General features: G+C 44.1%; 1 protein-coding gene across 1 annotated transcript; it reads right to left on the reverse strand.

Annotated features, from left to right (window-relative positions):
- Nucleotides 1-25,068: 25,068 nt before the first annotated feature.
- Nucleotides 25,069-97,859, reverse strand: GFRA3 (GDNF family receptor alpha 3). Its single transcript, XM_088465428.1, has 8 exons — nucleotides 97,218-97,859; nucleotides 64,266-64,538; nucleotides 42,598-42,690; nucleotides 37,689-38,034; nucleotides 36,602-36,711; nucleotides 32,414-32,548; nucleotides 26,900-26,985; nucleotides 25,069-26,629 (listed from the first exon to the last, which is right to left on the reverse strand). Exons 1-8 carry the CDS (start codon nucleotides 97,270-97,272, stop codon nucleotides 26,489-26,491), a joined length of 1,239 nt encoding a protein of 412 aa, XP_088321554.1. The 5' UTR covers nucleotides 97,273-97,859; the 3' UTR covers nucleotides 25,069-26,488.
- Nucleotides 97,860-144,179: the final 46,320 nt, after the last annotated feature.

Raw genomic sequence — 144,179 nt, forward strand, 5'->3', positions numbered from 1 at the left:
GTTTTGCTAAGCCCTCGCACATAGTCTTGACTCAAGCGTTGGCGTAGGGCCTGATTCAGAGTTGTACGCAGTACACACAGCAGCTGCATCTTTGGATGCAGCGATTGTGTATAAATATATTAATGCTGCAGGAGGTGTCTTGTGTAAATAGACACCTCCTGCTGGCTTCTGTGATCTGCTGCTGCATCTGAGGATGCAGCACTGGATCACTTGTGTGAAATCGGATATCTGAGTAACCCTGAGGTTACTAATGTCTGATGAATTAATGCTGCTGGGGCCAGTGAAGCTGCATTGGTAGACACAAGCACTGGCCTCAGCATGCCCAGAAAACGAGGCCGATATACTCCTGTTTTCAAGAACGCTATCGATTCCTACCTATCTATACACTCTAAGGGCCTGATTAAGAGCCGGACGCTATTTGCGCTCGCTCGTTCAGAAAAAGGGGCCGGATATTTAAATAGAGCGCTCGCTCTTTGCGGTCTGTTGACGCCTCTATGTCTGAACGAGCGAACGAAACATGCGCTCGCTATTTTTTATAAAACGCCCCCTGGCCGCTCGCATCCTACGTCATGTCCGCTATTTATTAGATTAATCGAGTACATCGACCGGGGTATGAACTGCTCGCTATTCTTGTGGTTGGTTTTTCCTACCGCAATCATGCGAGCAGTTCAGGCTAAAAGACAACCAAGTGACGTGGTCGATGACGCTGCTTTGTTAATTATGCACACTCTTAAAACGCCCGTTTTGACCATTTGGCACACCTGCGTTCGGATCACCACTCCCCGTTTTCAAGCACCTTCCCCTGTTACCACCCACAAACGCCTCATTCTGTCACTCAAATTAGCAGGCATTCGCTATTTTGCGAGCACACAATTTCCAACCGCAATGACTGGTTCGCGCATGCGTATTACAACCCATACGCATGCGCAGTTGTGTGAACATCGCTCAGAGCGAACAAGCGGCCTCTTACGAGCGGCTCTGAATCAGTCCCTAAATGTCGCTATTTAGCGTTATAAGTCGCACAAGAAATAATTGATTTCCAGACTTTGATTGTGGTTCCAAAGCACAAAAAGATATTATTCATCAAAAAGCTTATAGTTACACGCTGTGATCTAAATACAATTAGCGCAAACAAATGATACAATCATAAGGTACAGTCGATACATACGCAGGCGCTCTGGATCCAGATTTCAAAGGTGAAGCCTCCGTCAGAAGAAAGAACACGCAAACTAACTACTGGAAATAGAGCATCTGTATATGTACCCTTACAGAGATATACAATACAATAGAACAAATTGGCATAATCCCATTGGTTCTTCTTCCTGTTTCTTCTGTTACAATACAGTTCATAGGTCAGTTTGTATAATCACAGTCCAGCCTCCAACAGCTGTTTGTGTCCATTTTCCCGCTGAAGAACAAGTCTAAACTGGCTGCATTACAGAGTACATTTTAATGCCTAACTCTCTATGATCCATAATTTGCAGACGCATGTTGCGATTTCCTCACTGATGGAACCGGAAGTCTGCAAACAAACAGTGGTTTAGAATAGCACCAAACACGGTCTGTTTGTCATGTACAAAACCTGAGATCTTAAATACAGTCGCTTTAAGTAATGGGACTATCAACTCAAAAGCTATTTCATGGACAGGTGTGAGCTATTCCCTCGTTATTTCATTATCAATTAAGCAGGTAAAAGGTCTGGAGTTGATTCTAGGTGTGACATTTGCATTTGGAATCAGTTGCTATCAACTCTCAATATGAGATCCAAAGAGCTGTCACTATCAGTGAAGCAAGCCATCATTAGGCTAAAAAATCAAAACAAACCCATCAGAGAGATAGCAAAAACATTAGGTGTGGCCAAATCAACTGTTTGGAACATTCTTAAAAAGAAAGAACGCACCGGAGAGCTCAGCAACACCAAAAGACCCGGAAGACCATGGAAAACAACTGTGGTGGATGACAAAAGAATTATTTCCCTGGTGAAGAAAAACCCCTTCACAACAGTTGGCCAAATCAAGAACACTCTCCAGGAGGTAGATGTATATGTGTCAAAGTCAACAATCAAGAGAAGACTTCACAAGAGTGAATATAGAGGGTTCACCACAAGATGCAAACCATTGGTGAGCCACAAAAACAGGAAGACCAGATTAGAGGTTGCCAAACAACATCTAAAAAAGCCATTACAGTTCTGGAACAACATCCTATGGACAGATGAGACAAAGATCAACTTGTACCAGTGTGATGGGAAGAGAAGAGAAGTAAAGGAACTGCTCATGATCCAAAACATACCACCTCCATCAGTGAAGCATGGTGGTGGTAGTGTCATGGCGTGGGCATGTATGGCTGCCAATGGAACTGGTTCCCTTATATTTATTGATGATGTGACTGCTGACAAAAACAGCAGAATGAATTCTGAAGTGTTTCGGGCAATATTATATGCTCATATTCAGTCAAATACTTCAGAACTCATTGGACGGCGCTTCACAGTGCAGATAGACAATGACCCGAAGCGTACTGCAAAAGCAACCAAAGAGTTTTTTAAGGCTAAAAAGTGGAATGTTGTGCAACGGCCAAGTCAATCCCCTGACCTGAATCCGATTGAGCATGCATTTCACTTGATGAAGACAAAACTGAAGGGAAAATGCCCCAAGAACAAGCAGGAACTGAAGACATTTGCAGTAGAGGCCTGGCAGAGCATCATCAGGGATGAAACCCAGCGTCTGGTGATGTCTATGCGTTCCAGACTTCAGGCTGTAATTGCCTGCAAAGGATTTGCAACAAAGTATTAAAAAGTGAAAGTTAGATTTAGGATTGTTTAGTTTGTCCCATTACTTTTGGCTCCTTAAAAAGTGGGAGGCACATATAGAAACCATTGTAATTCCTACACCGTTCACCTGATTTGGATGTAATTACCCTCAAATTAAATCTGAAAGTCTGCAGTTAAATCAAATCTTGTTTGTTTCATTTCAAAGCCATTGTGGTGGTGAATAGAGGCCAAAATATGAAAATTCTGTCAATGTCCCAATATTTATGGACCTGACTGTAGATAAACCCACAGGCCATTTTGTGGCTGCAAGGTCGGCCTTGCCAAAGGTGCACGTTATCATTGAAAATAAATGGCTGTTGGGTTTACAAATGTGTCCTCAGTCATAATGCTGCCAATGTGGCAAAAGTGTGCACGCATTGCGGCATGCAATTTGCCACGCATGCGTATGCCACAATGCTCTAGACCCCCGTAGTATTCACATCATGCAATTCTATGGATTGCGGGAACGAACAAGACGCGCACTTCCATTCTTTGGCACACGACTCGAGGAATGCATACAGCGGAAAGTCGCAGCGGCGCCAAAGATGAGCACACACACACGTAACACAATTTATCTGTAAACTTTTCAGAAATTAGATTTATTAGAGATAAAAGTAAATAACTGCTATTGCTTTGTGGATGCTACTGACAAATTGTGTTTAAATTGTTGTTTTTCTTGTTATTATGGATACTTAACCACATTCTTTACCCTCTTGGAAAGAAAGAGCTTTGTGGTGGTTTTAATTTTCTTGCAATGTACTAATAATGACAAGTCACACTTCATCATTCTAGTGAAATACTTCACTCACCATCTGCTGCTGGAAGCAGAGTCACATAAATCACTCATGTCAGTGGCTTGCAGTCACCCCAAGCCCACACACAGTCATTCAGTGACTTCTTCCCATCGGTCACTATAATTCCTGCTCAGAGTCACTGCTTTGCAGAACTCTGTGTTCATATGCCATTTACTTAATCCAAGTTCTTCCATTTTTCTTTTAATAACCAAGTTTACCTAATAAACTCTGAAGTACTGACATCAGAACTCACTGGTTATATAAATATTATTCATATGAGTTAATTATACATATATTAACATCACTTGTGTTTTATACTTTTATTGTGTGTTTTATACTGATATATTTACAGGACATTTTAAATGCAATCATGTTAATTGTTTGTTATTTATTACAATAATAAAAAAAAACAAAAAATAATTAATATTTTAACCAGTTAACCTCACTAATAAATTAAAAAAACAAGAACTCAGTGCTTCCACTCCAGTAAACACAATAAAGAATAATAAGTATTTAGATAGTATACTAAGGACAATAACCTAGCAATGAGATATGTAAAAATGAGCATTTATTAGCCTATACTAATACATAAAACCAATAATCTAGACAATAAGAGAAAAATAATAAATAACATTAAAAAAATACATAAAACGCAAACAGTAAACCAATAGTGGGACATAAATGTAACCCAATTATTGGTATACCTGAACACTGTGCTCCTTGTTACAGATCATAAGTAACCTTGTGTTAACTTTGATACAAAATAACTTTATGCTTCTGTGAGCTAGTGCTGTAGCAGATAAATGTGACTCGATATCCAGAAGGTTTTGATATAAGGGAAAAATATTTATGGAAATCAAACAGTCTGTCCAAAAACATATTTGTTTTTTGTATGTTTCCTTCCAGCTTTCAATAAGCAATCTCTATAGATAAAATCAAAATGTGATGTCGGCTCCTATTAGCATATTCTGAGGCATGTATTCCAGACTGCGCCTATTAACACTACCACCGCTAATCAAAAAATAAATAAAATTCAAAATAGTTCTCTTTGCAATAAATACAGCTCTTCAAAGCAAAGTGGTAAGTGTTTTGTAGGCAATTGGAAATTGGATACAGCTTGTGTAGCTGATTAAATCATGTCTCCAGCCAAGACTTGTAAGTGAAAACTTGGGACACGGACCGTCCGTAGGTAGAGGAACTGTGAGTACTCACGGTCTGTAGAAAATGGGGGTCCCCCTTATTCTCCTCACCTCCTCCGTTTTCTGTATTCAGGAGTATGTTGTCTGGTATCAGACTAGGCTGAAAGGCCGATCCGCGTACCGTGGGCTGCGTGCTGCAATGATCTCCTGTGTGTCTCCGGCGCCCGGAGCATGAGCCTGGACACAGCGCTGGAGCGTGTATCTAGTCGGAGCGTGGACAGTCACAGGAAGTACAGTGTATCAGGGAAAGAATAATAATACTTATTATTCTTTATTGTGTTTACTGGAGTGGAAGCGCTGAGTTCTTGTTTTTTTATATTTATTATTTTTGCAAATATACACAGAGTTTGCAACTTGGCTGCATTACTCCAGTAATATACTTATAAATATATTTATTATAAACAATTCAACACTAATCGGTACAAGCGCCAGTACTTCGGTGGTTCTATATCACTAATAAATGAGCTCTTCTGTATTACCCAAAGGTAAGCTACTCGCTTGGCTGGGTCACAATTTGTTTCATAGCCTCTGAGCCACCTGCATGAGGGATTGAGGTGTAAAGGCTGCAAATGTCCAAACAACATAATAGGTACCAGCCGGTACCTTCCCGATTTCCAATAGTAAATTAAAAAAACTGGTGGTATCTTTCAGAAATGAAGGTTGCAATAGTAGCAAAGGCTGTAGCAAAAAATCTAGAAATTGGGCCACAGGCTGCAATAATGAATCTCTAGCTGAGATAATCGGTCTACCGGGAGATTTACTGCTATTCTTGTGTAGCTTGGGCAAGGTGTATAGTACCGGGTCCTTGGGGTATTGATTATTCAACACCTTCATTAGTTGTGGTGATAATATATTTTCATATACTGCCTTATCCAGGAAAAAGTCAGGGAATTCATTGAAAAATAACTTACCCTGCTTGGACTCTCCTCTGGATTTGTCATTTCTGACAACGCCACCAATATTGCGAGAGCATTATAGCTGGGTCAATTCCAACCAGTCCCATGTTTTGCTCACACAATCAACTTGATGGTGCAATTTTTTTTTTTAAATTACAGAAGCATGCAGGAGATGCTCTCTTTGGCCAAAAAAAATTCTGGACATTTCTGGACATTTTTGCCATTCAGCAGGTGCATGTAGAAGGTGGCAGCACTTGCAAAAACTGTTGAATTTGCCCTGCCACCAGCTGAAGCAAGAGGTAGTAACAAGATGGAACTCCACCCTTTATATGTTTCAACGTATGGAGGAACAGCAAAAAGCCATCCAAAGCTACACAATGACCTATGCCATAGGAAGAGGAGGGGGAATGTACCTAATTCAAGCTCAGTACTTTCCATGTTGTGTAAGGTGTTGAAACCCTTTGAAGTAGTCACCTATGAAGAGAGTTCAGACACTGCCAGCTTATTTTCCTCATTAGACTGTTGGAAAAGCAGTTTGAGAAACTGAAGGAGGAGCGGAAATAAAGCAATTCCGCTAAATATGTCAGACTTGTAGATCAAGTCCTTTATTAACTTTGCCAGGATCCAAGGGTTGTCAGGATCTTACAATCAGATCAATACATTTTGGCAACCATGCTCAATCCCAAGTTTAAGTCACACATAATTTCTTTCTTCCCAATGGACACAGATCTGAAGAGATGGAAAGAGCTGTTGGTGAGCAAATTGTCAGCTCAAGTGGCACATGATGCAGCAATGGCTCCTCCTTCAGTTTCTCCAGCAAGTGCCGCTGCCAGGGAAAAACTCAGGTTTCTTAGGAGACCCACTGGTGATGCAGATGAGTCAACACAAACTTTTAACATCTGGCCGGGTCTAAAAGAGTTGGCTAGAATTAATGAGACCTCTACCATGACTCCATTTGAAACGGTCACCATTCAAGAATTATATTGATAGCATCCAAATAGGCATGTCAGACAGTCCTGTGGTGCAGATTGAAGGTTTTAATCGTGGATATTTCCTGGATCACCCCCGGCATCTAGGAACATCAGTGAAGCATCCGGAGGCTTCCATCTTGTGATTTATTACAAGCCTTTATGCAAGTGGATATCTGGTAATTATACACCTGATAACCTTTAACATTTTTTGGATCATAGGATACTGGATTCATTTTTTAAGAAATTTTCGTGTAATTTTAGATTGTGTTTCAATAAACTATATTTTTAAGTGGATTACACTATGGTTCCCTGTGTTTTTATGTCTTTTATGACACTGGATATATGAGAAGACAAGAAGTACACAGACGTAGAACCACTTATACTTAAGGAAAGTATTCATTTGATCTTTTTCTTTCCATGAAAATACATATTTTGTCTTCACATTGATACTAGCGCACCCTGGCCTCACCCCTCTTGTTTTAATGTCAGACAGTCCGTTTGACTGCTGGCAGGAAAAAAGGCAATTTGGAGGCCCTTGCACAAACTGTCTTTGATCTACTTGAGCTGCCAACCCTCCAGTGTGTACTCAGAAAGAGTTTTCAGCACATTCGGGAACCTTGTCAGCTACTTCCTCAAAATGTGGAAAAGATGATGTTCATCAAAATGAACTAAAATTCCACGAGGAAGACCTTTACCGCCAATTACTTCCAAAAATACAGAGGCACCTGTAATGGTTGATTCCAGCGGGGACAAATTAATATTGTGTGAAGTTGATGTACAGGAATCGGATGATGATGATGAACCAGTTTGTGTATGTAGAGATCATTGCCAGCAATGTCAGCTGCCCATTGGTAGCTTGTTTTGTGGGGGCCCAAACAAACCAATCACTTCAGCCACAATTGGCAGTCACTGTCGCTAAAGTGATTAGTTTGTTAAATTGTGCATGTCCTGATTAATATGTACAACACAAGGGTGGGTGTAAGAGCCCAGAGACAATTCCATCTTGCACCTCTTTTCTTTGCATTATGACTGTTTGGGGCATTGCTGACTGTCTTTTTGTGTAGACAACAAACATTTTTAGAGTTAATTAAACTACCATCCTGTCTGCCACTGCAGTGCCACTCTTGTTTCCTAGATGTGCCATGTTGGAAGTCGCACTGCCACAGCCGCTGAAAACTTCTACATGCAGTTGATGAATCCCAAAAATGTCCAAAAATCGTTATTGCCACAAACAGCATCGCCTGTATGCCCCTTTCATTTTTAAAAAAAATGCTGAACCACCAAGTTTTGATTGGGTGGGCAAAAAGATTTTCAAGTTTACCCAGTTTTTTTAATTGCACCCCCTCCCCCACTGGTTGCCCCAGGACCCTGGTCAATTGATAGGCTGGTATAAATAATGGTTCAGCTCAATAAACGCCTGTGTCCTTTGTATGTTGGTGACTCTAAGCGGAATAACAGGATAATGTAGATGGTGGGTGTCATGCGAGAGACCAGAAATATGAGCAGCAGCACAGAGCATCTTCCTGCCAGGATGTGTGCAATAAAGTGCAAATACGTTTAATACAAAAATTAGTTCTGTATATTGGTCACATACATACATATTTACATGGTACATGCCGTGCGTAAAGCAGTCTGAGGTAACCTGAGGCACGCCACTGGTTGTTGACAAACAACTTCCAGCAGGCCCGGAAGCTGTTAGTTGTAGTTCAGCTGGAGAGCTACAGGCAGGGGTGTTTTAAGAGAAGAGGGGGCCCGATCGTAATTGCAAAGCTGCACGCAGACTGTAGATATATGATGTATGCACGCAGGCTATAGATATATGATGTATGCACGCAGGCTACAGATATATGATGTATGCTCGCAGGCTATAGATATATGATGTATGCATGCAGGCTATAGATATATGATGTATGCACGCAGACTGTAGATATATGATGTATGCACGCAGGCTATAGATATATGATGTATGCACGCAGGCTATAGATATATGATGTATGCACGCAGGCTACAGATATATGATGTATGCATGCAGGCAGCTTTGCAAATGCGACCCTTGCAGATATGGTAATGCAGCAGGAGGTATCATGCCTCCCGTGCAGTACTTATCCGAGCTGCATTGTCCAACACAGCATCGGATAATCAGCGTAACCCATGGGGTCACCCAGCTAGCCGCAGTTAAGAGGATGAGCCAGGAAATCTCCACTTCCCTCCCCCCCAACGGCGGCAACACACCTCTGTTTCAGGAAACGGAGGGCATCACCGCCCCCTCTCCACTCACAAATGGCAACAGACTGTCAACCACTGATAGCCTGCGATTGGGATCGCATACGCGTTCTGCACATGTGCAGAACGGGTTATGCGCCTGCGCAGATTCCCGAACATCTGGAAACTAACGTGCACAGTTTAATCAGGCCCGCAGTGCGGTCCCCCTTTTCGCTCCGGCAGTGCCGCGGCAGCCGCAGGTGCAGTAGTTTCTGGCTAAGTGCCAGAATCTACTGCGCATGCGTGGGTCTCTGGGAAAATGTATTTATATATTGTGTATGTGTGAAAAATAAAAATGAATGTCCCTCCAGAGAATAATGTGATAGTTTAAAGAAACTCAAACAAAGAACATTTTGATATATACTTTTGAATGGGTCACTCACATTTAACTATCTTGCATCCAATGAAAACCACTCAGGAGGTAATGGTTAAAAATGGACAGCATATCTTCCTTTGCATCTGATTGGTTGACAAGCCCAAAAATCAGAACTTGTAGCAGGTGCTAGGTGTTACAGAAGAAGGAAGACTACAATGAAGACTACAAAAGAAGTATGAAAGAAGACTTATGCTGGATACACACTTAACGATGTGTACCCAGCCAATGTGTGTCGTGCGGCGGGTCCTGGCAGGGGTGTTGGTATCACACTTGCCGATGTCGGGAGCGATGGCATGACAGCCCGCAGCATGCAGGTCCGACAAGCGATGTCGCTGAAGACGCTCGGGAGTGTACATTGTCAGCGGCATAGTGTGGGTACACACTGCTCAATGTGGATGACATATCATCTAGTGCAGTGGTTCTCAAACTCAGTCCTCAGGACCCCACACAGGTAACATTTTGCAGGTCTCCCAGCAGAAGCACAGGTGTATTCATTACTCACTGACACATTTTAAAAAATCCACAGGTGGAGCTAATTATTTCACTGATTCTGTGAGGAGACCTGGAAAACATGCACTGTTTGGGGTCCCGAGGACCGAGTTTGAGAACCTATGATCTAGTTGTACCCAACTTTACACAAAAGATAAGTTCAAAGAAATAATGGGACTTTAAAACAAGGTAATATTTGTATATTTTGCTGTCTTATGGACATCTTTCCAATTAAATAGAACCTCTTTTTTTTGGCTCCCTGACTAGAGGCATTCCAGACTTCTATGCACACACCTTGCTCCAAGCTGTAAATGGTCAGTATTTACATCTAATGTGATGCAATCTAAATGGTTCCCAACCCTTTCCTTGCAGCTCATTTCAAGGTAAGACCAACAAATCAGAAATTGATGCATGAGATGTTGGAGGAGAGCGGTCACTCTGTATCCTCGGTCCATTCCCATAGTAACTGAGGTGCGCTCACTGCTCATGCGCGACATCCGACCTATGCACCTTCTGAGTTTGTGCAGCTTATCATGTGTTCTTCTTCCTCTGTCCTTCATAAGAGTAGGATGTGCCACCAGTGTGGACTGACCTCCTTCACACACCACTGCCACCGATATCAGCAGCTATAGGTTCTGCCTATAGGTTATGGGCCCAGGCCACCATGATTCCAAGTGTGTGCTGAATAATGATACCAAAAACGCAGCTGTCACTGCATACCACTGTGTCACCACCGCTTGTGGAACTACAAGTCCCACTGCCACAACTGCATTCATATTACCCTGTGCAAAGCTTAGACACCACACGCTAAGTTGTACTGCATTATCTCATATCCTGTTGTTCTACCTGGTTAATAAACCAAAGACTTGGGACCTGATTTAGACCCGTTCGCTAGCATGTTGTTGCTCGCAGCCAGCGATGGTTCGCATTCAGTGCATGCGTATGCATCTCAGTGCGCATGCGCGAACCAGTGCGAGAGATCGGGAAGCATTCACGTGCTGCACATAGACAGCACAGCAGAGTGAGTGACAGGGGAAGCCGTTTGTAGGTAACAGGGGCAGGCCGCTATAAACGGGGGAGTGTAGGTGCAAACGCAGGCATGCCTGAGCATCTCAACGGCGTTTCAGAGGTGTGCATAATTATAGGCAGCGTCATAGTACACGTCACCTAGCTGGTTTTTACACTGAAGTGTTCGCAGTGCTTGTGGTAGGGTATGGTCAGTCACAAGTGCTGCGATCGCTTCTGATGGTACCCGATTGTACCGATGGTTGAATACACTTCCTGGAGATGACGTGCGCAAGTGGGCGTCTTTAGACTGGCTGGTGGGTGTCTGCATACACAAATCGATCGCACGCCAAGACATAGTGGGCGTGCTAATGTCTTGCCGTGCGATCGCCTGCCCTGCTGAATTTCCATACGTATCGGACGAGCGAACACATCTAGCGAGCGGGTCTGAGTCAGGTCCTGGGTTAAGCTATTCAAGGTGTGGACTGGCCTCCATCAAACACTGCTTCCACCTACATCAACAGCTATAGGTTCTGCTAATATGAGAGAACATGAGTAATGGAAAATGCACTGAAGGGAAAGGCAAACGAATGAAGGAACTAAACGAACAGAAGACTGCAAAAGAAAAGAGTGGTAAGAAGAAAAAAAGCCTTAAGAAGCAAATGGGTTTCATTCTCAGAGGAGGAAGTGTTTCATTAAATTATCTTTAAAAAGCAGTTTTTTTTTCCCCTTGATTTTAAGCTATTAAATAAAATTGAGGTTATACTTTTTTAACAACAGAAAAGAGCTAAAGACATACCCAGCATAGTTTTTAAGCATTTTACAGCAGCTGTTTATTCACCATAACATAAACTTCTATCAAGCACACTTTTGCATGAGCTGATTTGCTGCTGGACCTAAGGTCTGCCTACGGCTGTTGTCAGCTGCCAGAGCAGAAAAGCAACTTTTGCAACACCCTATAGCAGTGGTTCCCAAACTTTTTTGAATCACGGCGCCCTAGAGTATAAGCATTGTTTTCGCGGCACCCCTAAGTTTATTTTTGTTATTGAGAAATGTTGAAAAAAATTTAGTAAAATAGTAAAGTGAAGTAAATTGTGCTTACCTGTCATCCTTAGTGAACCTGTTATGTGGTGGTGGACAAGTTTGCACTTCTGTTTGTGCACATATTTACATTACATTGACCATATATAATTTAATTTGGTGCTTGACCACCAACCGGAGGCACCCCTGCAAGTGTCCCAAGGCACCCCAGGGTGCCACGGCGCACAGTTTGGGAACCACTGCCCTATAGCCTCTTCCATTGCTACAGGACAATATATATATATATATATATATATATATATATATATATATATGAAAAAAATAAGCCAGCACATCCTTTTTGCAATAACAACCTTCACCCCTATGCTCATGATGAAGGTGTTAGGTTAACACCGAAACGGCTGCTGTCGGGTGTGCAATGCTGCATGGGGACTTGTGACCATAAACATTATATGGATGAGTACACTGCATGGCCATTTATTTTTGGCTGAAATGTATTTGGTCACACTGCGATATTCATATCCCAATATGCCTTGACTCATTGCTGGTATCCCTAATGGATTTTTTATGCTCTATTTTGTGAACTTTATACTATTTTTGGATAAAGTATTTTGATAATTTTGCAAAAAGTATGTGCTGGCTTATTTTTATCTTGTTGTAACCATTTACAGTATGTGCAGTGCACTCTGCATCTTCTTTCTAATATGGTGTGTGCTGCTGGTCTCAAATGCACGCTATATATATAAAATATATATATTTTGTGTTCAGTCAGGCACTCTGGATGAGGTAGATAATATGACACATTTTGCTATAATACACCCATATATAGGGCCTGATTCCAGAGGATGTCTCAGAAGAGCACGCAGCAGAAGCATCTACTGGCGACGGCCACCTGCCAGCGACTTTATGCAAACACCGCTACAATCTTCTTCCCTTGTGTACATCTGTTCAGCCAAATGTGCAAGGACTGAGACACCCACTCAGCATCTGTACACGCAGCAATACTGATTGGTGCATCCTTAGAAGCCACCATCGGTCGCACCATCAAACCTTGCACCAGCCCTATGGCAATTGCAGTTTCTCCATCTGACAATAGCCATCTATGTCTGCGTCTGTGTACACAGCCGACTGCATTGATACGCCCACGACACACCTGTAACACGCCCAATGACCGGACCATCTTTGCCTCCATTTCTAGCCACCTCCCAGTCACCGCTCAGGAACGCCCATCACTTTTCCACAACATTCTTATACCGTTCGTCTAAATCGTAACATCGCCTCTGTGTGTACAGTCTGTGTAATACATGCACCGTACGGGTTTCTAGGAATTCTCGCACATGAGCCGTTGCAAAAGCTCACCCAACTAGCTATTGCCTGTGACTTGCGTGCAACTCTGAATTAGGCCTATTATATACATGAGCAATGAAGAAAAGCACCTATCAGCCTATCAGAATCAATAATTAGAAGCAGTTAGCTAGTGCCGGCGACCATTTTCATTATCAGTATTATGCTTTTGCAACTTCCCTCAGCAATTCACTTACGGTGCAGCATTTACAGGTGTATAAAATAAATGTCTGTGTGCAAGTCTCATCTGTTTGCAGTTGCACAAACACACTATTACTGTACTCGGCCTACATTAGAACGTCTCTTCCCTTCTCCATCATTCATTCTCCATCATTCACAAGTTAGTGTAAGTGCCAGAACCACACAAATCTGCAATGGCGCAGATGCATGTAACCGCTTTTCTGGACTTAGGCAGAGCAATTTTACATAAGGTACGCTACGCAAATTGGCGTAGGTTCACTCTGCGTTAGCTGCTAAATGTGCAAGGAATGTTTGGAAAAACTCCTGTTGAAAACTTTGGAAAAACTCCTCTATAGCAATATGTGGGATATTGATTTGGTACCCAGGGTAAGGATTTATAAATAGATTGCATTACTAGGAGGGGCTTCTCCCTGCAACCCACTGCTTCTTCCTGCCACCCTCTGCCTCTCCCTTCCACCTACTGCCTCTCCGTCACCGACAGCCTCTCTATGTTACTCACACCCACTCCCTGCCACCCTCTGCCACCACCATTTGCCTCTCCCTTCCACCCACTGCCTCCCCAGTCACCCACTTTCTCTCCCTGCCACCCACTGCCCCTCTAATCACCCCCTGCCACCCACTGTCTCTCCCTGTAACCCACTGCTCTTCTCTGCCATTAACTGCCTTTGCATGTCACCCTCTGCATCCACCCACTGTCTTCCCAGTTAGCTATTGCCTCTCCCTGTCCCCCACTGCCTCTCCCCAAAAGCCTCCCCCCACTGCCCTCTGACTCTACCTTTGACCCACTGCTTTCCCAGTCACCCGCTGCCTCTCTGTGTCACCCATGCCTCCCTAGGCACCCACTGCCTCCCTGCAACTCCTGCCTTTCACTGTCACCCTCTGACTGCCTCCTCCTTCCACCCACTGTCACCCCCTGCCACCTATAGCCTCCCTCTACCACCCTATGCTCTGTCACTGCCTACCTCCCCTAGCCACCATCTGCCATCCCCTGCCACCCTCTGCCTTCCCCAGCTATCTCCTGCCTCTATTCTTGGGTCGGTGGAGGGGGCCCAAAGTATATTTTTGCACCTAGGCCCACTACTCGCAAATTCTGTGACTGATTAGCAAGACCATTTCCATTGTTCTGCTTTACATTGTTTACACCCCTAGGCAACTGCAACTTTCCATCCTATACACAACCCTATGTAACTTTCCAAAAATCCCTATTAGTGCTTAGTTAATTGTATGTGGAGCAGTGTTTAGCATCAGGGCCGTAACTAGGGGCTGTGCAAGGCACATGTATTTGGAATGGCACCCTGCAGATCCCCAGGAGACTCGCCCTGTGTGTCCTTAGGAGCTCAGCTCCCTGGTGCTGACGGCGTCTTGGCCTCCTCGTCATGACGATCTAACATCACATGTGTGGGACCAGCCCTTGGTGCATTATCTCCCTGCTCCGGCTCTGTTTGGCAGTGACACACTGACATGTAATGAATGCAGTGATCTGCTGGTTCCCAGATGCTGAAAGTATTCACCTTTTCAAAGGACATGAAGATAATATATATATAAATTATAGCTTCAGAAGGTCAACACTTATGACATAAATCTATTCTCAGGACTGCCTGGTTTCTAATCCACTGTTGTACAATGAGAATAAAGTAATAAGAAAACAGCAATAAACTTTGCCCCTGACAGCTGTAACCTCTGTTGGCAGTATGAGGTCACTGGGAAGATTTGTGTTAGAAATGACATTTGACTATGTTACATTATTACTAAATAAAACACTAAGGCAAATTTGTAGAACAAGGTATAAATGTATTCGCTGAATAAAAAAATATATTTAAAATAATTAAAGATTAAAGTATTATAGTGAAAATATATTTTCTGCTAATGTTACAGTCACACATATTTATATATATCTATATATATATATATATATATATATATAGTGGCTAGCGAGTCAAACTTCAAGGTTAAAGATTAAGAATGATATCATTAGATTAGATCATAATTTGATGCATCATTTTCAGTCAGAATAATATACTGTGATGCAAATACAGTAATTGGAGGGAAACTGATCCACTGAAGGCAAATTCCAGAGGCAGGCAGCTATTCGGTTGACTGATCAGTCTGATAATAATGTTAATTGTCAAAATGGCAATAGCAGTGTCAAGATGGGTATATTTTATTAAACTACGTCCCTGTCTCTGTGTTTGTCCCCTGGACACCAAATAGCAAGGGTCTTGCTTTTCTGCTTACTCCTGTAAAACAATTATCTTTTATAATTTGAGACTCAGATATATTATTAGAGCTGACAGGCCTCCCTTCTTGTATGTGTGTTCAGCCCATACTGTCTGAGTGAGTCCTAGTAGTCACATTAAACCCATTTAGATTTCTAAAGTTAGAAGCTTTGCTAGGCATGACATGGAGACAGAAGATTCCATAACTGTCTACGGAGGAGTTTTCAGGTAGATTATTTTCGGTTTTACAAAATGAACCCAGAGAAAAATGTTTAGATCTTAAGCACATCGTAGGATTTGACTTATATTGTACTCACCGTGTTCTTGTGCTGTGATGGAGGATGGAGCACAAGTGAAAGAAGAAAAGTAGTTGATGACCAAAGGCTTTAACAAAAAAAAATATAACACCCACCAGAACTTGTCCACAAATTGGACCATTAACTAGGAGACAATCTCAAAAGGAAATTTTCCTTGATGAATAAATTAGCCAAGATAAATGCAGACAGAAGACTGTTGAAGGGAATGCAGTAATCAGGTTTGAAAAAGTGGTCCACAATCACCCATTATTGTCCCCTTTATGCAAGAGAAAACCCATAATTAAATCCATTGAAAGAGGAAGCTAATGTTTGTGTGGTATGTGTAGCGGTAGAAGAGACAAGATAAGACTTTGACAAGGCACCATGTACTGAGTACAGATGGCACAAGTCAACATACATGGAAACATAGAATTTGACGGCAGATAAGAACCACTTGGCCCATCTAGTCCGCCCTTTTTCACCTATTGGTAACCTCAACCCTATGTGATCCTCAGCTCTTTGTAAGGATATTCTTATGCCTATCCAATGTATGTTTAAATTGTTCTACTGTCTTAGCCTCTACCACCTCTGCTGGGAGGTTATTCCACTTATCTACTAACCTTTCTGTGAAGTAATTTTTCCTCACATTTCCTTTGAACCTTCCTCCCTCCAGTTTCAGTGCATATCCTCGCGTTCTAGTACTTCTCTTCTTTTGAAAAATATCTCCCTCCTGCAACTTGCATAAGGTCCTTGTTGTCTTAACAACTCAGTCTACCAATGATATCTACATTAGGACAAATTGGTATGTAGGAATGTTCCCAGAATAACAATTTGGACTCAAGATTGTGAGAGATATAGGTTTAACCATGATGGTGACTAGTAGGAGCAAAAAATGTGATGACTACGATGCAACTTATATCCAATAGGGGTTTAGGTGAGGCAGGAGGCTCATAATCTGAGGAATCAAAGGACCATGATAGGGCATCACTTTCCCTATAATTAATGCCAGGTCAGTGAGAGACCAGGCAGTTAAATTGAGAAAAACATTGATCTTGTCTCTTGTCTTGAATTCAAATATTGAGAGAAATTTAAGTAGAAAAGATTTTTGGGGTCGGTGTATATAGTTACAGCCAGGAAAGAGACCACCCTCACAACTGTCTCCACTCCTCCAGCACTAAATTAATGGCGAGGATTTCTGTATCCCGGATACTGTAGTACCATTCATAAGGTTGTTATTTAGTATAGAAAAAAATCACAGGGGTGTAGTCTCTCTGGTGAATCTTGTTTTGATAGAATGAATGGACATAAATGACATTCAAGATGAAATGGCAAAAAGACATTCAGGAACGTGGGCCAACACAGATGATGAAAGATCTGAAGAGGATTGAAAAATGTGGGTATCATCCGCATACAGTTAATAATGGTATGCAAAAGAGCTAATTAGAAGAGAGGTGCTATAGACAGATAAAAGCAGAGGACCTTGCACTAAGCCTTGTGATACAATTTGACAAGTAGGATGAGAACCAGGAAAGAGCACTGTCCTGTAGACCAAGCGATTGTAACGTTTGTATGTAAACTTAATGCGGATCACATAAAATTACACACATGTATTTAAAAACAGGCATGTGAAGCCATATTAGCCATATACATTAGACACTCATTAAACAGTTGAGCAGCATAACAAGATTGACAAGCCTGTGGCAAGTTTGACCCTTGTGAGGCCTTGTGAAGTGCTTGATCTTACCCAGAGGTTCCCAAACTCCGCCATTACAGTCCATGTTTTAAGGATATCTGTGAATGGTGACATTTTGGGATGCAAATGTTCAAGCTGCTTTCCAGGAGCCTCTGTCTACATATAGAACTGAAATCAATATTGTATAGGCACTTTATGCAGTCAGTCCCAGGACGAGGCTGCTGTTATTTGTAATGAACTAACTTTTATACCCTGCTCTCTTCCTGAATAAGCATTTTAAAAGGTACAAAGGCCAACTAGAAAATATACAAGAATACTAATAGACATTAGGAGTCAGTGTTGCCTCAATTATTAGCATAAGCAATAATATAATTTACAATTATTTACATGGATTAGAATACAAGGTTCCTGAATTAGTTTACAGGGTTCCAATATTGACTATACTTGCAATGTAAACCCTTTTCTTATAAACCCTTATACAAGCCAGACAGCGATCGTTATCCTTTCTTGTGAAACACACTGTTCTGTCAAGACACACTTTTGAATTACCGTTTTATATTAAAACATCTAATGTACCAAAAAAACACAATTTTGTATCCACATGACAATATCCATGCTTGAGCACAGGTGACTTAACTAGTCAATTTGATTTACCCATCTGGACTCATGCATGAATATCCTTAAAACCTGGACTGGTGGAGTTTGTGAATCTCTGATCTAACCTGTAGTGACTACAGGTTAGGTCAAGCATTTCCTAGGGCCACACAAGGGTTAAATAGAAATAAATGGAACAACAAACAATAAAGTGCAAATTAAATATTTATACTTGGGTTTAGCTGCCATGTAAACAACCAACCTAGTATTTTCCAGTTCTTCAGGAATCATGTTTGGGTTATTGGTTTGTTTTTTTTCATTTCCATTCATCTATTTAATGGATTGAAAAAGCTGATGTGGTTTGCAGAGATTCAGTTGCTAAATGTGTTGAAGTCATTTGTGGGATTTCATATTTGAAAATGAGCAAGTCTCCAATGCATGGCCTCTTCCTGGCTTTATTAACAATGTGTGTGTTCGGGAAAAGTAATGGTCTGTCATAGGACATATATAGAAAGGAGATAACTACTTAAGATATTAAGCACATAAAGAATATAAAAGATGATTGCATAAAGCCAGGTCGTTGAGGCACATGCAATAATCATTGTGCTTTCTGACAATGCACGCTTTCTCATGTGATACACTCAGACCTAGCTGACAATATGACACCGGAAGTCAAAGGCAAATTGTGCAGCAACTGTCCAGTATTTGTTTTCATTGGATAGTTCTATAGAAAAAAAAAGCATGCAAAACAAGTGTTAGAACCCAGCAACTAATCAGATTCTGAGTTATACAGGTTGAGTCTCCAATATCCAAATATTCCAAAATACGGAATATTTTTAGCATGAATGAGATAGTGAAACCTTTTGCTTTCTGATGGTTCAATGTACACAAACTTTGTTTAAGTCACAAAATTATTAAAAATATTGTATAAATAACCTTCAAGCTGTGTTTATAAGGTGTATATGAAACATAAATGAATTTCATGTATGTACACAACCTTTTTTTGATGCATAAAATGATTAAAAATATTGTATAAAATTACCTGCAGGCTGTGTGTATAAGGTGTATTTAAAACATAAAAGCATTCTGTGTTTAGATTTGGGTCCTATTCCCAAGATATTTCATTACGGTATGCAAATATTCCAATATACGGAATATTCCGATATCCAAAATACCCCTGGTCCCAACCATTCTGGATATGGGAGACTCAACCTGTACTAGTAAAGTTTACAAATGAAATCAAATGTTTCAGTGGTTGGTAGGGCTTACAATACCATTCTCCTAAATATCCAACCTGCCTGGTAAAGTAACTCTGTGTGGCAAGGTCATGAGGGCCAACCTTGGCGCTACGTTAGGAGCCAGTAGCCTAACTAAGATCAAGGTTCCCTAGTGAGACCTATAAACTGAAGTAGTAGAGGGGAGATATCAAAGTGTGGGCGCTACTCCTTCTGAACCATAAGTGGACAAAATGTATCTACAAATGTGCAACAAATATTCGTTTAATAATATTGCAAGGATAAAAAGAAAATGACATCACATTTATCAAAACACAAAAACAGATTCTAAGAGAGAGCTACTTTTAAACACAGGATAAATAAACATATATATCGTTAAAAACTGGATATTATGAATAGAATCCGCATAGCAATGCAATCAAGTCCAATAAATAAATGAAATAGCATAAAAGAGGCAGCACCTTGATAAACACAAAATAAAGAAGGTACTCGCTAAAATATTCTGGCTTTCAACCAATGTAAAAGGTGGAATAACATCAGAATAAAAGTGATGGTACCCTTTACAAATAACAAGGTTTACAGCAGATAGAAACGTAAAAATCTAATTGGATGAATCCTACCCGACTGAAGTAGTGGAGCCGAAGGTGTAATAAATGCAGGGTACCCGGGTATACCCTGCACTGGCTCCTTGCAGCATAGATCAGACAAGGGACAATCCAAAGCATTATCCAGGTGGCACAGGAGCAGTCTGCCGACACGTTTCGAGTCTCCAAGGTCTCTTCTTCAAGTCTTACAGAAGAGACCTTTGAGTCTCGAAACGCATTGGGAGACTGCTCCTGTGACACTTGGATGATGCTACCCCATATTACCCCAATGTATGAAGGAAGGACCATAGCAGATATCTCTGATACTTCTCTTCACTGGGAGGAGGATTGTATGTTGTCCCCTGGATACATTCAGACTACACCCTGCACCATCTGCCCATCAGCAGTTTTGAAATCACTGATACAAATAGTTGTTCACATTGGGGATATAAAAACTGCAGACATGCAGTACTCCAGCTCATGTGGAACTACACATCCCAGCATGCCCTGCCACAGATTTACTGTTAGGGCATGCTGGCATATATAGTTCAACAGCAGCTGGAGTGCACATGTTGCCTACCCTTGATCTATAACAATGCATTAACAGATAAAGTGTACAGAAATCATTTAGTATATTATTTGAAGATGTGAAAATCCTTGTTTGTCTTCTTGAGACATGACATTCTTAATCACATAAATTAATGCAGCTATAGGTTTTAGGTGAGGATGGTAAGCTGTGTTTATATTCACGTAGTGCGTGGAGCTATTGCCAAAGGTGATCTGGAATGAGAATAAGATAGACCCTGATGAAGAGAAAGCTGGCAGACTCACAAGCAGTTAAATAATTGTCCATTCTTGTCTTTTCTCCTTTAATTATCAAATATGCCATTAATTTAAAAGGAGCTCTCATCCTCTCATTATTTAGTGCACACTTTAATGTCATTAAAATCTTCCAAAGGACACAATTTCTCTAAGAGCCTTATCTCTGCATCACTAATGGCTAGCTTTTGGCTTGGCTCCCTGTAAGAGGAAAGCAAGCACTTGTTTACCGGGAATATAGGAGTACATTACAAAGGGAATTAGCTCTGAGCTGTTAGTCTGATTAATGCACTTAACTATTCTTGACCACCCCCTCCTCTTGGTGGTAGATAATGCATGGGGATCAGCTGGAAATGGATAGGATGTGGGGTCAGATTGAGGAGAAGGCAAGAAATGGAAGGAGTGCTCAGGAGCCCGACCTGTGTGTGGATCGTGGTGTTTTGCAAGTAAAGAGACACAGAAATCATTTCCTGGACAAGAGTTAGCACTGACGGTTAGGGCCGTTCCATTAGGTGGCTTGCTGGATTTCAGACATCTTCATTTAACCAGAAAAAAATGAAACCCTAAGGGAGAGAAAATGTATCCAAGACAGACTGAAATACTGTGAAACAGAAATAATGGCACCATTTTTGCAGCACTCACTAGTCCTTGCTGATAATAAGTGCCACAGACATATTTAAAAAAAAATAATAAGTTTTAGTTATAAAAGAATGAAAGTTTTTCAGTTGAAAATTCATTGGTAATATTGTTGTGTTTATATTATTTATTATTTATTTATTTTTGTATTAACAGTTTCTTATATAGCACAGTAAATTCCGTTGCGCTTTACAATTTGAATCAACATTAACATTTTACTGGGTTGCAAAAGACAGACAGACATACATACATACATACATACAAGACACACGTAAAAGACATACATAAAGGTAAGAGGGCCCTGCTCGCAAGCTTACAATCTATAGGTATTAGAAAAATTAGTCAGATGGTTGGGGTTGGGTATGGGGTCCCGACCCTCCCCCTAGTGCCATACCCTCCCCCATCCCCCAAGTCTCCCCTCTGACCCTAATACTTAATCCCGCAATCTCTCTGGATTCTGAAAGTTGGCAACCTGACTGTCGGGATGCCGACTACATCCCGATGGTTGAACAGGCTCCAATAACAATGTCATTTTTTTATTTTGTTAAACAGACCATTCCAATAGAAGGTGACCAACAAGTCATTCACACAACATTTTTTAAAGTGGGTTGATCATATTTGAATTGAAGTATGATTTGCTGTCTGCGTCATTAGCCAAAATCTTACTTTCTTTATAATACCTCTGTTGTTGTTGCTTTGATCTAACTCAGTTTGGGGTTGGAATAACTTCCATGTCATTAAACAGTGAAGGAAATCTGATCCAGCTTTCTTATGCTTGAACCCATGCCTTCGTATCTGGAGGAATTTCTTGGTAATATCACAATGCTGAAATAGTCTATTGATCCTGCAAAATTCCTGTTGTGCCGCTATTTTAAAGTGTTCCACCAATTTCTATTGTAATACTGATGTATTTGTCCATCTACATTTAATTCCATTGGGTTAATGAATACCAACATGTGTCATTTGTACTTAGCGATTTCATTAAAATACAATGTGATTGATTGATTGAAACGCATGGCAATTGGACAGGCTGCAGTTGTTATATTTAGAGGGAAGAAAGGCTATAGAAAATTTCTGGAGATAACTTTAAATGGAAGACAACAGCTTGGAAAGTCAATAACCTGGACTATCTACTAAGCACAGCACACTTGCACCTAAAGGAGATCCATGAAAACTGTACTCACTTCATCTGGGTTTCAGCAGTCCAGCGATCACCTTCTTTCTGCTGCTTGTGTGGATTTCTTATAAACATATAGAAACATTGTAGGCGCTGCTTTGCTGGAAACTCCCCATTCACACAGATACCTGTTCAAACCAGGCAATATGTAGAAAGCATAGTCTACATCTTCTGCTCAGCAGCCAGTGCCATATTTCCATCGGAAGGGGGCCCAGACAAAAAAACTTGGACATGGACGTTCTCATTTCTAAGGTTGTCCATTGATGGTCAAATTATTGGTTAGAAAGTTTCAATTATTAAGCCATTGATGGTTTAACTTTGTGCATGCGCAGAGCGGGCAAGTATTAGCTATTGGGATTCTGCCACCAATGTACACCAGTAATGACCTCCTATAGATGGTAAAACTAGTTACTCATACCACCAGACCATCAATGGTTGCCAACCATCGAAGGTCTACTCATTTCTTAAATCTCCCCTGGTTGAAGGAAAAGCCACACTGAGCCATTAGAATGCATTGGTGACCCACAATTCAGGTAAACTATATACCATTTTAGATGGAATTTAAATAAAAAAAACCTCTGTCTTTGTAGACAGAGCCTAATTTGATATAAAAAAAATGTACTGTATAGTTTTCCAAAAAATGTTTAATTGAGTATTTGGAATTTGTGTCGAATTTTAAGTATGATAAATATAATCCATGATGTGCACACTTGTAAAACCACTCTGACATTTAAAATTCCTCAAAATATTCAAATTGAGTTAATGCCTTGTCCAATTTTGTGGTCTAGAAAGGAATGTCATGTTTGCATCATGTTTTCATTTAATCTCAACTCCTGCCTGAATGTATGCTACAATATTTGACCCAAGAAACTTAATGGCTCTTACTTAAAACCGGATTCAATTAGACGCAAAAAGCTATAATCGGCAAAAGAGTTTTGCCTATTGCCGCTTTTCGCCTGTTTGTGTCTTATCTCCAAATTAAATTCCAGGACGTTTTAGCATAAGCGGAAACTCAATGCACTGAAACGTGTAAGGTAAGAGGAATGAAACGAATGGAAACATTTCTCTAATGAATGGCAGGCGGAAAAAAGTGCAAAATCTCTATTTTGGGGTGTAAATGTGGCGAAATGATTCAAAACCCTTTGGACACCCCCCCTTCCCCCCAAAGGTCAAATCAGCAAAATAAAAAAAATACCTCAGAACACCCCAAAAAAGACATGTAATTTTTGGGGCAAAAATGACAAAAGTGGGGGGACAAGGATAAAAAGTAGCAACATAGGTTTCTTGGGGAGCTGTGGGATGGGACAGGTGTTTTTAGGATCAGGTGCATGCAGCAGGTGGATTTTTCACATTTTTTTAAAGTACACTTTAGAGACACAAAAATATGCTAGCGCCCATTTTCAAGTACCCCAAATTTGACTGGACTATTTCTTTAAACACCAAAAATACTGTTTTCTATCATTCTTCACCACTTTTACAAATATGATTGTAGAAAGCTTTTAACACAACTTAAGGACACAAAGTACTTTTATTAGGGCTAATAGTACTCATCTGTAATGATTTCCAGTGTCAGTGAGTCTTATTTTGGGGTACAGACTGATTCCCCCAAACTATTCAGTACTTTCCGCCTGTTATGCATTCGCCTATTTGCGTTTTCAGCTGTTCTGTAATTGAATAGGGTGAATCGCGGGGACGTGCATGCTGCAAATTCGCGTCTCAAACAGGTGAATGCAGCATAAAGTACAATAGGCGAAAAGTCTGACTAATTGAATACGATCCTTAGTTTTAAACTATGAAAAAAAAAAGACACAAAATGCATTAAACAGATCACAGGATTGAGTACAACTCTGCACCAGTAGCTCATGTCCATGGCTTTGTTTTTTCAACTTTTGTTTTTATAGCAAAATACACATATGGTATTATGTTGGAATAAAGAAATACAAAAAAAAACAAAACCTCACAAAATACAACTTGTAACTCCCCATCGCAAAAATCATATTAAAATATGCTCACAAAGTAAAATATATAAATAGGCACAGTCATTGCAAAAAGCACCTGCCTGCCTTAGTGGTGAATCTGCTCTTAGCCAACTCAGATTATATGTTTATTTTGCATTTATTCACAATTACACAACTGTATTAGGCCTATGTTAGACCAACCCTACCAGCGCCCACCCTGCCTCTTTCGTTGTGAGTGTCAGATGTGGGTAAATTTGCATATGCGCTTATTTGTTTGGACATGCGCAGAACCAACTTGTGTGTTTTACTGGCATACAGTATGTCCATATCAGCACCTGCGGTATCAGCAACCATGTACCAAGACAAATTGATGATCTAAAGCAAAGTAATGATCTAAATACTTACTACACTTTAGCTAAATACATTGACTGTACTTTAATGAACAAATTGCACAATACAATTGTTTTCCTGTGGAATATTGACATTTTTTTTATTTTACACATATAGAATCATTTACATATACAGTAGGTTAATGTACTGTCCAGATAGTGATGGGCAAATATTTTCATATGTATCACGTAACAAACTACTGTACACTTGGAGGAGTCTATGGTCTGTGGTTAATGTGTTTTGATTACCAGACAACACAAGATATGAATTATAAGGATTCAACAATCACTACTCTGTGTAAGGGGATTAATTAGTGCTACACAGACTATATCAGATACCAGTAATGTGTACTGCAATGCTGAAAGCAAATGAGGTTGCTTAACATTTCTGTTTTAGGGCCAAAAGTTACTGAAAATCCCAATAAGCATCTGTTATAAGATTGAGATTGATGGCAGACGTCACTGGTAGATAATGACGGTATGACAGTGTGTGTGGTGCTCGTCTGACCGTAATAATAGCTCCTTGTAGCACCCACATGTTTGCCCAACTGCTGAATGGCTGGATACACATATGCTCACACACAGATTCAACTAGGTCAGTTGATTAGCTGCATTCATCCATGTAGTCAGGTATGTTTGTTAGGACAGCTGGATAGAATTAGTGACAGCTAGCAAATACACTATTGGGGTGCGTAATATCCTCCACTTACTTTCCTCCACAACACAAACTGTGTGTTTTTGGAGGGGGGGGGGGGGGCGTTCTCAACCTGCATTTATGTGATATACTGTAATCTAAGAGCTTAGGGTGAAAGAGAATAGAGCTAAATACGTCTGCTCGCAACCAAGTCCCATTAAGTTGTCTTTATCTGTGGCAGGTCTCTGAGCACAGTCTTCTCCAGAGATTGACTTCTTGACTTCATCAAAAAGATGATCATCCACTCATCCTCAAGAACTTTCAGTTTACTTCATGTGCTGAGGGGAAATCCACACGCATAGCTGATCAATGTAATATCGCATTTATAGAATGATTATGATTTACAAATATAGCTTTATTAGCAATAGCTCTTCATAACGACAGTATTATTGGACTCATCACTGGTACAGTCTACACTTAGCAGGTACACAGAACCTGGCTCATTGACCTTATGAAGGAAATATGGTAAGTCCAAACCTTTATATTCCTTTTCTCTGCTATAATATACATGTGAGTGCAGATTCTGGGATGAATGCCTTCAGAGAAGCAACTGTCCAGCTTCACTATGAACACCAGAGGGTGCTGCCCATAATACTACTCATGCATGACCTTCCAGCTTCTCCTAATGTCTGCTGCATTCCCATAGTCATTGTAAGCGGTGGGCTTGGTCTTGCAAGTCCACAGTGAGTATTTAAGTCAAAGGTTGAGAAACACATCTCACATACTGATGTATTTTCCAGGTGTCTTTCCTATTCCAGATGAAGAACCATGCCTCTTGTGCTGTTGAGCCCACCTTGACTTCTTCCGCATAAATTAAAATGCTTTCAAAAACCACAAAAATAATGTTGGATTTAGCAGCGTCCAAGCCAAAGATGGAGAGGAAACCCCCGATGCTGTATCAGATGGCAGTTTTCTGCTGGCTGGAAGCACAGACAGGCTATTTCTTTGTGATACCTGCAAAAAAATATTATACAAAAAACATTAATGCCAAAAACATTATTTATTTATCTAAGAAATATTTAGTTAAAATGTTTTTGTTTATCAAAGACAATCATGTATTCTGTTATTTTATAGGACATCTGTGGGAAAAAATAGTACAGAGCTGATCTATGAATAAACCGATAAACTATTCTCACACCCCTCACTTAATATAAGTTACACTCACTGACCATACACACACATTGTATCTCGCTGTCACTAAGACACAAATAAGGTATACCTTACCTGATCAACTCCAGGAAGCACAGATACACCTTTGTTGTCATCAGTAGGAAAGGTCAGTTCAGAACTTTCTTTGCCAAGTGCATTGTCTAAAAAAACAAAAAGCATGATATTATGTTACATATGTTCTTGAAGGTACCCAATGTCTATATATGTATACATTCCTATATACTTGTTTGACAAAGAAAACATATGTTCTGCATTAAATCAGACCTTTGCCTTGCCTCTCTCCCTCCCTTTAAAGGTGCGTACACACTACACGATATGCTCCCTGAGCGATATCGTGTAGTGTGTCCCCGGCAGGCTGTGCTCAATGTCGTTCATGACATTGAGCACAGCTGCTGACCGATATCATTAACGATATCGTTCAGCGCCGGGCTCTCTCCCCCATTCCCCAACATGCAGCAACCTGACGAGGTCATCAGATTGTGCTGCATGTTCAGGCGATGGACAATGTCGGAAACGACCAGCGGGAGTGCGCATCGCTGGTCGTTTCCGACATAAGAGTGCACGATTTGGGCACGATTACTGAGCGATTGCACAATTACAATGTCGTAATCGTGCAGTCGCTCAGTAATATCGCCCAGTGTGTACCCACTATAAATGTGTCATAAACACTCATCTTTTTACAGAAGCCTACCACACCTCCTCCTATTTTGCACTTCACTGCTCTGCTCCCCACCCCCGATCTGTGCCTCCCCATACCCATTTAGAAAGTAAGTTCTTGCAAGTCTGTTACATAATCATGCATTCTGCGGGTGGTAATTATCTATCTACAGATCTGTATAACATACACCTACCCTCAGTTGCGCTAACTAGCTCTGTTTGGCACGCCACTGTCAGTTTCTGACTGCACCATGCAACTATTTCTTAAGATATAAGTCTTAGGGGAAGATTCAATAAGCTGCGATAATTTACCATGGGCTATTCAAGTAGGTCCACTTAACGGGGATTTCTTTTTGGGTCTCATTAGACTCTAAAAGAAATTCCAGATAACTGTGCTGTTATTGGGTGAAAACAGCCAGTTAATGCACAAATCTGTGAACTTTTCATGGATTCAATGTGTTAACATATGATAGTCAGTGTTAACACCCATTAGCACGTTAATTTAGCGAGTGTTAATACAGGTATTGGAGAAAAAAGGGAGCCGAGGCTAACTCCCTTTTTCATCTCCGACAATATATTGGATTATTTGACTCTTCCCCTTAGAGTAATATATTAATATCGGGAAGATGTACTAAGCTCTGGAAAGTGATAAATTGGAAAGTGATAAACTACCAGCCACTCAGTTCCCAACTGTCATTTATCAAACACAGCCTGTAACATGAGTTGGGAGCTGAGTGGCTGGTAGTTTATCACTCTCCAATGTATCACTTTCCAGAGCTTAGTACATCTCCCCCTAAGTACTTAGTACACTATTAGCAACTTAAGGCCTTATTCAGAGTTGTATGGAAACTGGATGCTGCGGCCGTTAGGGCGCATATAAAGTCGCAGCGGCTGTGTGATCTGCGTAAAGCTCTGAATCTGGCCTTTAGTACATTATTAGTGCTGTGCTTAGGATTAGTATTTTGTGGTATAAAGTAGCAGATTAAGCATAATCATGTCTGGTGCAAGTCACCCAAATACAGTACCAGTGATGCACACCCAGCATCATTATGCTTATTCTGCTACTTTACACCAATACCTTTTTGACAAAGAATACTAATCCTAAATACAGTGTTTAGTACACTATTAGCTACTAAGTTCACTATTAGCTATTTAGTTCACTATTAGCTACTTGTTCACTATTATACCCCTTTTACACCAGAGCAAAAACCTGGGTTTTTGCTGGGTCTATCCGGGTCGCAGCTCAGTGTAAAAGGGTCCCTGAAAAATAACCTGGGTCAAGTGACCCTGCAATCCAACCCAGGTTGCTACCAGGGTTGGACCCAGGATGGACCCAGGTAATGGTGCAGTGTAAACGGTTCAACCCGGGTTATCTGACCTGGATAATGCCTAAAATGAGCAGATTGGTGGTTGTGGAGCATTCACCTCCCACTTTTTATGACCTCACAGGTTTAGCAGGGCAGACCTGAGTTCAGTGTGAACAGGGCTGACCTGGGAGTAACCCAGATCAAGGGTGCAATGTAAATGGGTCTGACCTGGGTCTGACCAGGGTTGGAACCATGTCCAAAAACCCAGGTCAGACCTGGGTTTTTGGTGGAAAAGAGGTATAAGTTACCTAGCTCACTATTAGTAACTTATACCTCTTTTCCACCAAACACCCAGGTCTGACCTGGGTTTTTGGACATGGTTCCAACCCTGGTCAGACCCAGGTCAGACCCATTTACATTGCACCTTTTTCTGGGTTACTCCCAGGTCAGCCCTGTTCACACTGAACTCAGGTCTGCCCTGCTAAACCTGTGAGGTCATAAAAAGTGGGAGGTGAATGCTCCACAACCACCAATCTGCTCATTTTAGGCATTATCCAGGTCAGATAACCCGGGTTGAACCGTTTACACTGCACCATTACCTAGGTCCATCCTGGGTCCAACCCTGGTAGCTACCTGGGTTGGATTGCAGGGTCACTTGACCCAGGTTATTTTTCAGGGACCCTTTTACACTGAGCTGCGACCCGGATAGACCCAGCAAAAACCCAGGTTTTTGCTCTGGTGTAAAAGGGGTATAAGTAGACTATTAACGACTTAGTACACGATTAGTGACTTAGGGGTCAATTTATTAAGCAGTGTTAGGAGGCAGAGTGAAAAGTGATAAGGTGCCAGCCAATCAGCTCCCAGCTGTCATTTTTCAAACACAGCCTGTGAGATGGCAGTTAGGAGCGGATTGGCTGGCACCTTATCACTTTTCACTCTGTCTCCTAACACTGCTTAGTAAATAGACCCCTTAGTACACTATTAGCAAATTAAGACGTAAAAGAAGAAGTAATCAAGCACAAGAATTGCTATCTGTGGTGTAACATCTAAGACGTGGCAGGCATGTAGCGCCATAAGGTTGCAGAGTTAATTGGTGTGTGAGCATACATTTGTTCATCAATGTATTTACCAGTGTATCTGTTTATATTGTTCACTGTATACCCATGTAATGATGTAATAATAATAATAATAATAATAATAATATAACCGGTCAATTAACAGGAGCCCCAAGGACCTTATAGTGAATTTTTCCACCACCCACACATCTCTAGTTGACCATTGCTGCATTATTTATTCATGATATCAGCAGTACTATTGTCATTCAACTTTTTTTCAGTTTTTGTTTATTATTTTTTATAATTGCTTTTATTTTTATTTTATACATTGGTACCTTAAAGATTGTCACAAAACAAACAGGTCCTGCGTATTGCCAACACTGGGAGATTTGCCATACATTTGTTTTCCATAGCAGCTACTACTATATCACAATAACATGGATATATAATTGCTGGAAAAGGAGACCAGACTCTGGCTTTTCCTCTGCTTCTACCATAGCTATTGTGTACTGCAGAGGTTCCCGAACTCTGTACTTGAGGCATCCTAATGGTCCAGGTTTTCAGGATAACCATGCTTGGGCACATGTGACTTAATTAGTACCTCAGTCAATTTGATTTAACCAACTGTGCTCAACCATGAATAACCTTAAAACCTGTTAGAGTGCTTTGCGGACCGAGTATGGGAACCTCTGGTGTTACATCATAGGAGTGATCACAAGTAATATCTGGAAAAAAAGAAGGCAAAGATTTCTCTAGCCAAGTAATGAAACCTGAAAAGCCCGATACAAATTGACATTCACTTTTAATTATTTTAGGTGGACGTATCTTGTAGTTATAGTAAACCCCTGCTCCTCATCCACGCTAAAATAATGGGGAGCTGACAGTACTAAATATAGATACTATTGCATTCCTCCTACAGCTCGCAGCTCCATACATGCATTACCAATTCATTTGTAGAAGATGCTGAGAAGAGACTCATTATTACAAGGATTATATAGTCCAATTAATAAATCCTGCTTAGACAGGGTATTGCAGAGTGCAGTGCATCCCAATGTTGGGGCTACTACTTATATGGAATTCATGATATGTATCATATAGTAAGTGGATGCCTATCATTATCACAGATTAATGCAGAAAGGCAATACTCATATAGACCAGTGGTTCTCAAACTCGGTCCTCAGGTCATGTTTTGCAGGTCACCGGTGTAATCATTACTCACTGACACATTTTAATAGGTCCACAGGTGGAGCTAATTATTTCACTTGATTTAGTGTGGAGACATGGAAAATATGCACTGTTTGGGGTCCTGAGGACTGAGTTTGAGAACCTGTGATATAGACAAATGCAGATGATTTGGCAGAACTGACCCAGCGACAAAGGGCCTGATTCAGACCCACTCGCGAGCGGCTGTCCGCTCGCAAGTGGGTCGATGGTGTGCACTGCGCATGCGCACGACGGAGGGAGACGCGACGAGCGAAGGACTTTCCTTCGCTCGTTGTGTCTGATCAAAGGGGGCGTGCTGTCGATGTTGATTGACAGCACGCCCCCTTTGGTGGGCGTGCCGGGGGCGTGCCTCCCAGACGGGGGCGTTCCCAAGGGAGCGCCTACCGTCAGAAGCCGGCCCCACTGACATCACTAGTGATGTCAGTGGGAGTGATTTTGGCTCTGATAGAGCCAAAATCACTCCGGGCCTTGCGGTTGAGAAACTCAACCGCAGGCTTCGGCTCGCAGTGGCGATGGTCGCGATGGTCAAGACCATCGTGACCATCAACCTGCACGCTCGTATAGGCTGTGGGTGGTGACCCACAGCTATACGAGCGTCCAGGAGGACACTCCATAATTATGGAGGTGGGCCCTGATTCAGAGCGAGCGCTCTGGTCAGAGTGTCCGGCTCTGAATCAGGGCCAAAGTCTTTTCAACATTTTCTTAGAATTATTTACAGAACTGTAATAATTAAAGTGTACTCTCTTCAAAATGCCTATACAGATGTGTCCTCACTCATCTTTGTTCCCGTCACGTTAAACAGCCCCTCGTGGCGCGACTGGTCACATGAGCCTCTGCTGGCGCCGGGTGTCTTTTTTGCATGTTTTTGTGCCAAATATGCATCTAAATATCAAATTAATCAGCACAGACTTCTGGTGCGTCTCGTCACATTGCATTGCAAGTTAGACACATTTTTGGCACAAAAAGACGCCTGATGCTAGGAGTGTTGCACGGCACTTGGCGACTCACTCTCGCCAGGCATATGGCGCTGAATGGCGCATTGAGGCTAGATGAGCAAGGATATATCTGTACTTAGAGGGATTAAACAGCTCTTTAAAAAAGGGGAGCACTCTATGATTTTATATATTGATCGTCAGCCAATTCCACCACTCTGATGCACCTCTAGCAGAATATAATCAAGTCCTGTAGGCATTTAATGCTGCCTAGGCGTTCAACTCCTTTAATAGTGGACAAGTAATTTCCAATAACCTTAGACATAATTAAAAAACACAGTACTGCAGCCAATGAGGCTTTTGTGATTGAGCACTGGAGGCATTTGTACTTACGGAGGCATCTGTTAGAGGTAAACATTGCCAGGATACTCTTGCACTCCTCCTGCTGGTTACTGCTACCCTCACAGGTGCACCATATCGACAGGTCCATGCTCGAATTGTTGATGAAGTTTGGAGTCATTACAGTACCTGTGTGAAAAAGGAGTTATAAAATAACGTGTTTTAAAATAGATTCCTTTAATAAGAGTCATACTCTTATTGCATATAGGTATTCCATTTCTAACACCTTACTTATGCATATTTCATTAGCACCACTCAAATTGTTTTGATCTAGGTCCTCACAATTTTATAGCATTGTACTATTTTGGTTTTATTTCAGAGACACCATTTCTTAAGTCCAAAAGTTAACACAAGTTATCTTGTTACCTATCACAAATTCCCAAGTTTATCACAGGTCCATTATGGTCCGTCCACTACTCACTACAGAGGTGGAGAGTCTAATGCGATACAAGTATTCACCAGGCAAGATGTATTAATACTATGCAGGCTGTGACCCCCTCCTCCATCCCCATGAGCACCAGACATGACAAGTAGGAATCGTTTAAAAGAAATGAGGACAAGGCACAAGGATATCAATGCAAGAATGGACTGAAGCCGGTGAGACACAAAACACACGAGATCCAGGAACAAGGGAACTGGATAGGGAAAGCTGGATAACAGGCACAAAGAACATCAAGAGCCAAACAGGGACCAAGTAACAGAGTTGGCAAAGATTGATGATCTGACAACATAAATAAGCACTGAGCAGGTTTAAATACCCTCCTCAAAGATGAGTAGGTGTGCTATTGGCTGTGGTCAGTCATTGACACCCTGCCTGGCTGTGCTGTGTTGGCAGTATCCTAGTAAACAGCATGCCGGTCAGGGTAAGTACACCGAAAGGTCTGGCACGTGACAATACCTGCTGTAAATTTATAGCAACGTCATAAAACGGGTTATATTACTGAGAATGATTTTTATGAATAAGAAGGGCCCCCTGAATAAATTGTGAAATATTGTAATTCATGGATTTAATAATTAAAGGAAAAAAGTAACAGAGTGATTACATCAAAATAGTGGACACAAATACCTATATGCACTTTAAATGTGGGCACTACAGAAATGAGAAACTAATATTCCACTCTCCGAAATCTGCCGAATTACAATAAACTGTACATATGGGGAAACGTGATAAACAACTCACTTTACATGCAGAGAGAGTTATTGGCAGAGGATATACCAAGGGCAAAATAAGAGGACAAAGCTAGAACTGATGATGTGAAGACAGAGGATTTGACGGAGTATACGATTAAAGAAATGGAGGAATATACAAGAATAATAAAAAAGAGGCAATGTTATAGCTCTTTTGGTGAATATGATATGGTATGACCATAGAGGCACAAGCTCCGGGATATAATGGAGTAAATAATGGGCTTGAACAGGTTGATTCTTACCCTACAAACTGTCTAGCACCTGGCACTGAGGAGCAGTCTGACTGATGTTCATTTGTCTATAATATTCCGAACCTCAGCCTCCCTGTGGTTCCATGTTCCCACTCAGTCCCCAAAAGAGCTATAACATTACCTCTATTTTAGTTTTATTTTTACTTTGTTTGTGCAGTCAGTGTGTTCATTTAAAGTCATAGCATATACACACATTACATTACAATTATAATAAACAAACTAATATTTTTTTACCACAAAATGAACCTAAAAAAACCTATTATTGTTACCTGCATTGCTGAATTATTATGACTATTATCCACATACTGTCTGCATATTTAGACCTATATTATGTTTTTGGAACAGGATGTAACACCAGCTTGTTTATTAGTGGTTTATAGAGGATCTCTATGGTCCACATCCATCATACTCACAAAAAGTTCCCCGCACTAAGCAGTTTACTACCAATTTCACAGTAATTCCCTGTATCCCAAAACCCTTATTCTCTATTTTAATAAATTATTTTACTGGAACTTATTCTAGGATGTTCTACCCTTTGAACTTATATATTGATACTAACTAGAACACAGAAAAAGTGAGTTATTTTGTGGTGGGGACACTAGGAATTACATTAATTAAATTTATTAAAACTCAAATGTATTAATTTTCTTTAAATTCTGTAAATCTATTTAGTAAAATATTTGTTAACAACTAATAGTAAGGAGTGCTCTAAAAGAAGAAAAATGTATTAGAAGGAATGAAAAACACTGTGTCTTATCCACCTTTTATTATAAATTTGTATGATGGGAGAAGAGTATGGTAATTTATTGATACAAATTATTGTTACTTCTCCCATGGGTATGTGAATTTGTAGTTAGTCAGTTGAGATCTTTAGCGTAATCTGTATTTGGGGTTGTGCCAGATAACAGTTGTTAAGACAATGTGTCAGGGGTTTATCACCATCCTAGTATAGTACAGTCATCTAACTGCGTATGTGCAGTAATAGGTCTTCATGCATTTTACCTTGTACAGACCCCAGTTGAGTAAGTAGGGGAGAATCGAGGGCATGTGACCTGGACGCCATCGGACCGCCGGCGGCCGTGGTCCGGGAATGTGGTTTCAAGTCAGTGTAGTGCGCTCCGCACTACACAGTAACAAACACACTGCCGCCGGAGACGGTGTGTTTGTTTTAGCAGCCAATGAGAGTCAGACAGACTCTCATTGGCTGCTGCACCCATGGCCGGAGCCAGGCTGGAGCTTACTCATGAGCTCAGCCTTCCAGCTCCTGTGGTGGGTGATGGGAGAGACATCATGACATCTCTCCCATAGTGCTGAGCGGGAGGACAGAGGAGCGAACGGTGGTAGGAGCGGGGATTCAGGTAAGTGTTGTGTTGTGTCTGTTCTATATGTGTAAGAGGTATTGCATAGGGGGGACCACTACTGGGGGTACTGCATAGGGGAATCCACTACTGGGGACACTGTATAAAGGGCACTGCATAGGGGAGACCACTACTGGGGGCCCTGTATAAGGGGCACTATTGGGAGCACTGTATAGGGGGGACCACTACTGGGGGGCACTGTATAAGGGGCACTACTGGGGACACTGTATAAAAGGCACTGAATAGGGGGGACCAATACTGGGGGCACTGTATAAGGGGCACTACTAGAAGCACAGCATAGGGGGAACCACTACTGGGGGCACTGTATAGGGGGCACTACTGGGGGCACTGTATAAAAGGCACTGTGTAGGGGGAACTACTGGGGGCACTGTTTAAGGGGCACTACTAGGAGCACTGCAAAGGGGGGCCACTACTGCGGGCACTGCATAGGGCGGACCACAACTGGGGGCACTGCATAGGTGGACCACCACTGAGGGCAGTGTGTAAGAGGCACTACTGGGAGCACTGCATAGGGGGGGACCACTACTGGGGCACTGTATAAGGGGCACTACTGGGAGCACTGCATAGGGGGGGACCACTACTGGGGCACTGTATAAGGGGCACTACTGGGGGCACTGTATAAAAGGCACTGCATAGGGGGCACCACTACTGGGGGCACTTTATAAGGGGCACTACTAAGAACACTGCATAGGGGGGACCACTACTATAGCACTGCATACGGGTGGGCACTACTGGGGGCATTGTATAATGGGCACTACTGGGGGCACTGCATAAGGGGGACCACTACTGGGGGCACTGTATAAGGGGCACTACTGGGGACACTGTATAAGTGGCACCACTGGGGGCACTGTATAAGGGGCACTACATATGTGGCACTATATAAGTGGCACTACTGAGGGCACTGTATAAGGGTGCACTACTGGGGGCACTGCATAAGGGGCACTGTATAAGAGGCACTACTGGGGGCACTGCATAAGGGGCACTACTACTGGAGGCATTGCATAAGGGGCACTGCTACAGTGGGCATTGCAAGAGAGGCACTACTACTGGGGGCATTAAGGTGCATATGGAATGGAAAGGAATGTTCCCAGAGTGACAAGAAACGGTGGTTTGTCATATTAACATGCCCCCATTTTTAGTGACCACGCCCACTTTTTTGGTGTGCGTACATACTTGGTGGGGGGCTCAGTTTTTTATCTTGCCCTGGGCTCCAAATACCCTAGTTACGCCACTGACAGACCCATATTTTACCCTATCTATATAAAGACACACATATGTATATTGGAAAATGGGTAGCAGTTGCTCTTTTTTCTACTGTAACTTGTACCCCCAACGTATTAAATAAGCCATCAATATTATCTCACCAATCATCCCCATATAGGACAATATGCAACGATCGTACTGTTCTGGAGGGCAGCTTCCCCTCTTTTTGTCAAACAGATGGCATTGTCTCCGGTAGTCTAAAAGCCGAGACCTGGAAAAAAGGAAAGTTTTGTCTCCATAAAAATCATTGCAGTGACCTATTATTCCCGACTGTTACTTATTACATATTAGGTACAGATTGTGGCTCTCATCAAGGTACCGTATAAGGAAATGTTAATAAATGATCTTTGCACAGCCTACCACTAAATCTAAGGATGGTTCATTATACATGCACAGCTCAGCAGGGTTAGTGCACCCTAAATGTTAATGTTCTAGTATTATTGTGTGTGTGATACATGGTTCATAGTACCATTGATGAATACTCTCTATAATAAAAGCAAATGGAGGGCAACCGGACTTTTCTGAAATAAATATCCATGGCATTGGGGATCTGTAGGCATGAATAGACCGTAACTGACAACAGCCTTTCATTTCCAAGCACTGTCTCAGGTTTTAAGCATTTGCTCCTGTGAATAACCCTGTTTGTTAGTATTGGCCTTTTGCACAGAACAAAATTGCTGTTATTCCTACAATAGATGCAATTCTCACATTAGTCTTATGCTGTGGGCTTTATAAGTTAATATTTATAGGAGGGGGGAGTTCAATTCTCAGCAATTTCAATAAAGTGCCTTCGGAATGCTGTGGGCACGGTCAGAACAATGCCACTTTGCGGTTACCAATTTTGCCTCAGACTCCATAGAGGTGTGCAGGAAAAAAAGTGATGTTGGGGTACCTTAAGATCTACGCAACCGAGCTAATTGCTCCACTGCTCAGTAGGGGAGAAGGTCACAATGACACAATTGAAGGAAAGTCATCAAGCTTCACTGGGAAGTGGATGGGATCTGGGAATCCATTAGAACTCCACAAAAAACTGGAGTCTCCAGGACATTCAGGGAGAGTAGGCTGGCATGTATAGTATATAGTTATACAGTATTTCTCAGATTTCTTTTTTTACATAAAATATTCTGTTCCTTATGTTCAATGCAAGTAACTGGTTATAAGTATTAAAAGTACCTATGTTTTACTCACTTGCATATGTTATCATTCATGCAGGAATCATAGAGCTGCAGGCAATTTTTCTTGTACTTTTCTTCAAAAGAACACTTAGGCACTATATTTTGGCGTCTGCGTTCTGAACAATTACTTTCCTGATTACATGGGCAGAAAAGGAACCGCTTTGTAAATGCCATAGGAATCTTTTTAAAAAAATTTCGGAGGTGTACGTGACACCTGTGTCTGTCACAGGAGCCATCAGCATTTGTGCTGCTACAGTGTGCGACATAGTTATTCTTGTGCTGACTGCACTTTCCACTTAAGGCGCAAATATTAGCCTCTTCCAAGCACTGATTAATATTGGCACCGGTCTTGAACGGCTCTGAAAAGAGATAACCATCCTGAAATTAATAAAACATGCAAGTAATACATGGAAGTCCTGATATATTTATATAAATTTATATAAATAAAATTAAAGTTAGAAATTGGGAACTCTAAAATTCATAAAACAGTAGGGTGCCAGGATGTATGGTTGATGTAATTGATTAAAGAAAACGGCACTCAAAGGTAAAAATCCAAATATCAAAGTGTTTATTTAAGCATATAGCATTAAACAAAGCAACATTTCAGGCAGCTCTGTGCCCTTTTTTAAGCTTGATAAAGGGCACATAGTGTAGCTGCCCAAAATGTTTTGCTTTGCCATTTAAAGGAAGACAACCCCCTAAGAGGTCACCAGCTTTGTTTGTTGTTATTACAAATGATATTAGCACAGATTGTTGCAGACAGTATTTTGTAGAGATGTGTGAGGACCCGTATGCGTGTGAGCCGGGTTCGGTTCTACTCAGAACCTCAAAAGTGATCTGAGACAAGGACTCAGTTAGACTCAGAATCCCAATGTTCAGGTATGTTAGTTTTTCAGGAAAACTGAACCGCAAATTTCTAGTATTTTGTTTTTCAAGCAAATTTTCAAGCTCATAATGGTGAATGTATCAGTTCCTTCAGTCATCAGTACCATCTTTATACTGGGAGAAGTGTCAATGGTGTGTGATGGAGGTCAGTCCACACGCTGAATAGCTTAACCAGGTCTTTAGTTTATTAGAAAAGGTAGAACAATAGGGTGTGAGTTTATACGGGGATAATACAGCACAACCCAGACACATGCGGTATGATACAGATCCAGCTAGGAGTAGGGTAACACAGGTAGCATGTGGTGTCTGTGATTTGCACAGTGTAATATGCATGCAGTGGTGGCAGGGAGACCTGTAGCTCCACAAGCGGTGGTGACACAGTGGTAAGTGGTGGCACCGCTGCGTCTGTAAAGCTCAGTGACAGACAGGACACTTGTGGGCACGTCCTACACTAGTTTGATCTTTGGATCACGCCAATCTGTCTCCAACTTTCCTTTCTGCCATTCCTCCACTGGCTCCTGCCCCCAATGGGATACAGCTTAAACTTCTCAACCTAACCTTCAAAGCTGTCTCTTCTCACTCTCCTCTTGCTCCTACATCTTAACCTCATTTCCCTCCACACCTCCTCCCACTCTCTCCAGTTGCCCAGTGACCGCCATCTTACCTCTCCACTGATTACCACTTCCCACTCCTGCTTCCAAAACTTATCCCATGTTCTCACTAATTTGTTCACTGCTCTCCCTCATTCTATTAGACTCTCCCCCAACATCCATTACTTCAATGCTACCTCAAAACCCAATAATTCACTAGCACTCCCAGGCACGCTGGCAAGGCACACCCCGCTCCACCCCACCAAAGGCTGCAGCGTGTCAATCATGCTGCAGCTTGGGTGATCTGTATGCGAGATCGCAGACCCCATTCTACACATGCAGAGAACTGGTCCAGCGCATGCACAGTTTTCCTTTAATTGGAAAAAATTCGCAACATCGTCAGGATCTGAATTAAGGACCTCATTCAGAGCCACTCGCTATTTGCGGTCGTTCGTTCCGAAAAAAGGGGTGGCTATTCAAATGAACCATTCGCTCTTTGCGGTCTGTTCACGCCTCTATGTCTGAACGAGCGAACAAAACTTGCGGTCGTTTTTTGGATAACTACGCCCCCTGGCCGCTCGCATCCTACGTCATGTCCGCTATTTATTAGATTAATCGAGTACATCGACCAGCGTATGAACTGCTCGCTATTCTTGTGGTTGGTTTTTCCTACCACAATCTTGCGAGCAGTTCTGACTATAAAATAACCCAGTGACGTGGTCAATGACGCTGCTGTATTAATTATGCACACCCATAAAACGCCCATTTTGACCTTTAAGCACGCCTGCGTTCGGATCTCCACTCCCCGTTTTCAAGCACCTTCCCCTGTTACCACCCACATACGCCTCCTCCTGTCACTCAAAATAGCAGGCATTCGCTATTTAGCGAACAAACGATTTTCGGCCGCACTGACTGGTCCACGCATGCGTATTACGATCTGTACGCATGCGCAGTTGGGCAAACATCGCTCGGAACGAACGATCGGCCGCTTACGAGCGGCTCTGAATCAGGCCCTAAGATCATAGTTATATTTATATTATTAGCATAGTCCGCTTTCTAATAATTTGCTGAATATGCAAATGCTTTGGATGAAAAAACAGTTGCACCTTGTCACCAGAAAGACTCTTGTCACCAGACAATCTCCCTAATAATATGAGGTAACTCCAATAAGCCTTCTTATAGAAGTTCTGTTAAAAACTGAAGGGAGTGGTACTGTATTTTTGTTATCTTTTTTAACAAAGCTGCAGTGAAAATACATTTAATTTGAATGGCAAGCATTCTTTGAATATTAAATTAACTATGAATCACTTGTAGTTGCACATAATTATTATTGTAAGTAAGAAAAGATGTTAGAATATTTTCTCTTTTTCCCCAAACCCCAGGTGGGATGAAGTAAGACAGACATGTGGCTCCCTTGTGAGCTCTATTCCACTGTGCAATACATGTGTGCATGGAACATAAGCAGATTGACCCTGATGCAGAAATTAGGAAAGACTGACCCTTGTAGAATATTAGCATGTGTTAAAACAGACCATTCAATAACAACCCATGATATAATGAGCATATGGGGCTGACTGGATATGTGAAAAGTTAAACAACGAACAAAAAAAAAGAAACATTTTTAAGAGATGTAATAAAATGGTGAACAAGGATTTGGGAAGTTGTGATTTTCTTTTTACTGTTTTGGTATAGTAAGCAGCGACCCCTGTCCATTATACTTAGGGCATTGTGGGGCTAACGCATGGCCTCCCTATTATAATGGAAACTAGCCAAGGTTGTCTACTGCTGGGCCTGGTAGAGAATATTTTATTTATCCATGTATATTACATAGTGCACTGTGTATGAGTTATGTTTTACTGCCTAATATGAGTGCATTAAAAAAAAAAAAACCTCCAACCCCTTTTTGTATTATGCTGTGTGTGTGGCATAGATGAGGAGTCCCAGCCTCCCAGCTGTCTGTCCTGCGGCTGCCCACCTGCCCTACACCTCCTCCGGTCCACCCACACGCTTTCTCCGTCCCGCCCTACTCCTCCTCCAACTTGCCCCACTATTACTCTGGCCTTCCCAACTCCTCCCCTGGCCTGCCCCACTCCTTCTCTGACCCACCCATGCTCCGCTTCTGGCCTGAGTCACAATCACCGGACCAGACATCAACTAAAGATGGGTCATGGGAGCTCTACACAGGGGCCCCTGAGAGAGAGAGAGGACTGGGGGTACTGTCCACGTGCCTCCCCCTTAATCTGTGCCCTGGCCTACCCTCTGAAGCCTACACCCACCACGGCACGCTTCTGTTTCTTCACAGGTTTCCCGCTATTTGTCTCCAACTGTCTCGGTGCCCCCTCAAAACCGACACATGGGGCACGTGCCCCCCTAGTTCCACCGTCACAGCTGCGACCCTGCTTGGAGAAAGAACAAGTGGTCGGAGATAAAAAGTACCAACCAATCAGCTCCTAACTGTAACTTTACAGGCTGTGTTTGAAAACTGACAGTAAGGAGCTGATTGGTTGGTACTTTATCTCCATCCACTTTATCTCTCTCCAAGCCTTAGTACATATATTTTTTTCCAATTATATATTGTTTGATTTAGTCACAATTTATACTACAATAAACATTAACTTGCACAACAGTTGATTGGTGCACTTTCCATAAGCTGCGGTATTTGGTATAACAGTTATCCTATTTACATACTTCCCTACTATCTTGGAATATGCAGGAGCATCCTAGAATTTGGGGAGCTAGCTCTGCCAGACCCCAGAGAGTGTGGACTAGATTCCTGGATCCAACCACTTCCCCAGAGAAGTGGGTAGTCCAGGTCTAGATGATGTGATTCGCAGTGAAATGCGTTATCATGCCCAGCTGCCTGTAGCATGGCCATGGTGCATGCTGGGGGGGGGGGGGGGGCAGTGTGGTCAATACAAACTCTCACCAGCTACATTATTAAGCTGTCTTACTACTAAACAGCATTTTTCCAATCTACTGACTGTGTGACATCTGTTTATATTACTGTATGTCTTTTAAACTTAACAAGTGTTTTAATCAATAGGAAAATCAATACTGACTCAGACTTAACCCATTTGGATCATTGACCTGCATTATGTCATAGCTATATCATGCTTATGGTGGCTGTATTGACAAGAACGTTGTTATGCTGAGAGCCACACATTAGGACGTGACCTGCACTGTGATGGAACATAGGTGATCTCTACCAGTACAGTAATATAGTGCTAGACATTGTGACAATGTCATATGCATAGTACATTGTAGCAATTAATTCAGCATTACATCACTATTTCTATTCCACCTGAAGGGACTGTCCTGACAAAATCGGGATAGTTGGGTGGTATGGTATAAGCATTGAAATTAAAAAAAGACAATATAAAATGATTATACATCTGTGATTATGACAACAATGTAGGAATATTGAAGGAATATTTCACGTAAACATACCAGATGGCAGCAGGTCCAAGTGAGTGCTATCTAAGTCTTTCATGGTGTCTAGTTCCTTATCTTTATATGGAGAGGTATATGAATCCAGGTAGCCTGTGCACAGAAAACAGAACATCCCAGGTGATTAGTGGCTTCAGATTTGCATTTTGCATTTTCTAATGTGTATCCTTTAGTTAATAAACTTTATAATATCTTCTAATGAACAAATGTCCCTCAGACAATTTACATTCTTCGTGTCATTCATTTATGTATGGCCCTGAGGAAAGGTCACTGCCTTCTTGAAACGTTGATATGACTTGCTCCCATAACTTTCATGTTGTGTTAAAGTCAGTTTTCCTTTAACAGACCTGCTGTGGTTTTTGCTACCTACAAATTATGCTAATTTTGATTTACTGCAGCTGATGGGCAAATAACTACTATTTTTGCTTAGATTATCTGTATTTCCAGCAATAGGGCCTGATCTTGGGAATGTGAATGGTTTTAGGCAGAAATATACCAAACTCCTAAAGAGAAAATGTTTTATATACATTAAGGTATAAAGCACAGAGGAACTCATTCAGAGTCGGTCGTTGCGGCTGCACGGTCGTAAGGTAAAAGGGGCTGGATATGCAAATGAAGCGCTCGCAAGTTGCGTCGTTAAGATGGGATCGTTAGCTGGACGAGCGAGGGGAGGATGCGGCCGTAAGACTAAAAATACGCCCCCTTCTCGTTCCCATTACACGTCACCTCCAGGCATATAAGGATTAATCGAGACCATTGGGAACCACCGGAGCTGGTCGTAGACCTTAAGGTTGACCATACCCTTTCTTAAGCACTACGATCCAGTCAGTGTAAAAACCTCCCATGTCAAATGTGCCATGACACTACTTAGTTAATTATGCACTCCCATAAAACACCGTTTGCATAGTCAGGCACGCCTGCATTCGGACCTCCACTCCCCCGTTCACAAGCACCTTCCCCTGTTACCACCCACAAACGCCTCATCCTGTCACTCAAACTAACGACCTGGACAAGTTGAAGGAGAGAGCAATTTCTGATCGTAATAGCTAGTTTGCGCACGCGCATTGCGAATTTTATGCATGCACAGTTTAGCGAACATCGGTGGCGTACGACCGTGCGGCCGCAACGACCGACTCTGAATGAGGTCCAGAATCTTTATAAATACTACTAGGATGCCTATGGCGAATATTATGCCAATTTGAACTCAGAACATACGTACGTAAAATGATTTGCTAGATAATGGTTAGATCATATGTTAATACGACGGAATCGGGTAATAAAAGATGTGTGTGAAACACAACCGGCTAAGCCATGCCCTTTTATGGTTTTTGGGGATTTTTTTATTGTAATATTTTGCCAATTTGTAAGTGTGATTATATGGCCATGGACTGTGAAGCATAATGGACCATTTCCAGGGGGTATTGCAAGCTGAGCCCCTATAGATGCAAACGCCTCTTTTCTCTGCCCCAACTGGGTAAAACATAAACAGTGTCCGCACATGACTAGGTCGCCGGGTGTGAAAGCACAGACCACCAGTAGTGCGTGAAAACAGCAGCCTGCGGCGGTCACCCCTATCCCGCTTCCCCCGGGTCACTGTACTGGCTCTGTGTTCTGGTAGTTTTCTTGACATTTTCAGGTTAGCTATACCATAGCATTTATTATGGTTTTTCTAAAAAAAAAATGTCATCAAATTTTATACAGTTTTATTCCAAATTCTGTAATTTATTGCTGATTGAAATCCGTTGCAAAAGAATCACAATAATATCTTAATTAGTCTTTGAGATATTCAAATTCAAAAAGCGTCCCCTGACAAAGGGACTAAGCAAATTATATATAAAAGATTATCCGGATTTTAACAATGACATAGATCAGTAATATAGGGCCAAATGTAATAGGGTGAGAGTTTAGAAAATGTGAGTTTAACAGTAAACTCTCACATTGGTCAAGTTTTATCTTTAAAATGGGAAAACATCTGGATGAGAGTTTAAATCGCGAGAGTTTCTTGTGCCTAAAAACATGTGAGTTTGCAGGTTCTCGGACTCTATTACATTGGTGAGTTTAAAAAGTGTGAGAGCTTACTGCTAAACTGTCACATTTTCTAACTCTCCCCCTAGTCTCAAACATAATGGATGGACTCAGAGAAAGCAAATATCAAGACTAATATCTTTCCAAGAGATCAGTGTAGGATAATACTTGATTACTAGTGGGAAGATTGCCTATATAAACAGTGTAATGTTATTATAGCACATTAATCTCCACCTCCTTGCTTCACAGATCTGTGGTCTGTCTGTAGGATGGATCATTGCAGATGTAGATTGATGTTTTCTTTTCTCTAAGCAGGTTACGTTCCACTTGCTCCCCACAGATGTGCTCAAATTCATTAGTAATAGGTTCCTCTCATTTACAGTGCATCCGGAAAATATTCACAGCGCTTCACTTTTTCCACATTTTGTTATGTTACAGCCTTATTCATTTTTGTCCTCAAAATTCTACACACAATACCCCATAATGACAACATGTAAAAAGTTTTTTTGAGATTTTTGCAAAATAAATAAAGAAAATAAACTAAAAAATCAGTTCTCCTGGCCATTGATTTCTCTACTGTGCATGATCAAATCATCAGGAAAATGGCAGTTGTGCCATTTTCACAGTGATATCTGCAGCACTGGACTCTGGAGAAGTAAGTATAATGTATGGAGTTTATCTTTCAACATTACAGTGATTCAAAGTGCGGTATTCAATTGTTATAGCGCGCCCGATCTCCCATCTGAAGTGACGGCAGATTGTGGGCGCTAATCAATTGTTGTCGCGTAAAATGGCTACCCCCGACCAAAGTGCTGGACGCGATCGCGAAAAGTGCTGTTTGGGCGCCCAAACAGGTCACTTTTCACCCATTTCAACTCGCAACCCCCAGGGGTGGCACGCTGGCAGCTGAATGCGCCCGACAGGAGCAACAATTGAATAGCTCCTGTCGGGAGCGTAAAGAGGCGAAACAGCTGAATACCGCCCAAAGCACACTGCAACAGCAACAATGGAGTCTTTTACAATTGTGATAATACATGTGCTTGAGTGGCCTAATCAGAGATCTAAATTGAATCCCTTTTAAAATCTATGTCAAGAACTCAAGCATCTAGTCTTTCACGCTTCTAAATATTACAGATCCACTCTGAGCAATGCTGTATATAGAGACGGGCAAATATTAGTGTGCTCAAATTTATTAGAGGCTTAGCCATAAAAAAAAAAATACTGGCTGGGAAATTCTCAGAGATGGTTCAAATAGTTTGGTGGATTAATACTAACTTTAATCTGCATTGCTTTTACTAATTGCAGTCTGTGAGATTTATAGGTATGGAAAAAGAAAAGAGGACTGAATACTCTTTCAATGTACTACCTGTGCTCCTTACAGTATATATGTAGCTTGCAATTACAATTGATTTGAAAAAAAAATAATACATTTATACTGTTTACCTAAAATAACAGGACTTTCAGGGAGGATACCTGAGCAGTCTAGAAATGTTGCAAGTGAAAGTTTTGCATTATTGAAAAATGCTCTAAATGCATGGAAAATTAATTTGGAGCTTTTACACATCGAACAAGTTCATTCACAGTTTGAAAACCTTTCCATATCAACTGTATATTTTACCAATTATTTTTATCAATATTTATATATTTTTACTTTAACATTTATTTTTATGTTTAAACATTGGTATAATATTAGATTTTATTATATGCATTATATATTTCTAGAATGAAAGTTGTATTTGAAATATATTTATGCCTAATAATTATTAACAGTATATATTCAGATTTCTTTTGTTTTGATTATTTCTATTATCTTACTTATTCATTTTTTTCTTCTTATGTTCATTTTATTTTTGTTTTATTATTTTTAGTGTATTGCATTTTATTTCAAATGTATGTTACTGTATTTATATTGTGATCATTTGTATTTATTTTCTTGCATAAAATGCATGCATACCAATCATTTATTCATATGAAATCCAACATGTTCACTATTTAGTATACTCAGCTAATATTACAATTATTATTACAGAGGGCATGTACAGAATAAGTGCAACATAACATAGCAGGATAACAAGTTCATAACATTATTACACAAACATAATGAAAATTAACATGTAAGACAATTTACAAACAATCATACAAAATCAGCGCTGTGGGAGGAGATCTTGCAAAAGTAGGGAAAGAAGAGTACAAGAGGGAAGGGGAATAAACTAGAGATGTTCGAGACCACTGTGTTTTGGTTTTGGCTAAACCACCCTCAAATGTTTTGGTTCGGTTTTAGTTTGGGATGTCTTTAAAAACTGTTAAAAACAGCTAAATCATGTAAATTGGACCTGTTTTTGTTCCTATAGTATTATTAACATAAATAGCATTAATTTCTTGCCATTTCCAGTCTTTGTTGACCACTTCACAGCACCAGAAATCATTAGGGACGGACGTAAATGCAATCCAAAATAAGGACGCATATCCACTACACTAGTAAAGAACGACTGTACGATTACGACATTGTTATCTTTCATTATACTGTGCAGTGGATATTGGCCCTGATTCAGAGCCGGACGCTCTGACCAGAGCGCTCGCTCAGAATCAGGGCCCTCCTCCATTAAAATGGAGCGTCCTCCTGGACGCTCGTATAGCTGTGGGTCACCACCCACAGCATATACGAGCGTCCAAGAAGATGGTCGCGATGGTCTTGACCATCGCGACCATCGGACTTGCGAGGGAAACCCTGCGGTCGGGTTTCCCAGCCGCAAGGCCAGGAGTGATTTTGGCTCTATCAGAGCCAAAATCACTCCCACTGACATCACTAGTGATGTCAGTGGGGCCGGCTTCAGACGGTAGGCGTTCCCATGGGAACGCCTCCGTCTGGCAGGCAGGCCCCCAGCACGCCCACCAAAGGGGGCGTGCTGTCAATCAACATCGACAGCACGCCCCCTTTGGTGCGAGACCCCGAGCGATGGAAAGCCCGTCGCTCGCCGAGTCTCGCGCATGCGCACGACGGAGCTCCCTCCGTCGTGCGCATGCGCAGTGGGGACCATCGACCCACTTGCGAGCGTACTGCCGCTCGCGAGTGGGTCTGAATGACCCCCATTGTGCCCACACTGAATGATATGTCGTTCAATCGTCCATTAATATTGTGTAGTGAATATGCGCCTTAAGTGAGATCTGATTATATATATATATATATATATATATTATATATATATCCGGGTTCCGAACTTGGTGAGAAGACCCATGTCGGGACTCGGTGCTAGCTTGGAACCCCAAAGTGATAGGAGCAGGGACTGTTGAAAACTGAACACACCCAAACTTTGGGGTCCTGTGTCGAACTGTGTTCAGTTTTCAACAAATCTGAACTCCCTATCTGTAGAATAAACATGGGTGTCATAGTAGAGAGTGTGTGAGAAAAACGAGAGGTGGTTTAGGATGAGAGCTGTTTGAAGCATTGCAGAGAGGCAGGGCCGTCTTAATGTATAGGCACACTAGGCAGCTGCCCAGGGCCCCACGATTCTAGGAGTCTTTGAGCAGGGGCAGGCTGTGCCGGGTGCATCTACATGGAGTGTGTTTCAACTCGCATTCAGCATAGGGCAGTCATCTGAGGGGCAGGCATAGAAAGATTATCCCCGGCCACTCTGATTGTGAATTACAGTGTCAGAGCACCAGACAGAATTCTCTACCTGCCTCCCAGCCTGCAGCCACAGAGCCAGATTTAGGGGGTGAGGGCACAGGGGGCATGATCGCCCAGGCCTCCTCTCTCAGGGGGCCCCCATAATTTAATCACAGCTGCAGTGCAGAGCAGGAACTGCACTGTGTGCTGGAGGAGAGAGAAGGGAGGTAGAGTATGTTATCCTTGTATTACATCATGTTTTTTTATGTTTAAACATTGATTTTATTGTACCAATAAATCTAAAGGTTTAATTGAATTGTCCGTTTAAATTTTTATTCCCATGAATGGATGGGTAGGGGTCCCAGTGCATTGCTTTGCTCAGGGCCTACAATGCTGTTACGATGGCCCTGCAGAGAGGTGGATTTCTAATAGAGAGAGGGAATGAGTTCCACTGTTGGAGAACAGCATGGTTGAAAACCTAGAGGGACAGGGCATTGTCTTACATGTTATCAGTTGAGAAGAAAGGTAGTGGTCATTCGCTTAGTAATGTGAGAATGCAGCAGTGTGTGGAGGGAGATGGGGTGGATTGCCAATAGAATTTAACAGGAACATTCCCGGTGGGCCGACACGCTGTGGGGCCGACTCGACAGTCGGCAGGGGCCCGCCCCCAATGCATGACAGGCAGCTCGCTGGCACCTGGCAGAGTGGCCCAAGGAGGAGCTCTTAGCATAGCGACAAGAAGCTGTCAATCCTTGTCTAGCAAGGCAGAGCTCCTCCCCAGTCCCATCACTCCAACGGAGAGTCTGCTGCTCCAGAGTACAGAGTGGACAAAGGAATGGACTGGCTGCTGACACTCTTCCCTGCACACACCCACATGGAGCAGCGCTCACAGGACAGCCCACACCCAGCTAGAAGCAGGTAACCGGCCTAGGGGGGCACTGGACCCAGGGGTGCTACTTCTACAAATGACAAGTCTCTACATTCACCATTTTCTCTGTATGACATCCTTTGCCCCCAACACCTGCATGTGAGAGCCTGTCCTATCCCGCTGTGTGCGACAGCCTAGCACTTCCCTTTCTGCAAGTGACAGCCTGCCTCTCTCTCCCCTTTTCATAATCCAGTGGCAGCTTGTCTCCCTCCCCTGCGTGTGATGACCTGCCGCCTCTCTCCCTCTCAGTTGCAAATAACCTCCTCCTGGCCCCCTCCATTCCCTGTATACAGTACAGCAGCCTTTGCCTTCAATACTCTCCCCGTGTAGCCTCTCACTACCCTTACCCTCCCCCCCATGTCATATATTCTGTCTCCCACCTCCTGTGTCTCCTCTCCCCATGTGTAATAGGTTTTTGTCCCCACTAGCTACCCCAAGCTTCTTTCTCTTCAAATGTGACAGCCCGTCTCCCTCCCTCCTGCATGACAGCCCTTCTCCCTCCCTCCTCTGTGTGACAGCCAGTCTCCCTCCCTCCTGCGTGTGACAGCCAGTCTCCCTCCCTCCTGCATGACAGCCCTTCTCCCTCCCTCCTGCGTGTGACAGCCCGTCTCCCTCCCTCCTGCGTGTGACAGCCAGTCTCCCTCCCTCCTGCGTGTGACAGCCAGTCTCCCTCCCTCCTGCGTGTGACAGCCCGTCTCCCCCCCCTGCGTGTGACAGCCCGTCTCCCTCCCTCCTGCGTGTGACAGCCCGTCTCCCTCCCTCCTGTGTGTGACAGCCCGTCTCCCCTCCCTCCTGTGTGACAGCCCGTCTCCCCGCCCCCTGCGTGTGACAGCCCGTCTACCTCCCTCCTGCGTGTGACAGCCCGTCTACCTCCCTCCTGCGTGTGACAGCCCGTCTCCCTCCCTCCTGCGTGTGACAGCCCGTCTCCCTCCCTCCTGCGTGTGACAGCCCGTCTCCCTCCCTCCTGTGTGTGACAGCCCGTCTCCCTCCCTCCTGCGTGTGACAGCCCGTCTCCCTCCCTCCTGCATGTGACAGCCCGTCTCCCCTCCTACCCCTGTGTATAACAGCCACTCACTGGGCTCGATTCAATAGCCCGCAATGTAAATAGCGCCGGAAGATAGCACCGGGAGCATTTCAATTGTGCAGGGTGTTTAGTCGGAGAATGCCTGTTCTCGCGACTAAACACCCTGTTTAAGACGCGAGAATGGGTATTCCCCAACCTAACTTCCCGGCGCGATGCTGTTTTCCCGGCGCTAAGGGCAGAAAACAACCTCGCGCCGGGACTTTTGTCGGATTTCTGCTAGCATCCCCGAAGGCATGCGAGAAGAAATCCTTAGTCGGGGTTCGCTGCGCGGTGTATTGAATAGCTTCGGGAGCTGATTCCCAGAGCTATTCACTTCGTGCAGAATAGAATCGAGCCCACTGTGTCTACTCCTGCTTTTGACATCTTCTGACTCCCTTACATGTGTCTCCTCCACCTTATGTGTGACAGCTTGTTTCTCCTATCTAACTCTCAGCCCTTCTGCTAAACATATCTCTCCTCACCCTTCCCTGTGTGTGACAGCCTGTCCCCCAAATCCATCCCTTCTGTGCAACAGCCTGTCTCCCCCCTCTTCCCTGCTAATGACAGCATGATACCGCTACCTTCCCTGCATGTTACAGCATTTTTATGTTGTACCCTCTCCCCCCAGCGTATGTACGGATGGCCATCAACCATCAATTTTTACAAAATATTGATGGTGGCCACCCGATGTTAAACAGTTTTGTCATCAATATTAAATAGTAATTGTGACAAGTCAAGTGTGCACGGTGCTAATAGAAAAATAATTTCAATACTTCCCAACAATATCCATGTAGGAATCCCGTGTATAGTTGTCAAATTTCAGCGATATTATTTTCATTCATATGAAAAACATAAAGATCATCCAAACATAGTGTAATATCGTCAGACAAATTTATTCAGAAACTTTCAAATAAAAACAAAGATATCCCAAGATAAAAATAGGTGTATCTACCACAGTACACCTTACATATAAAAAACATATGTATCAAGCAATATGCTCTTTTGTAGTGTACATAAACACAAAGAAGAAATGGTTGTTCATGCGTAAGGGCTATTGCTCCTCATTTAAGTAATCAATGGGGAATTACCGGAAGTCTCTCATATAAGGGCCCGTCGTTTTTAAAGGTGGAGGTCGCCGGATAACCTCTCCCTCAAATCCTTATTAGGGGGTCTCCCTTATGCAATTCCTTCCAGATAGATGGTCCTGTCACTGTATACCAACGCGTTTCGGGAGACAACAGCTCCCTTCCTCAAGGCAGTGTGACATTTCTAAAATAAATTCTCTTATATACGGTTGACTGTATTTCCCCTTCGTGCTAGGGACCTGGAAGTGACATGAGTGAGGGTGGAAATGCAGTTCCTGCCCATGACAGCCAGCTACAGAAGTACTTTGTCCCCACTTAAAAAAGTTTGTTGTCCCCTCGCGGGCTCGCTGAGCTCGCCTCGCTTCAGGCATGGTGGCTCGCTACGCTCGCCACATGGTTGTATTCCCCCTCTATGCCCACTTGGATGGCAGGGAATGACGCTGGACACTGGCTGATGATGTCAGGGTCCTCTCCGTGAAGGGGATTTAGACATTACCTCTTATATACCCTTCGTTAAATGCACTTCCAGGTCAAGGGTCAAACCAACTAACAAAACTTAAAAACTCTTAAAATGCACTTATAATTAATCTGTGGTGCAAAGAAAAATATCCTCCATCTAGCGCTTAAAATGCAGTCTTCAATTAATACACAATATAATGTAAAAAATGTATTATAAAAATTATCGCCGGACCGGAAGTGCGTCATAACTTGCGGTATCGGCGTTCACTGGTGTAACCGTAATCAAGTCCGTTTTTGCGATCTCCATCACAGTGGAGTGGATCTACTTCAGTCCTCCGGTGTCATCATACACTCCAGGCCCCTGGATCAGATGCGACTCAGCTTCCTGTATGTGGAACGCACAGCTGACCCGCAGCACTTCCAGTTTCGTCGGCCATCTTTTGTGTGGAAGGGACATTTCCTATATTAGTTCTTATGGCCAGACAGCCATCTTTATTGGGGCAGATTATCCTATTTTCCAATCCTAACACTTGTTATAATTTCCGGTTTTGGTGGCCATCTTATGGTTGTCTATTCAAATGGTTGTCTGGAGCACGCTTCCTCTTCATTCCAGTCCAGTTTTGTCATCAATGGCTGAAAACCAATGGTTCTCCACCATCGATGGAATAGTGTGAGACGATTCTTCCTGACAGGACGGCGCTTTTTTGATTGGCCCACGGCCCGTAGTACCCCCAGCAGCAGTGGACATTGAGGGGGTGCAAACCATCAATGGTTCACCATAGATGGTTTGTGTGCCATTGATGGTAATCACTGATGGTCCCATCGATGGTAACCATCGATGGACACCCCACCGATGGCCATCCTTAAGTGTATGACAGCATTTGATATTTTTTGTCTCCAACCCCCCTTATGTCTCCTTCCCTTTTATTGTGACAGCTTCTATCTCCTCCCCTCTCTCCTTTGTTGACAGGTTTAGGGGCCTTTGTATCAAGCCGTTTTGTACATAACATTTCTGCATAATTTTATGTAGCGAACCTATGTACTAAAAGCACAATGCAGGAGATTTCACAGAAATCTCCGGCAAAGTGATAAATAGCGCTGCAGATCGCAGTCCCCATTATTATCAATAGGGTGCTACGATATGACCCCTATGTACAAAACTCCGAAAAGCTTTTTCTTTAGCCTCGGTAGTTTGCATCATCTTCCCGCCAGTCCCGAAAGCTGACACTATGTGCATGCGCAGCGTCAGCTTCCTCCGGGGGAAGACTTTCAGTTCTTTGAAAGATTGCTCCTAAATGCCAGAGATATAACTCACGGGTACATTGGTTACTGTAACTAAGCACTAAGATCCCAATCCAGCAAGGATCGCAACTGCGATTACGCATGCAATCAGCCGACTGTTGCATACTGTGCATGCATAGCAGTGCGCGAACGCGAACTGGCCACTGCGATCAGGACTGCTATCGCAGTGACTACACAGACCCTTCGCAGAGTGATTGACAAGAAGTGCCATTTGTAGGAGGTGAAGGGGGGGTTGTCAGCGAAACACTGGCGTGCCAGTGAGTTTGTATGCCGTTGCTGGGGCGTGCATTAATTATCCACTGCAATGTCATACGCAGTTTGAGTACTCACAGCGTGTAATGAGGTTAGCAATTCCTGAGTAAGGTCAGAGCTTGTGCAAGTATGCATGGAGGCGCCGATTGTACTCGTTGTTACCGATGGTTTCGCAGTCTTGCTAAACATTACGGATGTGTGTAAGGTAAGGTGGGTGTTCCTATGTTCTGCTGCAATGGCATAGCGATCGTAGTGGATACGTATATCATCGTGGTGAGACTGCGTGTGTATTCGCAACCGCGATCGCAGTTGCGATCCGCAGTGAATCAGGTCAGTTTCACTGCTCCGAACCCTGATAATTAACATAATGAATAGGCCCCTTTGTCTCTTATCCCCCTCTGTATTGTATTGTGGCTAGTGCTAATCCTCCCTACATGTTATTTGGTCCCACCTACATGAGGCCACTTTTAGAGTTTTCTTCCAGGGCCACTTTAAGTTCCCAATCCACCCCTGGAGATGAGGTCAGTGATGTAGTAAGGAGAGGATTAAGTAGGGGCTTTAGAGATAAGAGTGATGTATTTAAATTGGACTCTCTGTAAGGGAAGGGAAACCAGTTTAGTGCCTGGCAGAGAAGTGAAGCAGAAGCAGAGAGGTTGGAGAGAAAGATGAGCCGAGCAGCAGCGTTAATGGTGGATTAAAATGGAGATATGGGGTAGTCAGGAAGGCCAGATAACAGTCTAGTTGAGAGATGACCAGTGAGTGGATGAGGATCTTTATTGCCTCCAGGATAAGAAAGGTTCTAATATGAAGGTGGAAGCAACAGGAACGGGAGAAGGCCTGAATGGTTTAGTAGAGGGCAGAGTCAAGGACAATTCCAAGACAGCAGACTTATGAGACATAAGATATTGTAATGTTGTCCAAGGATAGTAAATACAGATGTGTCCTCCTCCATCTATCCTTAATAAACCGCTCAGCGCAATATGCCTGGCATGAGTGAGCCGCCAGGTCCTGCAATGCGATGCGACTAGGACACACCAGGAGACTGTGCTGATTAATTTAATATATTTGTGTAAATCTGAGTATGACTGAGTCTGTATATGGAACTTGGTGTGGAAAAATGCTGTGGCCGCTGCATCGTAGTTGAGTCTCAGTCACACACAGATATACAGGTGTTGCATAATCAAATTAATCAGCACAGCCTCCTTGCGCATCCTAGTCGCATCACATTGTGACAGATTCTTTTTCGGCAAAAAAATACGCAAAAAAGGTGCCCAAACTAGCAGAGTCGCATGGTCGCATGGGACCTGGCGCACCAAGAGGGGCTGTTTGCTGTGACTGCAACAAAGATGTGTGAGGACACTCTGTTGTTGAGTTTTTTAAGCATGGGAGAAACTAGAGCATGCTTCAATGCAGAAGGGACAGTGCCTGAAAAGAGATATAGGTCAAAAAGGTGGGCGAGAGTGTAACAGAAAGTGGACGGAGGGAGAGGAGGATATGAGGGAATATAAGATCAGGGGGTCAGATAAGGGCACTAACTTCATCTCCATTGGCTGAAAAGAAGTTAGGAGTAAACGGATTGGAGGGGGGTGATGGGAAGAGTCTGGAGGGGAAGGATGGGGTTGAAGTAAGGGGAGCCTGGTGGGGGGCCAGGGGCATATCTATAATGGGTGCAGGGTGTTCGGGGAACTTGGGCCCCTGGGTCCACACCACACACCCTGCACCCATAGAATGACTTGCCTCTCCGGAGTCCAACATCGGCGCGGGGGTCCGGCGCTGTAAAAAAGACTGGAAAATGGCCGCCGTGCCATTTTCCCGTCATTTGTGCATGCGCAGTACAGGGAAAATGGCCGCCGCAGCCATTTTCCTGGTGACCACTGCATCCTCTATAGACTGTAGGCGCACTCTATTGCCCAGAGTCTATAACGCCAGCGCTGGCCGCGCACAGCTCAGTGCGTAGCCGGACAGAGAGGAGGGGGCCCGTGTTGGAGCTTGTACACGGGCCCCTCCTCTCTAGAAATGCCCCTGTGGGGGGCAATGCTCTAGTGGATGGAGATTCAATTTTGGATGTGAAGTGGGTGTCAAAGTCATGGGAAAGGAGAGAAGAAGAGAGGAGGTGGTGGGCAGAGAGAGAGTTGAAGGTAGTGAAGAGGCACTAGGTGTTGGAGGACTTGGAGGAATTAAATGTTTTCAAATAAGACTGGAAAAGGTTTAGAAAGAGGGTATGGATTTGAAGTGGTGGAAGTCTTCATGGGAGCTGGATTTCATCCAGTGTTACTGGGCAGTTTGATATCACGTTTGTAGGTATCTGGTGGATTTCAAAAAGCTAGAATTGAGGCATAGATGGTGAAGCCTAGTAGTGACTTCTGGAGCAACAGAATTCAAAGCAGTTGTTACAGTGCTGTTGTAGAGGGAAACAGTCTGGTAAGGGCAGGAGAGGGTGGCAAGAAAGTCCTGAATTGAGTTAAGTAAGAACAATTGCCTCAAGGCTACATTTATTGATGGTAGCAATGGGAGAGAGATGTGGTGAAGTGGTGAGGGACAACTTAAAAGAAATAAGATGATGGTCAGAGAGAGGAAATGGTGAATTGGTGAAATTACAGATAAATTAGATAAGAGAGTGCCGGCTCCAGTAGGAGGAAGAAGAGGTTCATTGACAGGGACCAAAAGATGATGTGAGAGAGAAGTTTAGAGCTGGAGTCAGTGGGGACCTAAATAGGTATATTGAAGTCACCAAGGATGAGAGAGGGAAGGTCAGAAGAGAAGAAGTGGGAAGGCAAGGCGGAAAAGTTGTCTTAGAATTTGGAGATAGGACCAGGGGGGCGATAGATGGCTACGACTTGCAAATGAACAATGTGGAATAGGTGATTTCTCCTTCTAACCACTCCCTGAACAGCAAACTAGACCTGCACACTCTGGAGTACCCTTAGGGTAAATCCTTTGTCAACTCCAACACCAGGAGCAAGGGTTGGAGGCATGAGAAATGCCAAAGCTTACTGGGCCGCAGCACAAAGGCAAGAGAGAGTCTCAACAAGACCTGGGTGACAGTACCTCACGGGGATGGCAACCCAAAAACCTCAAGCTCTTTCCAGCAAGTGTCTGCCAAGCATAAGAGTCCAAGGTGAGCGAGACCTCTGAAGAGCAGCGATGAATGAGCTGGGCAAGTAGCTTTATGTCTGTAAGGCTATATGTCCTAGGGGAAAGAAGGGGAAAATAGAAAAAAAGGGAGACAGAGAGATGGGAGGATAGGGGAAAAGAGAGCGAGAGAGAGAGCGAGAGAGAGGTAAAGGAGGGGAGAGGGGGAGGCAGACATAGAGACGGGGAGAGAAAAGGGACAGAAGGGCAGAGGGCAGAGATATATGAGATAATACAGGGGCAGAGACAGGGGACAAGGGGCAAAGAAATGTGAAGGTGGGGGGAGAGAGAGGAAAGAAAACCTCTGCAACTCTGAGCACAACAACTAGTGACCCGGCAAATGACCGGCACAAAATACAAACAAGCTTTCTGCATCTATACATACAGTATATTTTATATTAAACCAAAATTATACAGCACTGTGGGATATATAAATAAAAGTATACTTTAAATGTTTGATCTTCAGCATTATGTGGTGCCACTTCTCTAACAATTTTAAACAGTATGGGGAGTAACACGACACAATTTTAATTTTATATTGAGACAGCTGGGGGGTGGTACGATCATGTACATATTTTATCTCACACAGCCTGTCAGGTAAGCAGAACATAAAATGAATATTAACAAAAGAAATGTATTATTATTATAGAAAAAAATGTGACCCAGGCCATTATCAGCCACAAGTTCAGAAAATGATTGTATAATGATTGGGCACACACTGGAGTTAATAGCTGAATACAAGTAACAGTAATTGCTCCCACATTGCGTGCACAAAACTACATAAGTATATTCAACCAATTGCAGAATTATACGCATTTTTGCAAGATGACTGCCCCTATCCATATCCTTTGTTTCATACTTGTCATCATCATTGCACACTTTCACCAGCCCCATCCTTGGCACAAAAGATACATCTGAATACAAGAATATTTATGCTCCGGACGACACTGCATCGTTCACTATTCCTTCACTGGATTTACTTTAGGATGCCCTGATAAAGCCCAGTTACGCCTCTGTAGAGAATGAGATACAACTAAAATATGCTCTTAGGGCCTGATTCAGCTTTTGGGAATAGAGGGCTCGATTCAGACCCACTTGCTAGATGCATTCGTACGCAGCGAAAGTATGCAAAAACCGCGATCGCAGAGCAAGGCATTAGCACGCCCACTATGTCCTGGCGTGCGATCACGGTGTGTATGCAGATGCCCACCAGCCTGTCTTAAGACATCCACTTATGCACGTAATCTCCAGGATGTGTATGTAACCATCGGTAACATTGAGTACCATCGGAAGTGAACGCAGCACTTGTGGTTGACCATACCCTACCGCAAGCACTGCGAGTGCTTCAGTGTGTAAAACAACCATGTGACGTGTACTATGATGCTGCGTCTTAATTATGCACGCCTCTGAAACAGCGTTAAGACGCTGAGGCACGCCTGCGTTCGTACCACCACTCCACCATTTCCAAATTCCAACAACCATCCCCTGTCACCACCCACAAACGGCATTTCCTGTCACTCATTCTAGCGAGGTGGCTATGCGCAGCGAACGAATGCTTCCCGATTGCATGGACTAGTTCACGCACGCGTACTGAAATTAGGGGTGAGCGGGTTCGGATTTCTGAAATCCGAACCCCCCCGAGCCCCCCCGATCCGAGTCCGATCCGAGTCAGGCTCGACTTTTCCCGCCTGACTCGGATCTGAAATCGAGGCAAAACGTCATCATCCCGCCTTCCGAGTCTCGCGGGTTTTGGATCCTATATAAGGTACCCGCGTCGGCGCCATTTTCTCACTCGGCTGTGGACAGTGAAGAGGGAGGGTGGGAGTTAGGGCTGGCTGGGCTTTGTAGTGTAGTGTAGTGTAGTGCTGCTGTTGTCCACTACTTCAAAGTCCATAGGGGCTGGCTGTGTTGTGCTGTGCTGCTGTTGTTAATAGGGGCTGTGTCCACTACTTCAAAGTCCATAGGGGCTGGCTGGACTGTGTTGTGCAGTCAGTTCTCCATAGGGGCTGTGTCCACTCCAAAGTCCTGTGCAGTGTCCCAGTCCTAAAGGGGTGCTGTAGTGTTGTCCAGGGGGTGCTCTGTCCATCAGGGGTGCTCCCCCCAAGTGTTAAAAAAATAATATATTTTCTGTGTTTGTGAATTGTGTGCGCAGTAGCCGCACGTGCATCAACAAAGTAGTGCCAAGCGTGCGCCTGTGTCATAAGTAAAGGGCCGGCTGGCTTGACCGTTAAAGGGTGCTGTAACCACCGAAAGTACACTCCAGTCCAAACCAAAAAAAAAATGATTTTCTGTGTTTGTGAATTGAGTGCGCAGTAGCCGCACGTGCATCAACAAAGTAGTGCCAAGCGTGCGCCTGTGTCATAAGTAAAGGGCCGGCTGGCTTGACCGTTAAAGGGTGCTGTAACCCCCGAAAGTACACTCCAGTCCAAACCAAAAAAAAAAAAATTTTCTGTGTTTGTGAATTGTGTGCACAGTAGCCGCACGTGCATCAACAAAGTAGTGCCAAGCGTGCGCCTGTGTCATAAGTAAAGGGCCGGCTGGCTTGACCGTTAAAGGTGCTGTAACCCCCAAAGTACACTCCAGTCCAAACCAAAAAAAAAATTATTTTCTGTGTTTGTGAATTGTGTGCGCAGTAGCCGCACGTGCATCAACAAAGTAGTGCCAAGCGTGCACCTGTGTCATAAGTAAAGGGCCGGCTGGCTTGACCGTTAAAGGGTGCTGTAACCCCCGAAAGTACACTCCAGTCCAAACCAAAAAAAAAATTATTTTCTGTGTTTGTGAATTGTGTGCGCAGTAGCCGCACGTGCATCAACAAAGTAGTGCCAAGCGTGCGCCTGTGTCATAAGTAAAGGGCCGGCTGGCTTGACCGTTAAAGGGTGCTGTAACCCCCGAAAGTACACTCCAGTCCAAACCAAAAAAAAAATTATTTTCTGTGTTTGTGAATTGTGTGCGCAGTAGCCGCACGTGCATCAACAAAGTAGTGCCAAGCGTGCGCCTGTGTCATAAGTAAAGGGCCGGCTGGCTTGACCGTTAAAGGGTGCTGTAACCCCCGAAAGTACACTCCAGTCCAAACCAAAAAAAAAAATATTTTCTGTGTTTGTGAATTGTGTGCGCAGTAGCCGCACGTGCATCAACAAAGTAGTGCCAAGCGTGCGCCTGTGTCATAAGTAAAGGGCCGGCTGGCTTGACCGTTAAAGGGTGCTGTAACCCCCGAAAGTACACTCCAGTCCAAACCAAAAAAAAAATTATTTTCTGTGTTTGTGAATTGTGTGCGCAGTAGCCGCACGTGCATCAACAAAGTAGTGCCAAGCGTGCGCCTGTGTCATAAGTAAAGGGCCGGCTGGCTTGACCGTTAAAGGGTGCTGTAACCCCCAAAGTACACTCCAGTCCAAACCAAAAAAAAAATAATTTTCTGTGTTTGTGAATTGTGTGCGCAGTAGCCGCACGTGCATCAACAAAGTAGTGCCAAGCATGCGCCTGTGTCATAAGTAAAGGGCCGGCTGGCTTGACCGTTAAAGGGTGCTGTAACCCCCAAAGTACACTCCAGTCCAAACCAAAAAAATATATATTTTCTGTGTTTGTGAATTGTGTGCACAGTAGCCGCACGTGCATCAACAAAGTAGTGCCAAGCGTGCGCCTGTGTCATAATAAAGGGCCGGCTGGCTTGACCGTTAAAGGGTGCTGTAACCCCCAAAGTACACTCCAGTCCAAACCAAAAAAAAATGATTTTCTGTGTTTGTGAATTGTGTGCACTGTGGCTGCACGTGCATCAACAAAGGAGCAGCGCCAAGCGTGCGCCTGTGTCCCATAAGTAAAGAGCCAGCTGGCTCATTTCTTAAAGGGTGGTGTAACCCACAAAGTGCACTACTCTCCAGCAAAAATAAAAATATATTTTCTGTGTTTGTGTGCGCTTTAGCCGCACGTATATATCAATATAACATAAATGGAGGACCAAACTTTCTCCGATAAAAATAAAATAGGGAAAGATCAAGAACCACTTCCTCCTAGTGCTGTTGCTGCTGCTGGGAGTTGTTCATCATCCCAGAGAGGAAGTAGGAACATCACTACTTTTACTAAACAATTGACCCTCCAACAGTCCCTAGCGATGAGGATGAAGTACGACAGCAGTCATCCTGAAGCAAAACGTATAACTGAGGCCTTGACTGCTATGTTGGTGTTAGACGTGCGTCCGGTATCCGCCATTAGTGCAGTGGGATTTAGACAATTGATGGAGGTAGTGTGTCCCCGGTTCCAAATCCCGTCTAGATTCCACCTGCATCCTCAAAGCAGCAGCGACAAACGTGCGTCTGTCTGTTAAAGGGTGGTGACACCCTCAAAGTGTGGTACACAAACAATAAAAATATTGTTCTTTTTTTTTCTGTCTTTGTGAATTGTGTGGGCTGTAGCCGCACTTGCATCCTCAAAGCAGCAGCGACAAGCGTGCGTCTGTCTGTTAAAGGGTGGTGACACCCTCAAAGTGTGCTACACAAACAATAGAAATATTGTTCTTTTTTTTTCTGTCTTTGTGAAATGTGTGGGCTGTAGCCGCACCTGCATCCTTAAAGCAGCAGCGACAAGCGTGCGTCTGTCTGTTAAAGGGTGGTGACACCCTCAAAGTGTGCTACACAAACAATAAAAATATTGTTCTTTTTTTTCTGTCTTTGTGAATTGTGTGGGCTGTAGCCGCACTTGCATCCTCAAAGCAGCAGCGACAAGCGTGCGTCTGTCTGTTAAAGGGTGGTGACACCCTCAAAGTGTGCTACACAAACAATAAAAATATTGTTCTTTTTTTTTCTGTCTTTGTGAATTGTGTGGGCTGTAGCCGCACTTGCATCCTCAAAGCAGCAGTGACAAGCGTGCGTTTGTCTGTTAAAGGGTGGTGACACCCTCAAAGTGTGCTACACAAACAATACAGATATTGTTCTTTTTTTTTCTGTCTTTGTGAATTGTGTGGGCTGTAGCCGCACTTGCATCCTCAAAGCAGCAGCGACAAGCGTGCGTCTGTCTGTTAAAGGGTGGTGTAACTCTCAAAGTGCTCCAAAAAATAAAAAACTATTTTTTTAATGTGTTTGTGACTTGTGTGCGATGTAGCTGCACTTGCATCCTCAAAGCAGCAGCGACAAGCGTGCGTCTGTCTGTTAAAGGGTGGTGACACCCTCAAAGTGTGCTACACAAACAATAAAAATATTGTTCTTTTTTTTTCTGTCTTTGTGAAATGTGTGGGCTGTAGCCGCACCTGCATCCTTAAAGCAGCAGCGACAAGCGTGCGTCTGTCTGTTAAAGGGTGGTGACACCCTCAAAGTGTGCTACACAAACAATAAAAATATTGTTCTTTTTTTTTCTGTCTTTGTGAAATGTGTGGGCTGTAGCCGCACTTGCATCCTCAAAGCAGCAGCGACAAGCGTGCGTCTGTCTGTTAAAGGGTGGTGACACCCTCAAAGTGTGCTACACAAACAATAAAAATATTGTTCTTTTTTTTTCTGTCTTTGTGAATTGTGTGGGCTGTAGCCGCACTTGCATCCTCAAAGCAGCAGCGACAAGCGTGCGTCTGTCTGTTAAAGGGTGGTGACACCCTCAAAGTGAGCTACACAAACAATAAAAATATTGTTCTTTTTTTTTCTGTCTTTGTGAATTGTGTGGGCTGTAGCCGCACTTGCATCCTCAAAGCAGCAGCGACAAGCGTGCGTCTGTCTGTTAAAGGGTGGTGTAACTCTCAAAGTGCTCCAAAAAATAAAAAACTATTTTTTTAATGTGTTTGTGACTTGTGTGCGATGTAGCCGCACTTGCATCCTCAAAGCAGCAGCGACAAGTGTGCGTCTGTCTGTTAAAGGGTGGTGACACCCTCAAAGTGTGCTACACAAACAATAAAAATATTCTTTTTTTTTCTGTCTTTGTGAATTGTGTGGGCTGTAGCTGCACTTGCATCCTCAAAGCAGCAGCGACAAGCATGCGTCTGTCTGTTAAAGGGTGGTGACACACTCAAAGTGTGCTACACAAACAATAAAAATATTCTTCTTCTTTTTCCTGTCTTTGTGAATTGTGTGGGCTGTAGCCGCACTTGCATCCTCAAAGCAGCAGCGACAAGCGTGCGTCTGTCTGTTAAAGGATTACATCGGTGACAGCATCCAAGTAGGCATGTCAGACAGTCCGTACCTGTACTGGCAGGAAAAAGAAGCAATTTGGAGGTCCCTGTACAAACTGGCTCTACTTTACCTGAGTTGCCCCCCCTCCAGTGTGTACTCCGAAAGAGTGTTTAGTGCAGCCGGGAACCTTGTCAGCGAATGGCGTAGGAGGTTGCTTCCACAAAATGTGGAGAAGATGATGTTCATAAAATGAATTATCAACTCTTCCAGGGAGACCAGCCTCCAGAACGTACAGAGGGACCTGTGGTTGTGGATTCCAGCGGGGACGAATTAATACTCTGTGAGGATGAGGATGTACACAACACTGAAGAGGGTGAGGAATCGGTGGATGAGGAGGATGAGGACGACATCTTGCCTCCGTAGAGCCAGTTTGTGCAGGGACAGATTAATTGCCAGCTTGTTTTGTGGGGGCCCAAACGAACCAATCATTTCAGCCACAGTCGTGTGGCAGACCCTGGTGCTGAAATGTTTGGTTTGTTAAAGTGTGCATGTCCTGTTTATACAACATAAGGGTGGGTGGGAGGGCCCAAGGACAATTCCATCTTGCACCTCTTTTTTTTCTGTGCATTATGTATAGTTTGGGGCCTAGTTTTTCAAACTGCCATCCTGTCTGCCACTGCAGTGCCACTCCTAGATGGACCACGTGTTTGTGCCGCCCACTCGTATCTCTTAGCATAGTCATCCAGCTACCTCGATGCAACCTTTTGGACATAAAAACACTATTGTGAGGTGTGAGGTGTTCAGAATAGACTGGAAATGAGTGGAAATTAAGGTTATTGAGGTTAATAATAGCATAGGAGCAGAAAAACCCACAAATTCTGTGATTTTAGCTGTTTTTATGCTTTTTTTAAAAAAAATACAGATCCAAAACACAAAACCCAGAACCCAAAACACGGAAGGGTGGTTTTGGCAAAACCAATCCAGATCCAAAACACGAAGAAAGATCCAGATCCAAAACCAAAACACAAAACACGAAAAGTGGCCGGTGCACACCCCTAACTGAAATGCGTATGCATGCACAGATTGCAAACATCGGCAGACTGCGTGCGAATGCAGCCTAGCGAGCGGGTCTGAATCAGGTCCAGAGTACGACATTGCAAGTAACTGTGAACCAGGACAAACCATGCTGCAACGCAAAGGGGAGCAAATACATACATTTCACTTGCATGTGGGGTAATTACTGTCTGCTTTTTCATGTAGCCCACAAATACTGCACAGCTTTATTTTTACACTGCAATTTATATCTCAGTTTGGACGCCTCCCTCCCAAATCTACATCTCTCTGCACATTATACATCTGCCCCACCTGCAGTGCAGCATGGTATTACCAAGGTGCAGTTACTTGCAATATCGTACTCTATGTCCAAAGGTGAATCAGGCCCTTAGTTGAGTACTCTTGATTCCCGAGCATGTGCAGTGTGGAAACAGAAGTGTTAGCTCGACAGACGGGTATAGATTCACTTATTCTATATTTTGTGTTTACACATTTGACAGGTTTTTACTAGCATTAAAAAAGAAAACGTTTGCCATGTGTGCTAGGTATTCTTGGTCACGTATGAATGAACCCCCTTAGGTTTATACACGATTCCTAAAGGAGTTTATCCTATGTGTTACTTTATGCTATATTTTCAGGTGACAGGTGAGCGTTGTGTAAAGAACAGAATGAAACTCACCATGTGCATAGTCAGGATGTACAGTCCAAAAAATGTTCAAACAAAGATCTTCCCTCTTCATACGTCGTTGGCATTTGCAATGCAGTAGGGGTGTCTGAAAAATAACCCGAGCTGCTTCATGACACTCTGATGCATTTACTGAAGCCATCGCTTCTGCCCGGGAGCAATTCTTGATCACATTGTAGCTGGAATAACACTGCGGGATACTCACACATAGCTGCTCTGCAGATATGCAGTCATTTGGTTCCAGAGAGTTGGCAGACACAAAGTAGGCTAAAAAAAAAAAAGGAAAAAGAAAGATTCAGTGTCATGCGATTAGCTGCCTGAATTGATCAGATGCAGGCACTTAGAGGTTGGGCATTTGGGGATACTGTATAATTATCAGAGCATATTTGTGGGACATCCCCTGAAAACATTACTTTTTAGGGGGTACCAGCAAGGATACACTGACTATACAGCAGGGAACGTCAGCAGGTAACAGAGATATCTGCTGTGATCCCCATAATAATATGCTGAATATTATTATTTCTTAGTAATCAATTTTTATTTCAAACACAATTTAATTACCAATAATTTTATTTACTACATCGAATATAGCTCAAACACCTCCCTGCCTCTGACATAATGCTGGCAACACCACCAATGCTAAAGAGAACAGTGTAAATACAAGTTTAATGCAGAGTTCCAAAGTTGTGGTGACACAGATGTAGTGGCATAGTACAAAACACAGATGAGCACCAGTTATCTCTTGATGAAATCACACACCTTTATTCATTCCTCCAGTACTCCATTTAGTTGCAAGACATATGTAATGTTACTAGTGATTCACAGTTTACATCAGTGATAACCCTCATTCACATTGGATATTGTTACTCTAGTAGCCTGCAATATCTACACTGTCTCTCTCCCTGCTATATATGCATGTGGTGACTCCTCAGTGACAGGAGCTGGGTGCTGCACTGTAGCATTAGGTGCGTCACTCGGCTCCTAACACAGTGAAGGAGCCGGCACTTCACACAGGATGGTCACCGGAGGCAGTCCGCATATCCGGACCCCTGGTGTGACTAAAACGGGGGTTCGGGCCGTGAGGCTACGCCCCCTGTCCGTGAGGCCACACCCTGTGCGGCTTCGACTACTATCTCCTATGTTGGGTCCGCACTGGGTGTCACCAGGGTAAGTGACGCCACTGGTCATCATACACATGCTGAGTGCTCGCAAGCGGGTGGATGTTAGCACAGAGCGCATGCGCACGACGGAGGCGGCTCCGTTGTGCGCATGCGAGAGACCCGGATAGCGACGGGCAAGCCGTCGCTATGGGTCTCGCTACAAAGGGGGCGTGCTGTCGATGGTGAGTGACAGCACGCCCCCTTTGGGGGGCGTGCCAGGGGCGTGGCTGCCCAGACGGAGGCATTCCCATGGGAACGCCTATCGTCTGGGGCCAGCCCCACTGACATCACAAGTGATGTCAGTGAGAGAGCTTTCGGCTCTGAGAGCCAAAAGCACTCCTGGGCTTGCGGCAACGAGACCCTACCACAAGCCCGATGGTCGAGATGGTCTTGACCATCGCGACAATCTATTTGGCCGCTCGCTATAGCTGTGGGTGGTCACCCACAGCTATGCGAGCGGCCAGAAGGCTGCTCTAAAATTAGGAAGGACGGCCCTGATTCAGAGCGAGCGCTCTGTCAGAGCGTCCGGCTCTGAATCAGGGCCTGAGTGTCTTTTTCGCTCAAAATGTGCGACTCATTCCCATAAATAAAACAATTGTGAATGACAACAGAACTTGACGATTACACTGATCAATTAGATGTGGTACATTTGCATATATGTGTGTGTGAATGAGTCTGATTCTATAGGTAAAGTGCCACGATGCAGCAGTCATGGCTTTTTCTCATGCCAAGTGATGTTGTGCTTCTTCTGTAACTTTATAAGCAATTTCTGTGTAGTAAAAGTCACAGCCCAGCATCGCTAGTACACTTTGGCCCGTATTCAATTTGAGGCGAAAAGTCCAGACTTTTCGTCTGCTGGACTTTTCGCCTCCTTCGCCTGTTTTCCAGGCGGAAAAGTATCGCACGCGTGCCCGCTATTCCCCGTATTCAATTCCAAAGTAGGTGAAGTCGGGAACAGGCGAAACTTGGATTGGCGAAAAAATTCCGGAATTTTCGGGGAATAATTGTAGGACCCCCCTAAAGATGTCCAGACCTCGGGGATTACTATGGGTACTCCCGTGTTTGCCTGCAAATAGAAATACAATAGGACTCTCTGCTGCTGGGAGGGTACAAACATAAAACATGTGGCTATGACACAGAGCTGTGACTAGTTAATCTCTTACTCACCCATCTAGAGAGAGCAAATATACATGTATCTGGGAGGAGTCACAAGGATGTCACAGATTAATAAAGTAGAGCTGATGACCATAGTCAAATTTAGACATTTGGTAATGGGTGGTCCCAGTTCCAGCACTTCATCACAAATTCTGTTACTCTCTGACAGTTTGTCATTGTCAGTGTCTCATGACCAATAGTTAGGCAATAGAGATTTCTTGCTTTCTTTTCCTTCTTATGGCTTAACCATTTTTTTAGTTATCAACATCAGAATATATATTTTTTTCACAATAAATATGAAGAACATTGCTGATGAACTGTATTACTTATAATAATGGCAATTTGGTAACAGTTAAGTTCGGTACACACTGGGACGATGTCGGCACGATATGTTGTTGCACGGCCAACCGGACGATATCACATGTGGCGTCGCTGCAGGTAATAAAGGACAGAGCGAGGGATCATTCCTTCATTCATTACATCGCTGAAATGTGTACCCACGGTACGATATGTCTGGGTACACATCATCTAGAGTGTACCCACCTTTAATAAATGTAACCCTAATTTTTATGTATGTTCCTTGAGTAAACAACAAGGTTACTATTAAAAATAAAATGTATGCAACTCTCATATGAAGTAGAATTCACTTTAATACTACTCTGAACATGGGTGAAAAAAATGTATTACATTTTCAAAATGGAATTGTGTAGTGGTTATACAACCAATCAGGCTCTAGTACTGAGTGTAGCTGTTCCAGTGGCAGCTGTTAATGTGGAGTGAGTCAGGCTCCAACAATATAGAGTAACATGCTGGTGAGGAGAGGGCATGCTAGGCACATACCTGTGGGGAAAGTGGTATGTGGAGTTAGGCATGTGAGGGGAGAGATAGACTGGTGAGGAGTGGGCATGTCTGTGCAGGGTATACGGTCGGGATGCCGACGCTTACATTACTGGCGTTAGAATACCGACGCCGGTCAGAATCCCAGCATTGGCACCCCGGCCGCCGGGATGCCGAAGGTAAGTAAGAGGGTGAGGAGGGTTAGGATTAGGTGTTAGGGTCAGACTCTAGGGGGAGGGTTAGGTTTAGGCACTAAGGGGGTGGGTTAGGGTGTGGGGAGGGGAGGGGAGGGGGAGGTTAGGTTCAGGCACTTGGAGGGAGGTTAGGGTTAGACACCAAACAGGGAGGGTTAGGGTAGGGAGAGGGGGAGGGTTAGCCTACCGACCAACAAGTGTCAGTATGTTAACCCTGTCGGGATCCCGATGTCGACATTTCATACAGATTCCGTGTGCAGGCATGTGAGGAGTTGGTATGCACTATGCAGTCCACTAGCTGGTTACTATGAATCAGCAGTATATGAATTACACAGTACTGATGCAGAAGTATAAAGATGAAACCATTTTCTTTTTTATTATTAATATCTTAATGAGGAAAGTTGTTGGCGTATTATGGTTCATTTGTAGTATTAAAAATATAATATGGTCACTTAATGGGACAGAGAGCAATGTAACTGTTACGAGGGGTGTGGAGCATGGTCATAACTACCATAGGTGCAAGGGGTGCAGCTGCTATGGGGCGCCCCACCCCCTCCTCCCTATTCCATTACAGCAGCCCAGCACACACTGCTATGTGCTGGGCTGCCCTGAGAGACTGCTTGCAGCTGCTAAGTAGTAGCCTCAGCAGTCTCCTATACCACACTGACCACGTCCCCCACTGGCTATGTGCCGGGCTCAGAGCACCCCCCCTTCCCAGCACGTAAAAGTATAGTTTTTTGTATTTTGTCCCTAAGGGGCTGTGGCTATTAGGCCACACCACACCTCCCCCTTCACCCGGGCCCAGCGTCGCTCTTGGCGTGACTGCATAGGGGCCCTTACAAACTTTTGGTATGGGGCCTTCAAAGACCTACAGTAGTTATGTCCCTGATGTGGAGGCAGGGCCGCCATCAGGGGGGGACTGTCGGGACTTCAGTCCCGGGCCCGGAGAGAGAGGGGGCCCGGGTGGCAGCGTGGAGGTCTCTGTAATGATCACAGGCTCCGGCGTCAGCAGCATTTTCTGAGAGAAAAGGGACACGGGTGGCAGCAGGGAGGAATATACGGGCGGCAGGCAAAAGGAACATTGGCGCAAGATGGCAGCTGCATTTAAAATAGGGATTCGGCCGCGAGCCAATCACAGCTCGCGGAACAGCAGCCAATCAGGAGCGGCCGCTCCTGATTAGCTGCTGTTCCGCAAGCTGTGATTGGCTCACAGCCAGCTCCATCCTGCTCCTGATAGGCATGTTTCAAATGCCGCTGATACGTTGATGGTCTGTCTCTCTCCTAGTGCATGCCACCCGTATATTCCCCACCCGCCGCCACCCAGGCCCCTTTTCTCTCAGGAAATGCCGCTGGCGCCGGAGCCTGTGATCATTACAGAGAAACAAGGTAATCTAACTTTTCCCTGTCCAGCCAGTATTTCCTGCCCCCCCCACCAGTCCGTCCAGGCAGCCTGCCTTCCCTTTTAACTACACCTGCCCAGTCCAGCCAGCCTTCCGTGCGTCCCCCTAGTACAGCCAGCCTATTTTCCCTGCCCTGACACAGTCCAGCCAACCTTCCCTGAGCCCTCCTAGTCCAGCCAGTCTGCATTCCCTGCCCTGCCCCCTGGTCCACCCAGCCTTCCCTGAGCCCTCCAAGTCCGGCCAGTCTGCATTCCCTGCTCTGCCCCCTGGTCCACCCAGCCTTCCCTGTGCCCCCCTAGTCCAGCCAGTCTGCCTTCCCTGCCCCTCCCCTAGTTCAGCCAGTCTGCATTCCCTGCCCTGCCCCCTAGTCCAACCAGCCTTCCCTGCGTCTCCCTAGTCCAGCCAGCCTTCCCTGCGTCTCCCTAGTCGTTTTACCTGCCCTACCCCAGTCCAGCCAGCCTTTCCTGTGCACCCTAATCCAGCCAGCCTATCTGCCTTGCCCCTCGCCCAGTCCAGCCGGCCTTCCCTGCCCTTTTTCCCCCCTAGTCCAACCAGCCTTTCCTAACAACTGCCCCCACAGCCCAAACTTTGAGAATATTTAAACTGGTGTACACAACACAATTGATGTCCTGCTCCCAAAGTAGCTCCATCACAGCTCCGTCCACCTCTGGGGGGCCTACCAATTTGTCAGTACTGGGCCCCGCAATTTCTGATGGCAGCCCTGTGTGGAGGACACAGGTTTGGAGAAAGGGGGACACAGGTGGCAATGTAACTGCTATGGGGAGTGGGGGGACACAGAAATATGGAGAAAGGGGGGCTGAGGGGACAATGAGACTGTTGTGAAAGGGGAGGAAGAGAGATATGGAGAGAGGGGGGTCTCCAGGCAATGAGACTGCCATGAAGGCAGCATGTGTCTGAGGCTATGGGGGGGGAGTCAGCATGTGTGTGAGGCTATGGGAGCAGTAAGTGTGTGAGGGGGATACAATTGCTTATCATCTACACAATGCCATAGTGGAGGTGAGGTGGAATCAGCTCCTCCCCATGGAAGACAGCAGCTCAACTGTTCTGTTGCGAACACATGGTAATGCGGTCTGCGTTGCACCCTGTAACGCAATTAGGGGATTTAACCAAACAATGCAGGTATTGATTTTATTACACTGGACCATAGAGAGATGATACAGTCAATGAAACAATGCCTGTGGCATCACATTATAGCAGATATTTAAACCCAAATGTACAAATCAATCGAGCACATATATATTCAACATAACATACAGAAAAATACTGCAAATTCTTAGATAGGTTATTGGTCCAATTAGTGTTATTTCAAACTGAATGGTATTTCTTCTTGAGGAGCAAACATTAACATTTGAGACAATATAAATTTTTTAGGTATTTATTACTAAAAAGACTCTCCATCCACTCCCCTCTCCTCTCTCTCACCCTTTTTCTTCAGCTGCAAAAATGTACTTACATGTTAGCTTTAGTTACAGAAAGCTGTAAAGTTAGCGTAAGCATCCTTCTGCTCCTTGTGCTAGTGCTCCTCCTCATCGGTGGTCTTCACGGCCACACACGTAATTACTTCACGTTGCGCACATTACCATCAAAATGGCCATTTATAAGGAGACAGGAAAGACGGAGCTCAGGAGCTGCTGGGAAGTTCTAGTCCTCCTGGTCCAGGGCAGGCATGTAAATCCATTCCTGACCGGGCGGACAGTAATAAGATTTAACTACTGGCGATCTGCCTAATGGGTGGTCCGGTTAACACCCTGACCACCCCTTAGTTTCGCCTATGCTGGTAACCTCAGAATAAATAACCAGATGTTTATAACATAGGAATGGTATACGTTTAGGAAGCCAGCGGCCACAATACCGACCGCCGGCTTCCCGACTCCACAATCCCGGCTAGGGTTAAATGACAGGCGTCTAATGCCATAGGAATAACCCAAACAGGTTTAAAAATGATTTATTTATTTATAAATACAATTTTTACAATACATAAATAAATACAGTTTTCACTAAAACAGACAGTCAGTATGCAGCTAAGTATAACATTTATTTGAAAAAAAACATCCAGCATCGAAATATAACAAGTAGGCATAAAATCATATAGACCAAAGCAAAAAACTTAAATAAAATAAAACAAAAGAATAAAAGATAAATTATTTCTCATTGATAGGTAAAATTGGATGCGTTTCACGGCACCTGTGCTGCTTTCTCAAGCAATAAAATAGTGAATGAGGGTAGTGAGAATTAACCAATTTATAACTTATAAGAGTTAGAACTTAGGCCCTCATTCAGAGCCACTCGCTATTTGCGGTCGTTCGTTCTAAAACTAGGGGTGGCTATTCAAATGAACCGTTCGCTGTTTGCGGTCTGTTCACGCCTCTATGTCTGAACGAGCGAACAAAACTTGCGTTCGTTTTTTGGAAAAATACGCCCCCTGGCCGCTCGCATCCTACGCCATGTCCGCTATTTATTAGATTAATCGAGTACATCGACAAGGGTATGAACTGCTCGCTATTCTTGGGGTTGGTGTTTGCTACCACAATTTTGCGAGCAGTTCTGACTATAAAATAACCCAGTGACGTGGTCAATGACGCTGCTGTTTTAAATATGCACACCCATAAAACGCCCGTTTTGACCTTTAAGCACGCCTGCGTTCTGATTTCCACTCCCCATTTTCAAGCACCTTCCCCTGTTACCACCCACATACGCCTCTTTCTGTCACTCAAAATAGCAGGCATTCGCTATTTTGCGAGCACATGAATTTCGGCCGCACTGACTGGTTAGCGCATGCGTATAACGATCCGTACGCATGCGCAGTTGGGCTAACATCGCTCGGAACGAACGAGCGGCCGCTTACGAGCGGCTCTGAATCAGGCCCTTATTTGGCAAAATGAGACTACAGTAAACAATCATAGATTTTTTAAAAAAAAGTTTAAATGGAAACTATTTTAAAATAGGAAGGAAAAAACATACTAGAGCGTGGGACCCATAGACTAGAGGATGTAAAGCAATAAGTGTAGGTATAACTATATGTAATGTAGGGTGAACTGGTAATAAAAATAAAAAAAAGCACAATCATAGAATTTATAACTATTTTGGATAATTTTGGTCCACCAACCAACTGCGCAGGAACCAACATTACAGCTGGACAGGCAAATTCAAATGCATCCGGACAACATTTTGAGCAGTCAATCGGTAAGTGTGCGTACTTACCTGAATCAGCTGCTCAGTTGGCACGATGGCCAATCTGCCATCAAGTTGACCTAGTGTTTAGTCAGCTTTAGACAAGGGCATAGCTACAGTGTGGGGGTCTGCCCACTACCTGCACCAAACTGCAGCTTTTCTAATCTCAACAGAGTGCTGCTGCAGGCAGGTTATCTGCTGTTAGTGGCTCAGCCAGCTGTCCTCACAGACTGGTTTACTGGTTACTCATAGTCCGTATATCACATTATATTAGATAAACTGCTAAATAATTTGCATTATAATATATATATATATATACACATACACACACAGTAATCCCCAAAATGAACGGCACTCAGAGACAACGATACATAAATAGTCCAAATGTATTCACACACACAAATTATTTAGTACTAATGTTTGCACTTTCTGCCTATTTAGCTGACATGCAGGGTTAAATAAATGGTGAATAGCATATAGTAAAGCTGCATACACACACAACGATTTTTTTAATGATTATCGTTAAACGATATTGTTTAACGATAATCGTTTGAAAAAATCGTTCACTTTCTGAGTGAAACGAGGAACGATAATCGTTCATGCGCGTTCACGTTTGTAGTTTGTAGTTCAGTCAGACTTGTCAACTGAACGATTTTCATTAAGGGAATATGCAAAAATCGTTTGTAGTTCAAAAAAATCGTTCATTACACTTTAAAAAATCGGACAGATAATCTGACAGATAATCTGACAGAAAATCGTTCATAAAATCGTTGGTAACAAAATCGTTGTGTGTGTATGCAGCTTAAGTATTATAAACAAAAAATATATATTTTAAAATAACATTTTAAATCTTCCTAATTATAATGGTTATGATATAACAAGGCAATAATCGAATATTGCCAGTAGTGTTTAACTGGTGCAGGGGCGTATCTATAAAGGGTGCAGGGGGGCCCACACTGCAAACACCGATATTATCTAATACTCACCTCTCCTAGGTCCCGCGGCAGGTGTCTCAACCCTGCACAAAACGCAGGAAAATGTCGCGGATGACATTTTCCCAGTGACCTGCTCATGCGCAGTAAACTCTGGCCACAGACTAGTGCCCGGAGTCTACTGCTGCTGCCGGCCGCCAGAGGAGAGAGGAGGGGGCCGGTGTGCATTCCCCACCCCTGAACTGGTGCCATAGCTTCACTGCATATTTATATTTTGCATGTTATTATTATGTACCATTGTGTCGATTAACCTTGTTTGATTGTTTTTATATGTCAATTACTTTGTGTCTATTTTAATAGTAAAATTATTTATCAATTGAACCAGCTGTGCATAGACACTTTTCCATTCACTGATACACTGCATCACCCTGAGTATAGCGCAGTGTATATTTTGCTGTTAAATATGTGACAAAACAGAGAAAAGGATACAACAGGAGAAAAAGGTTACTTTTATTGAAAACATCTGAATGAGACATTTTGAAACATTGTTTGTATTAAGTGTTGAGAATTCATACACATAACTGGGTGCTATTAGGAACTGCTACAGTACATTGGGAACTGCTACAGTACTATAAAGTAGTGGTTTATACATACATGTAGGATATTTGATGTTATTGTGACTTTCAATTGTCACAACACTATTGAATAGATTGTTGGAACTGAGGGCCCGATTCAGACCCGCTCACTAGGATGCGTTCGCAAGCAGCCTGCCGATGTTTGCAATGTGCGCATGCATCGCAGTGCGCGTGCGTGACCTAGTCCACGCAATCGGGAAGCATTCGCTCGCTGCGCATAGCCACCTCGCTAGAATGAGTGACAGGACGAGCCGTTTGTGGGTGGTGACAGGGAATGCTCGATGGAAACGGGGGAGTGGTGGTGAGAACACAGGCGTGCCTGAGCATTAATGCTGTTTCAGAGGCGTGTTAAATTAATAGGCAGCGTCATAGTACACGACACATGGTTGAAAATCACACTGAAGCACTCGCAGTGCTTGCGGTAGGGTATGGTCAGCCACAAGTGCTGCGAACGCTTCTGATGGCACTCGATGTTACCGATGGTTGCATACACATCCTGGAGATGACGTGTATAAGTGGGCGTCTTAAGACAGGCTGCTGAGCATCTACATTCACACCACGATCACACGCCAAGACATAGTGGGCGTGCTATTGCCTTGCTGTGCGATCGTGGGATTTGCATACATTGGCTGCGTGCGAACGCATCTAGCGAGTGGGTCTGGATCAGGCCCTGAGTGCTGGTGGTTTTTACATAAAAATTGGGTGAAATTGTAAAATTATAAAGAGGATAGGAGTAAAATCTCACTAGCAGCTGATCTTTCCGAGTAGCACATGGTTAAATATTTTTCACCTGGTTGTACAATCATTAGTCAATTAAAGAAAATGTTAAAAGTAGCAGTAACACAGCTATATGTAAATGCTACATTAGACAAATAAGAAAGGAAAATAAGATTGTTCTGCGTTTAAGTCAAGGACAGCATAAATGAAGCACACAGAACCTCTACCTTCTGATCTGTTCACAGCCCATATACCTGCCTAGCCTGTTATACTGTGATCTATACTTCACTCTTTCCATCTCCCACCCACCTCTTACACATAAGACCAGATGGAAGGACGGTTCCACACATCCCTCCAGATGGAAAAGCTTTTCGTTTACTTAACCACGAATCACCTGTTATGCTAGAATATATTGGTTAAACTGCCCTTATCAGGAAAACAATAGGGTTAATTTATAACCTGTGATCCATGTGTTGTGCATATTTGTCCTGTACTCTGGGAAAAGTGACCTTTGCTGATATGAAGCTTTGAACACCAGACCTGTATTTTCAGATCCAAATATCTACTGCTATCAAAGTGCTATTGTTGCCAGCTCCAGAGTTTGTTTAGGTGATGCTAGTTTCTCATTTACCTGACAGACAGAAAGGACTGTAATCTGCATATTTTACTGCAGCTGCTCATAAAAGAGTAAAAGGTTCAAATTAAATTACCAGATGGATAAATGTACACGTCTTGTCTCTTTTTTTATTCTAATTTCTGCATTGTATAGCGATTGACATTTCCACGGTGACACATTCAAGCTGCTACGAGCCCCACACTACCTTCTATGCTGTGCTCCTCCCCCATACCGCTCCCTATGTCATGCCACACCCCCTGCACTGCCCCCTGCAGCGGGGGCAGCTAGAAACTTACAAACAAAAATGGCAGCTGCTCAAATCAATCTGGCAGTATTGGTCAGGTGCATGAAAGGGAGGGGTCACACAAAGTAGAAAAAAGTGGGGGTTTTAACCCCCTATTGTTCCTCAGCACACTGAATTGTACCTGCAACAAATACATGAAGACTATCAGGGGTATTCAATTTGGAGCGAAAATTTCGGAATCGGCGATAAATTATCGCTGATGACGTCATTTTCGCTGATTTCAATTATCCCCGTATTCAGGCCCTGATTCAGACCCACTCGCAAGCGACTGTCCGCTCGCAAGTGGGTCGATGGTCTGCACTGAGCATGCGCACGACGGAGGGAGCATGCGCACGACGGACGGAAGGAAAGTCCTTCGCTCGTTGTGTCTGATCAAAGGGGGCGTGCTGTCGATGTTGATTGACAGCACGCCCCCTTTGGTGGGTGTGTCGGGGGCGTGCCTCCCTGACGGGGTCGTTCCCAAGGGAACACCTACCGTCAGAAGCCGGCCCACTGACATCACTAGTGATGTCAGTGGGAGTGATTTTGGCTCTGATAGAGCCAAAATCACTTCGGGCCTTGCGGTTGAAAACCTCAACCGCAGGCTCCGGCTCAGTTTCGATGGTCGCGATGGTCAAGACCATCGCGGCCATCAAACTGCACGCTCGTATAGGCTGTGGGTGGTGACCCACAGCTATATGAGCGTCCAGGAGGACGCTCCAGAATTATGGAGGGCGGCCCTCATTCAGAGCGTGCGCTCTGCTCAGAGCGTACGGCTCTGAATGAGGGCCTCAATTTCAAAGACTTTTCGCAGGTTCGAAAAGTCTTTGAAAAAAAACGGGGATAACTTTTCACCACTGAATAGGTGGCGAAAAAAAGTGCAGAATTGGGGTTTAGGGGTGCAGGCTTAAAAAAAATAGCCAGCACCCCTGGGAATGACATTTTAAAAATAACGGTGTCAAAAAAAGTTTTAAAAAAATAGGGACACTCCAAAAAATTATTTAAAAAATTTGGGGTGAAAAAAAAAAAGGAAAAAAAGTGTTTACAAATAGGGAAATAGTTTCAGGGCTATTCTGCAGGTGTTTTCTAGAAAAGATTATTAGCGGCAGGTGCATTTTTGCAGAATTTTTATAAAAACATTTTAAGGACTTAAAAATATGCTAGTACCCATTTTCATGTACCCCAGATTTGATGGGACCACTTAAAAAAACGAAAAAAATAACCTAAGTGCTCTTCTGCAACACTTCTTCAATGTCAGTAAAAAAAACACCTGCCGCGGCTATTTAAAACCCCTACTTTCATTTGCAGGCTAAAACCGGGGTACCCATAGTGATCCCCATGTTTTGATAGCTTTAGGGGGGTCCTACAATTTATTCCAGGTAAATCCCGTTTTTTTTCGCCGATCCCATTACACCGGCTCCCGTTTTTGTAGCTTTTTAATTGAATACGGGGATAAAGCGGGCGCGCGCCCCATACTTTATCCCAGGAAAAACTCAGATGTGGAGCGAAAAGCCCAGCATGGACTTTTCGCTCCCATATTGAATACCCCTGCATATGGTGATAGAAATTCATAGATATTAGTTGCATGCATTTGCAAATCCATGGGAAGCGGCAAGGCCACGTCACGGCTTCTCTGTTACTAGCAGTCCCTAACACTAAGGGGTTCTCATCTGGGGCGCAGGGCACCCCAAAAATCATCCAGCCCAGGACCCCCCCAGGGCATCACACAAAAAAAGGGTGACAGTGAAGTGTAAAGTATAGGTGTGTGAGAATAATTAATAAGTGTTGAAAAAGGGGTTAAAATATATGTGAGAAAATTACATGAATAAAAAAAGAAACAAAAGGCGATATGAAAAGTGACTATGTGTATTAAGTGGTGATGCCCTGAAGAGGCTCAGCCAGAGCAGCCCCGGGGGCCCTACGCCCAAATTCTCACTCCATAGGTAATATATTTGCCAATTATAAGGCCTCATGATAAAGGCACATATATATATTTTGTCACTTGTAAGGCCTCATGATAAAGGCACATACATAAATGCATCCAAATTAAGAGCCAGCTTACCTGGGAGTGACGCCTGGGAACTCAAACTAACACTACTAGAACCAGCATGCCCTCCTAATGCTGGCTCATTCATGCATCTCATAACAAACAAACAAACAAAAATGGCAGCTGCCCAAATCAATCTGGCAGTATTGTTCAGGAGCATGAAAGGGAGAGGTCATACAAAGTAGAAAAAGAAACTCCACTTTTTTCTGCAGCTAGAAAGCTGCCAACTATGACTAATACCCCTTCAAACTACAAGCATTAACATGCAGCAACCTGGGTTACTGTTCAGTGTGAAATGGCCAGGTTGAGCCCCCCATCATTTCAACCCTAGTAACAAGCAGGGTTGAACAGGGGTTCAACCCGGCTCGCAATGCAGTGTGAACGGGTCCTGTTTACAGCATAGGAAAAGCCAGCCCTTGGAAATGATCTCAACTCCAAGCTCCGGCTCAGCACATGAAAGGGGGTGAGTTCATCGACCCGGGAAAAAGCCGGGTTGAGCCACCAGTCTGAAAGGGGTCTGAGCCGGGTCGCTCCTGGGATGGACACGTAAACAAAATCCTGGGTGTGAACCGGCATTACGATGTGAAAGGGGTATTAGTTATTAGGTAACCATCTCAGTGGGATTGCAGATTTCAACCTAATATTCTATATAAGCATAGTTAGTAACTGGCCTTAATCTCATGGAGAATCCTAATTTTTAAAGATTTTGACCAGGATATTTTTTCTCAGCTAATTGAATATACTGTCATTTTCTAAATCGACCAATTGCCAAGGACCACATTTCTTGTTTAATACGCTCACTGCAAATCTCAATTAATATTCAGTACTGTATATTCAAATATAATACATTTGTACTTAGATCTTGGTATGGGTGTGTAGAATAGGCGGGTATGTACACCTAAGTGCAAATTTGTGATGTCCTTACATGTACCAGTCTAACAGCTTATAATCAAATAATGGCAACCGTAAACCAGCAATCTGTTATACACAGAGGAGCTGATACAGAGGTAGGTGCAGTTGCAGCCATGACTGTGCCTTTATTCAAATGCTGCTGCTAATGGGCTTCATACTGAGACGCCCACCAGCTACAGTGCTAGTCCGCTACTGTGCTTATTAAGGTGCGCCATAGTCGCACCATCAGAGATTGCACCAGTTCTGTGGAGACGCAGAATCTCCATCTGCATATGGTTACCTGTGTTAGTGTAACTGCGTCTTTAGCTGCAGTTGCTAACTGCGGCACGTTCGTGCCACCCCTCCTATTACCACCCAGAAACGCCCACTGAAATTAACTTTCTGCATCCAAATTCACTCTGCGTCTCCCGTCCATCAGGATGCATGCGCAATGCGACACGGACAGCGGCCAACTGCATGAATAGCAATATTGCGCACAGTTAGCAGGCACATCAGGCTCAGAAGGTAATTTAAAAAGATCATGACTTACATTGGCGTCACTACATATACAGGTGCTCCCCATCAGCAAGTTCATGGAATATTGGCGCATCCCATGCATGTGACCATTATGGCTTTGAAGGTGGTATTAAATAAGAAATAAGTCCCGACTAAGCGCAATCTGTTATCCAACATGGTTACAGCCATTCATTAAGTCTTTCTGATTTCTATTTTATCTCCCGAAAGTAAGAGGTACACGCTAAGGGCGCTCGCTCTGAATCAGGGTGGGCGCTGTTTTTTTAAAGGAGCGGCCTCCCGGCCGCTCGCATAGCTGTGGGTGACCACCCACAGTTATAGCGAGCAGCCATGATGATGGTCGCGATGGTCAAGACCATCGCGACCATCGGGCTTGCGATGAGACCCTTGTGGTAGGGTCTCGTTCAACGCAAGCCCCAGAGAGCTTTCAGCTCTAACAGAGTGATGTCAGTGGGGCTACCCCCAAACAGCAAGCATTCCCTCAGGAACGCCTCCGTTTGGGCAGCCACCCCCCCGGCCCACCCACCAAACGGGGCGAGCTGTCACTCAACATCGACAGCTCGCCCCCTTTGGTGCGAGACCCGCACCGAAGGATTGCCCGTCACTAGCCAGGTCTCGCGCATGCGCACGACGGAGCCGGCTCCGTCGTGCGCATGCGCTGTGGGTCACCATCGATCCGGTTGTGAGCGCTCAGCGCTTGCGACCGGGTCTGAATCAGGCCCTAAGTGCACACACGGCCGATGCTAACGTAGTTGAGCGATTATTTGCTACTGTGCAGCGCAAAAAAAAAAATTCAGAAAACTCCCTATGGCGCATGCGTTTCCCTGTGTGTATATACAAATGTGCTATTGTGTACAGGATTGCTGGTGTCAGAACTGGAAAACCATGGGCGTTCCTGGGCAGTGATTGGGAGGTGGCCTGAAGAGAACACATACAAAGAACAATTGTGTGGACGTGTTATGGGAGTGTCACAGGCGTGTCAGTGAAAGTGTCTGCGTTCTCATACGCACAGTCGCAGCCACAGAGACCATGTTTAGATGGAGCAGAACAACAAATAGTGGATATTCCACTATTAGCACTCCTGGCACTCAAATTAAACACATATACAGTATATAGCATACCTGCAGCAAATGATAGAAGTTTGTGCTAACACCTCAGAAAAGGCAGCAACGCCTTCACCCAGCACTCACACCAATGTCTCTGCGGTTATATGCATTTAATATACACCATTTATATCATTGTAATATTGTGAGAAAAAGAGATCACTTTTAGACTTTGATACTGGCTGATTGGAAGAATATATCCAGTGTAAGCAGGATTATTGCTAAATACCTGTTGCCAGTAGCTTCCCCCAAGATGAAATCGATTCTGCCAACATATTTAGTTGAGATTCCCTGGCTGTATTACTTTGCATAGGAGCCCTGTCACAGGAGTGGCCCATGTGACCAGCAGCGCTATACAGACTGGTGTCAGCAGCTCCTTCACCCACCACTCACAGCAATGTCACTGTGTGCCCTGTGCACACACTGCTATGTAGCCTATCCTATTCACCCACCACTCACACCAATGTCACTGTGTGCCCTGTGCACACACTGCTCTGTAGCCTATCCTATTCACCCACCACTCACACCAATGTCACTGTGTGCCCTGTGCACAGACTGCTCTGTAGCCTATCCTATTCACCCACCACTCACAGCAATGTCACTGTGTGCCCTGTGCACACACTGCTCTGTAGCCTATCCTATTCACCCACCACTCACACCAATGTCACTGTGTGCCCTGTGCACAGACTTCTATGTAGCCTATCCTATTCACCCACCACTCACACCAATGTCACTGTGTGCCCTGTGCACAGACTTCTATGTAGCCTATCCTATTCACCCACCACTCACACCAATGTCACTGTGTGCCCTGTACACAGACTGCTATGTAGCCTATCCTATTCACCCACCACTCACATCAATGTCACTGTGTGCCCTGTGCACAGACTTCTATGTAGCCTATCCTATTCACCCACCACTCACACCAATGTCACTGTGTGCCCTGTGCACAGACTGCTATGTAGCCTATCTTATTCACCCACCACTCACACCAATGTCACTGTGTGCCCTGTGCACACACTGCTATGTAGCCTATCCTATTCACCCACCACTCACACCAATGTCACTGTGTGCCCTGTGCAAAGACTGCTATGTAGCCTATCCTATTCACCCACCACTCACACCAATGTCACTCCCTGTGCACAGACTGCTATGCAGCCTATCCTATTCACCCACCACTCACAGCAATGTCACTGTGTGTCCTGTGCACAGACTGCTATGTAGCCTGTCCTATTCACCCACCACTCACACCAATGTCACTGTGTGCCCTGTGCACAGACTGCTATGTAGCCTATCCTATTCACCCACCACTCACACCAATGTCACTGTGTGCCCTGTGCACAGGCTGCTATGTAGCGTATTCTATTCACCAACTACTCACACCAATGTCACTGTGTGTCCTGTGCACAGATTGCTATGTAGCCTATCCTATTCACCCACCACTCACACCAATGTCACTGTGTGCCGTGTGAACAGATTGCTATGTAGCCTATCCTATTCACCCACCACTCACACCAATGTCACTGTGTGCCCTGTGCACAGACTGCTATGTAGCCTGTCCTATTCACCCACCACTCACACCAATGTCACTGTGTGCCGTGTGAACAGATTGCTATGTAGCCTATCCTATTCACCCACCACTCACACCAATGTCACTGTGTGCCCTGTGCACAGACTGCTATGTAGCCTATCCTATTCACCCACCACTCACACCCATGTCACTGTGTGCCCTGTGCACAGGCTGCTATGTAGCCTATCCTATTCACTCACACCAATGTCACTGTGTGTCCTGTGCACAGATTGCTATGTAGCCTATTCTATTCACCCACCACTCACACCAATGTCACTGTGTGTCCTGTGCACACACTGCTCTGTAGCCTATCCTATTCACCCACCACTCACACCAATGTCACTGTGTGCCCTGTGCACAGACTTCTATGTAGCCTATCCTATTCACCCACCACTCACACCAATGTCACTGTGTGCCCTGTGCACAGACTTCTATGTAGCCTATCCTATTCACCCACCACTCACACCAATGTCACTGTGTGCCCTGTACACAGACTGCTATGTAGCCTATCCTATTCACCCACCACTCACACCAATGTCACTGTGTGCCCTGTGCACAGACTTCTATGTAGCCTATCCTATTCACCCACCACTCACACCAATGTCACTGTGTGCCCTGTGCACAGACTGCTATGTAGCCTATCCTATTCACCCACCACTCACACCAATGTCAGTGTGCCCTGTACACAGACTGCTATGTAGCCTATCCTATTCACCCACCACTCACACCAATGTCACTGTGTGCCCTGTGCACAGACTTCAATGTAGCCTATCCTATTCACCCACCACTCACACCAATGTCACTGTGTGCCCTGTGCACAGACTGCTATGTAGCCTATCTTATTCACCCACCACTCACACCAATGTCACTGTGTGCCCTGTGCACACACTGCTATGTAGCCTATCCTATTCACCCACCACTCACACCAATGTCACTGTGTGCCCTGTGCAAAGACTGCTATGTAGCCTATCCTATTCACCCACCACTCACACCAATGTCACTCCCTGTGCACAGACTGCTATGCAGCCTATCCTATTCACCCACCACTCACAGCAATGTCACTGTGTGTCCTGTGCACAGACTGCTATGTTGCCTGTCCTATTCACCCACCACTCACACCAATGTCACTGTGTGCCCTGTGCACAGACTGCTATGTAGCCTATCCTATTCACCCACCACTCACACCAATGTCACTGTGTGCCCTGTGCACAGGCTGCTATGTAGCGTATTCTATTCACCAACTACTCACACCAATGTCACTGTGTGTCCTGTGCACAGATTGCTATGTAGCCTGTCCTATTCACCCACCACTCACACCAATGTCACTGTGTGCCGTGTGAACAGATTTCTATGTAGCCTATCCTATTCACCCACCACTCACACCAATGTCACTGTGTGCCCTGTGCACAGACTGCTATGTAGCCTGTCCTATTCACCCACCACTCACACCAATGTCACTGTGTGCCGTGTGAACAGATTGCTATGTAGCCTATCCTATTCACCCACCACTCACACCAATGTCACTGTGTGCCCTGTGCACAGACTGCTATGTAGCCTATCCTATTCACCCACCACTCACACCCATGTCACTGTGTGCCCTGTGCACAGGCTGCTATGTAGCCTATCCTATTCACTCACACCAATGTCACTGTGTGTCCTGTGCACAGATTGCTATGTAGCCTATTCTATTCACCCACCACTCACACCAATGTCACTGTGTGTCCTGTGATCAGATTGCTATGTAGCCTATCCTATTCACCCACCACTCACACCAATGTCACTGTGTGCCCTGTGCACAGACTGCTATGTAGCCTATCCTATTCACTCACCACTCACACCAATGTCACTGTGTGTCCTGTGCACAGATTGCTATGTAGCCTATCCTATTCACCCACCACTCACACCAATGTCACTGTGTGCCCTGTGCACACACTGCTATGTAGCCTATCCTATTCACCCACCACTCACACCAATGTCACTGTGTGCACAGATTGCTATGTAGACTATCCTATTCAAGTGACCACGGGCCCAAAGCACCTCTACCCCCTAACTCTTACCGTCCGCACGCATGGTGCCTCACCTATCTCTTACATTGATTATGTCAATACATTTTGTTTTCGTTATTGCTCAGCATTAACTTGACCAATCAAGATGATACAAAGTGCAGCTTATTTCTAGGAGTTTCCACTACAAAATGATGCAGTTTACATGAAAATCGATTCTGTCGTTTTTGCACCAACTTGAAACAAACAGACAGACACAACATTCATATTATATTAGTGTAGATTGCTAAGATTATATTGCAACAAATGTTTCTTTGCTATTGTTATTATTATTATTATCTATCATTAATGTTGTTTCCAATTGTAATGCGCAATGGAATACGCTGTGCTATATAAGAAACTGTTAATAAATAAATCACTACAGTCAGGTGCATAAATATTGGGACATTGACAGAATTTTTTATATTTTGGCCTCTATTCACCACCACAATGGCTTTGAAATGAAACAAACAAGATGTGCTTTAACTGCAGACTTTCAGATTTAATTTGAGGGTAATTACAACCAAATCAGGTGAACGGTGTAGGAATTACAACGGTTTCTATATGTGCCTCCCACTTTTTAAGGGGCCAAAAGTAATGGGACAAACTAAACAATCCTAAATCTAACTTTCACTTTTTAATACTTTGTTGCAAATCCTTTGCAGACAATTACAGCCTGAAGTCTGGAACGCATAGATATCACCAGACGCTGGGTTTCATCCCTGGTGATGCTCTGCCAGGCCTTTACTGCAAATGTCTTCAGTTCCTGCTTGTTCTAGGGGCATTTTCCCTTCAGTTTTGTCTTCATCAAGTGAAATGTATGCTAAATCGAATTCAGGTCAGGGGATTGACTTGGCCATTGCATAACATTCCACTTTTTAGCCTTAAAAACTCTTTGGTTGCTTTTGCAGTATGCTTCGGGTCATTGTCCATCTGCACTGTGAAGCGCCGTCCAATGAGTTCTGAAGCATTTGACTGAATATGAGCATATAATATTGCCCGAAACACTGCAGAATTCATTCTGCTGCTTTTGTCAGCAGTCACATCATCAATAAATACAAGGGAACCAGTTCCATTGGCAGCCATACATGCCCACGCCATGACACTACCACCACCATGCTTCACTGATGGAGGTGGTATGATTTGGATCATGAGCAGTTCCTTTCCTTCTCCATACTCTTCTCTTCCCATCACTCTGGTACAAGTTGATGTTTGTCTCATCTGTCCATAGGATGTTGTTCCAGAACTGTAATGGCTTTTTTAGATGTTGTTTGGCAAACTCTAATCTGGTCTTCCTGTTTTTGAGGCTCACCAATGGTTTACATCTTGTGGTGAACCCTCTATAGTCTTCTCTTGATTGTTGACTTTGACACATATACACCTACCTCCTGGAGAGTGTTCTTGATTTGGCCAACTGTTGTGAAGGGGTTTTTCTTCACCAGGGAAATTATTCTTCTGTCATCCACCACAGTTGTTTTCCGTGGTCTTCCAGGACTTTTGGTGTTGCTGAGCTCTCCGGTGCGTTCTTTCTTTTTAAGAATGTTCCAAACAGTTGATTTGGCCACACCTAATGTTTTTGCTATCTCTCTGATGGGTTTGTTTTGATTTTTCAGCCTAATGATGGCTTGCTTCACTGATAGTGACAGCTCTTTGGATCTCATATTGAGAGTCGACAGCAGCTGATTCCAAATGCAAATGTCACACCTAGAATCAACTCCAGACCTTTTACCTGGTTAATTGATAATGAAATAATGAGGGAATAGCCCACACCTGTCCATGAAATAGCTTTTGAGTTGATAGTCCCATTACTTTTGGTCCCTTAAAAAGTGGGAGGCACATATAGAAACCGTTGTAATTCCTACACCGTTCACCTGATTTGGATACAATTACCCTCAAATTAAATCTGAAAGTCTTCAGTTAAAGCACATCTTGTTTGTTTCATTTCAAAGCCATTGTGGTTGTGAATAGAGGCCAAAATATGAAAATTCTGTCAATGTCCCAATATTTATGCAGCTGACTTTATGCCCCTAGTACAATGGTTCCCAAACTGTACGCCGTGGCACACTGGGGTGCCTCGGGACACATGCAGGGGTGCCTCAGGTCAAATTCTTTATGGTCAATGTAATGAAATATGTGCACAAGCAGAAGCACAAACCTGTTTACCACTATATAACCAAACCTAAGAATGACAAGTAAGCACAATTTACTTCACTACATTTTTTTCTGAATTTATCAATACAGGTTGAGTCTCCCATATCCAAAATGCTTGGGACCAGGGGTATTTTGGATAATGGAATATTCTGTATTTTGGAATAATTGCATACCATAATGAAATAACTTGGGAATGGGACCCAAATATACACACAGAATGCATTTATGTGTTATATACACCTTATACACACAGCCTGAAGTAATTTTATAGAATATATTCAATAATTTTGTGGCTCAAACAAAGTTTGTGTACAGACATTAACTTCATTTATGTTTCATATACTCCTTATACACACAGCCTGAAGGTAATTTTATACAATATTTTTAATAGTTTGTATACATTGAACCATTAAAAAGGTTTAATTATCTCAGTCATGCCAAAAATATTCCGTATTTCGGGAGAGTCAACCTGTACCAAACTTTTGGCTTAGGGTGCCGCGAAAACAATGCTGATGCACTAGGGAGCCGTGATTCAAAAAAAGATTGGGAACCACTGCCCTAGTACATTGATCGAGGTTTCAAAACAGGAAAGACCTGGATGAGAGTTTAAATCTTGAGAGTCTTTTGAGTCTGTGACTTTATTACATTGGTTGAGTTTAAAAATGTGAGAGTGTTCTCACACATTTTTTAAACTCTCACCCTATTACATTTGGTCCTATGTGTTTTTTTTTTACCAATATTGAGCTGTTGTTTTTTAATGGGGAGCAGACTTCTATATTGATTTTCTTTTGAATGTATAACCAGCACACAAGTGCAGTGAATTTTTTTCACATTGTCTTTTAATGTTTAGATGGCGTTCAGGAGGAGACAGTCATAGGCTGGTGCAAGTGTTGATGGTGCACTGATGGTGGATTGTTCTGAACCACCGGATGTGTTGCAGCATGCACTGAGAGTGGGCGTCTCGGAGCTTGCACATTCAAGCGCACACTAGTACACAAGGGAAAGGCTAAATATTCAAATTACTTTATTATATTTATGCACATTGTGCCTTATTTGTAGCTTTTTATGCCTGGTCACTGGGGCCCATTCAGCACCCTGTACTTTACCTGCAGCCCAGGGCATTAGGACGGGCAGCAGCAGATGTCCCTGCGCCTATACATGCTGTTCCTACAACAGAGCACCCAATGCAGATATGTGACACAGCTGATGCTGTCAGGTGGATCACAAGCACTGTAGTAAGAATCCAGGGTGATGATGGCTTACAATAACAGTACGTTAGCATTTCATTTTCCTTCAAATGAGGCCCCTCATCAGTTCAAGATAAAATATTAATAAACTAACATTTTCAATTGTTTATCTTTATTAAAGCAAAATATGCACCTCTAAATCTAGTAGATTACTCCATCACAGGCCCACATGGAAACAATGTCCTAAGCAAACTCTTATATGTCCTAAGCAAACAGCCTAATACAATTCTGTGACGTCACAATGGCATTTGCAAGTGAGTTAGTGAATGATTCCTTTGTGAGATGGGTTTTTGTTCGTCATGATTGATGGACAGAAGCAGCAGATTTTCCATTACACATATCTGTACTTAACAAAACTCCAATGGAAATGAGTAAGGCAGAAAAAAAAATGTAACACAATAAATCACATTCTCGAATTAGCTCTTCCTAGTAAGCATAAAATCTGCAGTAATACACAAAAGAGAATAACAGAGTTCTATATTTGCCTGCCTGGATTTAAAGTAAGGATTTAAATTTCCCTTAATTCTCATATTTTTTTGGATAATCTAATCAAAAACGAGATGCACAAAAGGGCACCTTGGTATTTATTTCTATATTTTTCGCACCTGTATGGCCGTTTTCTTTGTTGTCCCATACAGCAATCTCTACACTGCTTCTCCATGGGCAAAGTCGCACTGCATACACTTTGTATAAAATAAATACGTGGAAAATTTTGATCACTTATGTGTCTATAATTTGATGGACCTGAGATTTCATGTGTAGGTGGTTTCTGTACATGCAATTTTTTTTTCTGTTCTGGTCGCTGTAACTTAATGTGATCTACCTAAAATATATTTAAAAATTAAATTAATAAATACGTGGAAATAATTCCCAAAAAATGAATTGCCAAAGATTGTTATAATGCCTGGTCCCAAATGGTTACTTTCTTAGGGGTCAGACATAGGCTACCCAAAGGGATCCCCCAAACATCTTGATAATGCTTTCCTGCTCCTATACACACCCATCTGCAGCTTGTTGTTAGTACAAAGCATAAAGCCTGAAAAAATAATATCTATATTAAATATAATTTCTTATTACCACATATCAGAACCTAAACAAAGTGTGATACTGTAGCCTACAGTCTTCAATGGCTAATGCCATCTATTCATCAATACTTACCTTCCAGGGGTTCCTTTGCAGTATCTCCCTCCTCTGCGGTGTTCCTCTCTTGGGGCGGGATATATCATGCATCACATTTTGAATGCAATACATCCCACCACTTACCTCATGCATTGCAGCGTTTATTTACGCCGTATGCATGAAGATTTGCAATTAAACCACAAAGGACAGCTCTTCCAATAAGAGCTGTCAATAGCGGTGTGAGGGCTTCCGGGCTTATGACCCAGGAGTCCATCTGCGCATGCGAGGCTGTCGGCCAGAGCTTGCGCGAGCCACGGGTGACACAGAGGGATCCTATTGTATCTCTCTCAGAGAATTATTCAAAAAGCCCATAGGCTTCTATTAGGCAACACCATCAATGACACTGCCTATCAGGTACAAGCTCAGGAAAGTTTTGCTTTCCAGAGCCAGACACATATGGGGAATGCGGTCAAACCTCCGAAAACTGCAGTTTTCTGAGGTTTGACTGCATTTTAGTGTTAGTGCATCCCGTCCTTTGAAAGGCTGATGTGAAAAGTGAGTGCACAGCAGATGCATACAGCTGGTTAACCGAGAAGGAATCCAGCAACCCCTTTCCATTTTCACTGTACCCCACTGCCGCTTGATAGAGTGAAGCTGACTCTATAGGAAGGATGGTAAAGTGCGCAAAGTAGATTAAGATTTGAGAAATCTCAAAAAATGGTGATAGACAAAATGGCTTTTCACCGCTTGATAAGTAAAGCGTCAAGAGGAGTAACATGAGTCTAGTCTCCTGGTTCTTCTTGACCTGGGATTTTTATTCAGCGTCAGAGCCGTAACTAGACTTTTTGGTGCCCTGTGCCAGAAAGAACATTGGCGCCCCCCTAATTTTTCAAAGGGACATAATGCACCCAATAAAGGGGAATTGCCTCATGGGGAAGGGCCAGGGAAGAGATAGGGAAGGCCAGGAGATGCTGGGGATGAAATAAGAGGAAGCTACAAGTGAGAATGATAATAAACATAAATTTGACAGGCCCAAACAGCGCCCCCCGACCTTTGGTGCCCTGTGCGATGGCACCGGCCGCACTACCCTAGCTACGGCCCTGGTCAGCGTGCTGTGTCTAACTAGTGATCACATGAAGCAGAGGTGGCTCTTTTTGTTTTACAGAGCAGTGCAAAACCAACACATAATTTTGCATACAGACTAGAAATAAAATGAGAACAAAGGATGGAGAGATTTTTAGGAGTGCTCCTTTTTTTTGTGGAAAGTTGCACAGTCAGTTTGAGTACACATATAGCAATTACATTTTGTACCAGTTATGAGAAATCAGGTCTCATCCTGCACTTCCAATTGTGGATCTCAGGGGCATTTTACATGGGAAGTGGGCAGCCAGTGTGAACTTACTCTGGCACTGAGTCTATCGCGCATGCACATATCCCAATGCAGACAGATTATTCAATGTATACAGAAAGGTAAAGTGATCTCAGTGCTAACGGTGTAATTTAAAAGATATAAAAAAAATGTTTTTGTATGTATTAAAACATGAAAATACAGTATAAAAGTATGTATATAAAGTGCATAAAGTACTTACAGATTTAGTAAGCATAAAAAACATATACATATGTAATTAGCTCTAACAAGGAGCAATGAAAAGCATCAAATAGTTCCTACAATAAGGTAGCTGTGAGTGTCAATCCAGGTCTTACAAAGAAGGGGCTCTGGATAACACCCTGTTTTTGGACACTCACAGGCAAAGTCCTTTAATTAAAGACCTTAGCAGGATGAACAACTGCACCTCCAATAACCGACTCATTTCGAGCTTGACTGCACTTTACCAAGGCTGCTGACATCCAGCTTTTATACTGTATTTTCATGAAGACATTACATTTGTTTTAATACATACAATTTAAAAAAAAAAATGTATATCTTTTAAATTACACCATTAGCGCTGAGATCACTTCACCTTTCTGTATACATTTCATATTGTTTGTGTAAAAGGGATACCCTAGATATCCTATATTCTAAAATTTACTACAGTAAGATTATTGAATTGGTGCAGGGTGGGCACCACTGGACACAGGTACCCATGTGAACCGCATACCCCACACCATTATAGATATGCCACTGGCAGATCTTTAGGTGTATTAATGTTTTAAAAACACACAAATAACATATGTAACAAAGACAGTCCCAAGTGTCCCTCATCTTCGTGATTAATTTAAGCCATACAGAAAAATAAGCCAAGCAGTATACTGTGTTAGTAGAAAACTGGAAAAGATCTGGTTATAAGCGATAGTGGTTTGGACTTTGATGTGATGCATAGACTTTTGAGAATTTTTCTCTGCAAACTTAGGCACACACTTCTAGTTTGAAAAGGTGTGTCCCAAGGGTAGATTGTAGGGAATGGGTACGGGATGCCGGCGCCCGGGATCCCAGAGGTCAAAATCCCAACGCTGACATCCTGTCGGCAGGTATCCTATCCCTCCCCCTCTCCCTACCTTAACCCTCCCCCCTAGTGCCTGAACCTTACCTCCACCCCTAGTGCCTAAACCTAACATGCCACCCTAGTGCCTAACCCTAACCCTCTCCCCAACCCCACTACTTACCATTGTGATACTGAACGTATCAGAATGGATATGGGATGCCAGCGCTTGGGAACCCGCTGGAATACTGAACGCGTCCCATCTGTAGACGTGAAACTACAGATGCTCTGGATAGACCATCTGGGTGTATCGGCGTAACACCAAGTAATTTACAGTGTTTGCAAATGAAGTCCAATGTTGCAGTTTCTGCCAGAAACCTATTAATAAGATTCATAATATTCTGATTTGTAGATGAAAGTAAATATATGAAAAATGTCAGTGATTAGGCTTTGAATTTAAATAGTACAGTTTGCGGAAAAAAGAAAATTTCTTTATGCAAACATGTTTATTATTAATACTGCAAGTTCTTTAATATAAGGTGATGATGTAGAATGATAGGCACACTTACTATTTCAAAAATCTGAAGGGACTACTAAACTAAGTTAATTTAGTAAAGGCACACATTCAAATAGCCTAAGTAATACACTGTGACTTGTATTATACACCAGTGTGCAGCGAAGTTTCTATCACAACTGCTAGATGGTTTACCAACTTGTGACACTTCAAAAAGGTTCAGGACGGTACAATAACCTGCTAGATGTAAAACTCAAAATAACACTTTACTATTCCAAGTGTTGCTATAACTTCTGAGGTCCCCAGTCCAAATCAATACAGGGTTCCCTCAATCTGTGTGTATATGTATGTATGTATATATATATATATATATATATATATATATATATATATATATATATATAGTACAGTAACATGCTTCCGAGGCATTCCAACTTCTCATGTAAAAAATAGTATGTAGTGGATATCAGACATCATTGGCTAGTGTGTGATGTAAGAGGGCAGGATATGGTGTAAGGAGGTATATAGAGGCAAATGATTGTACCCCTTAAGGTACCTGGTTACAGTCACATTTTTTTGGCACTCCTTATAGTCACTCTCTCACTTACTGTACTAATAAAAACTGAAATGTATGCAAAAAGGCTGTATTTATTTAATATTTAAAATGTGAAATGGGTACTTAGTATAAATTGACACACATTAGGAGGCATTAGTAAATCCTTACAAACATTAGGAGTAACATGGCAGACACTTGCAGAAAAGAGGTGATCCTTCATAAACATACGTGTGTGTACGTGAAGACATAGATTCTGGGGAGAGCTATCTACAGTGTCACTAGTGAAGCGGTTTGAAGCCCAGAGGATGAATGAAGTTGTTACATACACTATCATTTGCTAAATAATAATTTTCTAAAGTCCACAGGGACATATTCTGTGCAGTAGTCTGAAAATATTGTCAGAGATCACCATACAGGCTGACTAACTTGGCATGGCCTTTGTACTTGGTTTTCATTGAAATCTAATCCAAAATAATGATTTGCACTGTATTACTTATGACCAGCACAGAATGTACCACTAGTAAATATGTGTGTGTCCAAATGCTTGGCTCTCACCAAAATGTAAAAACTCTTCTCCTTCTGGCCAGTCCTATACCCAGTGGAGTTTCCACATTGGATTAGATTATACACTAAATATAAAAATGAAATCAAGTCCTGATGCACTACCGTACGCAACTGCGATTACACACGCAATCAGACAATTGTTGCGTATTGTGCATGCATATACATCGCAATTCACGAACTAGCCATTGCGATCGGGACTGCTATCGCAGTGACTACACAGGCCCATTGCAGAGTGATTGACAGAATGTGCCATTTGTGGGTGGCAACGATGGGGTGGTTGGGTGAACGCAGACGTTCCAGTGCGTTTCAACGCCATTGCAGGGGCACGCATAAATTATCCATTGAGATGGGCTACACAGCCTGAGGCCTCATAACGTGCGTGGTTGTTAGCAATTTCTGAGTTAGGTCAGGGCTTGTGCAAGTATGCATGAGGCTGCGATGGTACTCTATTGTACCAATGGTTTTGCAGTATTGCTAAACATTACGGATGTGTGGTAAGTAAAGCGGACGTCCCTATGTTATGCTACGAGGGCACTGGGATCGCAATGGATTAGCATACTATCGCAGTTTAACTGCGTGCATAATTGCTATTGCATTCGCAGTTGCGTACAGAAGTGAGTCAGGCCCTCAGCCTGAATATCAATATGATCATCATCTGCTCTCTAACTGGGTTGAGTCTTGCACGCACATAGCTTTTAAAAGAAGGGGTTTGGTCACAAAACTATTTTTTTTCCAACTCATTAAATATGTGGGATTATAGCCTTTAGATGTATTTCACTGACTCTGAACACACTGAACAAATCAATCCCTAAGGGGCTCATCAATCATTAACTATTTGTGGCATATTCCCCAAAAACACCAGTTTTTGGGGGATAACTACAAATCATTAGGATCCCCCAGATGTATTATGGAGGGACCGCTGCAGATATCTCAGATATCTGCTGCTATCCCTCCATTTTTGATAGCAGCCTCAACTCCCATAGGTCTCTATAAGGGATGCAGTGCTGTCAGATATAGCAACATGCTTGGCTCCAGCAGCTAATGCCATCTAAAGATAGTGTTGTGCTGCTGTAGCCTATGGGCCACAGATCGCAAAAATTACTTACAGAGGTAATGGCCATGAGGGAATTCATGGTTGGTAGACCGTGCATGCGCTGGCATCCCAGTACAGGAGTGAAGAGACCGCTGACGCGGTCCCTTCACTCCCAGCACATCACTGGTACGTGCTCCTTTCAGAGCCACTGTCTATATGGGACCTTTGTACTAGAATTTACCACCTCTGCTCCTTTCACCCCTGCTAACTCCTCTATGGAACAATCCTGCCTTCCCATAGCATAGCAAAATCTGTGGCATAGACCACAGATTATTTTACTGTATTTCTGGACTTACCAGAATCTTCTCTTTCTATTAGATTTTGCACCTTTGCACACCTTCCCCGACTTTCTGATTCTACAAACTCACAGGGTTTTCTATCAATACCTACAAATACATAATTTGTACCAAATCACCTTTAGAATCATTGTGCAGACACTCACATACAACCAAAGGGCTTATCTCTATCATCTACCAATTACTACTCTCATATAACTAACCCCAAAAAGAAGCATATGAACTAGGCTGGGAGCCGCATGTGGGTGAGACTCTGACTCCCGAGGAATGGTCTAAAATTAGTCTAGAAGTCGCCAAAAGCTCTATCTCAGTACGCGTTAAGGAAAACGCCTACAGTATATAAACTTTAATTTTGCTGGTACCTTGTGCCCACCCGTCTTCACTCAATCTACCCCACTGCCATAGATCTATCTTGCTGGTCGTGTGGTCAATGGGGAACCCTGCTGCATATTTAGTGGTTATGTCCCTACATCTGACCCTTCTGGACAAAGGTTCACAACTTAATTAAATCTGTTACCTGGCTGCAAATAACAGACACCCCCCTATACTTTCTATTATCTCGCCCTATCCCGCACATTCCACCCCCTTCACAGAGACTGATCAAACATATATTGAGCGCGGTTACATAACGTCACAGTGGAAATTGACTACACCCCCTTATTGTCAGCTATTATCAATGCCACCTGGTCCATTTATAGCAGAGATGGGGAACCTCAGGCCCGGGGGCCATATAAGGCCCCTGGAAGCCTTTGGTGTGGCCCTCTGAGCTTTTTTCTGCTTGCCTTATCTGGCTAGAAGGGTGTCTAGAATGGCACCCTGCAGCCAGAATCTATGCAACAGTGCAGCCTGGAGTGTCCTTAGGATGCTTCAGACTGTCACACCGCTGCCCTTACAGCTCCCCGGAGCATCCTCAGGATGCTCCTGGGATTGCTGTAAATCACCGGCGATTGTGGCCCCACCCCCGTGTAATATCTCTTGGAGGGGGTGTGGCCTGCAAATAATATTATATATATCAAAATGACCCGCGACAGAAAAAAGGTTCCCCACCCCTGATATATGGGATGGAAAGAAATTCTTCAATAATCCATGATACCTCCATTAAAGTCTGGATGCCATCCTTTGAGGCTGAACCTTCTTAAGCTACAATCAAAATGCACCATATCTTGAGTATATCAAACAAAAATGGGCGACAGACGCCAGGTCCCCCCCTCTTAATACCTTTTCTTTTTCTCCTTCCCTCTCATTACTTTCTTAGCTGACCTCCCCTCCCCCAAGCTTACCCAGGCTTTCTTCCTGGTCTATAGATAGGGCTGATAATTTAAGCACAAGCTTATATTGTAACAGATGACAATCTTCCTACTGTTACATCACCTTATATTTATGACTAACTTTCTCCTCCGGCTGTAGTGTCTACATGTTTGCCACTGCTGATTATACTCTATCTGCTTCTGTTCCCTCTTTGTTGTATTCTGTAATTTCACACATATATTGCAAAAATGTTGAACTTTCAATAAACAGATTTAAAAAAAAAAAAAAAAGGAACTACCCCATTATATATTTTATTCATGATTCAGCTCAGATTCACCATTATAATATGTTTTGTTTTCAGGTGAGTATTATGCTTCATCTGTATGTTCAGCTGCTCACATTGCTATATATGCTGTAAATATGCCCATTAATAATACATGCTACAGCATTATGAATAGGTATAGCTGTTTGCCAAATAGATATCACTTTGCCCTTTTTTTAATTGGTGTTGACTTAATTTATTATCCAAAATGAATTCTTCCTCTATAATGTAGTAATACAAAATAAAGGCTGGTACAGACAATTCTGCTACAAATGTTTATTTCCAATACATATTTGGTTAGTAATAGAACATGGACATATGGGGCTGTGAAATTTATGGTTACCCAATAGTATAGTACTGTATAGGTTGTTATTTCCAAAAGCTTTGATCTGATCCAAGCAGCAGTATATATGTCCAATCATACAGCAATTACAGTATATTAACAACTACTATACTGTAAGTTTGTTGTTAGTAGCAGAGACTAAAATTATTCATGTTACAATTAAAATGTATTCATATTGTGCTGACAATATCATAACAAGATGTAATACTTGCTTTGTACTTAAAAATTGTACAGAGCATGCAGATGTTATCAATGTAATAGTATGTTATTTCTAAATCTTCATATTAGACTAATGCTGGGCATACACTATACAATTATCTGTCAGATATCTGTCCAATCTGGCTGGTTGGAATGAAAACCTGGTAATGTATGGGAGCAAATGACAGTCGATCATATGGTTTTTAACATTAGAAAACGGACAAAAAACAATTGTTCAAAATCGGTTAAATTTGTGTGTTTTAACCAATTTGTCTGAACGACCATTGTTGGCTGTTTTCCAGCGTTTGTGAGCAAATGGTCGATTGTTATTTGCTCCCATACATTACCAGGTTTTCATTTCAACCAGACAGATTTGACAGATATCTGACAGATAATTGTATAGTGTATGCCCAGCATAAGCCTTCACATTATACTTAGGGCTATATTTACTAAAGTGCAGGGTTTTAGAAGTGGAGTTGTGGCCCATAGCAACCAATCAGATTCTTCTTATCATTTATCTAGCACCTTCTAGAAGATAATAGCTAGAATCTGATTGGTTGCTATGGGCAACATCTCCACTTCTAAAAACCTGCACTTTAGTAAATATACCCCTAAGCCTATATTGGACATGGTAATTCACAGGTTTACTATCTTTTTCTGTGTGGAAAAGCAAAAATAAAAAAATTCTGAAACACTCATGAAACGAGGTCCCAGCATATCCTGCCAGTTACATGCTGCCAGTCACAGCACTGGATGTGTACCTGTAGCCCATCAATAGGAACATCTTTGAATGAAAACAAGTGGTAACAGTTATTATAGGACAGCTCCACATAAAAGGCTGGTTACATCAGGAAACTGGACTACATACATTTTAACATTCTGCATAATGACAGTAGTCTCTGAATTATCAGTGTGTGCGATTGCAGAAAGACAATAGAGAGTGGGGTATGTAGACTATTGTATGTACCTTTCCCTACTGTGCAGCCATCTATTTGGGAGATGAGGGGATTTTGGTAACAGAGTAATGGACTTTTTGCATTGATGGTTGAAATAGATATAGTATTCCAAATAGCTACTCACAAAGAGCCATTTTGGGGCCAATAAAGACTATATTAGAGCCTGGTATACAGAGCCAGCAGTCTGGCTGTCCAGGACTGAAGTCTGGCAGACAATGTGACTGATAGCTCTCTTTCCAAACACAGAAAGCCATGTGCCTGCACTTACTGACTGACAGACGGGTGAAGCTTACCTTCATGTGTCAGTAGTATGATCTGTCATACAAGCTGCCTGGATGCTTATAAATCACATTACCTATCCAACAAGGACTACATCCTTCCGATCCCTGCCCGTTCTATGACATATAGATGTACAATCTAAGCTCCATTAACCTTTTAATGCCGGATATATTTAGGGGAAGAGGTTAGTTTACATATTCCCATTATATTACCGGATCAGTTATAAAGGCTAAATAATGTAAACTTCTGGACTGCCACATACATGTTATTTGTTTAGCCTTTCTCATTTATTGGCTCGTGCAGCTCCCTAAGGGTAAAGTAAACTAGACATTTACCAGAGTGTGAGAGAAGCAGTAGGATCGCCAAGGACCCCATGGTGGAAAGGACCATCCAAGTCTTCTACAGCCCACAGCTTCCTCCAGACATCGCCTCCAGCTACACAGGTACACGTAGGAGGGGAGAGCAGTATCACTCCCAGCAGCTCTCTGTGACCATCGCCAGCAGCTATACAGGTAGGAGGGAAGAGCAGTATCACTCCCAGCAGCTCTCTGTGACCATCGCCAGCAGCTATACAGGTAGGAGGGAAGAGCAGTATCACTCCCAGCAGCTCTCTGTGACCATCGCCAGCAGCTATACAGGTAGGAGGGAAGAGCAGTATCACTCCCACAAACTCTCTGTGACCATCGCCTGTAGGATTCTTTACAACAGGTAAAAGCCAGATGGAAAAGAAGCGCAGTTTCCGTCAGCTGAGGATCCGCACACACTTAGGGGATCAACCTCGGAATGATATGGACCATACCAGCGATGTTACACAGGAGAACAAGTGCAATTGGCGATGTTAGTGTAATAGTTTGTTCTCTTCTGAGTTCTGGAGGCGTCTTATCATTGGTAAATCTCTGGGACTGGTTAGGGGACTTCTCTGTCCTGTCTGAGCAGTCAATGACTGATTTGTGCACTCTACGCTGCTGCGAGTATATGTCACAGAATCTATCTGTGGGAAGTATTAAGGTGAAGCTGTGCTGTAATCTGCTGCTCCCCGGAGTCCCCGCCCTCCTGTGCCTCGCCCCGCCCCTCCCCTCCCTGATTTGGCTGCCTTTAGTCCATAGTCTCTTGCCAGTTATTTCACACAATGCTTTTTCTGCTCTTTTTGTTCAAAACACCCTGTGTGGTATATTTTGCAAGTTGATTTTTTTTCTTTGTGAAATAAAAGTATATTGTGGAAAAGATCCTACAGACTAATGAACAAGAAACCTTTGTTCTCAATGTGGGGAACAGCATGATTGTGACTTGGCTCTGTTTTGTAAGTAACAGAGGATAGAGATGAGTATCTTGAAATTATTAACCTGATTATGTAAGCACAGTTATTTCTATTACTTGAGACATGCACTTTGAGAAACATAAAATAAATATTACTAATTGTTTTTGCAAAAATATATTTTTTTAAATGATAATAGATTAAATATCTGTATGGCAGATGTTACTATAGGCAACAAATAGAGTGTCTACTATAATTCTACAGGATATACAGATTTGGGGGTTGGCTAATGCACAAGTATTAGCATGCTATATCAACGTGGTAATCATTGAGGCCGGTAATTACTCCGTCTACATTGATAGATATTTCCAGAGACGGTATTTTTTATTATTTTATTATATTTTTATCCGGCGGTGCGAAGGACAAACAGCAGAAAATGGAGAAAAAGAAGACTCGCACTCTTAACTAATTAAAATGTAACTTTGATTTGATCCTATCATGATCAGACGTAATTCCTTAACATAGATAGTAGTACTCTGGTGAGAAAGGTCACTCTTTTCGAGAGTACTACTTACACACAATTTTATTAAAACATAAACCTCTATCCTGGTGATACATAATCATAGAGCAGTGGTCTCCAACCCGTAGCTCGCGAGCTACCAGTAACTCGCGGTCTTAATCTTGGTAGCTCACCTAGCTGCAGTACTGCCGAGTCAACTAGGAGGAAGTGACCTCTGACATGTGATCCCCTGTGGTGTCAACACCATGGGTGGAGCCACAGGGAAACACGTCAGGTGATTGCCGCAGCTGTGCTTCCCTGTGGTTCCACCCACCGCGTCTATGCTATGGCGGAGCGAGTGTCTCCCGCCCAGCCCTGCCGGAAAATCACACAGCAGCCCTGCCTATACAGAATCTTTTGTTCGTCTGCTGCACGTACCTCCTTGGAGTCGGTAATTAATAGTGAAATGTGCCTATGCTTACATTTTATTTACAAACTACAACAATATTACTGTAATAATTAAATGCATTGTTTTCTATGAAACATTTTTTTAATTTTCCTTAAATGACCTTCAATTGTTTGATCAGTAGACAGATTTTTTTCTACAATTTTAGTAGCTTTCAGGAGGTTTCATTTTACTAAAGTAGCTCACACCTCAATTAACGTTGGCGACCACTGTCCTAAAGTATTGCCAGTCTTTTGTAGTGATATTCTGATTTTTGCAAATCTCTCCCTTTACATTTATGCAATACTGCAGTTATTAAATGGCCTGCAACCGACAGTAAATGTACAGTTAATTACTTATGCCTTATTGCCATAGCCGTATCTCCTATCCTAATGTATTATTGCATATATGTATATCTCACAGCCGGGATGTCTCAATAGTGTCTATAATGCCTGCCAGTTTGCAATGTAGCTGTCTTATATCATATACATAATACACTTTTCTAACTGTGCTAAGTATCACAGAAAAAACACGTACAAGAGTTTACTTACCACTGTTAGAAAAGTGTATAATGTATATGACATAAGACAGCTCCATTTTCTGCTATAATTCTACAGCATAAACAGTATTTGGTTGATAGAATATAAAACACATTGTATAAAGGCAGTTAGTGGATACATTGTACCTGTTGCAGAGAAGGTACATATATATGCCTTTACAGTGTCGGACTTGGGTATGAATGGCCCACCGGGGTAATGCAGTGATAGGGGCCCATGCTTAAGGGGTGTGGTCATCCACCAGAGGGGGTGTGGTCATCCATCACAGACACTTGGCTAACAATTAGGCAGACCTTGGTGTAGTTTCAACAGCAGAAGCTTTGTATATCAGCTACTGCTGTAATAATATTTCATGTTATACATGAGGGTACAATGTTCGGTGTTGCGTTCATTTGGCTGCCAGAGCATCTGTTTATTCAGAGAATCATTCACAAATGAATCACTGCTTGCTGCCATATTTGTGTAAGACTTCACCAGTTTATCTCTCTCCCTCTTTTTTTTGAGAGAGATCTGCAGCAGAACATTAATGTTCCGGAACAAAATTCCATTCCCTTTGTTATAAGGTGCATACACACGGTCAGATTTTGTAGGATGATATAAACGATAACGATATCTATTATCGTTATATCGTTCATATCGTCCATTTTTTGGCCCCTTCCAACCCCCAAACGACGGAAGATGCGCGGGCATGGATGGTCGATAACGTTTACTACCATTGCCATGTGCATGCAGTCCAACCTGGTCGATATCAACCAGATTACTAAGTGGGTCGTTATAGTCAGTGGGGATTGGTGGTGTGCTGGATGAACGATAACGATCATCTAGCACATGCAGGATGATCAGACAACAATATCGTTATAGTTGTCTGATCTGACCGTGTGTGCGCGCCATAACTGTGACTTGTACCTCTGTATATGATGGTTGCTACGCCCAATCTGACCTTGGGGTAGATCTGATACAGACATATTGCATTATCCTCACTATCTCACTGATGCAATGTTACCCTGTTATAATGTGATCCTACAAACAGGTAAATTCTAGTCCATGAACAGAGTTAAGCTAGGTGCACAATATACAATTACTGGGCCATTTGCCAATAATAGGGTGATCGGCCTCATTTACGGTATAGTGTGTTTGAATGATCGTTTGAGCATTTCACCAATAACGGTTAGAAACATGCAAAAACCCATTTCTTCGATTATCTGATCTGTCGGTTAAGACCGAAAATCTCATCCTCAATTTCCCGATATCGTGTAGTGTGTGCAATCCCAATAATCTGCCCAAATTCCCTATGTTTTCCAGACACTGTATCATCCTCCTTGTGGGCAGAGATATACAAAATCAGTGTGATGTGGAGGATAATCGGTAGTTTCTAACGTGTAGCACAAATATTGGGGCTTTTAATTTGACGAAAACTCGCCCCATTTCTCGTCCAGATCAAAAAAAATCAGAGCAGGGGTTGCCTGAGTTTCTGCAATGGGCTTCTGCTGCTTGTGTGAATGGTGGATGTGATATTTCAAACAGCAGATCAGTGAGGTTATGTATTGGGTGCCTGGAAAATATTCCAAATAAACACAGCTTGATTCAACTTGGTTGGGCAGGCTTATCAACAGGCTAATTCCCTAAACGAATAGTTGTAGCAGCAGGACCCCATTGGCTGGTACCAGGCAGGCATGTGGGGAAAACTTACAGATTTTTTTTATTTTTTTTTGCTTTTGCAATGAAATTGTAATGTGGATGGGCTAGAAATAGAAATAGAAGGACTGCTTATTATAGACAATTTATTGTCTAGTGCTATGTCAACATAAAATAGCAAACATAACAATTATTTAACATATTTTAAGCTGGGAGGGAGAGGGAGAGAACAAATTATTGCACCTTGGACATTGCCACTTCCAGTGTCATTTCGAGGCAGGACTCTCCACATAAGCCTCCTTACACAGCTACATAGCCCTGCAGGATGGACTGTGCTGGGGACTTCTCCTCCTCAGAGGAAGGTGCCTCTGCAGAGATCAGACCAGAGTCCTCCCCAGGGCCGTAACTAGGGTAGTGCGACCAGTGCCATGGCACAGGGCACCACAGGGCAGGGGGCGCTGTTTGGGCTTGTCAGTTTTCCTGTTTATTATCATTCTCACTTGTAGCTTCCTCTTCTTTTATCCAAAGCACCTCCTGGCCTCCCCTATCTCTTTCCTGGCCCTTCCCCATGAGGCCATGGCCATTTTTCAGGTGCAGTAGCTTGTGTCCCTATTTAAAAACTTACCCGACGCCCCCGCCTACACAGTGCGAAAATAATTGCTGGATACACGCACTAGGCCATGCCGTCCCACGATAGAGGGAGTGGCTATGAAGCAGCAGGGTCCATCGGGGAATCCCCCGAATCCCCGGTGGCCCAGTCCGAGCATGTGGCCTTAGTTTCTCTAGAAGGAGCAGACTGTAATCTCACAGAAACAGGGCTTTCTACTCTTACAGGGTCGGACGGGCCCACAGAGGTACAGGGAAAATCCCCAGTGGGCTCCATTGCTTGAGGGCCCACCCCCCTCTTTAGCAGTGAGGTTCCAGACTGTGCACTCCGATTATATATTTTTACTCTATTACAGGGTCAGTTATCTGGTGCAGCAGTAGCATGGCTAAACATGAGTGCTTGGTTCACCACTATAGACACCACATTAACGATTAGCCATCCTGCCAGTCAAGGTGGGTGGTAACAACACATGGCATTGTAGCTTTACATTCATTTACTAAATTACGTTTAAGTCATCCCAGTGGTAAGATCTTTGATAGTTTTGTACAATAGCATATATTTCACCTTTACTAGACCTATTGCAGTTCTCATTGAGTTTTATACACTATCCAGTCAGTCCCCTATCACATGTACAGTGCATTAATGAGCTATATGTAGACAAGATCACCATCATGTGCTTAAATATTATTACACATGTTACATAATACTGCATTCCCAGGACTATAGTGTATTCACTACTGTGCAATGTGCATTGCTGTTATCAAGCTTGTACATTATCATGCATGCACTATCAGTATTTACTATATATATATAATATATATCTTTATATTTCTAAAAGGGCCCAAACCATGTAATTTCTAATAGTTAGCCAAGCCTCTTTGGTGGCTGGCCGTACCCCAAAAGCATGGGCCTTCAGTAGCAAATGCAGGATTTCTAGAGGGGGGGTTTCCAAATCAGGGGCGTATCTATAATAGTTGCAGGGTGTATGGAGAACACGGGCCCCTGTGTCCAGGGGGGCCCCGCACCGCACACCCTGCACCCATAATATTACCACCTCTCCAGAGTCCTACATCGGCGTGGGGGTCCGGCGCTGTTAAACGAGTCGTTTGCGCATGCGCAGTACAGGGAAAGTGGCCACTGCGGCCATTTTCCCGGTGCCCTGTGCATACACTATAGACTCTGGGCACACTCTAGTGCCCAGAGTCTATAACTCCAGCACTGGCCACGCACAGCTCAGTGCGCTGCCGGCAGCCGGACAAAGAGGAGGGGGGCCATTTCGGAGACTACACATGGGCCCCCTCCTCTCTAGAAACGCCCCTGTTCCAAATGCTTGATTTTAGAGTGAGTGTGGCCAGTCCATGAAGAGGGTATAATTATCACTTAACCAGCTTTAATATGCGTCATACTTAGTATATTGTGTGTTATAATTCCAGCATATAGAGGACCAGCAATCACAGAAGCCATTATATGCGGCAGTAGGGCCATCCTGCCTGAGCTGTATGTTTTTATTTTAGATATGGGCACCATTCCAGAGTATTAGAGCAAGTCCGGGAGTCTGGGGGAGCAGCAGAGGAACCTAGCACTGCCCTGGACATATATGTACATATTAGACTCTATAGCAGCACACCCCTAACAGTGAATGTTTTCCAGATCTCCTAGTTGGTGCGCAGGTTATTTATTACTGACTGATACATGTTAAAAGATCCACAGGTGGTGCTAATTATTTAATTTGTGATACTGTGAAGAACATGCAGCACTAGTAAAATTACCTTACTATTTCTATTGTGGTCATGGTGTGGGCTTGAGAGGGGGGTTTCCAGGCAGACGGAACCCCCCCCTGCGTTTGCCTATGGCCCTTACCACTGCAATTCCCTGTTGGACAAGCCCCATAAGGTTAACTTTGAGTAAGTTATGAGATTTTGGGGCAGGCCTGAGTATGTTACAACCCCTCTTCCATCACCCCCGCCTTGAATAGATGTGCTTGGTGGCTGAGATGCAGGATCCTGCCTGAATGCTCTGATTGTATTTTAAACATGGCAGGTAGATTCCTCTGACCACGTCTCATGTACAGACATGCAGCAGCAGTAGCACTAACTGATGCAGGAGTGGGCACGGGGCTATAGTAAATTGCACCTGGATCCTACACTGTGTGTGTGCATGCGTGCACCCATGCATGTGTGTGTGTGAGATAATCAATATGTGTGGGCATGCACTTGAGCTTTTCCTAGGTTTCCTCTAAGGTTGGGTATACAATGCAAAATATATAATTTGTACAATTGACAAACGATATATCGTTCAGTGCATCTGGCCATGTGTACACACAATATAAAGGTGAATAATGTTGTTAAAAGATATATCTCGCTGCCTGCACAACACAGCAGATGCGATATAAATGAAAGATATATCGTACATGTCTACCTGTGTGTTTTGCCAAACAACGAACAACCCATTATGCTGGCTGCAGGAACCAGTGACAATGACATCACAACTAGGTGATCACATTTAAATGCTAGTCAGTTGTGATGGCTGGCCAGACATATTGTGCAGCCGATTGGTAAGTGTGTATGCTTACCAAATCAGTCGATCGATCGGTGGGACAGATGGCCGATTGCTATGTCAGTCACATGTGAACCCACATTATACCCTGATAAAACAGGATTAGCTGTTATGATTAAACAATAGGTGGACATGCTGCTCCTATTGCAAGTGTGGGTTAGCCAGAACTGGCTACAGGGGGTACTGTACAAGGGGGAAACTTGTACCGGTCCCCGAGATTCCGGATGACTGCGGCCCCTCAGGAATCTCCAGTTCTTATGTTCCCCTTTCCTGTGCCGCTGTTGCATTCATCAGGGCACAGGCAGAAAAAGAGGTAGTATGGCGGTCAGAACAATAAAGTTTTTCCTTGTGCCAATGTAGCGTGCGTGACGTCACCATGTCACACCACTGGATCAAAGAGGACAGAAGAGCCGAGCAGCCTGCGAAGAGGACCAGTAACCTCAGCAGCCAGAAGGAGGTAAATGTGGGCTAAGCTGGGCTGGAGAGACGCAGGGCTTTAGATGAAGTGACACAGGGTGGGGATGGAGCTGAAGACAGGGGAAGGGGATGCACTGGAGAGACATAGGATGATGCTGTTGAGAGACATGGGATGAGGACGCTGGATGCACAGGGGCTGAGCAACTCAAAGGTAGGATGAGGCTGAGCGACACAAGGGGAGGATGAGGCTGAGTGATGGGGTGGATGAGGCTCAGAGACATGGAAGGGGATGAAGCTGAGATATCCGGGAGGGGATGAGGCTAGGAGAGAGATGGGGAGGATGGAGCTGAGAGACAATGGGAGGAGGAAGCTAAGACACATGGGAGGGGATGAGGATGTGAGACACACCAGGGGATGAGGTGGAGAGTCACATAGGCTACGAGACATAGGGAAGGGGATGTGGCTGAGAGACACAGGAGATGAGTGGATGGCTGGAGATGAGACGGAGTGAGGCTGGAGAGACATAGGTGGGATGAGACTGGAGACACAGGGATGGTGCTGGAGAGACAGGCAAGGATGAGGCTGGAGTGACACAGGTAAGGATGAGGCTGGAGAGAGGGGTGTTGAGGCTGGAGCAACACATGCGAAGATGAGGCTAGAGAGACATGTGGGATAAGGCGGAGAGACACAGGCAGGGATGAGGCTGGAGAGACACAGGAGGGAAAAGCCAATGACCCACCGGCCTGTACCTACCGGGGAAGGATGGGAGGCCCCAAAACATGAGTTACCTGGGCCTCAAGACTGCTGTTGCTGACCCTGGGGCAACATCAGTATATGTTTAATGCAAGTGGGAACTAGCCATTATTGTAAAAATCATGACATCAGGGAAGGGCAGGAAGATGACGGAACGAAATACAGCACCAGTAATAAGTAGCTGAATGGCAAACACTGTTATACCCGAAAATACACTTTTAATAGCTTCGATTCAACCAGTACAAGAAGTGTAAAATGAGATACAATTCTAGAAACACGAAAGTCGGCCACAATTGCAGCCTCATGATGTGCATCAGTGGCTTAACTAGGGTATTTGGAGCCCGGGGCAAATTTGAAAATGGAGCCCCCCCCCTCCCCGCACGCCAAAAAATGGGCGTGGCTACTGAAAAATGGGGAGTGTCAACATGACACACACACTTTCTTGTCACTGGGAACATTTCTTTCCATTTGCACCTTAATGCAGTGCCCCTTATACAGTCCCCCCCTATGCAGTGCCCCTAGTAGTGGTCCCCCTTATGCAGGCCCCGAGTAGTGGTCCCCCATATGCAGTGCCCCTTACACAGTGCCCCCTGTAGTGATCCCTCATATACAGGCCCCCAGTAGTTCCCCTTATACAGTGCCCCCAGTAGTGATCCCTCATATGCAGGTCCCCAGTAGTGATCCCCCATATACAGTGCCCCTTATACAATGCCCCCAGTAGTTGTCCCCCTTATGCAGTGCCCCCTGTAGTGGTTCTCCCTTTTTAGTGCCCCCTGTAGTGGACCCCCCTGTGCAGTGCCCCCAGTAGTGAGCCCCTTATATAGTGCCCCCAGTAGTAGTCCCTCCTATACAGTGCCCTTTATATAGTTCCCCCAGTAGGAGTCCCCCTTGATGCAGTGCCCCCTGTAGTAGTCCCCAGTAGTGGTCCCCCACAATGCAGTGCCCACAGTAGTATCACCCCCAGTGGTAGTCCACAGTAGTGGTTCCCCATGATGCAGTGCCCACAGTAGTATCCCCCCCAGTGGTAGTCCCCAGTAGTGGTCCCCCACGATGCAGTGCCCACAGTAGTATCCCCCCCAGTAGTGGTCCACCCCTGAAGCAGTGCCCTCAGTAGTATCCCCCCCCAGTAGTATCCCCCCCAGTAGTGGTCCCCCCCCCGAGGCAGTTCCCCAGTAGTATCCCCCCAGTAGTTGTCCCCAGTAGTGGTCCCCCCCGAAGTAGTGCCCCCAGTAGTATCCCCCACCCAGTAGTAGTCCCCAGTCATGGTCCCCCCACCTGAAACAGTGCCCACAGTAGTATCCCCCCCAGTAGTGCCCCCAGTAGTAGTCCCCTTCTTTGTAATAGAGCGCACCCCCCAGAAATACACACTAAAATGAAACAAAAGAAAAATACTTACCTGTATCCACGCTCCTGCTCCCGCCGCTGTCCGCACATCCATTATGGGAGAGACGTCATGACGTTTCTCCCATTACCACTGCAGGGGCCGGGCAGAAGCCCGGCTCTTGCAGTGGGCGCGCAGCAGTCAATGAGAGTCTATCTGACTCTCAATGGCTGATGATTCACACACACATCGCTGCCGCTCGGCAGTGATGTGTGTGCAGCAGCAGCAGCCAATGAGAGTCTGTCTGACTCTCATTGGCTGCTGATTAACACACACATCACCGCAAGTGCTGGCGGCGATGTGTGTGTTATGCAGTCTGAGCCCGCCTGCCATCCTCCTCCTGGCGTTATTGGGCAAGCGCTCAGGGGGAGGGAACGGGCTCAGCTGTGCAGCACAGGACCGGCGCTGGAAGCCTAGCGCCGGTCCTGTGTAAATGTGTAGCGCTGACCGCATTCACTGCGGTCGGCGCTACACTGGCTAACTAGGGCGGGTTGGTACCGTGGCCAGCGGCGCCCCCCCGCACCGCCGGTCCCACGGGGCCCAGGGCACGGACCCGGCTCGCCCTGCCCTAGTTACGCCACTAATGTGCATGGAACTAATCTGATTCAGAGATGTACGCTTACCCTATAGCGCACATCTTCAATGTCTGGGAGTCTGCACTTGCGCAGGACTCATTCTGCGCATGAGCAGAACGGGTTCTGCAATCTCACACACAGGGCCTGATTCAGAGCCGGACGCTATTTGCGAACGGTCGTTCAGAAAAAGGGGCCGGCTATTTAAATTGAGCGCTCGCTCTTTGCGGTCTGTTGACGCCTCTATGTCTGAACGAGCGAACGAAACATGCGCTCGCTATTTTGTAAAGACGCCCCCTGGCCGTTCGCATCATACGTCATCTCCACTATTAATTAGATTAATCGAGTACATCGAAAGGCGTCTGAACTGCTCGCAGTGCTTGTGGTAAGTTTTACTTCCCGCAATCACTGCGAGCAGTTCAGGCTAAAAGACAACCAAGTGACGTGGTCGATGACGCTGCTTTGTTAATTATGCACACCCATTAAACGCCCGTTTTGACCATTTGGCACGCCTGCGTTCGGATCTCTACTCCCCGTTTTCAAGCACCTTCCCCTGTTACCACCCACAAACGCCTCATTCTGTCACTCAAATTAGCAGGCCCTCGCTGTTTTGCGAGCGCACGATTTCCGACCGCAATGACTGGCTGGCGCATGCGCATTATGACCCATACGCATGCGCAGATGTACGAACATCGCTCGGAACGAGCAAGCGGCCGCTTACGAGCGGCTCTGAATCAGGCCCACAGTTCTCCAAGCCTCTGTCTGATTGATAGGCAGAAGAGTTTGGGGGGTGATGCGGGGACAAGGATGGTCTTGTGCTGGGGCCAGGATCTGTGGGCCTAATTCAGACCCGCTCGCGAGCGCTGAGCGCTCGCAAGCAGGTCGACGGTGCCTTAATGCGCATGCGCACGATGGAGGGAGCTTCGACGTGCGCATGCGCGAGACCCGCATAGCGACAGCCAAGCTGTTGCTATGGGTCTCGCAGCAAAGGGGGCGTGCTGTCGATGGTGACTGACAGCACGCCCCCTTTGGTTGGCATGCCGGGGGCGTTGCTGCCCAGACGGAGGCGTTCCCATGGGAACGCCTTCCGTCTGGAGCCGGCCCACTGACATCACTAGTGATGTCGGTGGGAGTGCTTTTGGCTCTGATAGAGCCAAAAGCACTCCTGGGCTTGCGGCAGCGAGACCCTACCGCAGGGTCTCGTCTCAAGCCCGATGGTCGCGATGGTCTTGACCATCGCGACCATCTTTTTGGACGCTCGCATAAGCTGTTGGTGGTCACCCACAGCTATGCGAGCGGCCATGAGGCCGCTCCATTTTTAGGCAGGAGGGCCCTGATTCAGAGCGAGCGCTCTGGTCAGAGCGTCCGGCTCTGAATCAGGCCCTGTGTTCATAGACTCAAACTTCCTGACCTCACAAGCAGCCAGGAGCCAGCCAGCTTGCGTAAGCTGAGATTTACTCAGCTGGACGATGCCGGGTAGATGCTGATAGGGGGCGTCTCTTCTCTTCAGGCGCCTCCTGCAGCATTAGTATTTTAGATGGACGGTATTGCACAGCTGCTTGTGTGCAATTGTGCAATACCATTTATCTCTGAATCAGGCCCTAAATGCAGATATTTGCCCATGTGCTGACATATACACCTTTGCGGCCAGACCACTCCTATCCAAGAGCTTGGTGTGATATCTGTAATCATTATTATTGCTCGCTTGCACCAGTTCTATACTTTTATCTATCGATCCATCTGAAAACTGGCGTATTTATGTACACAGCCAACGCTGCATGGCCCAGAATTCCATCACACGCCCTTAACAAGTCCACGCTAAACTTTGCCTATATATGAAAGCCCCATTTTAACTAGTAGCACCCTCTCAGCCACAAGTGGAGATAAGACTGTGCTGCATATGACTCCGTGGGCCTGATTCAGAGCCGTTCGCTATTTGCGGTCGTTCGTTCAAAAACAAGGGGTGGCTATTCAAATGATCCGTTCGCAAATTGCAGTCTGTTCACACCTCTAAGTCTGAATGAGCGAGCAAAACATACGCTCGTTTATTTGTTAAAAACGCCCCCTGGCCGCTCGCACCATACGTCATGTCCGCTATTTATTAGATTAATCGAGTACATCGACCAGCGTCTGAACTGCTCGCTATTCTTGTGGTTGGTTTTTGCTACCACAATCTTGCGAGCAGTTCTGGCTATAAAATAACCCAGTGACGTGGTCAATGACGCTGCTGTATTAATTATGCACACCCATAAAACGCTCGTTTTGACCTTTAAGCACGCCTGCGTTCGGATCTCCACTCCCCATTTTCAAGCACCTTCCCCCGTTACCACCCACATATGCCTCATTCTGTCACTCAAAATAGCAGGCATTCGCTATATTGCGAGCACATGAATTTCGGCCGCACTGACTGGTTCACGCATGCGTATAACGATCCGTACGCATGCGCAGAAGTGCGAACATCGCTCGGAACGAGCGTACTGCCGCTAGCGAGTGGCTCTGAATGACGGCCCGTATCTCCATACTTGCATACGCTTGGCTTCAGAGCAAAAACATGCAACATTCATCGGCCAAACTGGCTTTCAATTTACTCTGCGTCAGCCCCATAGTGAAGTTTGCATGACATGGCAATACGGCAAAATAAAAGTTTAGGAGGAAAAATCTGATTTACCCTAATCTGGAAAACAGTCCTATATACTATACAGCAGGGCTCGACAAATTTCTGTAAAATCTAGGAGCCAGACCATCGTCCATTACCAAAATATATGAAAGCTTGTATAGACCACCACACATGCCCTTTCAGTGCCCCTCAACCTCCCCACATACAATCAAATCACCACACATGCCTCTTTAATGGTCAACAGATTCTGCAACATGCCCATACGAGCCCCTGTAATAGTCCCCCCAGTAGTAAGCCCCTTGTAAAAGTGCCCCCAGTAGTAAGCCCCTGTAAAAGTTTCCCCCAGTAGTAAGCCCCTGTAAAAGTTTCCCCCAGTAGTAAGCCCCCTGTAAAATCGCCCCTTGGAAAAAGTGCCCCAGTAGTAAACCCCTTGTAAAAGTGCCCCCAGTAGTAAGCCCCCTGTAATAGTGCCCCCAGTAGTAAGCCCCTTGTAAAAGTGCCCCCAGTAGTAAGCCCCCTGTAATAATGCCCCCAGTAGAAAGCCCCTTGTAAAAGTGCCCCCAGTAGTAAGCTCCTTGTAAAAGTGCCCCTAGTAGTAAGCCCTTGTAAAAGTGCCCCCAGTGGTAAGCCCCTTGTAAAAGTGCCCCAGTAGTGCTCGTCTCTCCCATAGTACCCGTAGGGGGAGCTGGACGACCGGAGCTCAGGAGTGAGCTCCAGCTGTCGCTGCGGAGAGTCGGGCGCACGCTGGTAAAAATTTCAGCGGGCGCCCGGCAAATGGAGCCTCCCTGCGGTGGGGGAATGGAGACCCTTGGAAAACATCGGGATTTGTTGAGCCCTGCTGTACAGTATACTATACACAATATTTTGGGATTTTTACATTGCTAAAACGTAAATTATATTTAAAAGAAAAATATATTATGATTTATAGAAATATAATATTAATTCTAAACTAGCTTTATAATAAAAAGTTTGATTCATTTTATTCATGTTAAATATTATAGAGATCTAGATAAAATCTTATAGCGGTGCATGGCTTTCAGTTCCAATAATGTAGAAAAAAAAAGAAAATTAAAAATTTAAAAATAGATAAAATATTTAAAAGCTTTCTTTATTATTAATAAATAATTTTGAATGCTCTAGTCTCTGAGATAGGAATAACAGGACAACAAGACAGGTATTGCAGCAGTATGAGACCTGCTGCAATACATGTTGAATTTGCAAGGGGAAGACTTTGCTGGCAATCTTAATAAAAGCCAAAGTTATTGCAGACAAGGGCCCTGATTCAGACCCACTCGCAAGCGGCTGTCCGCTCGCAAGTGGGTCGATGGTCTGCACTGAGCATGCGCACGACGGAGGGAGCTCCGTCGTGCGCATGCGCCAGACGCGACGAGCGAAGGAAAGTCCTACGCTCGTTGTGTCTGATCAAAGGGGGCATGCTGTCGATGTTGATTGACAGTACGCCCCCTTTAGTGGGCGTGCCGGGGGCGTTCCCAAGGGAACGCCTACCGTCAGAAGCCGGCCCACTGACATTACTAGTGATGTCAGTGGGAGTGATTTTGGCTCTGATGGAGCCAAAATCACTCCGGGCCTTGCGGTTGAAAACCTCAACCGCAGGCTCCGGCTCGCAGTTTCGATGGTCGCGATGGTCACGACCATCGCGGCCATCAAACTGCACGCTCGTATAGGCTGTGGGTGGTGACCCACAGCTATACGAGCGTCCAGGAGGACGCTCCAGAATTATGGATGGCGGCCCTCATTCAGAGCGTGCGCTCTGCTCAGAGCGTACGGCTCTGAATGAGGGCCAAGGTACATAAGAGAGATACAAATACAGGGGAAGTGAAATAAGGGTAAATTTACTAAAGCCTTTATTTTTTTTCCAAAACAATTTTTTTATTTTATATACTCGCATATGCATACACATAGATATATATATATATACACAGTAGTATAGAGCACACTTTTCTGTCAAACTCAAAAGTGACAGGTGCCCCCCCACTCTCCTCCCACACCACGCCCACTCTCCGTCCTAACCCGGCCCTAAACCCACCCTAATCCCGCCCATTTCACTCCTCCTGACACGCCCTGTTTTACGCCCCTTTTTTATATAAAATGTCATATAAATTTTATAGAAAATGTATATAAATTTTATATCTTTTTTATAGAAAATGTATATAAATTTTATATCCTATTAATATTAACTGTATATAAATTTTATATGCTGTTGATAATAATGGGCTATCAAATTAATATAGCTTTTATATAAAATGGGTAATTCGTAATTAATTGCAACATATAATGAATATTATTAACCCTTATAAGAGTAATAAGCTGATTATGTCTACAATCAAATACGCCGACGTGTGACACCACGCGGCTAGCTGGGAAAAATGCACATGAAAAAAGCGTATTACACGGTATTAAATCCAGGGAGTTATAGGGGCATTGATAAGTTTTATGCTGCAAATAAAGGCAGGTTTAAAAGAACCGATATTAAAAAATGGCTGCGTGATCAAGATGCTTAAATAAGCACAACAAATTAATATAGCATTTATATAAAATGCGTATTTCGTAATTAATTGACAGCGTATAATGAATATTATTAACCCTTATAAGAGTAATAAGCGCAACCACTGCATGTTACATAGTACAGTTTCACAGCGGTGTATTAATATTAACTGTATATAAATTTTATATGTGGTTGATAATAACATGCTATCAAATTAATATAGCATATCGGGGTAGATGTATTATAGCGGCACTTAACGTGCCGCTATAACGCTTCCCGCTTCGCCTCTTTACCGAGGCGAAGCAGCAAGCACTACCGATGAGATGTATAAACATCTCATCAGCCGGAGCGGGGGAGCGTTAACTCCCCCCTCCGGCGCTACCCGTTAGAGACAGCAGCGCATCAGCCTAGTGCTGATGCGCTGTGTCTCTTCCCAGCCGGCTCCACTGAGCATGCGCAGGATCTCGCAAGTATCGCAAGATCCCTGCATGGAGCCGCCGCAGCAGGGACAGCGCTGTCCCTGCTGTGGGGATAGGCTAGCGCCAGGCTGTAGCTGTCGATAACGACAGCTACAGCCGGACGAACGGTCAGACGTTCTGACCATTCGTACATAGCCCAGGCTATCAGCGCTGCTATCTTGTAGATAGCAGTGCCGATAATGACAGGGACGCATAGCGCCCCTGTCATTTACCGCCCAGACCCCCGATAATACATCGGGGAGAAGCGGTATCAGCGCACATGACGTGCGCTGATACCGCTTCTGGGCTTCGTACATCTACCCCAATATATGATGATATTAATGGGGTATCAAATTAATATGGTATTTATAGAAAATGTGTAATTCGCAATGCATTATTGAAATCATATAATGAATATTATTAACCCCTATAAGAGTAATAAGCGGATTATGGCCCTCATTCAGACCCACTCGCAAGCGGGCGCACGTACGTTAGGCGTACGTACAAAAATATTTAAATTCAATGGCTCGCTCGTATTTTCGTTCGCATCTAAAATTCCTCCCAAAACTCTGACGACCCCTCCTCTAACTAACGAGCGTACGAAATAGCGAGCGTACATCCCCGAAATGGCTTGAAAGGAACGCACGCACAAGTATAAACAGGAAGTGGCCTTGTCAGATGTCGATTACCTGCTCCTTTATTCTGCCTACCTCCATCAATCGTATCATGCCAATCAATGTATCAATTAGCTTAATTGTTTGTTTTTTTCAACACAATGCAAGAAACTTTACTCTTGTCCGTGTTTGTGTTTACCCGCAGAATACGTACGGATGAAACATTCGCTTTTATTGTTCAAAAAACATGTGAACCACAATTAAACAATTGTACTATTGCTGTGGATCCCCGCATATTTCCCTGGGTTCATTTCTTTATTTAAATTTGCTTACGCATGTCACTGCATCAAGCCTATCCTAACTCTCCAGAGATTTCTGGCCCTGTCGAACACATGACTCATACACTAACCAATAAAATTGCTCCTGTTAATTTCCAAAATACATTAGCCAATCAGAAAATTTTTACACACTTTATCAAAAATGATTTTTAAGAAAAACACCATTGCCATCATGAGAGCCTCCGCATTCACCAGGCGCGAGCTGCTGGTGCTTACGGAGGTCATGGATCGCCGGATCACCAGCCAGCCTCAACCCATGACCAACCGGCAGAAGCGCTCCGCGTATGCGGAGGCACGGTCCCGCCTGCGGTCCTTCGGCTCACGCCGCAACATCGGGCAGCTGGAGCGCAGGTGGTCCGACCTGCAACGGCGAACGCCCCGCTTGCTGGCATGCTTTCGCATGCAGATCCTGGCAAGTAAGTGTTATGTATTGTGGTTTTAATGTTTGTGTTTGTGGGGCAAACTGCGTGTGCATGTTTTCCTGTCTGTTCTATTTATTATTTGTACTCATATCTGCGTGTGCATGTTTTCCTGTCTGTTCTATTTATTATTTGTACTCATATCTGCGTGTGCATGTTTTCCTGTCTGTTCTATTTATTATTTGTACTCATATCTGCGTGTGCATGTTTTCCTGTCTGTTCTATTTATTATTTGTACTCATATCTGCGTGTGCATGTTTCCCCTCTATTTCTGATTTATTAATTCTACTGCTATTTGTTTTTTTTTTTTTTTTTTTTTTTTTTTTTTAGTTTGGTTGCCCGGATTTGTCCATAAACTAAACGCAATTTCTTTGACATATTTTAGGGGGACAGCCAAGACTCCGCCGTCACCGTCCGTCCAGACGGCGTTCCCGGCCACTATCCCCAACCCCCAGCCAACACTCCACCCCAAATCTTTCCCCTATTCCCCACTCCTCCCCATCCTTCCCAGACCCTCTCCCGGAAATGTCGGGCCTCCTTCCCCTCCGTCCCACTTCCCCCTCTCCTCCACCCACCCCTCTTCCAATTACCCCCTCCCCGGAGTCCATCATAACTCCGCCCCATTATTTGGGTAATGACGGATCCTCCGAGGAGGATCATGGAGGTTTGCCCGGAGCTCCCGTTTTGTCTCCCGGTATGTTTTTTTTTTTTTTTTTTTTAAAGCACAAACTGTTTGTATGTAATCATGTGTCGTGCCTTTCTTCGTGTTTTTGTGGCTTGACTTTTGGTGATTGTGAAGGTTTGCCTTTACCTCTTCCTGGTGATTTAAACATACACATATCATACCTGTGGGAATTTGTACCTAGGCCTTGTATTTTTGCCAGCCCCCCCATTTTTTTTTTTTGTTTTGGGTTTAGGAGTGTTTTGGTTGTGTGTTTTTTTTTTTATGTGGATTCCCTATTGTTGTATTAACCCACACACTTTTCTCACCCACAGAGGAACAGAGGCGTCGGCAAGAGGTGGCGGATGTTGTGGGGCAGATGCGCCAACATGTCATCGGCATTCTGGTGGCCCTCGACCGGCTGTCTGGCCTCCTTCGGCAGTAGTTTTTTTATTTTTGTTATATTTTCCAATTAAATTTATTAAGACAAATATACGTTGTGGCTCATTTTTAAAAACCCAAACCAAGATAGTTTAGCATGACATAAGTAGACTGTTCCTGCAAGGATTTCCCTTTTTTAAAAGTTAGATTGTGTTTTGTCTTTGTATGTCAAACAGACACAAGAAACACATAACAGTAACAATGTCATTTCCCTTTTTGGGTGTAGTGTCAATTACATATTTCTACATTTTCCAGGTTCCTACTTGGTGCGCAAGCTGCTTAGGCCAATCTTACAAATCCCAAGGTTGGGCCAGGCTTCCTTTTGGTGTGGATTGGGAAGCTGAAAACATTTTTCAGTTTAGCTCAACTGGCGTCAGTACTGGTTTACCCCTTAGTCAAATGTAACTTGTGTTAACCTGGTTACACTTGCTGTTAACGTCCCAAAAAAGGAAGACCATTTCACTCTCCAAACATTTATTCACAACATAACAGAGAAAGCAAAGTGGTCACTCCCAAAAAAAAAACACAGTGATAAATTCAAATACAACACATACCAAGAAATAATTAAATAAAAACACAAAATCAAGAACTGGTTGACGAAGGACCATGCCAACATGATTCCACAAACATGGCGTTGCGATATGGGTTCCAGAATATATGCCCAAAAGGACCAGATCCAGGTTTGGTAAGGGTAGCAGGAAGTAATGAGCGTTGGAGTGCCAAAGATTATGTGAACAAACAGAAGATGGTGAGAAAAATAAAAATAAATTAGATGTTTGCAAACAAACACAAACACATTAGGTATAAACACTGGAGTTTTGTTCAAACTTACCTAAAAAATCTGGCCACCACATCATCGCGTATGGCCCCCCCACATACTGACCTTCGACCAACCTCGGGGGGGCCATCCTCAGGTAAGGCATCCTCTGGCTGCATTGGGACACCACTCCTTATGGCAATGTTGTGAAATATCCCACACAGGACCACAATTTTAGACACCATATCCGGCACATACATGAGTTCGCCACCAGAGCGGTGGAGGCATCTGAATCGGCCTTTTAAAAGGCCGATACAGCGCTCCACCACTTGCCTGGTGGCTGTAAGTGCGGAATTATACGCACTTTGTGGCCCTGGTGTGGGAGCCAAATAAGGAGTGAGCAGCCAGGACATGCAAGGGTATCCACTGTCTCCTGTGAACAAAAATAGACCACATCAGGAACACTGTGTATCAAGCTTAACATTGTTATGTACTAAAGGTCTCCACTTACCCAGAAGCCACGCATCACCAGCTTGTAGGTTGGTTAATTTCTGCCATATCCCTGATTGCCGGATGACGAAGGAGTCATGAGTACTTCCGGGTAATTTAGCATTCAGGGACAGGATCTGGAGGGAGGCATCACATACCACCATTACATTCAGGGAGTGATAGTGTTTCCTGTTTCTAAATATTGCCTCCAGCCGTGCTGGAGGCTGAAGTGGTATGTGAGTACCATCCACAACCCCTATGATGTGTGGGAAGCCAGCTATTTGGTAAAAATTGGCCTTGGCCACACTAAGGGCACCCATATCCAAAGGCATTTTAATAAAATGATGGAGGTGCTTGAAAAGTGCCTCCATCACTGCCCTCAGGATCCTGGAAAAGGAGGATTGGGAGATGCCCGCCACTATTCCCACCGTTGTTTGAAACGATCCTGAGGCACAGAAATGTAACACCGCCATAAATTGCGTCAGTGGTGGTATTGCTGTTGGACTGTCAATTTGCCGCTCAAGATCACTTTCTATTAATGAGAGAGTGTCTATGATGATTTTGGGAGGTAGACGGTAGCGTCTTAAAACCTCATCATCGGGCATTCCAAAAAGGGTGACACGTGTTCGAAATATCTGGGGCCTTGCATGCCTATGATGCCTACGCCTGGGACGAGTTTGAGGTTGGTCGTCTTCCGGGAGCAGGGCCAGAACAATTCGCCCCAGATCTACCTGAAATTCAAAGTTTACAATGTAAGGCTTTTGAGCCACCCCAAAAGTAAGAAAAAACAACTTAGCTTTCTGATACCATCCATAGCTGCTTACATGCCGGGGTATTGTCATGATACGTATAAACTGTAAAAAAGCGAAAAATGAGACTTCAAAAATTTAGAGGGTGATTTTTTTTTTTTCAAATTGTTGCAAGCCAACACAGAAAATAGCCGAAACACACATTTGGCCATCGATGAAAACGACATTGCACACCGTACGTCAAATAGGGTTCAAATGGACCCCAAAAATGGAAAAGGGAAAAGCAAAACTGGTTTACATGATGAATAAGCCGCCAAAAATGCGTTAATTAGTTCGCAAATGCAAGTCACTACACCAACAGTCAAAAATGCGGTAATTAATTCGCAAATGCATGTCACTACACCAACAGTCAAAAATGCGTTAATTAATTCGCAAATGCATGTCACTACACCAACAGTCAAAAATGCGGTAATTAATTCGCAAATGCATGTCACTACACCAACAGTCAAAAATGCGGTAATTAATTCGCAAATGCAAGTCACTACACCAACAGTCAAAAATGCGGTAATTAATTCGCAAATGCAAGTCACTACACCAACAGGCAAAAATGCGGTAATTAGTTCGCAAATGCAAGACAAAAAATGGACTTACCCAACTCGAATATATAAGATTTCCAAAAAAAAGGTCTTTGGGTCCGAAAGCCAAAACAAACTAAAAAAGATGAAATTAGTGTTAAAAAAATTAACTAACCAACAAACAGAAGAAGACACCAATTGGCCACAAATTTGACTGCACAAAACTTACCAAATCAGGAAAGGATGTGGAAAAAAGGAAAAAAATGCGAACGGAAAAACAAAAGAACTGTAGCAAAAACAAACAAAAAACCAACTCTGCCAAATCCACCAACCGCAAACAACCAAATCCAAACAACTTAACCGCCAACAATCCAACAACCCCACCTCGACTCCACACACACCAAGCCATAAATAGTGTTTATTTTCCCGCACAAATTAAGGATGAATCATAGGGACGCACAATCAATGATGCGGCCGCAAACAAAGGACGCATGTATAAATACGTCACGAAATCACATTGAATTTCTGGTTGATTTCATTCTGGAAGCAGAAACATGGCTTCAGACCAGGGAAACAATGGCCAAAAATCCGGCGGTAAGGCCTTCATGCATTTTGTCTCCATGATTATTTTAAAACAAATATATTGGTCAAGTTGTGAAGTGGCTAAATCTGCATATTTACCCAAATAGGTGAGGAGGATGACATGGAAGAGACTGCTGGCCCCAGTCAACCCGCCAAAGCTGCCAAAAAAAAAAGGCAGCCACATTTCACAAGCAAGGAGATGGAGGTTTTGATCCAGAAGTGCGTTGACATCCTGCCCCAGGCAGCCAGGAATATGAGCCAAAGCCAGAAGTGGAGAATGTGGGAGGAGGTCGCCGTTGCTGTCAATAGGGTGGGTGATTATGTCCGTCTAGCCCGGGATGTCAAACGGCGGTAAGTAAACACTTTCCCATCCTATAAACAAACCCCATTGTAAAAAAAAGGATAATGGTTCCAATTTCATTCCACAGATGGGCAGACTTCAAATATCGTCTCAAACAAAAACTTGCCGACAGGGCTAGGCATGCAAGGGGGACAGGTGGGGGTCCCACCCCTGTGTCATTGGAGTTGACAGACTTAGAAGAGATGGCACAGGGGTGTGTGCAGGCTGTGGAGGTGTTTGGCGTGTCCAACATGGATACGGACATGCCAGACTTTGCGGCTCCTCATGTTGGCCAAGGTAAGTCTTGTGATGTCACCAACTCTGAAATGCTATTGTGCCAATATGTAGATTCTAATTTGAGTCTTTTCGCAAATTTCCTAACAGAGACAGAGGCGGATGAGTCTGCTCCAGAGGGGAGCCTTGGCCGCAGAATTTCTGCTGGCTCTGCAGGGGAGGAACCAGTACATCCGGCTGAGGACCCTGCAGAAGCCAGTCCAGGGCATGCCCCCTCGCAGGCAGTGGGCCTCCTCACAGAACTCAATTTTAAATCGGATTGCCATACGGAGATTCTGCAGAGGATGGACGCCAGTCTGATACGGGTGGCTGAGGCCCTGGAGCAAAATGCTGCGGCCAACGTGACCATTGCTCAGGCCCTGGCGGAAAATACCAGGGCCAACATCCGCATCGCCGATGCCCTGGAGCAGCTCGTTCGCCAGCACATGGTGGAGCCGACCTCCCTTCCTGCCGGAACATCCGGATCCTCCACCTCTGGCACAACATCAGCCAATCCTCCAAATGTGCCTAGCCCTGTGCCTAGTCCAGAGGCCACAACATCTGCCTCTGGACAGGCCAGCCCGATGGCATCCCGGACCCGGTCTGGCGCCCACCCTCACCCAGCCAAACGGGCGAGAAAACGGTGACAGCAATGGCGACTTTTCCCACACTCCTTCTGTGCTTGGCTCATATTCCTTTCTGGTCAAAACTTCCCTCTCCTTTCTTGTGAAATGTTTTTAAATTTTGTATTTACGCTTATGTTAGCAGTTATGGATTTTTTTTTTTTGAACAAATATCTTTGCCACAAAAAAAGGCAACAAAATATTAGGCCAATTTGTTTGTGTTTAAACAATAAATTAAAAACAAAAAAATGAGATTGTATTGTGACATTATTGTACAAATGGGTTACATTTAATCCTGGCCCTAAAGGCAAAAACTGACCCTCTTAAAACCAAAAAAAGGCCTCTTTAAGGAACGTTTCAAAAATCACATAGCGATGCAAATTCCACAGTAAACCAAAAAAAAGGGGAGCTAATTAAAAGATGATGACATTATTGTTACAATAGGCCATAACCAACAAATTGTGGCCAAAATAAAACCCCAAAAATGTACGCTAATTGATTGTGTAATCATGACATTAGCAGCTCTGATTTCCACCTGCGTACGCTTTTGTGCTATCCCAATAAACTGCTTTCCAAACACATACCAAGCCGGATTTCAATCCAACACTAATTACTTTACTGACCAGCCGCGATTAATCGCAGCACCATCGTGGAGTCCCGGGACGGAGGAGAAGGCCATCGCCAATGTGGTCGAGTAATCCTGACCCTAAGCTGTGCGAGCATTTTGAAGGGAAAGCGGATGTTGCAGTGACGTATGAGACGGTCCGAACACATTTGACGTTCGCATCTGCTAATGTATGTACGCCCCAAAAACGCCTCGCCACGCCTGCGTTTTTTCATCTCCACCCCCGTCAAGACCCAAAAACGCCCTGTTCTGTCAATCACATTTGACATGTCACTTCCTGTACGCTATTTTAGGAACGAGAGAAAAAAAAACGCAATCTGCCGTACGCACATGCGCAGTGTAACACCGACGCATGCGCGGTTAGTCAACATCGGAACGCAACGAGCGTACTGTTGTTAACGTGCGGCTCTGAATGAGGGCCTATGTCTACAATCAAACACCTCGGTGTGTGACGCCGCACTGCTTGCTGGAAAATGCGGATGAAAAAAGCGTATTACACGGTATTAAATCGGGTAGTTATAGTGGCGTTGATAAGTTTTATGCTGCAAATAACGGCTGGTTTAAAAGAACCGATTATTAACCCTTAGACAAACAAAGTATTTAAAATACCATATGAACATTTGGTATGTTGCTATAAAAGTAAAAAGCAGAATATGCCTACAAAGAAAAACCTCAGCGTGTTGCGCCGCACAGCTAGCCGAAAAAGGCGGATGAAAAAAGGCGTATTACGCGGTATTATTTCCCTGTAGTTATAGCGGCGTTGATAAGTTTTATATGTCAAATAAAGGCAGGTTTAAAAGGTCTGATATTCAAAAAAAATAAAATAAAAATGGTTGCATACATGGATATAGTGTTATTTCACAGCTCTGAATACTTACAGATATATAGACATTTTACAGGACTTCATGTACAGCCGTAATAACACATACCACAGAACGATTAAGTGTACGCCGTGTGAAATGATTCCCTCTAACGTATTGTGAATTTTCAAGGCCACGAATGGCGAATACTTTAAAGCCAGTAAACACACCCCGCATTGACTGTGTATAATGAATGTTGTTAACATGTAGACAAACCGAACATTTAAAATCCATATGAACAGTCGGTAGATGATTCAGGATTTTAGAAGGGTTACGTTCGATGAGTTGCTTAAAACATCTTCATTCACAACTAACCGCACCCTTAGAAAACGTGTTGTTGTAGATAAGAATGCCTGTGCATACTGTATTTAACAGGGTTCAAATAACAAGCAACAAATTAACTTAACTATTTAAGAAACTGTAAGAAATGTTTATTACCACATCAATATAGTTTAACATCCTTTTGATTTCAAATGATAATTGTTATAACTTAACTATTTAAGAAACTGTATGATTTGTTTATTACCAGATCAATATAGTTTAACAACCTTTGATTTCAAATGATAATTGTTATAAAATAAGATGTATTTAAACCCTTTATATAATATTTGTATTTTGTAATGCGTTATTGACTGTGTATAATGCATATTATTAACCCTTAGACAAACAAAATATTTAAAAGGCCATATGAACAATCGGTGTGTAGGTATAAAAGTAAAAAAGCAGAATATGCCACAAACAAAAACCCCAGCGTGTTACGCCGCGTGGCTAACCGGAAAATGCGGTTGAAAAAAGGTGTATTACACAGTATTATTTCCGGCAGTTATAACGACGTTGATAAGTTTTTGTGGCAAATAAAGGCAGGTTTAAAAGGTCCGATATAAAAAAAAAATAATAATGGTTGCATACTGTACACGGATGTGGCTCAAATTCACAGCTCAAAATACTTACAGATATATAGATGTTTTACAGGACTTCATATACAGCCATAATAACACATACCACAGAGTGATTAAGTGTACGCCGTGTGAACTAAATCCCACTAACGTTTTGAGAATTTTCAAGACCACGTATGGTGAATACTTTAAAGCCAATAAATCCACGTTTAATCGGAGAATTTTCAAGACCACGTATGGCGAATACTTTAAAGCCAATAAATCCGCATTTAATCGTCGGTGTACACGTACGCATCTCCAAATATAGGGATATATTTCAGAAAGGCTTCGATCAGAATTATTCTGAGGAGGTATTTGTAATACACAGGGTGCTATAACAGGCAGTTTTACACCAAAGAGCTTCAAAGCAGACCAAAATTGCAGAATGCCACCGGACTTTGGTGGCTGTGTGGGTGGGATAAGACAATACAACCCTTGAGCCAGTTGAATGTGTGATTTTGTGCTCAGATAGGGCCTCACAGGGTGTATGTATTGATGGGGGATGTGTGTGTGAAATTGGGGGAAAAAAAATAACTATAGGCATTTCAAGAGCAGGGTCAGGATTCTGAATTGCCAGATCAATTATATATATATATATATATATATATATATATATATATATATATATATAAATATAGCCTCTTTGGATTTAAAATGTAGGCACATTTCTGACTGATTTAATGTATTTGTAATAAATATTATAGAAGCTACTATAGTATTTTATTGTATCATTATTTATTTATTACCAGTTATTTATATAGTGCACACATATTCCGCAGTGCTTTACAGAGAGAATACAGTATTTGTCCATTCACTTCAGTTACTGCCCCTGCCTCTATATTCCCTACCACATGTACACACACACTTACACACTAGGGGTAATTTTTGTTGGGAGCCAATTAACCTACCTGTATATTTTTGGAGTGTGAGAGGAAACCGGAATACCTAGAGGAAACCCACGCAAGCACAGGGAGAATATAGTGTACATACTCCACACAGTTAGGGCCGTAGTGGGAATCGAACCCTCAGTGCTGTGAGGAAGTCATGCTAACCAATACACCATCTGTGCCATCAATTATCATGACCTTCATACAGTGTATGTACTCTATAGTTTTCAATGTAAAGTATTTTAGTTTGAATAATAATTACCTTTAGTCAAAGTGATTTCTCCTTTTTGTATGGTTATCAAAAACATATTTCATTTCTTCTTGTTTAACATTGTATTGTCTATTGTTGTCGACATTTATTAATAATTTGTTCATTAGCTCATATTTCATTCTATTACTGTACACATGAAATCACATTTTTTTCAAATGATAAAAAAATAAGTTTTAGGGTAAAAAATTAATGAAATCTTTAAAATAAAAATTTGGTGTGTATTGTAGTTCGTCCTTCCATTAAACCTGAGCAATCACTGATATCCGTTTTGATGCACAAAACATTAACTTTACAATGTATTGCTAGTGGAATTCATGGTCCCCACATTACTTGGCTAAAAGATGGATTACCGTTTAATGTTGTAAATGGAAATCTCAGAGTGAGTATAAGTATTTTTTACCTGTGATTCACTTATGCAGAACAGTAAATATCATGCAGATTATCAGCATCCAGGATCACATGAATGAAAGGGTCTAAAATTGCTATGTTTCAGTTGTTCAAAGCACAGTTACAGAGTCATAGTTTTAATTTCAGGCGCACGCTGGAAGTGTATTGAAAATGAATTGGACATTCCTGGGTAGTGACACGGAGGTGTCATAGCACACGAAAAGAGAAGGTCCATGTTATGGCCGTGTTATAATAGCATGTCTGTGAAAGTGGTTGCATACACATGTGCATGATGGCACATAGATACGAGGCCATAATCGAACAGGGAAACTGCACCTTCCATAGGACTGGTGCAAGTTTTGATGGTGGAGTGTAAGAACCCATCAATCGCTAGTACAGCTTGTATGGATGCTGACATTGGGCGTCTCAGTCCTTGCACATTCAAACGTATAGATGTACACAAGGGAAAGTCTTTGTAGCAGCATTTACATAAAGTCGCAGTCAGATGTATGTAAAACTATTTACCTACCTACGTTTATTGTTCAGTCAGATGCAGCTCAATAGCAGTAGCATTTGCACCAGGCATATGTCAGACGCAGTAACTATGTATGCTTTTTCCTTTACCTCATTATAGGGTAGATATGTGGAATTACTGTGTTAGTAGTCAGTGACGTGCGGTGAGGTAAATGGCTGGGGAGGCACTGGTTAGTATCAGAGCCAAAGATACAGATACATATATGAACCCGAGGGTACATGTGGGCATTATACAAAGGTGCAGCAGGATTTAGTGCTGGAAATTTGGTGAGTTTTGATCAGGAATGTGAGGAAAAGGTAGGCCGGGGAGGCAGTGCCTCACCTCTCATACACTTTTTACTCCAGAGTTTCGACTATAAAAATGATTAGCGTAATACAAAGAAGATATGAAAGATTAGGGTTGCAATTTCAAGCTACTTCTGTTGCTAGTATGCCAGCCTCAAGAAGCTAGACTTTCTATACATGTGCAATAGATGCTTTTGAAGTTCAGACCGTTGCCGACATGAGCTGCAGCCTGGGCCACCCCTGGACTAAACTGGTAGGAGCCGGCACTGATAATGATTGAATAGTTCCAGGCGTAAAACCAGGAGCTTTATCCGCGCTGTAAACACTGCGGCTAACTGAATCTGCCCCTTAATAAATCTACCCCATATAGACTGGCATAGACAAACTAAATAAATAAATAAATAAACAAATAAATAAAGCCTTCTAAATGGAAGACTAATAAATTCTGAGGAGAACTTGAATTATCCATAATGCATTGCTTTGCAGGATAGAGCCAATTACCATGGTCCAGGACCAGGAGGGGTTAATACCAAGGGTTGCAAGGAGTTAGCTACTTTAGTTCTGGAATGAGATAGGTTAAATTATGTGGTTACAATGGTTAAGGCACAAGAGGATTTAGAAGTTTTCAAAGATAGATCCAGGAATATTGTAATAGCGCCTATGCCTACGTGGAAGATAGGAAAGTCTTTGCTATCTGCTGCAGGGGCGCCGAGAGGGGGGGAGCGGGTACAGATTACCCGGGCCCGGGCTTCCTGAGGGGCCCGGCGGGGGCCCGGGTCCGGTGCCGCTCCCCCCCCTCACAGCAGCCCAGCACACAGCGTGTGCTGAGCTGCAGTTGGAGACTGCTCGTGGCTGCTGAGCAGCAGCCACAGCAGTCTCCTATGCCTGAGCGGGGGAGCGATCACACTGATCGCGCCCCCCTGGCTTTGCGCTGGGCTGACGGGGCTCAGAGCGCCCCCCCTCCCCATCGCGCAGCGGCGCTGCAAATATTTTTTTTTTCTCGGCAAGGAGGCGTGGCCACACCTCCCGCAATTAGGCCACGCCCCCTATTACCGGGGCCTGCCACGGCTCTTGGCGGGCCTGATCTGCTGTACCATATTTCAAAGGCGGTCAGGCACCAGGCTGCACAATGGAATGGTCAAACCACTGACTGAATTCAAGAGATCACCGCATCCAGAGACCATGCCTTGGTAATTTAGTCTTACATTTTTTAAATCTCTTTTTTTAGAATAAGAAATATTTAATTGGGGTGACTGCAGTAGTTTCCCTGCATGTTGCCCCCCTGAGCAGTACCCCCCACACACTGAGGGGCCCCCACACATAGCTATTTCACTATCCTGGGGGTACTGTGGCATATGTGATCTGGGGTTTCTGTGTAGCATCCTGTAAACTAGGGGCACTACAGTGTGTTTAACATATTTGTGGTGCTGGGAGCATTTATACATTATACTTTGTAATAACATCACCAACATATCATATTGTCATTTTTATTGGTAGGAGTCCCAAAAACCATGCTGCTCTACAGGGGGAGCAGATTTGAAATGTGCAGAGAGATTTAGATTTGAGAGGGGCGTGTCCAAAGTCACATCTAGATTGCAGTATAAAAATAAAGCAGGTGGCACCTGTGTGTTTACACTCTCAGGGTAGTTTTTGTGAATAACACCCTGAGAAGTGCAAGGGAGAGATTTGCAGGAACAGAGCTTTCTCGCAAGTTCTTTATCTGCATGCGATATATGATGCATCTCTGCGATGTATTCAAATATCACAATGCAATTTGGGGCGAATTTATCACATCCCATCCGCATCTGAGATGCAGATTATGGGCCTGATTCAGTACGGATCGCAATTACGATAGCAGCTGCATAATCGCACGCAATGCAGCTGCAAAAATATGCTAATGCCTGCCACAGCTCAGCCAGCATAGAGACGCCCACTGCTGCTTTCTCACATCATTAATACCTCGCAGTCCTGCGTATACATCGGTACCATCGAAGCACATTGGCCCGTCACGCACAATTACAGCAGGTCTGACCAGTTGCAAAAACTGCAAGTCTCGTCGCACACAGTGAGTACTCAAGCTGTGTATGCAATCGCAGTGGCTAATTTATACACGCCCATGCAACGGCGTTCAAATGGACAGGCACGTCTGCATTTATCCAACCACTCCCCCGTCACCACCCCCAAACGCTCACGGCCTGTCTCTCACTCTAAGATGGATTCCTATCTGCATGATCGCAGTGCGATTGCAGCACATGTGCAGTACGGTGCATACACATACGCAGTACTGAACAATCGGACGATCTGCCTACGTTGTTGCAATTGTGTACGCTGCCCAAATCAAGTCCTGTGAACAGAGATATCTGCATAGGCACAAGGAAATAATAAATTGGCATACCGCTGAAGCTCATTTTGTGAAGCAGTGCAAAGTAAGATTTGATTTTGCCATATATTCAATTGTGATAAATGGGTAAAGAGAGTGCATTTACAGGTGCACCCCTTGCTATTTGGATATGTACAGAACACTTTCCACTCCACAGAAAGACATGGATTTTGTATTGGCTCAAAGCTGGATGTCTTCGGGTCTTCCTATTCCTTTAGTCATTCCATTAATGGGACCCATTTGCACCTCTAGGTGGCAGAGGTACATTTTCAGATGCACTTAAAGCGATTTAGTACAAAGCTCCAAACACAAAATTGTCACATGTAATAAAGAAAATTCCCCCATCACCCTTCACTCTTATGATTAAATTAAGTCATACACGTAGACGCTGTTTTAGTTTGCTGAGATGTCTCTCTCCTCACAAAGTAGGGTAGATATGTACTTTGATGTGTGTGGGCAGACCACACAAAACTGTTGGTGTTTTGTGGTACCCATTGAGTGCCAAAAATCATCATTAAGCAAAGACATTATAATAACTGTAATCAACAGTTGGTGAACCTGATCCCCTTGGTTCCTGAAGCTCCACTTTTGTTGTCATGTAAGTGAAATAAAGTATTTGGGCCCGATTCAGAGATGTATGCTATTGCAATCGTATCTGAGATCTTTCACGGATCGCAATTCCTATATGCTAACGACTCGCCCGCCATCCTGTGCTCAGAAATGCCCACTGAAAGCATCCGCCTCTCATGCACAAGATACACAGAGGGCTCTCCTGCTGCGAGCAAGGACACAGTGACTAATTCATGGACATCCTGAAAACAGCATTTGAATGGCCCGAGACGCCTGCGTTATACTAACCCCCCTTTACCCTCCCCCATTACCTCCCTTAAACGCTGACTTCCTGTCACTCACTTGGCGAGTGGATCCTCTGTTTGGGCGTAATCAAAATTCAATCGCTGAACGTTTGCAGTGCAGCTTACACGCATGCACAAAGGCAAGCAATCGCTCAATCTGCATAAATATTGCCATTGTGTCTATCTCTGAATTAGGCCCTTTGTTCTTTTATTCAATGTTTTGGGTTGTTTATGGCGTTTGAATTAAAGGAGCTGTGCACTTAAGGAGCTCTTAATTGCAACTTTTGACGAGGAATCCATAGTGAGAGTATTAAATGGGGGAAGTGCTTAGTGCTATAGACAGTGGCTTTTGGTCGTGAGATACTTTCAGCCAATGGTATTTCTCCCTTTACAGCACTCTTCCTGTAATCCCCTGGCAAAGTCTCTTGTCCAGTAGCTGTCATAAGCAGCAGTTCAGCTTGTAAGACCAAAATAAAGGATAGAAAACTAACAGGCCCATTTATCAATAATCGCTTATTCAGTGTGATCTGGACGCGATATTAGCACCCATGATTGTATTGCAGTATGCAATCATAGTGCTGGGATGTATTAAAAAAAAGCACCTGCAGTGACAGGCGCTCCGAAAGGAGCCGGTCCCTGCGATGTGCTGGGCGTGAAGTGACCTCTCCCAGTAATTTTTGCAATAGTAGCTACAACGCCATCTTCAGATACCGTAAATTGGGGAGACCAAAATGCTTAACATTCTGGAGCTTGGTAAATCTAACAGCATCTCTTCCTCCATGGGAGATAACTGCTGCGATCCCTTCATAATACATCTGGGGAATACTTAATATTTCTGTGTATCCCTCAAAATTTGGTGTTTTTGGAGAATATGCCGCAAATATGGGGCAGCACAGATGGAGTAATGGTTAGCAATACTGCCTCACAGCACTGAGGTTGTGGGTTTGATTCTCACTATGGCCCTGTGTGGAGTTTGTATACTCTCCCTGTGCTTGCATGGGTTTCCTCAAGGTACTCCGGTTTCCTCCCACAGTCCAAAAATATACAGGTAGGTTAATTGGCTCCAACAAAAATTAACCCTAGTGTGTATGTGTGCGACCATGTCATAGGGAATATGGGGCCTAATTCAGACCCACTCGCGAGCGCTGAGCGCTCGCAAGCGGGTCGATGTTGGCCCAGTGCGCATGCGAACGAAGGAGGCGGCTCCATCGCGCGCATGTGCGAGACCCGGATAACGACGGTCAAGCCGTCGCTCTGGGTCTCGCTACAAAGGGGGCGTGCTGTCGATGGTGAATGACAGCACGCCCCCTTTGGTTGGCGTGCCGGGGGCATGGCTGCCCAGAAGGAGGCGTCCCCATGGGAACGCCTACCGTCTGGGGCCGGCCCCACTGACATCACAAGTGATGTCAGTGGGAGTGCTCTCGGCTCTGATAGAGGCGAAAGCACTCCTGGGCTTGCGGCAACGAGACCCTACCACAAGGGTCTCGTCGCAAGCTTGATGGTCGCGATGGTCTTGACTATAACGACCATCTACCTGGCCGCTCGTGGCCAGGAGGCCGCTCTAAAACTGAAGAAGGCCGGCCCTGATTCAGAGCGAGCGCTCTGTCAGAGCGTCCGGCTCTGAATCAGGGCCATAGAGTGTAAGCTCCACTGGGGCAGGGACTGATGTGAATGGACAAATATTCTCTGTAAAGCACTGCGGAATATGTGTGCGCTATATAAATAACTGGTATTAAATAAATAAATATTTAATGCTAAATAGGCTGCAATTGACTGCTAAGTACATTGTATGGGAAACTTTAGCTCATATCTAAATTGAACTTATGTTAGTACTGGATTTCTTAATAATGGCTTTCTAACTGGAGGATCCTGTTCTACATAGGTAATATATTCTGTCTCACAGCCTGAAAAGCTACACATCTCTGTAACCTAATGCACTGAAACTATTAACATACTGCAGCAGTTTCTGCAAGTTATATAAAACACCCTGCAGGAGTCAGTGCACTTTAGTCTTCTTTACATTTCTCAATGGACGCACAAAACAGAAAAACTGAATTCACAAAGTAGAATAATTTGCATAGAAATTTATGGTAATGTCTTCACCCAGATGTCTCATTTCAATTAACTCGCATTGTCAGAGTTGTCTTTTGTCATCATGGTCTTATGTCAGGTTTCTGCTACTTTAAGTCTTTGGGAATATTTGCACCCGCTGTCAGTCTTCTGTATCCTGCCAAACACAATTTGCTCAATGCTTTTAAGGAGTTGCCAGGAAAAAAATCTAAAAGAAGAAACTGTAGGAGAAATAGTTGACTGCAGACATTTCAGCCTGCGTACGCTGAAAACACAGATCCATTGGAACTGACATTTAACTGTGGGAGATGCCATTGGCATCCACTGATCCTTGCAAAGGTTTTTGTATATCAATCTGACTGTTGTCCAGTGGTTCAATGTAAACTCATACTGTCGCCAGTGGGAATGCCATTCACATCAATCTGTGTGGAGACTCCGCTATGGCCTCTCCATATTTCAGGAATGAAATAGAAATCATGAATGTAGGAGCAATAATTTGGGAGATGGATGCATGCTACACACATATTAGAGTGCCATACAGTTCCAGACCCAACAGTGCTGCATTTTGCAGCTCCAACCATTACACTTCCCTGTGAAAGGGGATGTAGTCAGGAAGCCGACGGTCTAAATGCCGACTCTCTAATCCCGGCGTGGTACTAATGACAGGCATCGAAAACTCGACGCCTGTTATTATCTGTACGTCGGAAGACCGACGCCAGGCATACCGAATGAAGGTAAGCCAGGCGCGGACACCCGCGGGGGGGAGGGTTAGGTTTTAGGGCTCACAGGGGTACTTAGGGCTAGGCACCCCCCGGGAGGGTTAGGTTTAGGCTAGGGGAAGGGGGGGCTAGGGATAGGCACCCCCGGGGGGAGGTTAGGGTCAGGCAATCCCCGGGAGACTTAGGTTTAGGCTGTGGGGAAGGGGGGGTTAGGTTTTAAGGCTCACAGGGGTACTTAGGGTTAGGCACCCCCCGGGAGGGTTAGGTTTAGGCTAGGGGAAGGGGGGGCTAGGGATAGGCACCCCCGGGGGGAGGTTAGGGTCAGGCAATCCCCGGGAGACTTAGGTTTAGGCTGCGGGGAAGGGGGGGTTAGGTTTAGGCACTTAGAGGAGGGGTTAAGGTTAGGCACCCCTAAGGGAGGGTTAGGGGGTAGAATTAGGTTAGCGATACTTACCTTTTGACGATCTGGATTTTCACCCTTGTCGGGCTGCCGGTGTCAGGATTTGATGCGGCCGGCGGTAATACCTACTACACCCTGTGAAAGATAACTGTGATTTCTCTGCCATGCGTCGTTGGCTGCTAGAATGCTGTGTAAAATATGAGTCTGATGTGTTTCTAACACTGAAATAGAGTCTGGAGAGAACATTGGACTAGCTCCTGCCGTGTGTGTACTGTGGACATTAAGTAATTGGGCAGGAAGCACAAGGAGGTATTTCAGGCAGGACTTGTTGTGGGAAATCTTTGGAATGGATTAAAACAAAGTATCCATTAGTCTCAGGTTGGAGTGATCATGACGGGAAGCACAATGGGAAGCACAATAGGGCATTTCAGGTAGGACCTGTGGAACATTCATTTCACTAGATTAAAAAACAAAGAGTTCAATAGTTTCAGAAAGGAGTTATCATGGTTGGCTGATATCTTATGAATATACGACAAGTACAGCCCAGGATGGTTTCGTTGAAATAAGTATGTGGCCATATAACTCTTTTTCCTGTCCTACCTAACAAGCTGTGTGTAGAGCAGACTGTAGCAGGTAAGTTCAGACGACCAATGGGAGACTGAGAAGATGCAAACAGATAAGCTTTTTATTCCAGGCTTGAAAGGGCAGAGCCAGTGTAGTGATTTCTTACATAAAGCAAACACAGTTGAGGAGCAATAATACAGCTTACATGAGACAGCAGTTCAAGCATGCAGAGTATTCCCAGCACAGTCATGGTTCAGATTGTCCAGCATAGGGAGAGCTGCTAAAGGTGCAATCTCTCCCTCACATTTCCACTGACTAACTAAACTTACCAGGGTTTTATACCTTAGCTGGTCTTAACTGAGGTAAGGGTGTGGTTCCTCCCTGGCTACAGAGAGGTTAACCCTTTCCTTCTGAATGTGGGAGAGACCCACTCTGTCACATACCTCCACCTTTAAAGGGCGAACCTAAATCGCACGTGGCGGAAACCCAACTCTCCAGCCCAGTTCGGGACAAAATTTGTAGACATCCCGGTCTGTGTCGGACTTCAAAAGTAAAAAGGCTGGAGAGCCAGGTACCACCTTGTCATAGACTGTAACCATTTTAACAGTGCATGATCAATAACCACAGTAAACCTGGCCCCACAAAGATAATATCTCAATGACTCAAGACCCCATTTTATAGCGAGTCATTCTTTTTCTATTACAGAATACCTAGGGCCTAATTCAGACCCGCTCGCAAACGTAGGAAATTTGCAAGCGGGTCGATGGTGCCCTAATGCGCATGTGCACGACGGTGGGAGCTCTGTCGTGCGCATGCGCGAGACCCGGATAGCGACAGCCAAGCTGTCGCTCCGGATCTCGCACCAAAGGGGGCATGCTGTCGATGGTGACTGACAGCACGCCCCCTTTGGTGGGCGTGCTGGGGGCGTGGCTTCCAGATGGAGGCGTTCCCATGGGAACGCCTACCGTCTGAGTCCGGCCCCACTGACATCACTAGTGATGTCAGTGGGAGTGATTTTGGCTCTGATAGAGCCAAAATCACTCCAGGGATTGCGGCAGCGAGACCCTATCACAGGGTCTCGTCGCAAGCCCGATGGTTGCGATGGTCTTGACCATGGCGACCATCATCATGGACGCTCGCTATAGCTGTGGGTGGTAACCCACAGCTATGCGAGCGTCCATGAGGCCGCTCCAAGTTGAGGTAGGAGGGCCCTGATTCAGAGCGAGCGCTGTGGTCAGAGCGTCCGGCTCTGAATCAGGCCCCTAGTCTCTTGTGGGACCAACTTTCTACTAAGATATAGAATCGGATGTTTAATGCCATCAAAACTGCCCCCAAGCCCACATCTGAGGTGTTTGTTTGTACGACAAAAGGCTTGGTAAAATCTGGAGACTTTTAAACCGGGCCTTTACACAAAAGATGTTTAATTTTGGTGAACGCAGACTGACAGTCCCTAAACCACTCAAGTTTATTTGGAGCAGAATTTTTCAAACAATCCATTAAGGGAGCTGCTAAGGTAGAAAATTGAGGCAAAACCTCCAGTAATAGCCTGCTAAACCCAAGATGGACCTTAACTCTTTCTTGGTAATCAGAACTGGGGCATCAGCTAGTGCCTGTACCTTACTCACAAGGGGCTTCAGACACCCACTGCCCACCACATACCCTAAGTATTTGGTTTCATTTTTACCTAGAAAACATTTCTTCAAATTAGCAGTTAAACCTGCCTCTCTCAAAGACTGAAGAACAGCCCTAAGCCTATTAACATAGGCATTTCAATGCTGACTATATAAGACAATATCGTCCAGGTATGCTGCAGCATAATTCTGATGAGGACGAAGCACCCGATCCATTACCCACTGAAAAGAGGCCATGGCACCATGCAAGCCAAAAGGCATTGTTTTTCACTGAAAGAGGCCCAGAGGAGTAGAAAAAGCAGTTTTCTTCCTAGCTTCTTCTGTCAGCTCAATTTTCCAATATCCCTTCATAAGATGAAGGGCAGAAATATATCTGGCCGAACCTAACCTATCAAGCAGGTCATTGACCCTTGGCATTGGGTAGGCATCAAATTTGGACACTGCATTAACTTTGCGGAAGTCTATGCAGAATCTTGTAGAACCATCTGGTTTCGGGACCAAAACAATGGGGCTACACCAGTCACTAGATGATCCTCAATTACCCCTAAATTAAACATTTCTTGTTTTTCCTTGATTACCTGCGCTTGTTTTTCCCCTGGAAGCCTATAGGGTCCCTTCAGGTGGGGTTACAATGTCATGTAAGACAAAATTGGTCCTCCCTAGTTTATCAGAAAAAACATCTGCAAATTCATTAACAAGGTCCCCCAAGTGAGGCTTACACTTGTCTGAATTCAAAGGTTCAAGGGGACTGAGGAATCTGTAGACCAAGGTCACTATGGCCATTACCAGGGTCTACAAAAAACACCTCTTGATCCTTCCATGCTTTCAACATGCTTTCAACAGGTTAACTTACCTCTATGGGAGTCAGGTTGAGAGACTTCATAATTTACTTTGCCAACCTTTCTAATTACTTCAAATATCCCTTGAAACTGTGCTAGTAATTTACTTCCCTGAGCAGGTAACAAAATGACTTTATATTCCTAGGTGAAAACACTCTAGTTCAGGCATTACGGTTGTAGCAAAGTTTTTGCGTCCCCTGTGCAAGTACCAAATTTGCCCGAGCCAATTGACCTAGTAGGTCTATGCGATTACGCTTCTGGACCACATATTGAAGAATGCTTTCGCCCTTTACTGGTTGTTCTTCCCATGCTTCCCGCAGAAGGTAGAGAACACCCCGTGGCTTCCTCCCAAAAGGGGCAGAGCCAGTAGAAACCTGGGCCACTTCTCTGATTGCAAACAACAAATAGGGTAGTAGCTCATCCCACCTTTTTTCTGTCTCTATAAACTTCTTTAACATAGACTTTAGTGTACGGTTGAATCGTTTGACTAAGCCATCCGTTTGGGGATGATATATAGAGGTTCTGACAGATTTGAATTTTAAACAACTTTAACACCCCCTGCATTAACTTCGACATAAAGTTTTTCCCTTGGTCGGTAAGAATTTCTTTAGGTAATCCAACCCTGGAAAATGGTTCTAATAACTTAGGACCTCATTCAGACCCGGTCACAATTGCTGAGCGCTCGCAACCGGGTCAATGTTTTGGTCCTGCGCACGCGCAGCAGCCGCACTGCACGTGCAGAAGCCCCGGAGCGAGAGAGAAACTCTCTCACTCTGGAGCTCTCTAAAAAAGGGCTGGCTGTCGATGTTGATCGACAGCTCAGCCTGTTTTGTAGACAGGGCGGGGGGGTGGCTACACCAACGGAGGCATTCCTAACGGAATGCTTGCCATTTTGAGGGTGGCCGCACTTACATCAGCAGTGATGTCAATGGGGAGCTTCCTGCTCGATCAGAGCAGGAAGCTCCCTGGGGCTTGCGGTTGCAAGTGTCTCGTCGCAAGCCCCGATAGTCATTATGGTCTTGACCATCGCGACCATCAACCTGGTCGGTTGGTAAGCTGTGGGTGATAATCCACAGCTTAGCTAGAGACCAGGAGGCCGCACTAAAAAAAAGAAGCGGCCGTCCTCATTCAGAGAGAGCGATCGCTTCTTGCGACCACCTCTGAATGAGGGCCTTAGGGCCTGATTCAGAGCAGGATGCTCTGACCAGAGCGCTCGCTCTGAATCAGGGCCGGCCTACCTAAAATTGGAGCGGCCTCCGGGCCGCTCGCATAGCTGTGGGTGACCACCCACAGCTTATGCGAGCGGCCAAAAAGATGGTCGCAATGGTCAAGACCATCGCAACCATCTGGCTTGTGACGAGACCCTTGTGGTAGGGTCTCATCTGCCGCAAACCCAGAGTGCTTTTGGCTCTATCAGAGCTAAAAACACTCCCACTGACATCACTTGTGATGTCAGTGGGGCTGGACCCAGACGGTAGGCTTTCTCATGGGAACGCCTCTGTCTGGGCAGCCACGCCCCCAGCACGCCCACCAAAGGGGGCATGCTGTCAATCACCATCGACAGCATGCCTCCTTTGGAGCGAGACCCCGAGCGACGGCTTCCCCGTCGCTCGCCGGGTCTTGCGCATGCGCACGATGGAGCAGCCTTCGTCGTGCGCATGCGCATTTGGGTAACATCGACCCACTTGCAAGCGTACAGCGCTCGCGAGCGAGTCTGAACGAGACCCTTAGTCCTCACCTGTTTGGCTGTAGCGACACTTAAGGAAAATGCCTCCAGATAACAGGTGGCATAGTCAACCACAACTAAAATTAATTAATACCCTATTAGACGGTGGTTCAATCGGACCCACTAAATCAACCCCTATTTTTTCAAAGGGGACCCCTACAATTTGGAGAGGGATCACCGGGGCAGAAGACGGTCGGTTTACTGTTGTCTTTTGACACTCTGAGCAAGCGAAACAGAACCGTGAGACCACAGCATAAACACCTAGCCAATAGAACTGGGAGGTTATTCTCTCCACCATCTTATCCTGTCCCAAATGACCACCCCAAGGAACTGCATGGGCTAACACCAGAACCTGCTTTCTGAAAGGGCCCGGGACCACCAACTGTCGTATCACCTCCCCCGTTTGTTTGTGCTTGTCTAATGATATAACATTTCTGTAAGCAACACAAAATGGGGATATTTTACTTCTGTTACGTATGACACCATCCACTGAAAGAACCTGTTCAAAGGACCTTTTTAAAGCAGGATATTCCCGTAGGGCCATTCTTAAATCAGGTTAAGGCGCAAGGGGAAGTGTTAAGACCTCTTCATTAATACTATTTAATTGAACCTCAGCATTATTCCCCAAGCTACGAGGATTAGGTGGGCTGCTAGACGCATCAGTGTTCCTAGACCTCTCAGCATTACCATGGACATCAGCATGCATAGACACATTAGTAATGACAGGTTTATCAGAATTATCAGATACATTGACATGAACGGGAACATCAGCATTTACAGGCACATTGCAAGCAGTAGCATTATGGGACAAGACATTTTGCCCCAACAAACATCACGAGCAAGCCAGTCTCTGTGATCCCTTCTCCTTTGTTTCTTAGATTTAGGAGCCTTTACCCGAGAGGGAAACAAATCAGGGGAGAAGGGAAATATCTCTCCAAGGGCTGCTGCAGGCACCTGTTCCTCCGGCAGAAGAAGGAGGAAGTGAGGCCAGTCACGATGGTAACCAAGAACACACACCCACATATAGTTTAGCAGTCTTTCCCCTGATTATCAAAGTTACCATGGCAACAGGAAAGGCCCGAACATCTCCGTGCACACGTCATGGAACGGACTAGTTCATGGGGCAACAACAACTCAGGGGACAACAAATCCCTTTGTATCAGGGCAGTAGCAGATCCAGAGTCCACCAAGCCCTCGACCAGTCTATTACCGACTTGCACAAATACCTGTATTCTAGGTGGAAAAGGGCAGGTTTCTATACCTGTAAAGACACAGGAAAAAGCAATCCATCTTGATGCTCACCTTGGCCACATGAGGAACACACTTGAGCTGGAGTTACTGTGGAAGTCCTCAACTCTGGATCTCCATCTTCTGGAAAACGGGGCGAAACTGTGGGCCTCAATTTCCGTGGAGCCATAGTCTGCGAGGGATACTGGTGCCTATCTGAATCCATACTTGGAGGCACCTTATCCCGAGACAATGCCCGCTGTGGAGACAGACTAGTAGACTCCGGTGTAATTAAAGAAGAAAAGGTTCTCCATACAATCCTGCGCCAGCAAGGCATTTTCCACTAGCTGGACAATGGAATCAAAATTCTCAACTCAAAGCAGCTGGACCTAGCGAGCAACTTTGTCAGGGAGAAGTGCAGCAAACTGTTCGAGAGTGACCAACTCTACCAGCTGGGCGGAATTATGTAGTTCCGGCTGCAGCCATTTAACTGCAAGGTCAAACAGTTTCTGGGCCAGGACGCATGGCCTTCCATCAGGATCATAGGACACAGACCTGAATTTCCACCGGTACGCTTCTGGATAGAGGCCAAACCGATCGGCTATGGCAGTCTTCACTCGGTCATATATTTTTGCATCTTCCAGGGAGAGGGCGGTGTATGCAATTTGGGCCTCCCCTGTCAGCAGAGGGGCAATCCACATGGCCCAGGAATCTTTGGGCCATGCTTGCAAGGTAGCAACCCTTTAAAAAATTGTAAGAAAGGCCTCCACATCATCGGAGGCCTGCATTTTGGGAAGTACTGGAGCAGTTACCACTGCTTGCTGCTGTTTAAAGAAGTCCAACATTTGTTGCAAAACAGCTTCCATGGTGGTCTCTTTAGGATCCATGGCACAGTTCCCACTTTATCCCACTGCTGACATCACAATGTAGTGGGGTAAGTTCAGACGACCAGTGGGAGACTGAGATGATGCAAACAGGTAAGCTTTTTATTCCAGGCTTGAAAAGGCAGAGCCAGTGTAATGACTTCTTACATAAGGCAACAAGCAGAGTATTCCCAGCACAGTCATGGTTCAGATTGTCCAGCATAGGGAGAGCTGCTAAAGGTGCAATCTCTCCCTCACATTTCCACTGACTAACTAAACTTACCAGGGTTTTATACCTTAGATGGTCTTAAGTGAGGTAAGGGTGTGGTTCCTCCCTGGCTACAGAGAGGTTAAGAGAGGCTAGATGAATGTGACAGAGTGGGTCTCTCCCACATTCTGAGGTTTCCTCAGAGACCCACTCTGTCACACAGACTTCTAGCCTGTCTGGTGCTTCCATGATTGCCAGTGAATTGATGATGTAAATGCTTTCTTGACAAATGGTCTTCATATGCCGGGCTCTGTATAACATTTTCACCACAATATATACTGTACATACTGTAGTACTATCACTGCCAAAGTGCTCTTGTCTGTACTCCAGTGCAGCCTGGAAACAGGGACAGGAGAGTATCTTCATCCAGAGCTGGACCCACATTACAGTGTCTTGAGTTTGGCACTTGCAATTAGACAGTTCATGGCCTCTCCTGGCAGGTTCTAGTATACACAATCACACCATTCAGAGAGCATTCTCTGCCTGCATCGTGGCCACCAGATGGGTTTATCCTGTAGAATGTAAGCTTGTGAGCAGGACCCTCTTACCTCTTTGTCTGTTATTACCCAGTCTTGTTATTAGTGGGGGGTTTTTCACAAATGTAAAGTGCAATGGAATATGCTGGCGCTATATAAGTAACTGTTAATAGATGAGCGGCCACACAGGTGCTGATTATATTGGCTTCTTTCATTTCCACTACATGGCTCTAAGTAAGCTGACTGATTGATTGACCATTCACCAATGAGTGTACCTGAATGTCATCGCATGTTGATGGTGACTTTCTGGAACTATCCACCAATCAAAGTGTTGGGAGCTGTCTGTTGGGAATGATGGCTTTCCAGCACAGCCAAACTTCATCCATAGTATGCTGAGTGGTTTTTCAAATGATATTTTATAACTGTGATCAACGTACATATTTTTAGCAATAGCAGAAGACCGAAAACAAATTGTATTTTTCACAGTTTAAAGTAGAGATGTGTGTGGACCCCGTGTTTTTGTTTTGATTTTGGCAAAACCACCCTCAAGTGTTTTAGTTTTAGTTTAGGATTTATTGATAAAAAAAAAAGCTAAAATCATGTAATTTGGACTTTTTTACAGCAATCCAAAATTTGAGCTCCGAACTTACAGCAGACACGAGTTGGGACTCTGGGGGATATTCATGACGTCTCTCCCATTACCCATTGCAGGAGCCAGAAGATGGAGCGGCTCCGGCAGTGGGCGCAGCAGCAGTCAGTGAGAGTCTGACAGACTTTCATTGGCTGCTGCTTAAAACAAACACACAGCTGCTGGCGCCGGCGGCCCAGGGGGCATATGGCACCCTGCGTCCCGGCCCAGCCCGCCACTGATTCTGCACATGTGCCGGGTCGCACTTCAGGAGAGGCTGCAGTGGCTGCTGGGATGTCAAGGGGCAGAGCCAGCACCGGCTGCCGAGCAGAAGACAGGGAAGTAAGCAACTTCCCTCTCTGCTTCATCATGGTGTTCGGACTACGCCATCCTGAGGTGACGAATCTGAACACACAGGAGAAGCGGTAAGCTCAGCTTTCTGTCCTTTAATGAATCGTACTCACCATACTACAGTATGGTGATGCAATACAGCCATGGAGCGGGGGTGAAGCTGGAGCAGTAATTAACTTCTCCACGGTATCCCGTCTGTGAATAGTAGCAAGCTGAAAAAAGCCCTTTTTACAGCAACACTGGACTTTTCTCTGCTTTATGAATAGACCCCCTTATCTTTCACTCTCCAAGATTTCATGAATACCCCCCTCTGTGCTACTCAGAACCCCAAAGTTTGGATGTGTTCAGTTTTCAGCAAAACCAAACTGCACAGCTGTAGTTTAAAGTGATGTTATTCAGTGGACCAGTATTTGAGTGTATTAAAAACCATAGAAGATTACCAATACCATTTATTTATATGTGTTATCATTTGTCTCTGTAATAAAAATCAGTAACTAGAATGCTCTTTGTATTGTATAATGGTCACAAAGATACTGTTTGTCTTCTATATTAGTCATTAGACACAACCATCGGTCGCACCATCGAAACTTGTACCAGCACTATGCTAGGTGCAGATTCTCCATCAAAGTATGACCTGCAATGTGAGCGAATGTGCATCTGAGTTCGCAAACCACTACAGAGACACATCCGTGACATTGCCATAAGATGGACCCTCTTTGTGCTTCCGCTAACCTACCTCCCTGTAACCTCCCAGTAACACCCATTACATTTTCAAGACAATTCTCAAGCCGTGCGTCTCAATGGCAACTGTGACTCTGTATGCATGGACTCTGGATGTATGCACAATGCAACTTAGGCCCGTATTCAGTTAGCCGCGATAATTTCGCCGCCGTCGGCAGAATCTGCTTTCCGCTTACATCTTGTGTTTTGGACGCGGAAACTTATCGGGCGCGCCCCCGCTATTCACCCTATTCAATTCCAAAGGACCCGAAAACGGCAAGCCGTGATGTCGGAACAGGCGAAAAGTGCTTTCAGAAATGGGGAAATAGGCCTGAACCCCCCAAAAGATGCACTAACATTGGGGATCACCATAGATGACCCCGATTAACCCTAATGAAGGTATTTGGGATACTTAAATTGTGCCAATTGGTGCCAATTAGAGCATTCACACAAGTGGTGAAGAATAGCATTAAGCTCTATTTTTAGAAGGAAATAACTACTCCCAGCAAATTTGGGGTACTTCAAATGGGTGCTAGCATATTTTTAAGTTGCTAAAGTGAAGTTTTAAATGACATAAAAAATACACCTGCTGCAAGACATAATAAATACACCTTCCGCAAGCACCTGCAATAAAAAAAAACACCTGCCCCATACTTGGGGACCCCCCAGAAGTCTATTTTGCTAGTTTTTAAGTTTTTCCCCCAACTTTGCACTTTTTCGCCCAAAATGAAAGTACTTTTTTGGGGCATTGTAAATTCTTTTGAAAATTTTTTGACACAGCTTATCTTTGGGGGACTGTCTCAAGGATGCAGGGGTTTTCCCGAAGTCTGCACCCCAAAACCGCAATTCTGCATTTTTTTCCGCCTGCAATTCATAGGCGAATCTTTTTCGCCTATTACATTGCATTGACTTTCCGCGTACGCGAAAAGTCTTTGCAATTGAATACGGCGATACTTTTCCGCCTGTCGAAATTACGTTACCCATAACACTTTTCTGCGGATTCAGACTTTTCGACGCTAATTGAATACGGCCCTTAGAGGCATACGCAGTAGAGAAAAATAGCTAAACTGCGTCCGACACCGGCAGTGCATCCGACTTGAGAGCTCTAGAATATTGTCTGTATTTTTACTGTAGACACTAGAATTCTCTCAGCAATGTAAACAGCATACTAGAATGCTCTCCGTATTGTAGTACTTTGTATTTTATAGCTACCAATAAAATTATATTTTTTTATCACAAATTAGTCAATAAAATGTAAGCTGCATTAGATATTGAGGCCCCCCATTTATCAATGAAGGTAAACACCAGCAGAATTTTTCGTTTAGAATTACTGTGATACAACTGAAAAAGCCACTGGTATTTACCAATACGTACCCCACCGGCGAGGTCCAGCGAAGTCCTTCTTGTCTGCAAGGTCCCTGGGATGCTGGTAGGCTAATGCTGCCAGCGACAGGGGTCTTGTGAAATGCGCATTCGCGACAGTCCAACAGCGCAGGTGCATGACACGGGCACCTGGTAGTGCCTGGAATGCTTCGCTGTAGCCAGAAAGGCAGCACCGGGTCAGCATTGCCGGTAATTGCCACTGCATCGCTCTTGCCATCTTTAGATGCTGTGACAAACAGCGGTAATCTTACCGCTGTTTGTTAAATCCAGAAAGGAAGTCATAACCCTTTCATGAGCTATAGGGATTATGCTTTCTTGATAAATGGAGCCCTGAGTATTTAATTATACCTCTTTTAAATAACAATTGTTCATATATTTAATTGGCTGTCAATAAAGAAGAAAGAAAAAAGGGAAACTCGTTTTTCTGGGGGCAGACTCAAAAGAAGTTATTAAAACTTTACTTTTATTTATGAAATAATTAAAAATGATTATTACTTCAACAGACAACATAGAGCTTAAATGAAATATGAGCGATAATACAGCAAATATATTAGTCATGTAAATAGTACAATGGGCCTGATTCAGCACGGATCGCAAGATAGCACACGCACGCACTCGGCCGCTGCAAAATTATGCTAATGTATGCGATCGCAGCACTATACCAAAACGCCCACCACTGTATTAAGCCGCCCACTTCCCATTAATTACATCCGCAATAACTTTGCAAGTCTGCAAAAACATCGAGTAACATCGGCCCATACGCACAGTTGTGGTTGAGCTGACTTCACTCACAAACTGCTAAACTTCCTGACGGTATGTAGAGCTCAGGCTGCGTATGCCATCGCAGGGGCTTAATTATACACGCTCCTGTAACAGCGTTCAAACGCACTGGCATGCCTGCTTTTCTCCGACCACCCCCTGTCACCACCCACAAACAGTACTTCCTGTCAATAGACCCGATCGCAGTGGAGCGCTCGCACATGCGCACTGTGGCTTTGACGCACGTGATCGCATCTGCGGTCCTTACTGAATCAGGCCCAATATTCTGAGTGTCACTACTCAGTAACTTATGGCAGCAGTCACAGTCCAATAAACAAGAAACTTACTTGTAGCACCAAATAAATACTCAATCTGTTGTAGGGCAAATAATATCAATATTTCAAAACATTTACAAAAATTGTATCCTGGCATACTCAAACATGTACTCAGATATATCATATAATAGGGTGCAAGCTCAAAGCAAAATTGTTTCCTGATGTTTCCAGGTGTGCTCAAACATGTATTCAGATACATGTTCCCAAACTGGGGTGCAAGTTCAAAGCAAAAATTACACAGTCTGCTAGTGATTATGAGCTTGTAACCATTCAAGAAAATATTGTAACAATGTGGCTTTCAAGATAAAGCAATTCAAAGAAATATATCAATATACAGTATGTGAGGTATTAGGTATTGAATTAGGGGTCAAGAAATAGCTACTCCCCTATTACAGGGGCATATCTGTAATGGATGCAGGGTGTGTGGTGCACACAGGCCCCTGGGTCCAGGGGGTCCCACATAGCACACCCTGCACCCATAGAGTCTTATACTTACCTGTCCGTAGTGCTGCAGCGGCCATTTTCCCAGTGACTTGCGCATGTGCAGTGCCGCTGTCCCCGGGAAAATGGTGCAGGCACTATTTTCCCGGAGTCCCGCGCATGCGCAGTAGATTCTGGCACTAAACCAGAATCTACTGCCAGTGCTGCGTAACGGGACCACCGGAGAGAGGAGGTGGCCTGCACTGAGTCTGCACATGGGCTCCCTCCTCTCTTGAAAGGCCCCTGCCCTATTAGCATATAGACTGCCAGCTATACTTAATACAATGTAGCTAGTCAGATAATATACTGGGTCAAAATTGGTACTAGATAATTGATTAGGTATGAAAAAGTAAAGCTAATCCTTTGTTGACATATTAAAGGGCAGCTGCTGCTCTTTGTGTGATATGCATTATACTGTAGAAAGAGTGAGCGTACCCTTGGTATGCCCTGGGATGGGAATAAGTGTAATGAGCATCTGCTGTTGTGACGTAGGTTTAGGTGAACCCTGTTACATCAGTGCAGGGATCTCCACAACCATTGGCACGATGAGAGTACCCAGAAATCTGAGAATAAGAATTAAATGGGTCAAAGTAATAAAAGTAAAAACAGGAGCCGTCACTTAACACACAGCGGTATATGCTACTGCTCTCCATATGCTAATAATCATTGGTGGGGAGAGAGCGATACATCGCTGTGTTGGTGGCATCAGAAAGAAAAAGTT

The sequence above is a fragment of the Taudactylus pleione genome, unplaced genomic scaffold, assembly GCF_031769625.1.
Source record: "Taudactylus pleione unplaced genomic scaffold, aTauple2 ptg001990l, whole genome shotgun sequence".
Classification (NCBI taxonomy): Eukaryota; Metazoa; Chordata; class Amphibia; order Anura; family Myobatrachidae; genus Taudactylus; species Taudactylus pleione.

What these genes read in the sequence shown, in the direction of transcription:
- GFRA3 (XM_088465428.1), bottom strand. Translation starts at nt 97,272, where the DNA reads ATGGTCCTTTCCACCATGGGGTCCTTGGCGATCCTACTGCTTCTCTCA. An exon ending in ACTGCTTCTCTCACACTCTG is followed by an intron (nt 64,539 to 97,217) that starts GTAAATGTCTAG and finishes TTTTTTTTTTAG; the next exon opens with CCTACTTTGTGTCTGCCAAC. An exon ending in CTTGGACCTGCTGCCATCTG is followed by an intron (nt 38,035 to 42,597) that starts GTATGTTTACGT and finishes ATCTCTTTTCAG; the next exon opens with AGCCGTTCAAGACCGGTGCC.